At 40.9% G+C, this 142,114-nt stretch overlaps 1 protein-coding gene across 10 annotated transcripts; it reads left to right on the forward strand.

The window, feature by feature from the left end:
• The first annotated feature begins 18,067 nt into the window (after positions 1–18,067).
• On the forward strand, positions 18,068–120,362 carry Atf-2 (Activating transcription factor-2). Of its 10 annotated transcripts, none has more exons than XM_076182114.1 (15): positions 18,068–18,140; positions 24,942–25,117; positions 25,205–25,319; positions 34,546–34,685; positions 36,615–36,841; positions 41,629–41,754; positions 62,640–62,759; positions 63,916–64,093; positions 70,664–70,801; positions 71,693–71,805; positions 71,925–72,112; positions 72,451–72,725; positions 79,423–79,539; positions 114,691–114,759; positions 118,123–120,362. In XM_076182114.1, exons 2-15 carry the CDS (start codon positions 25,034–25,036, stop codon positions 118,324–118,326), a joined length of 2,094 nt encoding a protein of 697 aa, XP_076038229.1. In that variant the 5' UTR covers positions 18,068–18,140; positions 24,942–25,033; the 3' UTR covers positions 118,327–120,362. The 10 variants fall into 10 exon arrangements, with proteins under 10 accessions (XP_076038229.1, XP_076038226.1, XP_076038227.1 ...); XM_076182111.1 differs by lacking the exon at positions 18,068–18,140 and adding an exon at positions 18,142–18,276; XM_076182112.1 differs by lacking the exon at positions 18,068–18,140 and adding an exon at positions 18,229–18,350.
• The last annotated feature ends 21,752 nt before the right edge of the window (positions 120,363–142,114 follow it).

The raw sequence follows: 142,114 nt of genomic DNA on the forward strand, positions 1-142,114 counted from the left end.
CCTTCCACTACTGTAGGCTACTGCCGTAGAATATTCCCACACCAGCACAGCACAAACTTCCAGTTACTGCAGGGTTACAGGTTACCAAATAGTGAAACTAAAGGCAACAAGAATTATTATATCTAAATGTATGGGGTGGGTATAGATTTCAAATCAGCCACCCCTTATAATTGGGAAAATGCTGTTTGGTATCTATGTTGAGCCAAATCAAATGGTAGCCACTGATAGGCATTGATACATTGATAGGATTGATACAAGGCTTCATAATTTCAAGGCAAGAACAAAACTGTTATGTGACTCATATTTAAGTGTTTGACCTTTTTTATATGTAAATGTACATATTTTTATATTTCTTGAAAAAATAAGGAAGTATTTTTTTTTATTCCCAATAGATAATACGTGTACTCTAATTGAAGATGTCAATGATGAATAGTATGTAAATATAAAATATATGATAGCTTTATGATTTGACCTAAAATGACATTCTAGAGGAGTTAGATGAATGGGTGTCAGGAAGGGGTGTAGACCTAAAGGAGAGGAATAAATAGGAATGATGACTTTACTGGGTAAAGTGTTTACCAATTATGCTTTCAAGTGGGAACACCAAGATGACTGATGAGGATATGCACCCACAGAGAGGAACCTTCAACCTGACCAAAACTCAAGGGTAAGGAGTCTATACCAGGTGTGTAGCTGCAACTAAAGCCATCATGTTTACCCTTTTATGCACTTGGACCATTGAGACAGGTAACAGTCACCGCTGGGAATTGGAGAAGAGTGTGAGACTCAAACTCACAACTAAGTGAACATGAGACTGGCACACTTCAGATTACACCACCAGCACAGTAAGACTCAAAACAGTTTAGAAATCCTCACCTATTCCTCCCTTTGAATTTACTCCCATAAACAATTACTTTCAAAAGCCCTAAGTCTATATGAACATCAACTTACTCAAAATTTCATTGTAGTGGTTCTTTGCTATCTTTTACAAGTAGCAATACACTCTGTACAGACAAAGGTTAAGGAAACCATACTAAAAAAACCATGTACTCTAGTTGTTGGTACTGACACACATTATTATCGAGTGAAAGGGAGACCAATACCTTACAAGAAAAGCCAGAGGATGGTATCAACATAAACAGCTAATGATATACAGCAGGGGTCACTAAACTATGACCCATGAGGTCAGTTCATCTGGCCTGCCACTGCATTGTACATGTGAGGGAGTTGTGTGAATGATGTTTTGATGCAGTCCAAAGGGATTTCTCATGGTCTTCTCTTTATCTGCATGAGGGGATGGAGAGAGGTGATGGGCGGAGGGTCACCAATTAAATGATGCGACCTTGCTGTGGATGTGCTAAGTCTTGCAACATTGCTTCTGACTCAGAGTGGGTGAGATGCAGGAATGACTCGTCATCCAGTAGGACCCAAGAAAAGAAGGAGGGAGGGATGGTGAATGGGAGTGGAGTATGTGGGGATGAAATGGGTGGTAATGGTTTTATGCCTTTGACTTTGGTAACCTCCCTTGTAAAGGGAAAAGGCCCTTGGTATATATATATATACCAAAGGCTTTTTTCCCCCTTACAAGGGAGGTAGCCAAAAAACAAAGCCATAAAAACCACTCCCACCCAATTCATCCCTAACACACTCCACCCTCTTCCCTCCCTCTTATCTTGGCACCTCCATTAAATCAGCGACCCCACCTCTCTGTCCCCTCATGCAGAAAAGGAGAAGATAGGGAGAAATCCCTTCGGGCTGCATCAAATTTTTCTCACACATACTCCCTTTCCCCCCAACCCCCACCAATTCCACCTCATGGATCACATCATCCATATACAAGCATTCTCCATTCACCCCTGTCTTCTGTCCTCTCCCGTCCTTCCTCAACAGACATTCCTCTCTTCCCCAAAACCCCTTTTACCCCATCCATCCATCTCATCCTTGGTCACCCCCTCATGTTCATTCCTTCCACATCTGCCTTCCACACCTCTTTTACTAGTCTTTCTTCACTCATTCTCTCCATGTGCCCAAACCATCCCAATACTCTTTCATCCACCCTATCTCCCAGCTCCCTTACCAACCCTGTTCTCCTCCTCACCTCCTCATTTCTCACTCTATCCAGCCTAGTAATCCCTATCATACTTCTCAGACACCTCATCTCAAACACATTCATACTCCTTCTCTCTTCCTCTTTTATGTTCCATGTTTCTGCCTCATACAGTGCTGTCGGCACAATCACTCCTTCATATATGTAGATATCCATACATACATATACCAAAGGCTTTTTTCCCCCTTGTTGGTATTGCGGAGAGTATCAATATGTATTTGAGGGACCGCCGGGGTTTGTATCTGATCCAGTTCTTAAATGAGTGAATAGTTAATATAAAAATGGAAAATAACAAAGAAGAAGGAAGAATCAATGAGCCAACAAAAAGAGGAATAGACGAATCCAGGATTGAGTCCCCGTTGGAGGTAATGTGAAGAAAAAAACATGCCTGAACGACACCCCCAAAGCGACCAGCAGGTACGTAAGTGATGAATATTTCTCGGGATTTAGGAGGCAAGGGGAAACATTGGAGAAAACCTTGGACACTGAGAGAGATTTCAGAATTAGCATAGCAATATGAAACAGAAATTAACAGCTTAGCAGACGAAGTGATCGATTTAAGATTAGACTACAAAGCTCTGCAACTAGAAGTAACCAACCTATGAACAATGAACGAGGTAATACTAAGGGAATTAAACAAACTAAAAAGTGAACTAAGTGCAATAAAAAGAGAAAATGAGGTTAAGACTGCAAATGATCTAAAAAAAAGAGATTAAAGAACAATTGAAAGCAGTAACAGAAAAAATGGAAAAATCAATCAAAGAGACTGACCTAAATGAAATAAAAAAACAATGGAAAAAGGAATGTGACAGTCAAAAACTATCATTCACAGAAATAGTACAGCAGCAGGTAAAAGAGAATGCAAAGGAAGCAGTGATCAAGGTAATCAAAGAGAAGGAAAATTTGGTGAGACACACAGTAGACAAAAAGAAATGTATTGTGGTTTATGGTAGAAATGAAAAACACAACGTACACAAATACCAAAGGTAAAAGGAAGAGAAAGAAATTGCGAAGGAGATTCTAAAAGTTGTCCAAGAAGAAAGTCAAAGTATAGATACAGAAATCGACGACGTACACAGAATGGGTACATACTCAAAAGAAAAGAATCACAGACCTATGAAAATCAAACTAAGAACACAAATGATAGCAGAAGTACTATCAAAAGTGGCAAAACTAGCAAACAGTGAAAAATACAAAAATGTTTGGATGAAATAGGAAATGAATCCCGAGGAATTAGAGAGAGATAGGGAACTGAGAAGTGAGGCTAAAAAAAAAAAAAAACGAGAAAAGAACGGAGAAGGGGAAAAAAACTTTTTTTCTTTTTTCTTTTTTTGAGAGCGCTAGATCTGAGACTGAGAAAATGGTACATCAGAAAAATGGAAACTTAAACCAAAAAAGAGAAGACAAGAAAAAAATTAAAGTGGCATATACAAATATGGATGGTATGATATCAGGATTAAACGAATTGAATGACTACCTATCAATAGAGAAACCTGACATAATGGGAATTGCAGAGACAAAACTGAAAGGTCCAATACATTCAAGTATTTTGGGACAAGGAGTATACCACATTTGGTTGAAAAATAGGACAGGCAAACAGGGGGGAGGAGTCATGATATTGACTAGAAAGAACCTAAATGTAATAAAGGCAACAGAAGGAAAAGATAATGTGGAATTAATCACAGTTAAGGTTGAAAACAGCAATATGAAAAGTAGAAGGTTTAACATATTGCTTGACCAGACTGGGATTTGGGCTGTGCTCAGCCCCGAGGATCATGAGGATCCTGAAGACTACTGGAGAAGACTGAAACGATGAAGAAGGGCACGGATTCATGCCTCAATGACGTCCTGGTGGTTGATAATGTAGTGGAACACATAGCTAAATTTGGATCCGTATCGAAGGAGCCGGAACCGATGGAGGGAGGAGCGGTGGTGGGACTGCGACTAGAGAGAGACGGGACCGGAAACCTGCTGCTCAGGAGAGGCAACGAGATCCCGAACGTAACGGACGAGATGAGCATACAAGAGCTCTTTTCCCTGTGTGGCAAATTGGTTGGTCACTACCCGATCGCCGCGCCGGTTGGCTCCGTGTAGCGTGTAGTTATATTAAGAGACGGTCAGGGTCGAAGGATTGGGGAAAGAAGTTTGATGAGGGCAGTCACGATGGTACGTAACATCGCACAACGGATGAGACATAATGATCCAGTGGGCCTAGGCGTAGTGTGGTGCGATGCTAGCAGCATAGCAACCGGCGTCGTCTTGGAGATCGGAAGCGTGGTAGTCGAAGGTGAAGTGTAGCAGCGAAAAAAAAGGATGACTACCATCACATTAAAGTATCGGAGTTGGACGCGGTTATTAAATGAGTCAATTTGGTGCTGAAATGGGTGCTAAGTGAGATCGAAATCAGGTCTGACTCAGCCACAGTAGCGGGGTGGATGAACTCAGTGCTGACGGCACTATTAACTCCTGAGGGAGTTAATAGACGACTTCAGCGTGAAGATGAGCGTGACCCAGGTACCGTCAGGAATTAACAAAGCGGATGCGCTAACCAGAGTGAAGAAAAGCTGTCGGAAAGTGCCGGAAGAGTAGGACGAGGACAACTTTGAAGTTTGCACTGCGAGTCCCTCTGCCCGAAAGAGTTGCATGGAACTCGTCACCTAGGTGTCGATAGGTCATTGTTCTTGGCAAGGAACGTTGACCCAAATATAACGAGAGAAGAAGTCCGGCGGGTGGTGAGAGCGTGGGTCCGATGTCAGTCAGTAGACCCCGCCCCCAGACCGCACGCGGTCGTGAAACTTATTATATATAGAAGAAAACTGGAGGAGGTTGGCGGTTGTTGTAACCCACTATCGGCAGAACATGTACTTATGGATGGTTGAATGAGGCCCGGGACGCTTCGCCGTTTGGCGGGAGATGAAGACGGAGACGGGAGAGAAAATTGCACGGGTGATGAGATATTTCTGGAACGGGATCCAGTGGATGAAGTCCTGATGGATAATAGCATCGCTCTTCGGTCGGGGGCGCTGAAAGAAATGCTGGACAAGTGGAACACGAGACGTTTCTTTCGGGCTGCTTACCGGCCGAGCGGAAATGGAATAGTAGAACGCCACCATCACACGATTAAGTCCATCGCCGAGAGGGAGCTAATATCACCCGTAGAGACAGTCGTCTGGTGTAATATGTCCCCTAGGTCAGGCCAAGACGAAGGCTCGGTTCCACAGAGAGCCTTGTTTAAATATTTTTGGCGACATCCCGGGTAGGGCCGGGGCTACTAGCCAATACTGAAGAAGGTCCCGCCTCAGTACAGGTAGGGGAGGAGGTATGGTGAGGCCAAAGGGTGGTTAGTGCACGTGGCAGTAGACGAGGGGGTCGTAATGGAGGTAAATTCGCGGAACATCTCTGCCGAGGGAGTGCCGCGACATATCTGGATCTTCGTCGTGTGGTGAGTGACGGAGAAAATGAGGAAGAGAGTCACGGCGTGGTAGTGAACGAGAGAGTGGCGCCCCGAAGCCCCCAGCGCGACAGACATCTTCCAAGATGGCTGCAGGAGTACGAAGTAGGAAATGGAGACGAAGAATAGGTTGACCTCGAGATCAAGGAGGGTGTTTGTGTGTGAATGTGGTACAGACAGGGGTGCGCAGTTGGCACCCCCGGCGCGGGGTCAAAAAAGGTCACGGTGAGGGGGGGGAGTGCCGCGGATAGTCGACGCTGTCGGGCTCCAATGCATGTGTGTGTGTGAAACGAGGGAAAGCAAGTGGAACTTTACTAGAATTAGGTTTACAAATAGGCAATGTTTTAGGTAAGCTAGAATAGGGAGTGAGAGGAGGGGGCAAGAATGAAGGGGGATTAAAAAGTGAAGCAGAAATCAGGTAAGTGATCGACAAATCTTACATAAACCCCAGAGTTCTTTACCATTACCATTCACGCAGCTGAGTAATAATTGTTTTCTTGCGTAGCAATTTCAGACCTGAAATATTTGCTACATACGACTACAGTTTGGCCTTTTACTCATATGACCTGTCTGTCATCTTACTGATCATAAAAAATGTAAGTGAGGTACTTTTCTATAGTTACATTGGCTTCCATTTTTAACATGGAGATGATCCTCATTTTTTGCTCAATTAAACTGGGTAAAAGGATTACTGACAAGCCAGAAAGCAGGAAGTGTAACCCCCACCATGCCCCTTATGTAAGAGGCTCGTAGATAAAGGTAGATAAATGGGTAGACGGCGACAATTTCGTTTTCATGAGTTGGATGTTTGGTAAACAATTGTTCTTAGGCGAAATTATTGCACAAGCGCACTCCTCGCCTAGGTGTTTACAAGCAGCCGTCGGAGACCCGATTTCATTGCTGTATTAGGCTGATGTAACGGTATGTAAACTAAGTAGTGGATTGATTTCGAGATCGCTTGAGTAAACTGTATTATGGGGTTTGTAACAGCCTTTTTGATTGGAGGAGAAAATTCAATTGGTTCATGGGAGTAAAGTCACGCCCTTAGGTGAGGTACTTATACGTAAAAGTAAAGATCATTGGACTAAAGAAATCGTGACGTCAATGCGAACTGACCTAGTGAACAAATTGAGGATTCTGGGAGTCCCTTGGTGTAACTAAAAGAACCAAGTGTATTACTATTCGGGAAGAAATGACAGAAAATTTGAGTTCAGTTTAATTCCCCTCTCTTATACAGAGTAATAGAACTTGACTAAGTCGGATAATTGGAAGCAAAGGGACTTCCTACAGAAGAATATTGTGAATGACTTTCATGCATAATGACAGTGGTGAAAAGAAAATAGAAAGTGAGAAGAAATACAAAATTATGTACAACAGAAAGTGGGCCCATAACGACGATAACTGTGGTGTAAGTGTTGTGGTTTGGTTCGGTTCGGTTCGGACAAGCCAAGGAAATGAGACTCGCAAGAACACTAACAATAAGATTTAATAGTTACTTTGCTCGGAGGTCACGGACGAGGGTTGGTAGAGGGAAAGTCCGGATTGAGGCCCTCTTCAAGTGTCGTGGCTGAGAGTGAAGGGCCACAGGAGGGAACGAGGCGACTTGCTGAAGGGAACTGATCCCGAGGTGTCTTGCTGGGGAGAACTGGTCCCGAGGCGGCTTGCTGGAGAGAACTGCCGCTAGGAGTTCTGCCCAAGAGAGAACTGAATTCCTAGGAAAGACCACCCGCTTGCGCGGGATCGGTTTCTGTGGGAGGGGAAGAATGTCTGTAAGAAAATGAAAAGATAGTAGCGTATAAAAGAGGGCTATTGCCACCGGGCGAATTAGCGAGCGATTTGGGGCAGTTGGTGGTCGTGGCTCGGGAGAAATGGACTGGGAGCTTGGACGGGGGCGCCGACGCCGGGATTAGGATCACCAACGAAAGTTTAGAAAATGGTAGGAGGCGTAGTAGTAGAGAAAGGTGGAAAAACGGAAAAATCTTTAGTGGGAGGTAAACTGAAATGAGAAGATGTAGTAGAAGAGAAAGTTAGAAAGGAAGCGAATTTTAGTCGAAGAAAAAGTAAGTGTAGATGTTTGTGCGTGTGTCGTGGCTATGTTCGTGAGAGGTGTGTGTGTGTATCTTACGGGAAGTGAGTAGAGTTCACTTCCCGTGTGTAGAGCGCGTTCCTGATAAGCCACAGGTGGGGCCTGAGTAGCCTGCTTTTCCCCAGGTTGGGTTTGAGATCCTGTAGAGTTGATCCAGTGGCGGTGCGAGGGGGGCGGGGGACAGGCGGGCGGTATAAACCCGTCTGCCGACGTCAACGAAGAGGTCGGCCGGCAGCAGCAAAGGAGATATATCTCCTCGACACCACCGGCGAGCGTGTAGAGCGCGTTCCTGATAAGCCATAGGTGGGGCCTGAGTAGCCTGCTTTTCCCCAGGTTGGGTTTGAGTTCCTGTAGAGTTGATTCAGTGGCGGTGCGATGGGGGGGCAGACGGGCGGGTGTTGTATTACCTCTCTCCTTCCAATCATAACTCTGAAAGCAGAGAATTACGTGATTGGGAATTGTGTGTTAATTATCAGAGTGTAAACTCGCTCGCCAGCGTCAGCGAAGAGGCCAGCGTTAGGTTGCGGGCCGGTTGGACAGAGAGGCGTCCCAATTCCTCTCCGTCGACCAGCCTGCGAGCAGGTGAGGGTTCTGTGTGAGAGACGGTTTGGGCCTCTGCTAAGCCAACGAGCAAGTTGTGCGTGTGCCTCTTTTCTTCCAAGCACTACTCTGAAAACAGAGAATTACGTGACTTGGGAAATGTGTGTATTTGTCTTGGTGTAAACCCGCCTGCCGACGTCAACGAAGAGGTCTGCCTGCGCCAGACCGGCAGCAGCTAAGGAGATATATCTCCTCGCCACCACCGGCCGGCGAAGATTCCTTGGCGTTGTTGGGAGAGCTGGAGTGCAGAGACGTCCGACCTCTAAGAGCGCTGTGTTGATTCTCCAGAGAGAACTGGTTGTCTCGGCTAGGTGCCGTCCTTTTAAAGGAGGCTGGTGGGAACCCGGGGAGCTTTCCCGATTTTCTGATTGGCTACCGGGTAGCTGGCCGAGACGTCTTTGCGAACTATGCTTGCCAACTACAGCAAGTGAAAAGGCCTAGCTCGAGTTGTGTGACGGCCAGTCTGGTTTTGACCAGCGGCGCGTCACCACAATACTACCTCCCCACCTTCTTTGGGAGCGAGCGCCGCGGAGGGTAGGGCGAGGCGCGAGTGATGTGGCAGAATCGGCAGCGGTGATGGCTGCAGTGGCGGCAACAGCGATGGCTGTAGTGGCGGCAGCAGCGCTGGCTGCGGCTGTAGTGGCGGCAGCAGCGCTAGCTGCGGCTGTAGTGGCGGCAGCGGATATAGTGGCGGCTGCGGCTGTAGTGGCGGCAGCGGCGATGGCTGCGGCTGTAGTGGCAACAGCGGCGATGGCTGCGACTGTAGTGGCGGCAGCGGCGCTGGCTGCGGCTGTAGTGGCGGCAGCGACGCTGGCTGCGACTGTAGTGGCGACAGCGGCGTTGGCTGCGGCTGTAGTGGCGGCAACGACGTTGGCTGCGGCTGTAGTGGCGGCAGCGACGTTGGCTGCGGCTATAGTGGCGGCAGCGGCGGTGGCTATAGTGACGGCAGCAGCGGTGGCTGCCGCTGTAGTGGCGACAGCGGATCTGGCTGCGGCTGTAGTGGCGGCAGCGGCGGTGGCTGCGGCTGTAGTGGCGCAGTGACTTTTTTCAGTTATCACATATGTATGGCTATATCCCGAGTGATATGTTCTTTACACTCAATAGGTTCTTAATTGTAGGGAACGAAAATGTACAAACTTAAAAGAAGCATCACTCGTAGTACTTGTATTTGTTTCTGTCAACGGTTTTTGAAAAGTAAAAATAAACCAAGTTATATTAGATTTTTCAATGCGTTGGTAACAATGAGTGATAAGCTTTGTTTTATAATTTCAGAGGCCCTACCCCAAGTATCTCTCATGTAATTCTAACTACTGTTACTCCTACTGTTCCCTCCTCTGGTCCCTTTTTTGTGGTGACGCGCCGCTGGTCAAAACCAGACTAGCCGTCACACAACTCGAGCTAGGCCTACAGCCGCAACCACCGCCGCTGCCTGCGGCTGTAGTGGCGGCAGCGGAGGTGGCTGCGGCTGTAGTGGCGGCAGCAGCGCTGGCTGCGGCTGTAGTGGCGGCTGTAGGGAGGCAGCCACGGCGTCCACCTTCAGGTACCGGTTATGCTTACGTGTTTAGTGGGTAAGCGATGTTCGCGGTCAGTGGGGTTGGCCAGAGCAGTCCGGGGCGGCGGAACTGGGCTGGGCATCCCTGGGCGTAAAGTTTAACCTGTGAGCCTGCCATCTTCCTGGTTGTCCTCACTCTGTGTCACCACTTTGTTGTGGTTAGGTTCGGACAAACCAGGGAAATGAGACTCACAATAACACTAGCACTAAGATTTAATGGTTACTATCCTCGGAGGTCACGGACAAGGGGTCGAAGAGGGAAGGTCCGGAGTGAGGCCCTGTTCAAGTGTCGTGGCTGGTGCGAAGGGCCGCTCGAAGCTTGGCCACGTTACTTGCTGTAGAGAACTGGTCCCGAGGCGTCTTGCTGGAGAGAACTGCTGCTTGGAGAGAAGTATTGCTTGGGGATGTCGTGCTCGGGAGAGAACTGGTCCCGATGCAGCTTCCTGGAGAGAACCGCTGCCTGGAGTTGTGCCCGAGAGGGAACTTGCGACTTGCTAGGTAAGACCACCCGCTTGCGCGGGTTCGGTTTTTGTGGGAGGGGAAGAATGTCTGTAAGAAAATGAAAAGATAGTAGTGTATAAAAGAGGGCCATTGCCACCGGGCGATTAAGCGAGCGATTAGGGGCTGTTGGTGGTCGTGGCTCGGAAGAAATGGACTGGGAACTCGGACGGCGGCGCCAACGCTGGGATTAGAATCACCAAAAGTTCAGAAAATGGTAGGAGTAGTAGAGAAAGGTGGAAAAACGGAAAAATCTTTAGTGGGAGGTAAACTGAAATGAAAAGATGTAGTATAAGAGAAAGCTAGAAAGGAAGCGAATTTTAGTCGAAGAAAAAGTAAATGTAGATGTTTGTGCGTGGGTCATGGCTGTGTTCGTGAGAGGTGTGTGTATGTATCTTACGGGAAGTGAGTAGAGTTCACTTCCCGCGTGTAGCGAGCGCGTTCCTGTTTAGCCCCAGGTTAAAGGCATGAGCCTTTCCTGCTTTTCCCCAGGTTGGGTTTGAGAGTTAGTAGAGTCGATTCAGTGGCGGTGCGAGGGGGGGGGGGCAGGCGGGCGGGTCTTGTATTATCTTTCTTCCAAGCACAACTCTGAAAGCAGAGAATTGCGTGACTGGGAATTGTATGTAAATGTCAGAAGTGTAAACCCGCTCGCCAGCGTCAGCGAAGAGGCCAGAGCGTGGGTGCGGGCCGGTCGGATAGAGAGGCTCCCCAATTCCTCTCTGTCGACCAGCCGGCGATCAGTTAAGGGTTCTGAATAAGAGTTGGGTTGGGCAAGTGTGCGTGTGTGTCTTTTCTTCCAAGCACTATGAAAACAGAGAATTACGTGACTTGGGAAATGTGTGTATTTGTCTTTGGTGTAAACCCGCCTGATGACGTCAACAAAGAGGTCGGCCTGTGCCAGACCGGCAGCAACAAAGGTGATATATCTCCTCGCCACCACCGGCCGGCGAAGATTGCTGGGCGCTTGTTGAGAGAGCTGGAGTGGAGAGACGTCCGACCTTTAGGAGCGCTGTGTGGGAACCCGGGGAGCTTTCCCGAGTTTCTGATTGGCTGCCGGGTAGCTGGCCGAGACGTCTTTGCGAACTATGCTTGCCAACTACAGCAAGTATAAAGGCCTAGCTCGAGTTGTGTGACGGCAGAGAAAGGATAATTCTAATGGAGAGCGGACCTGCGCTGGAACGTTTCATCACTACGGATACGCCTTTTGTACAGTCACTCACCCTAGACACTAGCTCTGTTTGACTTGCCACATCATATTGAACGAACGAAAGTACTGCTACCAGAGCTAATTCTTCCTTCTCGTGGAATCTCGCTCTGGCAGGATTATGTCCCACATAACTCTCCTTGTACGATCGGCATAGACCATGCGGTCTTGAAACTTGCCTTTACGACAGAAGAGGTGAACCATTCGACAAGCATTGCCCGGTCTCGCGCGTCTAGGCGCACTCGGGCCTTGTATTCATTGATCGTTGCGAGATAGACAGGTTTCGTGCGCAAAGCGACTTAGTGCCGACGCGCTCGTGAGCGCCCTCGCCCCCCCCCGTATTACTTTTTTTCATAAGAACCGTACTGCGATTTAGTGTTCAGCGTTATCAGTACCGTCATGGCGGCTGCTGATAACATGACTGGCGCGCCCGTGAAAAAGCGCCACTGCGCTCCAGGATCAGAGCCTCCATCCGACGATGAAACTGTCGTGGTGGTGGCCCCTCCTCGAAGCAAGGGTGGCAAGCTCTCTACTTTCAAGGTCGTACCCTCCGCGGACTACGACACGGCGTTTGAGGTGGTGAGAGCTTTGGAGAAAGGCCCCCTCCGCGGCAAGCTTGTGTTCCCCGACCCCTTGGCGATGGTAACTTGCTTCTGTTACCGAGCAGCTACCAACTCGTTGAGGAGCTGGAGGCGATAACATCATTGGATGGCAAGCAGTTTGGTGGACTACCCTGCTCCAGCTCTCATAACTGTGGCGTCTGCCACGCTTGAAGACTGAATCCCGAAGACAAGCAGCACAGACTCGTGGTACACAACTACCCGACCAGCTACATGGGTGAAGCTATAGAAGACCACTGTCAGTTAGTTGTGGCCACGAGAATGCGCAGCTGGGATAAAACGCCCACGCGCCAAGTCCTGATCACCATCAAAGGTGAACCTTTTGACAAGATTGACCTGGGGATATACGGCAAGTATGACGTACGATCATACATCCCTGATCCTCTCCGTTGTTTTAAGTGTCAACGCTATGGTCATCACCAGGCACGGTGTACAGCCAAACAACCCAAATGCGGCATTTGCAGCATGTCTCATGCCACCGAAACTTGCCTTAACAAGTTCAAGGCTGGCACTGAGACTGTTGTCAAGTGCCCCAATTGTGGCAAGAAGCAACACGCCTGGAATGCCTCTTCTTCTGTTCGTAAAGCTCAGGCCATTTTCTGTCGGGAGAGGACAGAGAAGCAACAGGACTTCATACCTGCCCCCTCCCCAGTACATATGTATGGGGCAGCAGGAAGCACTCTCCTACTGTAACACAGTCACCTGCAACCAGGGCTCTTGATTTGAACAATCAGGAGCACTTTTCAACACTTCAGAACACAGCTCCTAAACAAACCTCTACTCCTACACAGCCAGCACCCAAAAAAGCCCCCAAGCCCACGCCCACGCCCCCACACCAACCCCAGGAGCACAGGAACGGCAGCCCCCTCCCCCTCAATATTCGTCTGATGTCATCCCCCTGCAGGAAGATGACATCAGACTGATTGTGCCTGGTGTCGTCGCTGGAATCACCAGTACTCTAGGGGATTCGGAGAAGACATTAGACATGGTGAATAAGGCTGTCACGAATGTGCTCAACCTCTTGAAAAAAAAGAGAAACACCACCACGAAATCCAGGCGAAAGGAGAGGATTCCCTCCCCCCTCTCCCTCCTCCTCTGCCACCTCCTCCTCCCCTGCCTCTGCCTCCTCTTCCTCCCCTTCCACTTCCCCCAACCCCGCCACACCCACTATCACCATTGGTAAAATGAAATGACACCCATACCATCGAAGACATGGAAAGTGCCTTCTGCCAAGCCCCAATACCGTCAATGTGCCCTTCAGCTTGAAGACTCCTCTTCTGATGAGGAGGAAAATGTCTCCACTCTTCAAAGGTCGCAACCCATCTTGTCTTCTGACCGGGGAGGACTAGATGAAGACGTAATGGAACTCGACAGGGAAGACAGTCGCCCTGTTCAATAATTATTTAAGGTTGCTACAGTGGAACATAAACGGGTTCCGCAGTAAAAGTTCGTATCTCCTTGCGCTTGCGCAAGAGTATGATTACGATATCATACTTCTCTAAGGGACATTAGTGGGGGATGAGGTGTGATTTCCGGGATATCGCATCTTCTCCTTCCCTCGCATACCCACTACTAGGGGGTGTATGATCCTCGTCAAATCATTCATCCCCTGTAACGAAATCATGGACCCTGTATCATGTGGGGATGGTGTAGAAGTTCTTGCGGTTCGATTCCATCGGGCCCACGAAACGTACACCATCTACAACATATACAGGGGCCCTAGCGCGGTGCTGGACCTTAGAGAAATGTGTGCTCTTGCTGCAACAGGCTCCTCATCATAGGAGGGGACTTCAATGCACACCACCCTTTACTGATGTCGCCCCAATGGCCCAATGTCGCTGGGCACCACTTAGATTACGTATTAGATGAATGCCCTGACATTGCGTTGTTGAATGATGGTAATCCGACGCACGTGCAAGGTGGACGACTTGATCTGACCTTGGCGACGGCCACTCTCCTCCCTAGGGTAACCTGGGAGGTGCATCCTAGTGTCACAAGTGATCACTTCGATATCTGTGCACATACGGGATGCACCACCCATACCGGCTGTGTTACCTGTTCCTAGATGGAAGACTGCTCTAGCAAACTGGCCGGCCTTTGAGAGATCTGTTGATGAATGGGCAGCTTCGTATGTTCCACCACAGGACGTGAAAACGTTAGAAGCTGACTTTTCTGCAGCCCTTCAAGTGGCTGCCAGCAGAGCCATCGCAAAATCTGACCGGTCCATTAGGGAACATAAGAATAGCTGGTACTATACCCCTGAGGTGAGAGAGGCCAACCATCGAGTCAACATGCTTAGGCGTGTTTTCCGACGGCGCCGAACTCAGGCCATTTTGGCCAACTTGCGCGCTGCAGTTCGTGACGCACATGTCACGGCTGCAGATGCCAGAAGAGCAAAGTTTATCGAATGGTGTGAGGGCTTTAACGCTCACACCTCCCTAGCAGAGCTGTAGTCCAAGCTCCGTAGAGCAACTGGCAGGACTCAACCGCGACGGACTCATGCCCCTGATACTGAGGCGCAGCGGCTGGTGTAGGAGTTTGCCTCTCGCTCCAGCACCACCTCACTCCCGCAGTGTGTTCAAGACACACTGCAGGACCTACAAGGAGTGAGGCGCCTTGGCGTTGGGGACATGATAGGTCGGTCGGATGATAGTGACAATAGCTTTACGCTTAGGGAGCTACACAGGACCAGCTCAGATACGGCACATGGAGAGGACCTCGTCACCTATTCCATGCTGACCCACCTTAGGCCAGCGGGTGATGAGGTACTTCTAAGGGTGATAAACGCGTCTTGGAGGACTGGCACGCTACCAACAGCCTGGAAGACGGCAATCATAACGCCAATTCCAAAGCCCAAAGAACCTGGTGCCTATCGCCCCATCAGCCTGACAAGCTGTATGGGGAAGACAGCGGGGAAGATGGTACTAAACAGGATGCTGTGGAAACTGGGTCCAATGCATGAGCATGTACATGTTTACTGCAAGGGTACTGGCACAGCAAACAGTATAGCAACACTCCTCAATGCTGTCAGTGGCACACCGTCCATCGTGGTCTTTTTGGATTTGGAAAAGGCGTTTGAGCTGGCCAGTCCACTGGTGATAATGGACATTCTTGCTCGCAAGGGTGTAAAAGGCAAGCTGCTTTCTTGGATTGCTGACTATCTCTATCTCAGTCACAGGTCTGCATCGGAGGCCAGAATGCTGGAGAATGGCACTCCACAAGGGGGGGGGGGGTCCTCAGCCCCACTCTGTTCAATGTGCTCATCTCTAACATTCTGGAACTGCCTCTACCCAATGGGTGCATGGTTATCTCTAATGCAGATGACATTGCGCTCATAATTACTGGGAAGCGGGTTTGCTTCAGCAGGGCCCAGCGCTGCTTAAGCACTGTAGCGACAGAATGTTGCAGGTTAGGGTTAAAGATCTCCCCTACAAAATCGAAGGCCATGGCGTTAGGACCCTGGAATGAGGGGGAGCACCTAACCTTCCAGGGCCTTAGGTTGGACTGGGTCCACCAGTTTCAGTACCTGGGGGTCTGGATTGATGAGAGGCCTACCTTTCAGAAATAACTAGCCTATCTCAAGGAGAGGCTGAAGGCGAGAACCACTGTCATGAGAGCAATGGCGGGGAGGGCACTTGGTGCCAGGCTCCATGTCCTTCGCATGCTGCAGTTTGGTGGACTACGCTGCCCTAGCTCTCATAACTGTGGTGACTGCTACTCTTGAAGACCTAGAGCCTTGCCAAAATGCCGCAGCAAGGATTATCTTAGGAGCCCAACCTTGCACCAAGACTGTTAACCTCCAGATGGAGGCTTCATTGCCTCCATTAACATCAGGGGTCAGAAGACTGGAGGTTGACTTTATTGGCAAGATATTCCAGAGCCCCAGGATAACTGAGCTGAGTCAAAACCTCGTGATAGCTCTGGGACGAGTGGATAATCTTATCCACTGCGGTACCTGGCTATCTCAAGCGGCTAGACTCCTGGACTCCTTCAAGCTCACCAGTGCTCTCCTTGAAAAGGATAGGGACTCTCCTCACCCAGAATTCAAGTCCCCGCCACCATGGCTGTCGGTACCTGCAACCTTCGTTGTCACAAAGCTTCCTAGTAAGAAGTTATGTGACCAGGAAAGAGTGCGAGCGCAGGCCCCACAGGGCATCCGTGCACTGTCGAGACCTGGAATGGCGGTCTACGGATGGTTCCGTGGGTCCCAACAGGCCTTGTAGTGCGGGGGCTGCCTTCGTGCCGGATGGTTTGACCTTTGGCAGAAGAGTATCTCATCATGCGTCCACTCACCAAGCTGAGGCCATAGCGGTCCAAGGAGCGTTAGAGCATGCTCTAATATCTCGAACTGGTCCTGTGGTGGTCCACATGGACTCACAGTCTTTGCTAGGCAGCTTAGAAACGACACAGCCCAGCGATAATGTACGCCTACTGACCTCCATCCTAGCACTCCTGCTGAAGCTACACCAGCAAGGCAGGAATGTTACGCTCAACTGGGTACCAAACCATGTGGACGTCCCAGGCAATGAGCTATCCGATGCGGCAGCAGAGGCGGCGCGCCTAAGACCCGAAGTCGATGTTGTCGTCCCTCTCTGCAGAAATCAGTTGCGCCTACGCACCAGGGCTCTTAACCAGGTACAACGGTTCCTTCAGCACAGACTGGAGGCAGAGGTATCAGAAAGGGCGAGGTGGTACAGGGCAGTCACCTTGTACTTCCTCGCTCCACACCTAGAAAAGTGGAAATTTTGCTCTTCCGTCTGCGGCTGGAGGACCGTTGTTTCTGGCAAACCAAGAGAAATCCTACACTTGAAAAAAGAAGATGCCATTACTGTAGCCACCCAGAAGCCACCCTCGAGCACTACTTCCAGCATTGCTCCGCAACTGCTTTACTGAGGAGAGGGCCCCCCGACAACATCTGAGGTTCCTGTGCGCCGCCTATGCAGCCACCTCAGCCAATTTGAATTGCGTCGGCTGGTGGAGTGCCATTCCCCCACCTTTAATTTGTTTCTCATATGTTGATTATTACAATTGATTTCATGCACTTTTAATGTTAGCATAGGGTGCATTCACCGGGATGTGCATACATATATCACATATGTATGCACATCACTTGGTTGTGGCAAACCACACACCCTCATACACTGAATCACCCTACAAACGGGCTCACCATAAAAGCCCGTGGGAATCATATTCCCAAATTTTCAAGTTCAAATTGTGTGACGGCCAGTCTGGTTTTGACCAGCGGCGCGTCACCACAAAAGGGGACCAGAAAAGGGAACAGTAGGAGTAACAGTGATTAGAATTACATGAGAGATACTTCGGGTAGGGCCTCTGAAAATATGAAACAAAATCAGCTTAACACTCATTGTTATTAACGTTCTAATGAAAAAATCTAATATTACTTGTTTTAATTGTACTGTTCAAAAATCGTTGACAGAAACAACAAATACAAGTACTACGAGTGATGTTTTTAAGTTTGTACATTTTCGTTCCCTATAATTAAGAACCTATTGAGTATAAAGAACATATTCGGGATATATCCATACATATGTGACAACTGAAAAAAAGTCACTGTTTTGGTGAGGAGTAACTCCAAAACAGCACAACCGATTCAATATTTCCTTGTAAAATTTCAAGCGTATTTTATTCTGCCATAAATATTTCACCAAATGATAGCTCGTGAAGAAAATATTACAACCGTGGTTTAGGCAAATTATCATTCATTTTGCAAGCGTATATTACAACAAGAACGTACTACGCTGCATCTGCTTGCGTGATTGTCACGCTGCAGTGTAGCACACCAAAAGTAAACAAGCAGGACAGGTTCTGCCTTCTTGGGAAAATTCAATATGTTACATAATGCTGTAGAAATATGTCGGCTATATGAAATGTCTCTTCCTAAATTTCTAAATAAAATTGAATAAATTACCATATGTTCCGTGCCACATTTAGGACATTATTACGGGTCATAGGGTATATGGAGTAACTTGCGCATCTCCCGCTACTTCTCTTAAATTGTTAGGTATAAGTGTTGCGTCAAGTATATAGAGTGTCTAATCGTATTTTTTGGTACTATGAGGAAACTTATACATGTAGATAGATCTGAAACAGTCTTCATGAATTCTGGTGATTCGTAGATAAAAGGAGTAGATTTCCGGGTGAGCATGTCGCTGGTGTAAACAAAGCTGTGTGGAACAACATTGCAGTTGTTAGCCGTGTATACTGGAATTATGTAAGCAAGTGAGAACTATAACGGACGTGAGTCAATCTCTGAAGATGTTTACGTTTGAATATATTGTGAATGTTTACTGTTTACGTTAGGTTTGCAATATAGGCGTTGACCTTTCCACTACAGTGCAATAACAAGTAAACTTTATTCAGGATGACGAAATTTCACCCTTGTCGATTGTGCCTCCTTTGCAAGAACTGAAACAAATGAGTACATTTATAAGAACTAGCCAACTCTAAGAGAATATTAACTGTCATATGGCTGAGAAAAGTGTTGATAGACTTTAGAGGCTTTGTGTAAAACAACCTGGTAATGTGATACAATATATATGTTCAAACTGTCAGGGTTATAAGAATTATGGTTGGATGTATACACGCTAATTTAGACGTACTGTGGTAGGTTCTGTTGCTTATGGTGGCACATATCGTGGTGATTTAACAGGATTAAAGTTTGATTTTTGTGATACTAGAAATGCTATTAATTATATGATGACTTTCATATGCCACTGAATTTTGTTTTAATGAGGATTGAGCACAGCATAATAATGAGCATTTCAAACTTCATTTACAATTTTTTACACTGAAGTCCACCACTTTCCCAGTATATGTGGTAAATATGGTGAAGTTATAGAAAATTATACTTTTGTTATGGTTATTTAAATGTTAGGTTAGCATGTGATAATTTTTTGTTTGAATTTAGTTTTTATGGTATAAGGTAACTCTATTGGGGTAATATATATTTGACGATAAATAAAATGAAATGATCTTGCCAATAGTCACCATTCATCATTTCTATTAACATCTGTGGTAGTCTGGGTTGCCTGATTTCAACACCCTCCCTTTTAAAAGAATGTATGCTATCACTCATATTTGTAATTAGATCTCTATATTTTTTCTCATATTTATATGCTTTTTCATTGAAAGGGAGTTAGGAAGATAGAGAAACGAGAAATCATCACTCTTTCACTCCTCTATATTTGAGGCAAAAAGGAGGATACAATAGCAGTACCTGCCTCTGAGGACAATAGTGTGAAATCTTAAGTATACTGTATCATATTCCTTCCCAAAACATGAAAAAATTACACTATTTTTCCCCTAGTAGTATTACCATATTGTCCACGGTACACCCTTTTAAAGAAACAGATTGTTACTTTAATTAACAATTTTTTTTTCTAAATTGCATATCACCTATGCATGGTTTTGCTTGTTCAACATTCTGACTGAATTTATGGGCACAATCCAGGGATCAAGTACTGCCCTGTCATAGGCACATCTTGCTTCAGAGGTAGGGAGTAGGGATGGGATGATGAATAATAACTAAAATGTGTCAGGTTCTTTGCTGTTGGAATCTTTTAGTAAGTAGTACTACCACTTATAGTTGCAGTATGTAGCACTCAAGCCATGGCATATTGAACCACACTATGTTATACAACAAAATTCTAACAATATGGAAAAGAGCACATGCAATACCCATATGAAAACTAAATAAGAAAAAAAAAATTGACAGACCTATTTCATTAGTATCCATCATAGCTAAATTTATGGAAAGAGTGATAGGTAAAAGAAAAATAACTAATATACTCACCTCGGACCAATATAGGTTCAAGGAAGGCTGATCCACCAGCATATTTTTCATGAACATAAAACAAGTGCTGGAGGGATTTAGCAAGAGCACCACTAGAAAAAAAGGTCATTGTAGTAAATATGAACAAGGCATTTAATAAAGTTCCTATACATACACTTAGCTAGTAAACAGTGCAGAGTAACTTAAAACAACTAAATATTTGGGACTAAAAGGCTGTACAGTGGAGTTCCCAGAGTGGCAATACTCTCTTCAGCACTACTCAACCTGTTTACAAATGATCTCCGAATACCAGGTGTAGAACATAACACTGAAGCACACACCTGTACAGAACCTGATAATAATAACCCAGCATAGCAACAACAAAATAGCAACTAAGAACACCCAAGCTTATGTAGACATGCAAGAACTAATGGGCAAATCCTTCAATTGGAAAAGATCCCAAAAATTCTAGGACTTTTGATACATGAGTTTCAGGCAACACTTCAAAGATCTGACAGTGAAAATCAAGAAAATAAACATTAAATTCGGTCACAAGCATGGGCTTTGGACAACAGATGGGAACTCTTAATCACATACCATAATTCTTGAAAAACAAACTTGACCCTTCTTACATAGTTGATTCCCTAATAACCAGGGAAATATAGACACCTTACAAATTATACAAAAAATATATATATATTACTCAAATATCTACAGCAATTTACCACCTTTTCCATACAGTACATCCACACAAAAATATACCCAGATCACAAAACAAGCACTCTGAGATGAACCACTCAACTCCCTCTTCCAACAAACCCCTCCAGACATTAGCCCCACAGAAAACTCCTCCAAAGAATGAAGAACTACACTTGTACAACTGTGTTAAGGTCATCATCCAACTATAAGACAATATCAACACAGAATAGGCCTGGCCATAGAAACAAACTGTCTCAGATGCAACCATCACAGAAAATGCTGAACACCTCATTTTACACTGCTGTATGCTACCCATACTCAGGCAACAACACTGTCCTCCTTGAGTGACTTGTGGGCTAATCTGGTGGCTGTTGCTTATTACTTTGATATGGTGGGGAGAAGTGAGATTGGTTTGTATGATGAAGATTTTTAGTTACTTGTTTGATTTCAAGATGAAGATCATTTAAGTTCTTATTCATATTGTTGTTATAGTAGTGTATTGTAAATTTTGGAACAGTTTGGTAGCTATTGCTACCCTTATTGATTTTGGTCCTAGATAACTTAGGTGGAAATTTGATATCATACTTTATTTCTTGCCTTATAAAATGGGCTGATGTATAATTTGCCAAGGAATAAATATTTAGAAAAGAATAAAAAAATCCACATTTTCATTGAGCTTTTTAGTAGGGTTTTATTCTAAGATTTTAGGCTACTGGATATTTTACTACTGTCAACTACTTACACCAGGCATTCAACTGTCCTAATGAATTTTGATATATCAGTGCTCATTACTAACCTGTGACTTCAGACTATTTAAAAGTTAGATGTGCAGCATTGGCATCTGTAGGCTTGTGGGTATTATTTCAGTTATGCACACCTACGCAATATAACATTGGAAAATTAAACATTTGAAAATTAAATATTAATTTCATTGATTATAATATATGAACATGATATGTGATTTTCTTGGCTGAAATAAAGAACAAAAAACCTTGCTACAAGCAAATTTACTAATGAATGAAGCTGCTACGATATGGTTCAGATGCCATGCCAGTCCAGTCACTATCAGACCATGGCTTTCACATTGTGGACTGGGTGTTCTCCAACTCCAGGTGACGTTAATAAATGCTGTTACAAAGACATAGGGCTTCCTTGGACTTTGAGAGAACATGGGGTTCTGCTATTGTCTGTTAATTGCCCGAGGTATAATAAAAATCAGGCCATCAGGATCTGTGACGATGATGACGACCCGGATGATCTTTAGAATTTGAGGTACCGATTTACTAATTGTTGTTTAGGTTACATAGGTTAGTTAGGTTAAAATAGATTAATTTATCATCCTTTCATTTCTTCGACCATTGCATCTATTAAAACAAACATGGTGTATCATTCAACTGCCGCGACTTTGTTTGTTAGTAAATAAGTTTTGGCAATATTTTTGTTACTGATTTCTGCCAAGAAAATCACATGTTACATTGATCTGTTATAATTTAAAAATTAATAATTAATTTTCTATTGCTATATTGCGTAGGTGTGCACAACTACAAATTTACTGGCTTGTGTATACAGGGAAGACTAATAAATGTACCAGAAAGAGCAATAAAGACATTTGGCTGCACAATAAAAGTAGAATGATTATTGTTATTTTGGTACTATCTGCTGCCAATTTACCATTATGATAACCCCTTGATATATTGAACTAATCTGGGGGGAAGGCTTGGTTGTTATGGCTGAAAGTTTGATATATCTAAAAGATTTATTATATAAGAAATGGAAGATTAACCTTATTTTCCATCTCAGATGCTTTCACCAATAGCATTTTGTAGTTTGGAAAGAATATGGCATTCAATATATCTGACAGCATCATTCTTTGTGAACTTCCATCACATATAACAAAGTAAGTTTGATGTATCAATAGGTAGTTCGGCTGGAAAATGGCACTCATTATATCCGAAAATCACTATACAGGTTTCCCTTGCCATTCGATGGATTGATATCTGATATTTCATTCAACCCTTTTGAATTGATACCACTTGTTTTTGGATGTAGGCTTTCAATTATATGATCACCAAACCTTAAACAAACACGCAATTGCAGTGCCACCCACACTCCATTGGCTACCCATCAAAACTTGTAAGACTAGTCATGAAAGGTGTGTGTGGTGTGGGATCGGGTAACTAGTGGCTAATGGCGTTTTACAGAGCATCTTTTTTGCTCTTTCCAGTGGATATAAGCCTACTGGGAAACCACTGTATAAAAAACAATGCATCTGTAACACTACCTCTGGATGGCATGGAAAAGTGTTACGTCTCTCTCAACATAGGCCAGGCCAATGCTATTTTCCCCATTAAATTAAATCCTATTAAAACTTAAGTTTGCTATCCAATCGTTTGTTATTCAATCTGGTTTTCAGGGATGTAGGGGAAACCTGTAATGAGGTACAATATATTGAGGGTTTACTGTATTTCCAATTGAAATACAAAATGAAATTATGGCACATATCACATCACCATTATTTCTAGTTAAAGTACTGTAGATACTGTATGTAAGATACCTATTAATAACAGTATGAAGATACCATAAATATCTTTAAGATTTTGTAAAGGTTTCTGGTTTTAATATAATATTCAGTTGATCATTTATCCACATTCAGCAGTGAAGAACAAAATTGCTACAATATATGCCATTGAATTGGTATGACACTGTCAGTAAAAAAAAGAGGCTATTGAATGATGTGCTTCTGGGTTTTGTATATCGGTTTTTTATATTTTAACTTTACATTTTAATGTTATGTAATCACAACTTTATAATGTATAACACAAATTTGAGTTTAAATATGAGATAAAATGCCTGAGAAATATGGTAGGGATACTAGGCTGGATAGAATGAGAAATGAAGAGGAGAATGGGGTGGAAAGGGAGTTGGGAGATAGGATTGATGAAAGAGTATTGGGATGGTTTGAACATATGGAATGAGTGAAGAAAGATTAGTAAAAGAGATGTGGAAGGTAGAGGTGGAGGAAGTGAACATGAGGGGGAAACCAAGGATGAGATGGAGGGGGGTAAAAGGGGCTTTGGGAAAGAGGGGAATGTCTATTGAGGAAGGAAGGGAGAAGGCAGAAGATAGGGGTGAGTGGAAAATGGTTGTGTATAGATGATGCTTTGATGCATGGAAGGGAGTGGGTGGGGGATGGTGGAGGTAACGGAGTATGTGTGAATGATTTTTTGATGTAACCCAAAGGGATTTCTCCCTGTCTTCTCTTTTTCTGCATGAGGGGACAGAGAGGGGGGTTGCTGGTTAAATGAAGTGGCTTTGCTGTGGATTTGCCGACCCAGGGCAGTGGGCGAGATGTAGGAATGATCCATCATCCAGGAGGAGCCAAGAAAAGAGGGAGGGAGGAGTGGAGTATGTGGGGATGAAATGGTTGGGAGTGGATTTATGCCTTTGACTTTGGCTACCTTTTATGTAAGGGGGAAAAAGCCATTGGTATATGTATGTACAACCCAAATATGGCACCATCTTCATATACGTTTGGAGTGCCATAAAGAAATTTGCCTTCCTGGGCAAAATTTTCTTTGGAAAATTTTGTTCAGATTCCAGATTACTTGAACTCAGGGGTGTTCAAGTTCCAAGGTACCATTGACCACTTCAGTACGATGACACCTACATAGGTGTCATGAGGCACGAGTGGGTACATGAGGATACCAGCATTAGTGTCTTGATTATGTATATATATATATATATATATACTGGTGTATATTTTTTTTTTTTTTTTTTTTTTTTATACATGAGTTACCCAGGGATGGTGTGAACTGAGTTGATAATGTTTTTTATGTTTATTATTATTCAGAGTAAAAGAGAATGAGTAGTACAGCAGTAACTTTGTACAGTATTTGATAATGAGTAGTGTGATGCATCATACATATGGAAGCCGATGCTGGGGGCGAGAATTTCTTTCATACTGAAGTGGTTAAAGCAAGGCTATCAATGTGCTTGTGGGTTTCTTTTTAAATTATTATTATTTTTTTCAACAATACATTTCAATTGTAATCCTGATTTGATAAATCACAGTTATATATATTTTGGAGCCATCAGGGGACTAGTATGTGAAACAGGTATTTAAGAGCTAGTGTTGTACTTGTAACATTCATCTCCAAGGCCTCAAAAAAAAAAAAAAAAAGTGGCTGAGTATTCCCTTGAGAGGAGTCTCTCTGATAGAGACAAATACCTTGTGGCTTTGGCTCATTGCTATGCCTCAAAAGTATGTAAGGTATTGGCAGCATATAATTATATAGTCAGTTTTCAGTATTATTAACTATTATCCTCTTCCAGATTGTGTTAACTGAGACTTGCTTCACACTGGCCCAGCTGTGGGTGACTTGTCTGGTCCTTTATGGGCCAAAGGACAAGTCAGATCATCATACATGAGTGACAAGGTGTCAAAGAAGGTCTCCATCATGGGGGAAGTGGACAAGCCCTTTGGCTGCTCACAGCCAGGTTGTGGAATGGTGAGTCCATTTGTAAAATGAAATGAACACAACACCAGATCAGAAATACAGGCATATTACATAATTTTTGTATTTTTTTTTTCCCAGAGTTTTACGAATGAAGATCATCTAATGGTTCATCAGAGGCGCCATGATATGCAGCTTTCAATTGGGGCAGATCATTCCACACCATCTTTAGCCAGACATGCTGGGTTTGGCATTGGTAAGTTGTGTTCCTTTTTTGTATGAGAGCTGTTCCTACCAATCAAGAAGTCATATTTAATGATGAATATTATTAATCATATAATTTACCTAGTTGTATCATACGGGAAGGGGAACTATGCTCATGGTGTCCTGTCTTCGTATCTTGCCATATCTAGTTTGCTCTTAAATTCTTGTATTGTTTTTGCACACACTGTTGTTTTGTCTAATATGTTCCATACATCCACCACTCTGTGGGAGAAAGCCATTCTTTTTCAAGTCTCTTCTATAACTGTCCTTTTTTAGCTTCTTTCCATGTCCTATTGTGTTTCTCTTATCCCAATTTAGTAAATCTTCTCTATCAAGGACTGCCATGCCTTTCATAATTCTCTAGAAGGTCAACAAGTCACTCTTTCTCTTCTTTGTTCCAGAGTCAGCAACTCCAATTTTAACAATCTTTCTTCATATAAGAGTTTTGATAGTGTTGAGGCTCCGTAGTTGCTCTCTGGATTCTCTCAATCTTCTTTATATTCTTTTTTGTACTGGGTGACCATAGTGATGCTGTGTACTCCAATTTAGACCTTATCAATGTGACTAGTATTTTCTTTACCATTTCTTCATCCAAGTAAGTAAAAGCCACTTTTATTGATTTTAGCAAATTATAGGTTTTGCCAACAATTCTGTTAATATGTTTGTCAGGGGACATATCTTTTGTGATGATCACTCGCAGGTCTTCTTCAGATCCCTCTTTCTTTACTTCTTTTTCACCAATTTTATATTGTCCTTATATCCTTTTTTTACATACATATAACAAAGGCTTTTCCCCCCCTTACAAGGACGAGGGAGTCATATGAGAGGTACAAAGAAAAGAAAAGAGAAGTAAAGCAAAAGGTAAAGGAGGCAAAGAGGAGAGCAGATGTGAAATGGGGTAAGAGTATCACAAAAATTTTTGAAAGTAATAAAAAGATGTTTTGGAAAGAAATTAAGAGAGGAAGAGGAGGCGAATCAAGTAGAGAAGAAAAGGTAAAAGGTGCAGATGGAGAGATGATAATGGAAGAGAAGGCAGTGAGGGGAAGATGGGCAGAATATTTTAGGGTGTTGCTAAATGTGAAGGAGGATAGGGAGAGAAAAATAGCTGCAGTGGGAAATGCTAAGAAAATGACTGTGATGAGTGAGGTAAATGGAGGAGAAATAAGGAAGGATGAAGTGAAGGCAGTTGTTAAGATGATGAAAGCAGGTAAGGCACCTGGTCTGGATGGATGCCATGCAGAATGTCTAAAAAAAGGAGGTACAGTGATGGTGGATTGGCTGATGAGGTTATTTAATGTTTGCTGGAGAGAGGGTAGAGTGCCGGAGGACTGGAGGAGTGCCTGTATAGTTCCTCTTTACAAGGGAAAAGGGGACAAGTGTGAATGTAGTAGTTTCAGAGGGATTAGCTTGTTAAGTGTAGTTGGGAATGCTTATGGGAGGATCTTGATTGAGAGGATTAGGAGAGGAAGAGAGGGAGTAATTGGTGAGGAACAGTGTGGATTTAGGACGGGTAGAGGTTGTGTAGATCAGATCTTTGTGGTAAGACAGATATGTGAGAAAGCTATAGGAAAGGGGAAGGATTTTTTTGGGGCTTTTATGGATCTGGAAAAGGCTTACGATAGGGTAGACAGAAAGGCACTGTGGGAGGTTATGCAGATATACGGGATAGGAGGAAAGCTACTGGGAGCTGTCAAGAGTTTTTATGAGAGTAGTAGAGCATGTGTCAGGATTAGAAATGGAGAGAGTGAGTGGTTCGAGGTAAAGGTGGGACTTTGTGAAGGATGCGTTATGTCGCCCTGGCTGTTCAACTTAAACATGGATGGGGTGGTGCGAGAGGTAAATGCAAGGGTAGTGGGTCAGGGATTGGAGATAGTTAAAGAAAATGGAGAAAAGTGGGAGGTGAGCCAACTGTTGTTTGCGGATGACACTGCGCTTGTGGCAGGATCGGAGGAGGGATTGAAGAAGTTGGTGACAGAGTTTGGGAGAGTATGTGATAGAAGAAAGCTAAAGATAAATTGGGTAAAAGTAAGGTGATGAGATGTACAAGGGGTGAAAGTGGCAGTAGACTGGAAGTGAGCATTAAGGGAGAGCGACTGGAGGAAATGGATAGTTTTAGATACTTGGGTGCAAATGTGGCAGGAAAAGGTGGAGTGAAGGTGGAGGTAGAATGTAGATTGAGAGAAGCGAGTAAATGCCTTGGTGGATTAAAGAGTGTAATGAGGAATAGACATTTGGGAATGGATGCTAAGAGGAGACTGTATGAAGGAGTGATTGTGCCAACAGCACTGTATGGGGCAGAAACATGGAACATAAGAGAGGAAGAGGGAAGTAGTTTGAATGTGTTTGAGATGAGGTGTCTGAGAAGTATGATAGGGCTTACTAGGCTAGATAGAGTGAGAAATGAGAGAGGTGAGGAGGAGAACAGGGGTGGAAAGGGAGTTGGGAGATAGGGTTGATGAAAGAGTATTGGGATGGTTTGGACACATGGAAAGAATGAGTGAAGAAAGACTAGTAAAAGAGGTATGGAAGGCAGATGTGGAGGGAGTGAACATGAGGGGATGTCCTAGGATGAGATGGATGGATGGGGTGTAGGGGCTTTGGGGAAGAGGGGAATGTCTGTTGATGAAGGATGGGAGAGGACAGAAGACAGGGGTGAATGGAGAATGGTTGTATATGGATGATGTTGTGATGCATGAGGTGGAATGGGTGGGGGGATGGGGGTGAGGTAGTATGTGTGAGCAAAATTTGACCCAGCCCAAAGGGATTTCTCCCCGTCTTCTCCTTTTATGCATGGGGGGACAGAGAGGGGGGTCGCCGATTAAATGAAGCAGCCTTGCTGTGTCTTGCAACACTGCTTTCTGACCCAGGGCAGTGGACAAGGTGCAGGGATGACCCGTCATCCAGGAGGTGTTAAGATAAGAGGGAGGGTGGAGGGGTGTGGAGTGTATTCAGGGATGGAATGGGTGGAAATGATTTTATGCCTTTTCCTTTTTGGCTACCTCCCTTGTAAGGGGTAAGCCTTGGTATATGTATGTATGTACAAGGGAGGTAGCCAAAAAACAAAGGCATAAAAAACCATTCCCACCCATTCCATCCCTAATACATTCCCCTCCCCTTCACCCTCTACCCTCCCTCTTATCATGGCACCGTCTGGATGACGTGTCATCCCTGTATCTTGTCCACTGCCCTGGGTCAGAAGCAGTGTCGCAAGACACAGCACATCCACAGCAAGGCTGCTTCATTAAATCGGTGACCCCCCCCCCCTCTCCGTCCCCTCATGCAGAAAAGGAGAAGACGGGGAGAAATCCCTTCAGGCTGTGTCAAATTTTTCTCACACATACTACCTCACCCCCCATCCCCCCACCCATTCCACCTCATGCATCACATCATCCATATACAACCATTTTCCATTCACCCATCTTCTGTCCTCTCCCGACCTTCCTTAACCTCTTCCATACGGTGCCTCCTACGTAGGCGGCATGAGGAGCAAGTAGCTACGCGAGGCTGCCATATCGGCGTCTTGATTATATTTATTGTAGTTGTCCCTGTGTAACTGACATACTCTGTAAACTGGCTTCATCACATTTTCTATGGTTATCAAAATTCACAGGGTGAAAGAGAGAACGATCAATATAAGCTGTGACTATTTTTATGATGCGAGTATTATGACGCAACATCGTACGTCTGGCAGCTAATGCTGCCCGCGAGATTTCGGCCCGGAGTGAAGTGGTTAACAGACATGTCCCTATTCCCCAAAGCCCCTTTCACCCCATCCATCCATCTCATCCTAGGATGCCCCCTCATGTTCACTCCTACCACATCTGCCTTCCATACCTCATTTACTAGTCTTTCTTCACTCATTCTTTCCATGTGTCCAGACCATCCCAATACACTTTCATCCACCTTATCCCCAACTCCCTTACCACCCCATTCTCCTCCTCACCTCCTCATTTCTCACTCTATTCCGCCTAGTAACCCCCATCATACTTCTCAGACACCTCATCTCAAACACATTCAAACTCCTTCTCTCTTCCTCTCTTATGTTCCAGTGCTGTTGGTTCAATCACTCCTTCATACAATCTCTTAGCATCCATTCCCAAATGTCTGTTTCTTATTACACTTTTTAATCCACCAAGAGATTTACTCGCTTCTCTCAATCTACATTCTCCCTCCACCTCCGCTCCTCCCTTTCCTGCCACATTTGCACCCAAGTATCTAAAACTATCCACTTCCTCCAGTCTCTCTCCCTTAATGCTCACTCCCAGTCTGCTGCCAGGGCAACATAACACATCCATGACGAAGTCCCACCTTTACCTCAAACCACTCGCTCTCTCCATTTCTAATCCTGACACATGCTCAACTACTCTCTTAAAAACTCTTTACAGCTCCTAAAAGCTTTCCTCCCATCCCATATATCTGCAAAACCTCCCACAGTGCCTTCCTGTCTACTCTGTCATAAGCCTTTTCCAGATCCATAAAAGCCCAAAAAACATCCTTACCCTTTCCTATAGCTTTCTCACATATCTGTCTTACCACAAAAATCTGATCTATGTAACCTCTACCTGTCCTAAATCCACACTGTTCCTCACCAATTACTCCCTCTGTTCCTCTCCTAATCCTCTCAATCAAGATCCTCCCATAAGCCTTCCCAAATACACTCAACAAGCTAATCCCTCTGAAACTACTACAGTTACATTTGTCCCCTTTTCCCTTGTAGAGTGGAACTATACAGGCACTCCTCCAGTCCTCTGGCACTCTTCCCTCTCTCTAACAAACATTAAATAACCTCACCAGCCAGTCCACCACCACTGTACCTCTTTTTTAGACATTCTGCATGGCATCCATCCAGACCAGGTGCCTTACCTGCTCTCATCATCTTAACAACCGCCTTCACTTTATCCTTCCTTATTTCTCCTCCATTTTCCTCACTCATCACGGTCATTTTCTTATCACTTCCCACTGCAAACTATCTTTTCCTCCCTATCCTCCTTCACATTTAGCAACTCCCTAAAATACTCTGCCCATCTTCCTCTTACTGCCTTCTCTTCCATTATCATCTCACCATCTGCACCCTTTACCTTTTCTTCTCTACTTGATTTGCCTCCTCTTCCTCTCTTAATTTCTTTCCAAAACATCTTTTTATTACTTTCACAATTTTCTAACATACTCCTACCCTATTTCACATCTGCTTTCCCCTTTGCCTCCTTTATCTTATGCTTTACTTCTCTTCTCTTTTCTTTGTACCTCTCATATGACTCCCTCACCCTATTTTGTAACCAATCTGTGATAGCTCGCTTCTTCTCTTCTACAACCTTCTTCGTTTCCTCATCCCACCACTCACTACCCTTCCCTCTATTTCCTCCTGTCTTTCTTGTTCCACACACCATCCTTGCACACCTTGTGACTCCCTCCTTGAACCATCCCCACTCCTCCTCCACTCCTAGTTGTACTCTATCCTTCACTCCCTCCCACTCCTCTCTCAGCTTCTTCTTGTACTCCTTCTCCTTTTCCTTCTCATTTAAAGAGTTCACTCTATGCACCTCTCTGCCTTTTGTCCTTTTCCTCTTTCTCCATCTATCCTCCACTCTCAACTTACCTTCCACCAAAAAATTATCTTATATCCCCCCCACTCTCTCCCCTTAGAACATCCTTAACTCTTCCTATTATACTTCTATCTACCAATACATAGTCCATTAATGCTGTATCTACCACCCTTCCATCCACCACCCTCTCCCATGAGTATTTATGCTTGACTTTCTTCCTAAACACTGTATTTGCTATCATCAACTCTCTAGACACATCTCCACCATCAACTCTCCACTATGATTCTTTCCTGGAACTCCACATTTCCCAACCACTCCATCAATTGGTTCATTTCCTACACTAGCATTAAGGTCTCCTAATACTACTACATTGACGTTCCTCCCAAATCCCTCTATGCACTAATCTTTTTTTTTACTTTTTCCAAATTCCATTATGCTACATTTCTTAATGTTGAATTCCACTTCCCACTTGTGACTCCATTCCCATACCTTGTTCAGATCTCTGTAGTGAGTCATAGTCCATTTCAATACTCACTTTCTTTAACAATTTTGCATCATCTGCAAAGAAGCTCATGTAACAGTTTTTTGTGAGGGACTATATCAAAAGCTTTTTGTAGATCCAGGAAAGCACAATCGGCCCCATCCATCCCTTTCTTGTATTATATCTAGTAGTCTTGAGTAAAAACAGATCAAATTAGTCCAAATTGTTTCAGATTCAGTATATTGTTATCCTCCAGATGCTTTATCCATCTTTTTATAACTTTTTTACAGATTTTAGCTACTGTGCTTGTAAGGGAAACCATTCTGTAATTTGTTGGGTCTTCCTTATTTCTTCCTTTATAAATTGGAACAATATCGGCATTTTTCCTTCTTTGAGCGAGTAACTTATTTTGTTATATATTTTGTCTGCTAGTTTTCTTTACATTCTTTTAATATCCAATTTGCTATTCCATCTGGGCCGTGCAATTTCCTGGCATCAAGGTTCATTATTTGATCCATTATTTCTTCCTGTTTTACCATTATTTCCTTCTGTTTTACCATTATTTCCTTCATGGGGAGGTGATTTCACTTCTCTCCCTTCATCCTGATGTTGTATTTTTTCTCTAGTGAAAACTGACTTGAAATGTTTGCACATTACTTCAGCCATTTCTATATCTGTGCATTCTGTATTCCCTTGGTGTAGCTTCACTATTTCCTGATTGTTTTTTTAGTTTCCCATTTACATATCTATAGAATAGCTTTGGCTGATCCTTACATTTTTCTATTATGTCTTTCTCATAGTTACATTTTTCTTCCCTGCATATTTTTACATATTTGTTCCTTTGATTAACATATAATTGACACTTTCTAGGTTTTCTGTCTTTTCTCTATTCCAAGGTTTGTCTCTTCTATCTTTTGCTTCACTGCACCTTCTATTAAACCAGCATTTAATGTACTCCTTTTCTTGTTTTTCCTTTGGGACATATTTATCCACTCCTTTATACATTTTCATCAGAATCATCCATTTTTCTTCCACTTGTGTTTCTTCTTTGTAGAATTTTTCCCAGCTCTCTTTAAGAATTTTTTTTCTAAGTTTCTCAAAGTCTGTTTTACCATACATCCGTCTTCCTTTTCTGTGTTTCTTATTTCTCTTTATTTATATATCTTCCTTTAATTCTAACATAAGAGAGAAGGAGTTTGAATGTTTGAGATGAGGTGTCTGAGAAGTATGATGGGGGTTACTAGGCTAGATAGAGTGAGAAATGAGGAGGTGAGGAGAAGAACGGGGGTGGAAAGGGAGTTGGGAGATAGGGTTGATGAAAGAGTATTGGGATGGTTTGGACACATGGAAAGAATGAGTGAAGAAAGACTAGTAAAAGAGGTATGGAAGGCAGATGTGGAGGGAGTGAACATGAGGGGACGTCCTAGGATGAGGTGGATGGATGGGGTGAAGGGGGCTTTGGGGAAGAGTGGAATGTCTGTTGATGAAGGACGGGAGAGGACAGAAGACAGCGGTGAATGGAGAATGGTTGTATATGGATGATGTTGTGATGTATGGGGTGGAATGGGCGTGGGGATGGTGGGTGACGTAGTATGTGTGAGCAAAATTTGACGCAGCCCGAAGGGATTTCTCCCCGTCTTCTCCTTTTATGCATGGGGGGACGGAGAGGGGGGAGGTGGATGGATGGGGTGAAGGGGGCTTTGGGGAAGAGGGGAATGTCTGTTGAGGAAGGACGGGAGAGGACAGAAGACAGGGGTGAATGGAGAATGATTGTATATGGATGATGTTGTGATGCATGAGTTGGAATGGGCAGGGGGGATGGGGGGTGAGGTAGTATGTGTGAGCAAAATTTGACGTAGCCGGAAGGGATTTCTCCCCGTCTTCTCCTTTTATGCATGGGGGAAGAGGGGAATGTCTGTTGAGGAAGGACGGGAGAGGACAGAAGACGGGTGAATGGAGAATGATTGTATATGGATGATGTTGTGATGCATGAGGTGGAATGGGCGGGGGGGATGGGGGGTGAGGTAGTATGTGTGAGCAAAATTTGACGTAGCCGGAAGGGATTTCTCCCCGTCTTCTCCTTTTATGCATGGGGGGACGGAGAGGGGGGGTCGCCGATTTAATGAAGCGGCCTTGCTGTGGATGTGCTGTGTCTTGCGACACTGCTTCTGACCCAGGGCAGTGGACAAGGTGCAGGGATGACCCGTCATCCAGGAGGTGCTAAGATAAGAGGGAGGGTGGAGGGGTGTGGAGTGTATTCAGGGATGGAATGGGTGGGAATGATTTAATGCCTTTTCCTTTTTGGCTACCTCCCTTGTAAAGGGGAAAAAGCCTTGGTATATGTATGTATTTATGTATGTAATTCTAACTAGAGTAGCATATGGTCACTCTGCAATTGGTGTACTGTATTCAATTTTGTCTACAATAATAGGTTCTGATGTAAATAATAAGTTTAGTCTTGATGGTTCTTCTTTATTTCTAAATCTGTTTTCCTTTACCCATTGTGTCATTGTATGTTTTATAGTAGTGTCGCAAGACACAGCACATCCACAGGAAGGCTGCTTCATTAGATCGGTGACCCCCCCATCTCCATCACCTCATGCAGAAAAGGAGAATACAGGCTGTGTCAAATTTTTCTCTCACATACTCCTTCTCCCCCCAACCACTTATCTGTCAATTTATTATTATTTACTATTTACCTGTTTGCTTATTATTTAACTTCACCTAAGTTAAATAATAAGCAAACAGATAAATAGTAAATAATAATAAATTGACAGGTAGATAATAGTGATAGTCAAGGAAATAATAAACAGACAAATAATAACAAATAAATAAATAAAATAAATGGCAGGCATTACAGCATCTTGCTTAGGTGTTTATCTAAACGAATCTTAAAACTTCGAACTGAACTACATTGCACTGCCACTGCAGGAAGTTTATTCCATTCATTAACTACATGGTGAAGTTGTTTGTACCCACTTCCAAATTAATTGTATTTCCTTACAGTGTGAGACCATTCAGTGTAAAAATTTTGTCTTGATGTCAATAAAGCTGAATGACCTATAAACTAACATGGTGGCCATAGCCAGATTTATTAAGGTCACAGGTCTCTTGCAAGGGAGGTGAGAGTCAGTGGATTGATTGATTGGTTAAAAACTGTTTTGCTATATTTTTTAACATATCTCAATTATTAGCAGATCAAACGCCAACACCAACAAGATTTTTACGGCAGTGTGACGAGGTTGGATTATTCCAAGACATAAATCTAAATCCATTTGATGAGCAATTCAGACGAGCATCTCAGCTTAGGATTGGACCTCAAGGAGTATCAGAGGTAAGCACAACAATGTTTTGACCTGAATGCAATTGCTGATTCTTTGTAATTCTGTATGATATTTTCACATGTCTAGTAATGAAAATACATACATATACCAAGGGCTCTTTCCCTTTACCAAGAAGGTAGCCAAAGTCAAAAGGCATAAAACCACTTCCACACATTTCATCTCCACCCATTCCACTCATATGCACCACCCCTCACTCCCTTTTAACTTAGTTCCTCATGGATGACAAGTCATCGCTGCATCACGCTCATCACCCAGGTTCAGAAGCAATGCAGTAAGATACAATGCATCCATAGCAAGCCCACTTCATTTAACCTCTTCACTCCGGGGCACATCGCACGTCTGGCAGCATTAGCTGCCCGACGTGCGATGTTGCGTCATAATAATCGCATTATAAAAAATAAAGTCAGTGCTCAATTGTTCGTTCTCTTTCACCCATGTATTTTGATAACCATAGAAAATTGGTTAAGCCAGTTTAGAGAGAATGGAAATTACGTAGGTACGACTACAATAAATATAATCAAGATGGCGATGTCGGCATCATCGAGTACCCACTTGCTCCTCATGCTGCCTACGTAGGCGTCACCGTATGGAAGTGGTTAATCAGCAAACCTCCCACCCCATCCCACCCCCACCCCGTCTCCATCCCCTCATACAGAACATTGAAGATGGGTAGAAATGCCATTGGGCTGTGTCAAAATATAATTCACACATAATCACTCCCTAATCTCCATCCCCATCCCTCACCTATCCTTCCATTCATCACAATATCAATACACAGCCATTCCCCATTCACCCCTATCCTCTGTCTACTTTCTTCCATCCTCAGTAGACATCCCTCTCTTGCTCAATGGCCCTTTCACCCCATCCATTCATCTCATCCTTGGTTGCCCCCTGGTGTTCATTCCATCCACCTCTGCCTTCAACACCTCTTTTACTAATCTTTCTTCACTCATTCTTTCCATGTGTCCAAACCATTCCAATGCTCTTTCATCAACCTTATCTCCCGACTCCTTTTCCACCCCCACTCTCCTCCTCAGATGAGAGGGAGGGTGGGAGGGGTGTGGAGTGTTTTTAGGGATGAAATGGGTGGGAGTGTTTTTATGCCTTTCCCTTTTTGGCTACCTCCCTTGAAAGGGGGAAAAAGCCTTGGTATATGTATGTATGTATGTACTCTCCTCTTCACCTCATTTCTCACTCTATCCAACCTTGTAACCCCTACCATACTTCTCAGACATTTCATCTCAAGCACATTTAAACGCTTTCTTCCTCTCTTATGTTCCATGTTTCTGCCCAATACAGTGCTGTTGGAACAACTACCCCTTCATCCATTCCCAAATGTCTATTTCTCATGACACATTTTAATCCCTCAAGGCATTTACTCACGTCTCTCAGTCTACCTTCTACCTCTTAACTCCACTCCTCCCTTTCTTGCCACATGCACCCCAAAGTACCTAAAGTTATCCACTTCCTCCAGTCTCTCTCCCTTAAAACTTCCAATTTGCTGTCATCCTCTCCCCTTGTACATCTCATCACCATACATCACATCTCATCACATTTGGTTTCAAGTTTCTCCTCTCGCATACTTTCCCAAACTCCGTCACTAACTCCCTTAATCCCCCCTCTAATCCTGCCATAAGTGCTGTGTCATCACTGAACAACAACTAGCTTATTTCTCACTTTTCTCCATTTTCTTTAACTGTCTTCAGTCCCTGGCTCATTACCCTTGCATTTACCTCCCACACCACCCCATCCATGTACATATTGAAAACCCATGGTGACATGACACATCCCTGGTGTAGCATGGTTACTAATTCTATTCCATTCATAAACACTCTGTTGGTAAACCAGTTCTTGCCTATATCCTTCTTAAACCTTTTAGTTTAATTGAAATGCGTGAACCTCCTCTCTCGTCTTCTTAGGCTGTGCCATTGGCTGCATCGGTAGGAGAAAGTCTGGACACTCCTCGTATCATGCCTCCTGTGGATTCAGATGAGACCATATCTTCTACCTCGAGGGATGATCTGAGCCACCCCACAGCGTCTACCTCACATCCATCATTTCATTGTGCTTCCATCAGCTGTTCAAACAGTTCCGCAGTTTTTAACGTACAACAAAGCAAAACGGTGACAGCAAGTTCAAGTGCCAGGTAGGTCAAATGTTCACCGGAGTTAGCTTTGTGGTAAGCTCAGCCCTTAATTTAATGGACCCCCATTCAATAAATTTCTGAGGCAATGGACAAAATTCAGTGACTCAAAATAATTTTTGTGAATCTGTCCCCCCCTCCCCCCTACACACACACACACACACACACACACACTTTCAACGAACGGACGGCTTGAAGAACGTTCTGAAGAAAAGTGCAGATTGTGGATCCCAACGCAAAGAGAAGTGCCTTTTTGTATTTACAGGGTGGGGGGAAATTGCTCGTGGGGTAGTGGGAAAGTAAGGAAAGAGGAGAAGGGGAGGGATTGCTGGGAAAATGGAAGGTAATGAGGAAGTAGAGGACTTGGTCCAAACAGACCGCCGTAAAGTAAACAAACGACCACAAGACGAGCTGGAGGACGACGGAATGTCTAATAAGAATGTAAAGATTAGAAGTATAGATAGGAACAATACAGTAGAAAGTGATGAGAATATTTTCAAGGGATTTAAAGAGAGTGGGGGGGACACAAACCCCCCCCCGACTGACAAGACTAGAGAAGAAGGTTGATAAGGTGATCGAGGACTTGGAGAGTAGGTTAGGTCATATGAACACCATTTTACAAAGGGTTGAAAGATTAGAAGAACTGGAAAAGGCGAATAAAAACTTAACTGATGAAATAGAAGACCTAAAAAGACAGTTAAGAGAGGTAAAGGTGGAGAATGAGGAATTGAAGAAGAATAGTAAAGAAAACAGAGAAACGATAGCTAAAGAAAGTAAAAATTGGAAGAAAACCCAAGAAGGAAATAAGGTTTCATTCACTGACATAGTCAAACAGCAATTGAAAGAACATACTGAAGACTCAGTTATTAAAGTGATGAGACAAAAGGAGAATATAGTAAGGGATTTAGCAGACAAGAAGAAATGTATAATTATATTAGGAATGGAAGAGAAACACAACACAGATAGAACCACAAGAATCAAAGAGGAAAATGAAAAAGTAAGCCAATTACTAGAATCAGTTCAGGAAGATGAACCAGAAATTATGAAACAAATCGAAGAGAAATTTAGACTCGGAAAGTATAGCACAGACAAGACCAGACCAATTAAGATTAAATTCAAGTCACAAACAACGGCAGAGAATATCTTATCCAAAACAGGGAAACTAGCAACAAGTGAACAATACAAAAAGATATGGATAAAAAGAGAAATGAATAAAGAGGAAAGAGAGGAAGAAAAGCAGAAAAGACTGGAAGCTAAGGCAAAAAACGAGAACAGAACGGAGTCAGAGAAAGAGAGATTCTATTGGAGAGTAGTGAACATGAAACTAAGGAAGTTCGACATACAAAAGAAAAACATAAGGGAAACAGAGAACACAATGGAAGTGGCAGAAAACTAAGAGTGTCTTACACAAATATAGATGGATTAATAACAGGATTGAATGAGCTGAATGATTATTTGAAAGAAAAAGAACCGGACATAATGGGAATTGTAGAAACAAAATTAAAAGGCCCACTACCACCCAACAGTGTAGGACATGATGCATACAATTATTGGATTAGAAACAGAGAGAAAAAGCAAGGGGGTGGAGTTATGTTCCTGACTAAGAAGGATATAAACGTGAAAGGTGTCATATATGGAAAGAATACAGTAGAGATGATTATGATAGAAGTGGAAGACAGAGATAAGAAGAGCAGAAAATTTGTGATCAATTATGTGCCTCCGAAAACAGCCTCATGGGAGGAGAGTGAATATAAAAGTATGTTAGAGGACACAAAGATAGCATTAACTAAAATAATGGAAGACGGAGGAAGAATAGTTATGATGGGCGACTTTAATTGCAAAGAAATCTGCTGGGAAGAAATGACAGTAAAGAGTGGTGATGACTCATGGGGAAATGCTCTACTTGAGATGATTACTGACCATTCAATGACACAATGGATACAAGAGAACACTAGGTATAGAAATGAAGAAGAACCATCGAGGCTAGACTTAATAATTACCTCTGAACCTAGAATAGTGGACAAGATTGAATATATAACACCAATAGGTAAAAGTGACCACATATTGATTGAACTGGAACTTAATGAAGAAAAATATATGAAAAGAAATGAACAATATAGAAAAGGAAGAATGATGTATGAAAAAACAAACTTTGATAAAATAAGAGAATTCTTCCAACAAGAAAACTGGGAAGAAATATACAAAGAAGAAACATCAGTGGAAGAGAAATGGAATATTTTGACAAAAATTTACAAAAAAGGAGTGGAAAAGTATGTCCCAAGACAAAAACAAGAAAAAGAATATGTAAAATGCTGGTACAACAAAAGTTGTAGTGAGTTAAAAGACAAAAGAGACAAAGCCTGGAACAGATGGAAAAAAGACAGAAGACCTGAAAAATGGAAAATATATACTGGTTATAGAAATGAATATGTACAAAAGTGCAGAGAGGAAAAAAGAAAATATGAAAAAGATGTTATAGAAAAGTGTAAAGATCAACCAAAACTATTCTACAGATTTGTAAACAATAAACTGAAAAACAAACAAGACTTGGAGAAATTAAGACAAGGAGGAGTTGAATACACTGAGGAAATGGAAATGGCAGAAATTATGAACAAACATTTTAAATCAGTGTTTACAAGGGAAAATATACAACCTGAAGAGATTGAGTGGAAAGAAAAAGTCCCCCCTATGGAAGAAATAGAAGTAACAAAGAATGAAATATTGACACACTTGGGTAATTTTGATGTCAGAAAATCGCATGGGCCAGATGAAATAGCAAACTGGATTCTGAAAGAATGCAGGAATGAACTGGCAGACAAAATACATAGCATAATAAGCAGTTCCTTAAAAGAAGGAAAAGTTCCAGAAGATTGGAAAAAAGCAAATATAGTACCTATATATAAAGGAGGAAATAAAGAAGAACCTACCAACTATAGACCAGTCTCTCTAACAAGTACAATAGCAAAAATTTGTGAAAGAATTATCAAAAGTAGATGGGTAAAATACTTGGAAAAAAACAATGTACTAAATCCAAGGCAATTTGGATTCAGACAAGGACGATCATGCGTCACCAATTTAATATGTTTCTATTCAAGGCTAATAGATATAATACAAGAAAGAGATGGATGGGCTGATTGTGCATTTCTAGACCTAAAAAAAGCTTTTGACAAAGTACCACATAAGAAGTTGCTTAAGAAATTAGAAACTGAAGGAGGAATACAAGGTAAATTGCTAAATTGGATGGAAGACTTTTTGCAAGAAAGAAAAATGAGAGTAGTGATAAGAGATCAGCACTCAAAATGGAATGAAGTAATAAGCGGTGTCCCGCAGGGAACAGTTCTGGCCCCAATAATGTTTGCTATATATATTAATGATATGGATGAAGGAATTGAAAGCTATATGAGCTTCTTTGCAGATGATGCAAAACTACTGAAAAGAGTGAAAACTGAAGAAGATTGTGAATCACTACAGAGAGATCTAAATAAAGTACAAGAATGGAGTAGGAAGTGGGAGATGGAGTTCAATACAAAAAAGTGTAGTATAATGGAATTTGGAAAAAGCAAAAACAGAATAACAGGATCATATAATTTGGGAGAAGAAGGAATAAAAAAGTAGAAAATGAGAAGGACCTGGGAGTCATTGTTATGAATAATATGTCACCTGAGAAACATATAAATAAGATTTTTGGAGAAACTTATAATTTAATAAGAACAATCAAAGTGGCATTTACATACCTGGATGAAGAAATGGTGAGGAAAATCCTAATCACCCTGATAAGACCAAGATTGGAATATGCAGCAACGATATGGTCACCAAGTACAAAAAAATGTATAAAAAAACTTGAAAGAATACAAAGAGCAATCACAAAACTGGCACCAACACTCTCAAAACTATCATATGAAGAGAGACTACAAAAACTTAAACTACAGACACTAGAGCAAAGAAGAGAGAGAGGAGATTTGATAGCTATTTACAGAATCATGAAAGGCATAGAAATTACTGATAGAGAGAATCTGATAAAATGGGATGACAGAAATACAAGAGGACACGGAAAGAAAATAAAAAAAGACAGCTATAGAAGAGATTTGAAAAAGAACAGCTTTCCTCACAGAGTAATAGACAGTTGGAACAAGTTAGATGAGAAAGTGGTGTGTGCAAAAACAATACATGAATTTAAAAATAGTTTAGATAAAATGAGATATGAAGACGGGACCCCACGAGCATAGCTCCCCTTCCCGTAAAATACAACTAGGTAAATACAACTAGGTAAATACAATGTACAATCATTGCATGTCAATAACCCATCTTCAATATCCTTCATAAGTGTGATATTAGATTACAGTAAATATGTTAAATTTATTATTTTTATTGGACTGATGTTCCCCCTTTTTTTGATGGTGAAATTAAGGGACAGGTGTATTTACTGTGGCCACTACCACTCTTGTAAAGGGGAAGAGGGCCTTTTGTATGTATTGGCATATATTGATTAAAAAAATCTGGTAAATAGTTTTTATTATTGTATTGATAGCTTAAATGAGTAATTTTATGGTGAGGGGGTGTGAGTAGTAATCATGAAGTTTGAATACCAGGAACATACCATTTTAAGTTTTAATTGACTAGAAAATGTAGATGATATTGATTTGATGGCTTGTACAACTTCATAATTTGTTTCACCTTTTCTTAGGTTACATTCTTATTTTTCACAGTTTAATAGTTGGTGTTGTAATTATTTGGAACTTTTATTTCAAGGGATAGTTGTTATTTCAGCACTTTTTTTTTTTTTTTCTCAGAGTGGAAGAAATAGAAGATGGTTCAGCAAAGAGTAAATTGAGCATAAATGTAACTTGTGCAGCTGAGGCTGCTGATATAAATGCAACGTCAGTCATCTCCACCCCAACTCCTGTCATCACAGCAGGGTGAGTCAATTTGTTTATTCTATTTTAACCACTTTGTATGAGTCAAATTCTCACATGCAGCATTATCTGCCATATGAATGATGCATCACATTATACATACATACATACATACAGTGGGGGACAAAAACTTAGGCGCCAGAGTAAAAATAATGAATTTCCTCAAATAACCTACATTATCTGGTACTAACCAGCTCTCTAGTACTTTGTTGGACACCCATTTCTCTTGAAACATTCTTGGAGACATTTAGGGACAGATGCTGCAAGATTTTGAAGCCACACAGGGTCCTATTCTTCCAAATATCCTTGATGGCTACCTCCAGCTTAGGGATTGATGAAGTGTCGCACTCACATAACTTATCTTTCATGAGCACTCAGAGGTTCTCAGTTGGGTTTAAATCATGTGAATTACCTGACCAATCCTTTATATACTCCACAGAATGCAAACCATTCTTTAATGAGTTTAGCAGTGTGGTATGGTGCACCATCCTGCATAAAGACATCTGTTTTGCACTGAATAAAACAGTCCTCCAGATGATCATTAAGTAACTCAATATATTGGTCTGCATTCAGAGTTACATTTTTTAGTAGTATCACTAATGATCCCACACCATGGTAGCTATGGCGTGTTCCATGGTATTGGTTTATCTCAAATTGTTTTTGTGGCCATAGATAAGGTATGGGCTAAGAGAAACAGTTGACACATGACTAGGTAGCAGGCATTGCAGCATTGTGTAAGGCAGGAAAAACTAACAAAGAAATAGCCACCATAATGGGGTTGGCACTGTGAAGTGTGGAGTGGTGGGCTAAGAAAACTTGTGATGCTGGTGGAGCCGATCTGCCATTACAGAACAAGTCCACAGGGAGGGCCAGGAAGACTGCTCCTCATACTCTGAAGGTACTGAGGAGACAGGTGGATGCTAGTCCATATATAACAGCACCACAGTTGAAGGAAAACCCTAAATTACTTGGTCATGTGTCTGTGAGAACAGTACACTGCCACCTGCATGATGATCTACAATTCTCACACCACAATGCTTGCAAGAAACCACTTGTATCCATAAAACAGGAAAAGAACAGGGTCGCTTTTTGCCGCAAATATTTACAGTGGGATGTGGAGAAGTGAAAAAATGTGTTGTGGAGTGATGAAGCCACTTTTACTGTTACTGGAAACCATCTTGGAAAAGTGTACTTTTGTCCTGGCAGTGATCCTTTGGACCCAAAATTCACAAACGGTACTGTAAAACATCCTGATTCACTGATGGTTTGGGGTGCTTTTGGCTACCATGGTGTGAAATTATTAGTGATACTACCAAAAAATGTAACTCTGAATGCAGACCAATATTTTGAGCTATTTAAGAACATAAGAATAAAGGAGACTGCAAGAGACCATAAGGCCTACACTAGGCAGCTCCGTATCCATCACCACCTGTCATCCCCATCCATAAAGTTGTCTAATCGTTTTTTAAAACAACTGATAGTTTCAGCGCTTACTACACGGTTACTAAGTTTATTCCATTCATCGACCACCCTATTAGTAAACCAATTCTTGCCTATTTCCTTAAATCTAAATTTGTCCAGTTTATACCCATTACTGCGAGTCCTGCCCTGTTGTTTTATTATGATGACCTTGTTTGCATCACCCTTGTTATAACCTTTGATCCACTTGAACACTTCTACTAGATCACCCCGCACTCTGCGTCTTTCCAGAGAGTGTAAGTTTAGGTGCCTAAGCCTTTCTTCGTAAGGCAAATTTCTGAGTCCGTGTATCATTTTAGTCATTCTTCTCTGTACTGATTCTAGCGAATTTATGTCCATTCTGTAGGACAGAGACCAAAACTGTACCGCATAGTCAAGGATAGGTCTAACTATCGCTAGATAGAGTTTAATAATTACCTCTGCACTTCTATTCATTACCATCCTATCAATGAAACCTAATGCTTTGTTAGCTTTATTTCTGGCACTAATGCACTGCTTCCTGGTTTTAAGGTCTGGACTCACCAGAACTCCCAAGTCCCTCTCACACTCAGATTTTTCTAAAAAACGTGTTGTCGAAGCTGTATCTATTTTTGGTGTTGTGTAGCCCTACGTTTAACACGCTACACTTAGAGATATTGAAGTTCATTTGCCATTTCACCGACCATGTTAACAATTTATTAAGATCATCCTACAGAATCTCTGCGTCGTCTCCTGACCTAATTAGCCGTCCTATTTTAGTGTCGTCCGCAAACTTACATCACTATTTATCCCATTGTTTAAGTTTTTTATGTACATAACGAACAACAAGGGACCCAAAACCGAGCCCTGGGGGGCCCCACTAGTAACATTGCCCAACCTAGATTTTATTCCATTTATGGTGACCCACTGTTTTCTGTTACTAATCCAAGCTCTAATCCATTCTAACACTTTTCCTCCTATGCCATGGGCTTTGATTTTATTTAGTAGTCTCTGGTGTAGCACCTTGTCAAACACTTTGCTAAAGTCAAGGTAAATAACATTGTAATTATCATTGTTATCTGACGCTTTATATACCGTATTTTTCGGACTATAGCCCGCACCGTTACATGACCCGCACCCCCTTACACCTTAGTGAAAATCCACACAAGACCCGCACCGCTGTATGACCCGCAGTCATATGGCGTGCGCGGCAGTGTAGATCCGACGATGTATACTACCCATGCATGGGTGGCCACAGGCACAGCTCACGGCGGTTGTTGTTACGGCCGGCCGTTGACGTGGTGATCAAAGTAATTTCAAAACTGAGGCTTTTTCTAAATTTCGTTTCATCAATGCTTATGTGATTTATAAAAAGATATATATATGTTTTCCGATATTAGCAGGTTTCTTGGTGATATCTTGCTTTTCAGGATTCATCACAATTTGGTTTCTGAAGCTGCCACTAGATGTAGTGGTAGCTTTGATGAAAGAGGGGTGATCTCGAAAGTGTGCAACTGATCTTACGATGCCTTTGGGATGGGTCGAAGACACGGCATTGTGATTCATGATCATGATACTAGTATTCCTCCAGTTCTATTTATTTCTGATTGTGATGAAGATGAAGAATAACCAACAAATTACATTTCAATATATTTTATTGCACTTATATATATATATATATATATATTTATATATATATATATATATATATATATATATTTATATATATATATATATTACAAAGAACCTTAATAAATTTGTGTAAATAATGTCATAAAACCCTGTTTGATTGTTTACCGGTAATTAATCAATTGGTTTATAAATGCCATACAAACACTGGTAATTTTTAAACCAAACAATTTCCAATGGTTAGTTTTCAATAGAATAGAACAATAATAGAGCACATTACTGAACTGTTATGAACAGTCAATGGAGCACATCGTTATTAGAAAAAAACACAGTGATCACAGACGACAGTCAATGTTTATGAAGGCGTATCATCACTCACGAAGCCATCGAATTCCTCATCCTCTGTATCGTCATGGAAGAGGTTGTGGTATAAATCGGCCAATTCTGATGCAGTGACTTATCCGTTTCCATTTCGGATTCGTCCGATTCCTTTTCCGAGTCGTAGCATGCATCGAACATTGCAGGATGGCACATTTCTGATTTACGGAAACCGTTCTGAATAGTCGATTCTTTAATTTTCTTCCATGCTTGAACGACCCACATGTAATGCACAAATTTAGCATTAAGAAATCAGGTACAGTTTGTAATTTGTAATTGCGAAAATGGCCGCCCGATTGTTTTTGTTTGATCGCGACACACGATGTTGGTGTTGGTACCGGTCACTTGTATTGTGTTCATGCTGTTTAGTTAAGCCTGTTTTATTTATGATAATGCCTTTATTAATAACAAGAGCATGTAAAGCGGGTAAGACAAATCCTACCTTCTCTTTGTCGTTTGTCTCGATCATACGCGCTGTATTATGACTTAAATCAACTTTCATACGACGAATCCGGTTGGTCCCCCCGCAAATCCCCGATCCGAGAGGGCACCCAGCTAAACTAATCGTTCATTTTCTTTTTTTTTTGACTCCGTAAGAGGGCAATTTCTAACCAGAATCCACAGATGACCCGCACCTTTATATCACCCGCACCCCCGAAATTTGGCTCCTTTCTGAGGCAAAAAGCCGCGGGTCATACACCGAAAAATACGGTACTTTAGTGTAAAAGGATAGAAGATTAGTCACACATGACTTACCCTTGGAGAAAACGTGCTGTGAATTATGAATTAGATTATGTCCTTCGATGTGTTCTATGAGTCTATTTACTATTATTGATTCAAGCATTTTTCCTATAACCGATGTCAAACTGATTGGCCTGTAGTTGCATATAGACGATCTATCCCCCTTCTTAAAAACAGGAACAACGTTTGCCTGCCTCCAAGCAGTTGGCACAAAACCAGTGTCTACCAATTTATTGAATATTTCAGTTAACTGGTTGCAGATTTCAAATTTACACTCCTTATGCATTCTTGGAAAAATTTTGTCTGGACCTGGAGATTTTGTAGCTCTAAGTCTTTCAATATGCTTGACTATTTCTTCTTTACTAATGCTGATATTAGACTACTTTCTTCATCCCCTCTGAAAATAGGATTGCAGTCTGGGGTCTTTATCTAGCCTCTCATTAGTAAACACCAATAGAAAATAATTGTTAAACTCCTCACTCATTTTTCCTCTGATTCTATCATGACGTTTTCATCGTTTTTAATTGGTCCTATTCTTTCTTTATTTTTTGTTCTATAGAGGTGAAAGAAACCCTTTGGGTTGGATTTTGCTTGAATGGCAGCCTTGATTTCATAATTATGTTTCGCTGTACGTGTATTCCTTTTAACCAGCTTTGCCATTTCGTTATATCTTGATCTAAGGTGTGATTCCCCGTTTTTTATTTTTACATAAAGTCCTCTTTTCATTCCGATCTCATGTTTCAATCTGTCCGTCATCCATTTGGGAGTATTACTATTTTTCTGTATTGACTTTAGAGGGATAAATGTGTTTTGTGCATTGATAATTTGATAAGTTAGATTGCTATACATTTCTTCCAAATCGCTGACCTGACTTTTGAGCCCTCGCCCCCAAATGACTTGACCCAAGGTATGCATATTACCCTCCGTGACCCGACCCTTAGTCCTGACCCCCCAGTCACGCTCCGAGACCCGACAATGTTCAAAACATCCACATGATATTTCGTATTCAATTTCAAACAGGTTTTTATATTGTCAAAGTTTGCTTACCTGTAGTCTGGTACTTGAAAGTTATTCATACTTTTTAATTTTTCCCAAATAACATTAAATCTTATTTCTTGATGATCACTAGAGCCTAGACTATCTCCCACTATTAGATGCTAATTTGGTGCTCATTATTAGTTAAAATTAAGTCCAGGGTATTTTGTCCCCTCATAGGATCGGTAATCACTTGTTTTAGGAAATTATCCTACACCACATCTAGGAATTTCTTCACTTCATGATCTATTAAAGTTTCCTAGTCAATGTTTCTATAATTAAAATCTCCCATGATCACAACGTTTTTGTACTGGGACGCTCTGTGAATTTCATGAATCAGGGGATCAGTTTGCTCAATGCTGAGGTTCAGAGGTCTATACAAGATGCCAATAATAACTTTCTTATCCTTTCTTATCCTTGCCCGAATAGATTCCGTACAGTCCTCTTCCTTAATTGAATTGTTGATCATACAGTTTAATGTATTTTTAACGAAAAGTGCTACACCTCCCCCATTCCTGCCAACCCTATCCTTGTGAAAAAAATTGTATCCTTCTATTTTGATTTCCGGAAGGAAATGTTTATCAGCCATGTTGGTCCAAAACTTGTATCCTTCTATTTTGATTTCCGGAAGGAAATGTTTATCAGCCATGTTGGTCCAGGATTCAATAATAGCTATAATATCGAAATTCTCTATGTATGCTTTACCTCGCAGCAAATAAATTTTGTTAATTATGCTTCTGCTATTTGTATGTGAACTTTAAGTTTATCTTCCCTCCACCTGGTTTGGTGATTCATTTTCACAGTCAATCTATTAGTTGCTTCTATTGCCTAAACTATATTCTGACACTTTCCCCCCTACTCCCACGTAATCTACCTGAAAAAACCCTGTAGTATGCCTACTTCTCGCTCAAGGAATTCAGCAAGGAGCTGAAATCCTCTGGGTGACAAGTGCACCCCGTCCCTTGTGTATAGGTGATTCTTACCATAAAAGTGGTCCCAGTTGTCGACAAATGCCCATCCATTGGTCTTACAATGTTTTGCCAGCCTGCAATTCATTGCAATAGCCCTGGAATGCCACATGCCTCCAACTCTACACCTCGGAAGGATTCCACATACAACAGGAACACCTCCCCTATTTCTAATCTTGTCTAGCACATCCCAGAACTGCGCAAACAATTCCTCACTCCCTAACTTACCTATATCATTTCCCCCGATACTTACGCTAACTACTGGGTCCTTACCTTCCTCTACTAAACACATGGCTGGGTGAATGTTGTATGTACTCCCCCTCCCAGCATCTGAGCCCAAAAAATATATACATACATATATATATATATGTATATATATATATATATATATATATATATATATATATATTATATATATTATATATATATATATATATATACATATATATATATATATATGTATATAATATATATATATATATATAATATATATAATATATATATAATTAATATATATATACATACATACATACATACATACATACATACATACATACATATACCAAGGCTTTTTCCCCCTTACAAGAACATAAGAACATAAGAATAAAGGAGAACATAAGAATAAAGGAGACTGCAAAAGACCATGAGGCCTACACTAGGTAGCTCCGTAAAGGGAGGTAGCCAAAAAGGGAAAGGCATAAAATCATTTCCACCCATTCCATCCCTGAATACACTCCACACCCCTCCACCCTCCCTCTTATCTGAGCACCTCCTGGATGACAGGTCATCCCTGCACCTTGTCCACTGCCCTGGGTCAGAAGCAGTGTCGCAAGACACAGCACATCCACAGCAAGGGCGCTTCATTAAATCGGCGACCCCCCCTCTCTGTCCCCCCATTGCATAAAAGGAGAGGACGGGGAGAAATCCCTTCGGGCTGCGTCAAATTTTGCTCACACATACTACCTAACCCCCCACCCCCTGCCCATTCCACCTCATGCAATCACAACATCATCCATATACAACCATTCTCCATTCACCCCTGTCTTCTGTCCTCTCCCGTCCTTCCTCAACAGACATTCCCCTCTTCCCCAAAGCCCCCTTCACCCCATCCATCCACCTCATCCTAGGACGTCCCCTCATGTTCACTCCCTCCACATCTGCCTTCCATACCTCTTTTACTAGTCTTTCTTCACTCATTCTTTCCATGTGTCCAATCCATCCTAATATTCTTTCATCAACCCTATCTCCCAGCTCCTTTTCCACCCCTGTTCTCCTCCTCACCTCATTTCTCACGTGTATGCCGCAATTTCAAAAATTTGCCAAAAATAGGCATTATGTTGAGGGTCAAATCATTGGATAGGGCTACTTGGTCATTACCACAGATTTGACCCTCAACATAATGCCTATTTTTGGCAAATTTTTGAAATTGCAGCATACAACATATGCCGCTGACGCTTAATCCATAAAACAATTGCGGCAAACAACATATGCTGCTGACACTGTAGGGGTTAAGATCATTTGGAGGACTGTTTTATTCAGTGCAAAACAGATATCTTCATGCAGGATGGTGCACCATGCCACACTGCTAAACTCGTTAAAGAATGGTTTGCATTCTGTGATGTGGAGTATATAAAAGATTGGCCAGGTAATTCACATGATTTAAACCCAATTGAGAACCTCTGGGTGCTCATGAAAGATAAGTTATGCGAGTGCATCAATCCCTAAGCTGGAGGTAGCCATCAAGGATATTTGGAAGAATATGGACAATGTGTGGCTTCAAAATCTTGCAGCATCTGTCCCTAAATGTCTCCAAGAATGTATCAAGAGAAAGGGGTGTCCAACAAAGTCCTGGAGAGTAAGTACCAGATAATGTAGGTTATTTGAGGAAATTCATTATTTTTACTCTGGCACCGAAGTTTTTGTCACCCATTGTATACCAAAGGCTTTTTCCCACTTACAAGGGAGATAGGCAAAAACCAAAGGCATAAAAATCACTCCCACCTATTCCATCCCCAACATACTCCACTCCTATCCACCCCCTTCCCTCCCTCCCTCTTATCTTGGCACATCCTGGATGACAGGTCATCCCTGCATCTTGCCCACTGCCCTGGATTAGGAGCAATGTCGCAAGACACAGCACATCCACAGCAAGGCCCTTTCATTAAATTGGTGACCCCATCTCTCCGTCCCCTCATGCAGAAAAGAAGAAGACAGGTAGAAATCCCTTCAGGCTGCATCAATTTATTTGTCACACATAGTCCATCATCACCCTTCCCCCACCCACTCCCCTTCATGGATCACAGCATCATCCATACACAACCACTCCCGCTCATGTTCACTCCTTCCACCTCTGCCTTCCACACCTCTTTTACTAATCTTTCTTCATTCATTCTTTCCATGTGTCCAAACCATCCATCTTTCATCAACTCTATCTCCAAACACCCTTTCCACCCCTGTTCTACTCCTCACCTCATTTCTCACTCTATCCAACCTAGTAACCCCTATTGTACTTAGGCACCTCACCTCAAACATATTCAATCTCCTCTCTTCCTCTCTTATGCTCCATTTTTTTGTCCCATACAGTGCTGTTGGCACAATCACTCATTCATACAATCTCCTTTTAGCATCCATTCCCAAATATGTATTTCTTATTACAGTACACTTTTTAATCTCCCAAAGCATTTACATACATACATACATATACCAAGGCTTTTCCCCCTTACAAGGGAGGTAGCCAAAAAGAAAAATGCATAAAACCATCCCCACCCATTCCATCCCTAAATACACTCCACCCCCCACCACCCTCCACCCTCCCTCTTACCTTAGCACCTCCTGGATGACGGGTCATCCCTGCACCTTGTCCACTGCCCTGGGTCAGAGGCAGTGTCACAAGACACAGCACATCCACAGCAAGGCCGCTTCATTAAATCGGTGACCCCCCCCTCTCCGTCCCTCTATGCAGAAAAGGAGAAGACAGGGAGAAATCCCTTCAGCTGTGTGAAATTTTTCTCACACATACTACCTCACCCCTCCATCCCCCTCATTCCACCTCATGTATCACAGCATCATCCATATACAACCATTCTCCATTCACCTCTATCTTCTGTCCTCTCCCGTCCTTCCTCAACAGTCATTCCCCTCTTCCCCAAAGCCCCCTTCACCCCATCCATCCACCTCATCCTAGGACGTCCCCTCATGTTCACTCCCTCCACATCTGCCTTCCATACCTCTTTTACTAGTCTTTCTTCACTCATTCTTTCCATGTGTCCAAACCATCCTAATACTCTTTCATCAACCCTATCTCCCAACTCCCTTTCCACCCCCGTTCTTCTCCTCACCTCCTCATTTCTCACTCTATCTAGCCTAGTAACCCCTATCATACTTCTCAGACACCTCATCTCAAACACATTCAAACTCCTTCTCTCTTCCTCTCTTATGTTCCATGTTTCTGCCCCATACAGTGCTGTTGGCACAATCACTCCTTCATACAGTCTCCTCTTAGCATCCTTTTCCAAATGTCTATTCCTCATTACACTTTTTAATCCACCAAGGCATTTACTTGCTTCTCTCAATCACCTCCACTCCAACCTTGCCTGCCACATTTGCATCCAAGTATCTAAAACTATCCACTTCCTACAGTCGCTCACCCTTAATGCTCACTTCCAGTATGCTGCCACTTTCACTCCTTGTACATCTCATCACCTTACTTTTACCCACATTTATCTTCAACATTCTTCTATCACACACTCTCCCAAACTCTGTCACCAACTTTCTCAATCCCTCCTCTGATCCTGCTACAAGTGCAGTGTCATCTGCAAACAACAGCTGGCTCACCTCCCACTTTGCTCCATTTTCTTTAAATATCTCCAATCCTTGACCCACCACCCTTGCATTTACCTCTCACTCCACCCCATCCATGTATAAATTGAACAGCCAGGGTGAAATAACACATCCCTGACAAAGTCACACCTTTACCTCAAACCACTCACTCTCGTCATTTCTAATCCTGACACAAGCTCTACTACTCTTGTATAAACTCTTGACAGCTCCTAGAAGCTTTCCTCCTATCCTGTATATCTGTCATGCTCTTACCCCATTTCAGATCTGCTCTTCTCTTTGCCTCCTTTACCTTGTGCTTTACTTCTCTTTTCTTTTCTTTGTACCTCTCATATGACTCCTTTGTCCTATTTTGTAACCAATCTTTGAAATCTCTCTTCTTTTCTTCTACAACCTTCTTTGTATCCTCATCCTACCATTCACTACCCTTCCTTCTATTTCCTCCCATCCTTCTTGTTCCACACACCATCTTTGCACAGTTTGTGACTCCCTCCTTGAACCATCCCCATTCCTCCTCCACTCCTAGTTGTACTCTATCCTTCACTTCCTCCTACTCCTCTCTCAGCTTCTTCTTGTACTCCTCCTTTTCCTTTTCATTTAAAGAGTTGACTCTAAGCACCTCCCTACCTTTTGTCCTTTTCCTTCTTCTCCATCTATCCTCCACTCTCAACTTACCTTCCACCAAAAAAATGGTCTGACATTCCCCCACTCTCTCCCCTTAGCACATGTAGATCCTTAACTCTTCCTATTAGACTCCTATCTTCCTATTATACTCCTATCTACCACTACATAGTCCATTAACCTCTTCACTCCGGGCCAAAATCTCGCGGGCAGCATTAGCTGTCAGACGTACGATGTGTCGTAATAATACTCGCATCATAAAATATAGTCACCGCTTATATCGATCGTTCTCTCTTTCACCCGTGAATTTTGATAACCATAGAAAATATGATGAAGACAGTTTAGAGAGTATATCATTACGCAGGGGCAACTACCATAAATATAATCAAGACGCCGATATGGCAGCCTCGCGTATCCACTTGCTCCTCATGCCGCCTACGTATGCGGCACCGTATGGAAGGGGTTAATGCTCTATTTACCACCCTTCCATCCACCACCCTCTCCCATGTGTACTTATGCTTGACTTTCTTCCGAAACACTGTATTTGCTATCATCAACTCTCTTTTTAGACACATCTCCACCATCAACTCTCCACTACGATTCTTTCCTGGAACTCCACATTTACTTCTCAATCTACAATCTACCTCCACTCCTCCCTTTCCTACCACATTCACACCCAAGTATCTAAAACTATCCACTTCCTCCAGTCTCTCCCTTAATACTCACATCCAGTCTGCTGCCACTTTCTCCCCTGATACATCTTATCATCTTACTTTAACCCACATTTATCTTCGACATCCTTCTTTCACATGCCTTCCCAAACTCTGTCACTAGCTTCCTCGATCTCTCCTCTGATCCTGCTACAAGCACAGTCATCAGCTAATGTTACTCCCATATTCAAAAAAGGTGACAAAAAGAAACCAAATATAAAGAATAAATCATAAGAAAATTGACTAAAACATATGAATCTGTTTTCCCTAAAAAAGCATAGACTCAGAGGTGACTTGATACAGGTCTTTAAAATTCCAAATGGAATTGACAACATCAAAAGTGACCAAATTTTCACAGTGAATGAGAATCAGACAAGAAACAATGGTCTCAAACTGTCCGGAAATAGATTCAATTTGGAAGTGGGTAGAAACAACTTCGCCAACCGTGTAGTTAATGAATGGAATAAACTTCCTGCACAGGTAGTGCAATGTAGTTCAGTTCAAAGCTTTAAGAATCATTTAGATAAACACCTAAGCAAGATGCTGTCATGATTTCAATTTATTTCATTATTTGTTTTTGTTTTGTTATCATTTGTCTGTTTGATTCTCATTTATTATTAGTTATATGTCAATTTAATATTATTTACTATATACCTGTTTATTATTTAACTATACCTATGCATTTATTTATGTATTTTATTTGCTATTTACATTATTATAGTTTTTATTGATTAATTTATTATTGTTATGATTTTTTTTTCGCATCCGACCTAGGTATGGACGAAAAGGTCTCCTGTTGGCATGCTCTGCCTTTGTAATCCTTAGGGTCTATAAGTTTGACTTCAGTCGTAGGAAAAATGATGGAAACTATTATCAGAGATGCTATCGAACATCAGTTAGAAAGTAACTGTTTGATAATAGCCAGCATCGTTTCAGACAGATACGTTCTTGCATGACTAACTTACTCGAATTCTACAACACAGTTATCTCGAATTATGACAAAAGAAACAATATAGATTTGATATATGTAGGCTTAGCAAAAGCTTTTGATACCATCCCCCACAATAGACTACTTACTAAATAAGCTTCACACGGAATAAATGGCAGCCTATTAAGTTGGACTAGCAATTGGTTGAATGATCGAAAACAGAGTTGTTTTGAATGGAAAAACTTCTGGATGGAAAAATGTTACAAGTGGAGCTCCTCAGTGTTCCGTTCTTGGGCCACTTCTATTCATAGTATATATAAATGATATAGACCATGGACTTAAATCTACTCTTTTCAAATTTGCTGATGATACAAAACTGTAGAATGGCAAATGATCACTCAAACCAATTAGATATTCAAGAAGATTTAGATAAATTTCAGCAATGGTCTGAAAAGTGGCTAATGAAATTTAACACAAGCAAGGTAATGCACATAGATAAAAATAATAATAAGATTACAAGTCATTTGGAAATTCATCAACAAAAGTGGATAGTGAATAGAATCTCGTCGTAAATATCAGTAACAATCTCAAATCATCCAAGCAGTGTATTTCAGCCTCTGAGAAAGCAAATAAGATTCTAGGAGTGATTGTGCAATCTTTTGACTTCAAAAGTCCATCACTCATTAATACATACATACATATACCAAAGGATTTTTCCCCCTTACACGGGGGGGTAGCCAAAAAGAAAAAGGCATAGAAATCACTCCCACCCATTCCATTCCCTACATATTCCACTCCCCTCCACCCTCCTCCCTCCCTCTTATCTTGGCACCTCCTGGATGACAGGTCATACCTGCATCCTGTCCACTGCCCTGGGTCAGAAGCAGTGTCGCAAGACACAGCACATCCACAGCAAGGCCGCTTCATAAATTCAGCGATCCCCCCTCTCCATCCCCTCATGCAGAAAAGGAGAAGACAGGGAGAAATCCATTCGGGCTGCATCAAATTTTTTCTCATACATACTTCCTCACCCCCCATCCTGCACCCACTACCCCTCATGCATCACAGCATCATCCATACACAACCCTTCTCCATTTGTCCCTATCTTCTGTCCTCTCCTGTCCTTCCTCAACAGATATTTCCCTCTCCCCCAAAGCCCCCCCCCCCATCCATCCATCTCATCCTAGAACGCCCCCTCATATTCACTCCTTCTACCTCTGCCTTCCACACCTCTTTTACTAATTTTTCTTCACTGATTCTTTCCATGTGTCCAAACCATCCTAATACTCTTTCATCAACCCTATCTCCCAACTCCCTTTCCACCCCTGTTCTCCTCCTCACCCCTATCATACTTCTCAGACATTTCATCTCAAACACATTCAAACTCCTCTCTTCCTCTCTTATGTTCCATGTTTGTACCCCGTACAGTGCTGTTGGCACAATCACTCCTTCATATAACCTCTTAGCATCCATTCCCAGATGTCTATTTCTCATTACACTTTTTAATCCACCAAGGCATTTACTCGCTTCTTTCAATCTACATTCTGCCTCCACCCCAATTCCTCCCTTTCCTGCCACATTTGCACCCAAGTATCTAAAACTATCCACTTCCTCGTCTCTCACCCTTAATGCTCACTTCCAGCCTGCTGTCTCTCTCTCCCCTCATACATCTCATCACCTTACCTTTGCCCACATTTATCTTCAGCTTCCTTCTTTCACACACCTCAAACTGTCACTAACTTCCTCAATCCCTCCTCTGATCCTGCTAAAAGTGCAGTGTTATCAGCAAACAACAACTGGCTTATTTTCCACTTTTCTCCATTTTCTTTACTTACTAGTATAGCCACCCTTTCTCTCCCTCGTCCCCTCTTCACTCCTGAGTACCTCCCAGCTACACTCCCAAACTCACTCTTGCCCCTCCCTTTCATTATAGTTTCACTCAAACCCAGCACACCCATCTTTCTTCTCGTAAACATACTGCCTATCTTTCATTAATAAGCTATATAAATCGTTAGTTTGTCCACATTTGGAATATGCTGTTTCTGTATGGTCACTGAATCTCATTAAAGACATTGAGAGATTGGAAAAAGTGCAATGGTGAGCCACAAAACTGATTCCAAATATAAAAAATAAATCGTACGAAAATTGACTAAAGCATATGAATCTGTTTTCCCTAAAAAAAGTGTAGACTCAGAGGTGACGTGATAGGTCTTTTAAGATTTTAAACGGAATTGACATCAAAAGTGACAAAATTTTCACACTGAATGACAACCAGACAAAAAACAATGGTCTCTAACTGCCCGGAAATAGATTTAATTTGAAAGTGGGTAGAAACAACTTTGCCAACTGTGTAGTTAATGAATGGAATATACTTCATGCAGAGGCAGTGCAATGTAGTTCAGTTTGAAGCTTTGAGAATTATTTAGATAAACACCTAAGCAAGATGCTGTAATGACTACCATTTATTTTATATTATTTGTTAATTGTTTCGTTATTTGTCCATTTGTTTATTATCATTTGCTTGATTCTCATTATTATACCCCGTCTGGGGTATTGGCTGCATGTTGTTATGGCAAAGTAGCATGCAGTTGATACTTTTGGGTCTATATGGGGCGCCCCTATGGACTAGAGCCACACATCATTTTGTCTGCGATAGAGGAGGACTGCTCACAGAGAAATGATGACACTTTTATTACTGCTACTGTCCCTCCATTATGCTGACCCCCAACCCTTTGTTGCTGTCCTGTACAATTTTTTTTAATTTAATTTCCTTGTTTCACCTACCCTGTGGTGGGGGGAAAGAATACTGCCACTAAGTATTTCCACTTGGATTGTAAGAGGCGAGAAAAACGGGACGGGGATTGGGACCAGGCATCCTTCTCCCTGTAACCCCACAGGGGACATTCCTAAAAAAGTAAAAGCATAAGAGGGTCTAGGAGTTTTCCAACCAGCACCCTAAGGTTTGGGTCATTTAATGTGCGTGGATGTGGTACAGATGAGAGTAAAAGGGAAGAGATAGGCAGTATGTTTGTGAGTAGATGGATGTGTTGGCTTTAAGTGAAACTAAGTTGAAAGGGAGAGACAAGTGTGAGTTTGGGAGTGTAGTTGGGAGGTTCTCAGGAGTGAAGAGAGGATGAGGGAGAGAAGGGGTGGCTATACTAGTAAGTGAAGAGACGGGTAAATGTGTAGTGGAGTGGAAGGAGGTTTCTTCAAGGTTAACTAGGAAAGTGTGAGTTTGGGAGTGTAATTGGGAGGTTATCAGGAGTGAAGAGAGGGCAAGGGAGAGAAGGGGTGGCTATACTTGTAAGTGAAGAGATATGTAAACATGTAGTGGAGTGGAAGGAGGTTTCCTCAAGGATAATGTGGATGAAGGTGAAACTTGGAAAGGAAATGTGGGTTTTTGTAAATGCATATGGGCCTGGTAGTGAGAAGAGATTAGAAGAAAGGGAGGCTTTTTGGATAGATTTAAATGAGTGCATAGAGGGATTAGTGAGGAATGTCAATGTAGTAGTATTGGGAGACCTTAATGCTAGGGTAGGAAATGAACCAATAGATGGAGTGGTTGGGAAATGTGGAGTTCCAGGAAAGAATCGTAGTGGAGAGTTGATGGTGGAGATGTGTCTTTAAAGAGAGTTGATGATAGCAAATACAGTGTTTTGGAAGAAAGTCAAGCATAAGGACACATGGGAGAAGGTGGTGGATGGAATGGTGGTAGATAGGGTGTTAATGGAAAATGTAGTGGTAGATAGGAGTATAATAGGAAGAGTTAAGGATGTACATGTTCTAAGGGGAGAGAGTGGGGGAATATCAGATCATTTTTTGGTGGAAGGTAAGTTGAGAGTGGAGGATAGATGGAGGAAGAGGAGAAGGACAAAAGGTAGGGAGGTGCTTAGAGTGGACTCTTTAAATGAAAAGGAAAAGGAGGAGTACAAGAAGAAGCTGAGAGAGGAGTGGGAGGGAGTGAAGGATAGAGTAGAGCTAGGAGTGGAGGAGGAATGGGGATGGTTCAAGGAGGGAGTTACAAAGTGTGCAAAGATGGTGTGTGGAACAAGAAGGATGGGAAGAAATAGAAGGAAGGGTAGTGAATGGTGGGATGAGGAAACAAAGAAGGGTGTAGAAGAGAAGAAGCAAGCTTTCACAGACACAAAATAGAACAAGCGAGTCATATGAGAGGTACAAAGAAAAGAGAAGTAAAGCACAAGGTAAAGGAGGCAAATGGGAGAGCAGATGTGAAATGGTGGAAGAGTATGTTAGAAAATATTGAAAATGATAAAAAGATGTTTTGGAAAGGAATTAAGAGAGGAAGAGGAGGCGAATCAAGTAGAGAAGAAAAGGTAAAAGGTGCAGATGGAGAGATGATAATGGAAGAGAAGGCAGTAAGGGGAAGATGGGCAGAGAATTTTAGGGAGTTGCTAAATGTGAAGGAGGATAGGGAGGGAAAGATAGTTGCAGTGGGAAGTGCCAAGAAAATGACTGTGATGAGTGAGGAAAATGGAGGAGAAATAAGGAAGGATGAAGTGAAGGCAGTTGTTAAGATGATGAAAGCAGGTAAGGCACCTGGTCTGGATGGATGCCATGCAGAATGTCTAAAAAAAGAAGGTACATTGATGGTGGACTGGCTGGTGAGGTTATTTAATGTTTGCTGGAGAGAGGGTAGAATGCTGGAGGAATGCCTGTATAGTTCCACTCTACAAGGGAAAAGGGGACAAGTGTGAGTGTAGTAGTTTCTGAGGGATTAGTTTGTTAAGTGTAGTTGGGAAGGCTTATGGGAGGATCTTGATTGAGAGGATTAGGAGAGGAACAGAGGGAGTAATTGGTGAGGAACAGTGTGGGTTTATTACAGGTAAGGGTTGTGTAGATCAGATCTTTGTGGTAAGACAGATATGTGAGAAAGCTATAGGAAGTTAAGGATGTTTTTTGGGCTTTTACGGATTTGATAAGGCTTAGGGCAGGGTAGACAAGAAGGCACTGTGGGAGGTACTGCAGATATATGGGATAGGAGGAAAGCTATTAACCCCTTCCATACGGTGCCGCACACGTAGGCGTCATGGACTTAGATCTCGGTGGCAGCAGCCAATGCCAGCCGTACGACGTGTCGCAATAATATTCGCATCATAAAATATAGTCACCGCTTATATCGATCGTTCTCTCTTCACCCGTGAATTTTGATAACCATAGAAAATGCGATTACAAAAGAATTAGAAAGAATGTCATTATGGAGGGGCGACTACAATAAATATAATCAAGACGCCGATATGGCAGCCTCGCGAATACACTCGCTCCCCATGACGCCTACGTGTGCGGCACCGTATGGAAGGGGTTAAGAGCAGTCAAGAGTTTTTATGAGAGTAGTAGAGCTTGTGTTAGGATTAGAAATGGAGAGAGTGAATGGTTTGAGGTAAAGGTGGGACTTTGTGAGGGATGTGTTATGTCGCCCTGGCTGTTCACTCTATACATGGATGGGGTGGTGCGAGAGGTGAATGCTAGGGTGGTGGGTCAGGGGTTGGAGATGGTTAAAGAAAATGGAGAAAAGAGGGAAATAAGCCAGTTGCTGTTTGCTGACGACACTGCGCTTGTAGCAGGATCAGAGGAGGGAGTGAAGAATTTAGTGACAGAGTTTGAGGTGTTTGAATGAAGGAAACTGAAGATAAATGTGGGCAAAATTAAGGTGATGAGATGTAAAAGGGGAGAGAGTGACCGCAGGCTTGAAGTGAGCATTAAGGGTGAGAGACTGGAGGAAGTGGATAGTTTTGGATACTTGGGTGCGAATGTGGCAGGAAAGGGAGGAGTGGGGGTGGAGGTAGAATGTAGATTGATAAAAGCGAGTAAATGCCTTGGTGGATTAAAAAGTGTATTGAGAAATAGACATCTGGGAATGGATGCTAAGGGGAGGTTATATGAAGTAGTGATTGTACCTACAGCACTATACGGGGTAGAAACATGGAACATAAGAGAGGAAGAGAGAAGGAGTTTGAATGTGTTTGAGATGAAATGTCTGAGAAGTATGATAGGGGTTACTAGGCTGGATAGAGTGAGAAATGAGGAGGTGAGGAGGAGAACAAGGGTGGAAAGGGAGTTGGGAGATAGGGTTGATGAAAGAGTATTAGGATGGTTTGGACACATGGAAAGAATGAGTGAAGAAAGAATAGTAAAAGAGGTGCGGAAGGCAGAGGTTGAAGGAGTGAATATGAGGGGATGTCCTAGGATAAGATGGATGGATGGGGGTAAAAGGGGCATTACAAAAGAGAGGAATGTCTGTAGAGGAAGGACAGGAGAGGACAGAAGATAGGGGTGAATGGAGAAGGGTTGTGTATGGATGATGCTGTGATACATAAGGGGGAGTGGGTGGGGGATGGGGGGTGAGGAAGTATGTATGAGAAATAATTTGACACAGCCTGAAGGGATTTCTCCCCGTCTTCTCCTTTTCTGCATGAGGGGATGGAGAGGGGGGTCGCCAAATTAATGAAGTGGCCTTGCTGTGGATGTGCTGTGTCTTGTGACACTGCCTCTGACCCAGGGCAGTGGACAGGATGCAGGGATGACCTGTCATCCTGGAGGTACCAAGATGAGAAGGAGGTAGAAGGGTGGAGAGGAGTGGAATATGTAGGGGATGGAATGGGTGGGAGTGGTTTCTATGCCTTTTTCGTTTTGGCTACTTCCTGTGTAAGGGGGAAAAGAGCCTTTGGTATATGTATGTATGTACAAGGAAAGTTATTGAAATGGAAGATTTCTTGAATGGGAAAAAAATGATGTGGTATTTCAGAGACAAAACCTCAAACTGGGAAGAAATGATAAGTGGAGTCCCACAAGGTTCTGTATTAGCTCTGATAATGTTTGCCATATATATAAATGACATGGATGGTGTAGAATGTTATATGAACTTCTTTGCAGATGACGCAAAACTACTAAAGAAAGTACAGAGGAAGACTATGAATCTCTACAGAGAGACCTGGATAAAATCTGGGAATGGAGCCAAAAATGGGAAGTGAACTTCAACATAAAAAAATGTAGTATAGTGGAGTTTGGAACAAGTAAAAATAGAGTATCTGGTACAAAGGGAGTAAAAAAGTTAGCTCGGAAAAGGACACTAGGAGTAATTATTAACAAAGACATGTCACCAGACAAGCGTATTAACAAAATAGTCGGAGAAACCTTCAATTTACTAAGATCAATGGAGGTGGCCTTTGACTACTTGGTTGAGGAAATGCTAAAGAAAATATTAGTCACACTGATAAGACCAAGATGGTATGCAGTGACACTATGGACACCCAGTACTAAAAAGAATATAAAGAAATTAGAAAGAATCCAAAGAGCAACGATAAATATGGCACCAACACTTTCTAGATTAATATATGAACAAAGATTTTCCAGACTGGAACTACCAACCCCGGAACAAAGAAGAGAAAGAGGAGATCTACTGACCATCTACAATTATGAAAGGGATGTCCTTGACAGAGAAGATTTATTAAAGTATGATAAAAGAAAAACAAGAGGACATGAAAAGAAATTTAAACAGGATAGTTATAGAAGAGATCTGAGAAAGAATAGTTTCCCACACAGAGTGGTGGATGTCTGGAACAAATTGGATGAGGCAACAGTGTGTGCAAAAACTATACAAGAATTTAAGATCAAACTAGAGGTTGAAAAATACAAAGACGGGTCACTACAAACATAGCTCCCTTCCCATATAATACAACTAGGTAAATATAACCCTGAAACAAAGAAGAGAAAGAGGAGATCTACTGGCTATTTACAGAATTATGAAAGGGATGGAAGTCCTTGACAGAGAAGATTTATTATAGTGGGATAAAAGAAAAACAGGACATAAAAAGAAACTTAAAAAGGATAGTTATAGAAGAGATCTGAAAAAGAAAAATTTTCCACATACAGTGGTAGGTGTCTGGAACAAATTGGATGAGGCAACAGTGTGTGCAAAAACTGTACAAGAATAAAAAAAAAAATAGATGCTGAAAGATACAAAGACGGGTTACAATGAGCATAGCTCCCTTTCCGTATAATACAACTAGGTAAATATAACTGGGTAAATACATACATATACCAATAGCTTTTCCCCCCTTATAAGGGAGCCATAAGCCCACTCCCACCCATTTCATCCCCACATATTCCCATTCACCACCCTCCCTCTTTTCTTGGCTCCTCCTGGATGACAGATCATCTCTGCATCTGGCCCACTGCCCTTGGTCAGAAGCAATGTAGCAAAACACAGCACATCCATAGCAAAGTTGCTTCATTTAATCGATGACCCCACCCCTTCATCCCCTCATGCAAAAAAAAAGAGAATATATATATATATATATATATATATATATATATATATATATATATATATATATATATATATATATATATATATATATGTGTGTGTGTGTGTATATTTGTATATGTATCTATGAAATGGAGGTATGCTTTGACTTGCCCCCTCCTCTAATGATATAAAAGGGAAAGTGCCTTTGATATATGTGTTTGACTTTGGCCACTTCTTTTGTAAGGGGAAAAAAGCCCTTGGTATATGTATGTATGTGTGTCTTTGATATGTATGTATTTGTTTATATAATTTTTTTTATTTATTTATTTTTATTTTAGGCCATCTGTAACACAGTCTTTGCCTGTGTCAGTATCTCAAAATACGAGCATCAGATTTGCTCCACAACCATCCTCTGTACCTCCATCACCAAGTGCCACTGTCCTTCAGCTTTTGTTAAGGTATGTAGTAGACTTTAATCCAAAATGATATTTCTCATAAGATATATACAGGTACTGATTAATACATACATGCTTATACCAAAGGCCTTTTCCACCTTACAAGGGAAGTGGCCAGTCAAAAGGCATAATTTTATTCACATCCATTTCTTCTGTAACAATTTTTGTTATTGTTTAATACTTAAACTTAATAAATTAGAATTGGTAGTGAGTGAATAGCATACAGTAAGCTCATTACCATATGTGACTCCAAATACTTAACCCATTAAACTTCGATGACAAGAATCTTGTCATCGGAGTTTAATGGGTTAAAACTCTTCCAGCCTCTCTTTAGAATTACTTCCAACCTGTCACCATCATCACTCCTTGTACATTTCATCACCTTACTTCAGCCTACATTTACTCTCAGCTTTCTCCACTTACACTCTCAAACTCTGCCATCATATACATTTAGTTTGTCCTTAGACTGAGCTACAAGTGCACTATTATTTGCAAACATCTGACTCATTTCCCACTTTCTTCCTCTCTCACTCGTCATCTTCAAGCCCCTTTGTAGCATTCCCAAGTTTACCTCCCACACCACCCCTTCCATACACACAACCCTAGCACAGCTCTATCATCACCTCAAACCATTTCTCCCTCCATGCTTGACCCTCACCCAAGCTCTACTACTTATGTAAAAACTTTTGACTACCCTCAACAAACTTTCCCATATCCCATATATCTACAACACAATAATTCACATGTCTCCTTTAAATCCATGAAAACTTATAAGACACTCATCTATTTATCTATCTATATATATCTATCTATCTATATCTATCTATCTATCTATATATATATATATATATATATATATATACATACATACATTGGGCTTTTTCCCCCTTATAAAAAAGGTAGTGAAGTCAAAATGCACATACCCACTCCCACTCATTCCACTCTCATCCACCACCCTTTCCTCCCTCTTATCATATCTCCTCATGTATGACAGGTCAACCGTGTCTCTCGCCCATTGCCTTGGGTCAGGAGCAATGCAGCAACACACAGTACATTCACAGCAAGACCTCCTCACATCAACCCTATCTGCCATCTCCTTTTCCACCCCTACTCTCCTCCTTACCTCCTTGTCTCTTAAAAGCACTAACCAAAATTGCAGATTACCTGATGGGCAAGCAATACCAGTTGAAATTCCTGCCACTCCTGTTGTCTCTTCGGGAACATCGACTTGTACCACTTCTACTTCCTCTACCTCCTCACTGTCCTCGTCATCCATTACTGGATCAGGAGGGACCACTTCATCAAGCGAAAAATCTGCACAGTCGTTTGCCAAATTGGTAAGTAGAATTTTGGCTGTTTTGATTTTCATGATATTATTGGTCCACACTGCTTAAATGAGAAGGAGTAGGAGGAGTACCAGAAGCTGAGAGAAGAGTGGGAAAGAGTGAAGGATAGAGTAAAACTAGGAGTGGAGAAGGAATGGGGATGTTTCAAGGAGGGAGTCACAAGGTGTGCAAAGATGATGTGTGGAATAAGAAGGACTGGAGGAAATAGAAGGAACAGTAGTGAATAGTAGGATGATGAAGCAAAGAAAGTTGTAGAAGAGAAGAAATGAGCATTCACAGATTGGTTACAACATAGGACAAGAGAATCAGAGGTACAAATAAAAGAGAAGTAAAGCATAAGATAAAGGAGGCAAATAGGAGAGCAGATGTGAAATGGGATACGAGTATGACAGAAAGTTTTGAAAATAATCAGGAATGTGTAATGTCACCCTGGCAGTTCAATTTATACATGGATTAGGTGGTGCAGGAGGTAAATGCAAGGGTAGTGGGTCAGGGATTGGAGATGGTTAAAGAAAATGGAGAAAAGTGGGAGATAAGCCAGTTGTTGTTTGCTGATGACACTGCACTTGTAGCAGGATCAGAGGAAGGTTTTAGGAAGTTAGTGAAAGTGTTTGGGTGGTGTGCAAAAGAAGGAAGCTGAAGATAAATGTGGGTAAAAGTAAGGTGATGAGTGTAAAAGGGGAGAAAGTGGTAGCAGACTGGAAGTGAGTATTAAGGGAGAGAGACTGGAGGAAGTGGATAGTTTTAGATTCTTGGATGTAAATGTGGCAGGAAAGGGAGGAGTGGAGGTAGAGGTAGAATGTAGATTGAGAGAAGCGAGTAAATGCTTTGGGGGATTAAAAAGTGTAATGAGAAATAGACATTTGGGAATGGATGCTAAGAGTATATTATATGAAGGAGTGATTGTACCAACAGCACTGTATGGGGCAGAAACATGGAACATAAGAGAAGAGGAGTTTGAATGTTTGAGATGAGGTGCCTGAGAAGTATGGTAGGGGTTACTAGGCTGGATAGAGTGAGAAATCATGTGAGGAAGAGAATGGAGGTGGAAAGACAGTTGGGAGATAGGGTTGATGAAAGAGTATTGGTATGGTTTGGATACATGGATAGAATGAGTGAAGAAAGACTTGTAAAAGAGGTGTGGAAGGCAAAGGTGGGCGGAGCGAACATGAGGGGGTGACCTAGGATGAGCTGAATGGATGGGGTAAGAGAGGCATTGGGAAAGAGGGAAATGTCTGTTGAGGAAGAACAGGAGAGGACAGAAGATAGGGGTGAATGGAGAATGGTTGTGTATGGATGATAGTGGAGTGGGTGGGGGATGGGGGTGAGGGAGTATGTGTGAGAAATAAATTGATGCAGCCTGAAGGGATTTCTCCCCATCTCCTTTTCTACATGAGGGGACAGAGAGGGGGTATCGCTAATTTAATGAAGTAGCCTTGATGTGGATGTGCTGTGTCTTGTGACACTGATTCTGACCCAGGGCAGTGGGTGAGATGCAGGGATGACCCATCATCCAGGAGGAGCCAAGATAAGAGGGTGGATGGGAGTGGAGTATGTTAGGGATGGAATGGGTAGGAGTGGTCTTGATGCCTTTGTTTTTTGGCTACCTCCCTTATAAGGGGAAAAGCTTTTGATATATATAATAAAAATGAGTTGGAAGGAGATTAAGAGATGAAGAGGAGGTGAACCAAGTAGAAAAGAAAAGGTAAAAGGTGCACATAAAGAGATGATAATGGAAGAGATGGCAGCAAGAGGAAGATGGGCAGAGTATTTTAGGGAGTTGCCAAATGTACATACATACATATACCAAGGCTTTTTCCCCCTTCCAAGGGAGGTAGCCAAAAAGGGAAAGGCATAAAAACACTCCCACCCATTTCATCCCTAAATACACTCCACACCCCTCCCACCCTTCCTCTCATCTGAGCACCTCCTGGATGACGGGTCATCGCTGCACCCTGCCCACCGCCCTGGGTCAGAAGCAGTGTCGCAAGACACAGTACATCCACAGCAAGGCCGCTTCATTTAATCGGCGACCCCCCCTCTCCGTCCCCCTTTGCATATAAGGCGAGGACGGGGAGAAATCCCTTCGGGCTGCGTCAAAATTTACTCACACATACTACCCCACCCCCCACCCCCCGCCCATTCCTCCTCATGCAATCACAACATCATCCATATACAACCATTCTCCACTCACCTCTGTCTTCCATCCTCTCCCTTCCTTCCTCAACAGACATTCCCCTCTTCCCCAAAGCCCCCTTCACCCCATCCATCCACCTCATCCTAGGACGTCCCCTCATGTTCACTCCCTCCACATCTGCCTTCCATACCTCTTTTACTAGTCTTTCTTCACTCATTCTTTCCATGTGTCCAAACCATCCTAATATTCTTTCATCAACCCTATCTCCCAAATCCTTTTTCACCCCTGTTCTCCTCCTCACCTCCTCATTTCTCACTCTATCTAGCCTAGTAACCCCCACCATACTTCTCAGACACCTCATCTCAAACACATTCAAACTCCTTCTCTCTTCTTCTCTTATGTTCCACGTTTCTGCCCCATACAGTGCTGTTGGCACAATCACTCCTTCATACAGTCTCCTCTTCGCATCCATTCCCAAATGTCTATTCCTCATTACACTCTTTAAACCACCAAGGCATTTACTCGCTTCTCTCAATCTACATTCTACCTCCACCTTCACTCCACCTTTTCCTGCTACACTTGCACCCAAGTATCTAAAACTATCCACTTCCTCCAGTCGCTCTCCCTTAATGTTCACTTCCAGTCTACTGCCACTTTCACCCCTTGTACATCTCATCACCTTACTTTTACCCACATTTATCTTTAGCTTTCTTCTATCACATACTCTCCCAAACTCTGCCACCAGCTTCCTCAATCCCTCCTCTGACCCTGCCACAAGCGCAGTGTCGTCCGCAAACAACAGCTGGCTCACCTCCCACTTTTCTCCATTTTCTTTAACCATCTCCAATCCCTGACTCACTACCCTAGCATTCACCTCTCGCACCACCCCATCCATGTATAAGTTGAAAAGCCAGGGCGACATAACGCATCCTTGACGAAGTCCCACCTTTACTTCAAACCACTCACTCTCTCCATTTCCAATCCTAACACATGCTCTACTACTCTCATAAAAACTCTTGACAGCTCCCAAAAGCTTTCCTCCTATCCCATATATCTGCATAACCTCCCACAGTGCCTTTCTGTCTACCCTATCATAAGCCTTTTCCAGATCCATGAAAGCCCAAAAAACATCCTTCCCTGGTCTGGATGGATGTCATGCAGAATGTCTGAAAAAGGGAGGTGCAGTGATGGTGGACTGGTTGGTGAGGTTATTTAATGTTTGCTGGAGAGAGGGTAGAGTACCGGAGGACTGGAGTAGTGCCTGTATAGTTCCTCTTTACAAGGGAAAAGGGGAAAGTGTGAATGTAGTAATTTCAGAGGGATTAGCCTGTTGAGTGTAGTAGGGAAGGCTTATGGGAGGATCTTAATTGAGAGGATTAGGAGAGGAACAGAGGGAGTAATTGGTGAGGAACAGTGTGGATTTAGGACGGGTAGAGGTTGTGTAGATCAGATCTTTGTGGTAAGACAGATATGTGAGAAAGCTATAGGAAAGTTGAAGATAAATGTGGGTAAAAGTAAGGTGATGAGATGTACCGTATTTTTTGGACCATAAGGCGCTTCGTACCATAAGGCACACCCGTAATTTGCTATTCCCTGTCCTTACATAAGGCGCCTGACCGTAAGGTGCACCTGGTCTTGTCATCGGATAATCATGCATATGTGAGTGCATTCAGAACTGAACATTTTCGTTGTTGAATGAGAAAAATCGGTTGGGATTGAGCAAAATTACAAAAATAAATTATATATATCTTTTTTTTTATCAGTGAAATCAGACCACCTCCATGGACGGTCTGCCCTGCCAATACCCCTAAAAAACAACATAAACACGTTACGGTAATTGTGGGGAATAAAACCAACATTAGCAGTTTTATTTGCGGAATTCTCTATTCACTTAAAAACACAAGATTTATTACAAATGATGGTAAATTTTTAGTTTCGACCATGGGCGCAATGTAGCAATAGAAAATTAATCATTAACCTCTTCACTCCGGGCCAAAATCTCGCGGGCAGCATTAGCTGTCAGACGTACGATGTGTCGTAATAATACTCGCATCATAAAATATAGTCACCGCTTATATCGATCGTTCTCTTTCACCCGTGAATTTTGATAACCATAGAAAATGTGATGAAGACAGTTTAGAGAGTATGTCATTACGCAGGGGCAACTACAATAAATATAATCAAGACGCCGATATGGCAGCCTCGCATATCCACTTGCTCCTCATGCCGCCTATGTATGCGGCACTGTATGGAAGGGGTTAATTTTGTAAATTATAATGTATCAACGTAATATGCAATTTTGTGAACGAAAATAAAAAACAAAAAAGGTGCTAAAACAGATTTCGTAAGTAACAAAGTCGTGTTGGACGAATGGTACGTCATGTTTGTTATGATAGATGCCGATGTTGAAGAAATGAAAGGATAATAAATTCGTATAACCTAACCTAACCTAACCTAACCTGTGTTTAATAAATCATTACCTGCAAATTAAATGTCATTCGGCTCGTCCTCGTTGTCGTCGTCGTGAGAGACATTGGCAGGCTTTTCAACCACTCTCTCAGCTTGCAGGGTATACAAAGTTCTTGCAGCTTGAATGAATGCATGTATCTTCGCTCCATAACATTCCTTCAAGAAAATGTACCTGGCGAGGTACTGTCGGAAGTACCGAGGCCGTTAGTTGACAGACGACAAGATGGCGTCTCGATCCTATGCCACCAACTTCGTTCATTAGCTTATTTGCTTGTAGCAAGGTATTTTTTATTTTCATTTCCGCCCACAAAATTGCATATTACGTTGATACATTTTAATGTACAAAATTGATAATTAATTTTCTATTGCTATATTGCGCCCATGGTCGAAACTAAAAAAAAATACCCAAATGACTACAGTCGGAGTGGAGCGAGATTAGACCAATGCAAAATGGCTGTCTGTGTTGTGGACACTATCATGTCATAGCCATGATAGCGTGAATGAATGCGGTGGCATGGACTCGAAAACTGTCGAAGTTTTCGCAATTTTCTTGTCAAGATACATGCATCTTGGTTATAACTTGGTTGTAACTTTTGCTAGGCCTATGCACTGTCGCCGTTGGCAGGCTAGCTACAAAACGTGTCAAAATAGTACGTCACTGTCCGAGGCATTTTTTTGCACTGAAGCCACACATAAGGCGCACCTCACGATAAGGCGCACCACCCGATTTTGGCCGATTTTAAGGATTTTGCCCGTGCCTTATGGTCTGAAAAATACAGTACAAGGGTAGAAGATGGCAGCAAATTGGAAGTGAGTATTAAGGGAGAGAGACTGGAGGAAGTGGATAGTTTTAGATACTTGGTTGTGAATGTGGTGGGAAAGAGGGTGTTTGTGTGTAGATTGAGAAAAGTAAGTAAATGCCTTGAGGGATTAAAAATTGTAATGAGAAATAAACATTTGGGAGTGGATGCTAAGAAGAGATTGTATGAAGGAGTGATTATGCCAACAACACTGTATTGGGCAGGAAGGGTTTAAATGTGGTTGAGATGAAATTCCTGAGAAGTATGATAGGGGTTACTAGGCTGGATAGAGTTAGAAATGAGTAGGTGATGAGAGCAGAGGTGAAAAGGGAAATGTGAGATAAGGTTGATGGAAGTGTATTGGGATGGTTTTGACACATGGAAAGAATGAGTGAAGAAAGACTAGTAAAAGAGGTGTGGAAGGCAGAGGTGGATGGAGTGAACATGAGTGGGTGACCAAGGATGAGATGAATAGATGGGATAAAGGGGGGATTGGGAAAGATGGGAATATCTGTTGAGGAAGGATGGGAGAAGGCAGAATATAGAGGGGAATGGAGAATAGTTGTATATGGATGATGCTGTGGTGCATGGAAAGGAGTGGTTGAGGAATGGGAGTGTGATGGATTATGTATGAAAGATATTTTGATGCACCCTGAAGGGATTATTCCCTGTCTTGTCTTTTTCTATATGAGGGGATGGAGAGGTGGGGTTGCTGATTAAATGAGGTGGACTTCCTGTGGATGTGCTGTGTCTTGCTACTTGACTTCTGACCCAGGGCAGTGGGTGAGATGCAGGGATGACCCATCATCCTGGAGGAGTCAAGAAAAGAGGGAAGAAGGGGTGGTGAATGGGAGTGGAATATGTGGGGTGAAATGGATGGTAGTGGATATATTCTCTTGTCTTTGACTACTTCCCTTGTAAGGGAAAAAAAATGTTGGTATATGTATGTAAAAGGGAAATATGGGCTGACCCCCACCCCACCCTAGAAGGGAAAGAGGTATTTTGGTATAAGCATGTATGTATTTATATATATGTATATATATATATATATATATATATATATATATATATATATATGTTTTTATTTTTTATTTTCTTTATTATTATTATTATTATTATTATTATTATTATTATTATTATTTTTTTTTTTTTCAGAAATTAAAGCAAGTATTAGCATCAAGCAGTAACACAGCAGCACGGCCAGGCACAAGCAAAGCATCGAAAGCCAACACAGCAGATCGTATAGCTGAGATGACTCGCAACAGAAACCCTAGTGGTACCAGCAGTGTAGATGTAAGAAGAATATTACTTCTGTTGATGGAATTGACTATTTTTAATCGGTGCAGTAGAAGAGAAAGAAAGTTGTATTGCTTTTTTGGTTCATGTTAGAAATATGTATATTGCATTTACATCATTCTCCCAATTTATCTATCATTGTATCTCATTTTAAAGTTTACTGATACATGAGTGCATTTAGTGAAATATGTTTGGACAAAAATGAATTACCATGGAACATAAGAGAGGAAAAGTTAAAATGTGTTTGAGATGAAATGCCTGAGAAGTATGGTAAAGGTTACTAGGCTGGATAGAGTGAGAAATGAGGAGGTGAGGAGGAGAGCAGTGTTGGAAAGAGAGTTGGAAGATAAGGTTGATGAAAGTATTAGGATGGTTTGGACACATGGAAAGAATGAGTGAAGAAAGATTAGTAAAAGAGGTGTGGAAGGAGTGAACATGAGGGGGGTGACCAAGGATGAGATGAATGGATGGGGCTAAAGGGGTATTGGAAAAGTGTGGAATGTCTTTTGAGCAAGGAAGGGAGAAGACAGGGGGTGAGTGGAGAATGGTTGTGTATGGATGATGCTGTGGTGCATGGAAGGGAGTGGGTGGGGGCTGAGAGAGTGTGTTATGCAGCCCAAAGGGATTTCTCCCAATCTTCTCTTTTTCTGCATGAGGGGATGGAGAGGGGTAGTCACCAGTTAAATGAAGCTGCCTTGCTGTGGATGTGCTGTGTCTTGCTACATGACTTTTGACCCAGGGCATTGGGCGATGCAGGGATGACCCATCATCTAGAAGGAGCCAAGAAGAGAGGGAGGGGGGATGAATGTTGTGCCTTTGCTTTTGGCTACCTCCCTTGTAAGGGGAAAAAAATCTGTTGGTACATTTATGTATTTTTGTCCTTGTCAGAGTGAGTATGGGGATGATTATGGTGGAATGAGTGGAACTCCAAGACGGCGCCGACATTCTTCAGCTGATGAGGACCCAGCTCTTAAAAGGAAAAAGTTTTTAGAGAGAAATCGGTAAGTAGACTCATTTAGTTAAACTGTAAATAGTCATATAGCTTGGATAGTCGTACGAATAACAAAATTGTTTTGTTGAAGTGGAACAAAATTAGCAATAGCTCCGAATTTTTTTCCAGTGCTGCTGCCATTAGGTGCCGAGAAAAGAAGAAGAAGTGGATTAAAACATTAGCAGCTAAATCAGATGAGTTGAATAACATCAACCTAAAACTTCAGGGAGAAGTGTCATCCTTGCGGGCAGAAGTTGCTGCTTTGAAATCAATGTTGCTTCAGCACAAAGATTGCCCTGTCACACTTGCCATGCAAGGTAACACAGGAATCCAATTCTGCCTTGAAATAGTTAAGATATTTGTCAGAACAGATATTACCTTTTTAATTGATATGGTTATTTAATAATAAAAAAAAAGTATATGGAGTATGAAAACTTAGTAATAGATTGTTAAATATCATTGGATGGTAGACTAAATTACTATCCCTTATAAGGAGGAAGAAGCCATTTGTATATATATATATATGTATATATATATATATATATATATATATATATATATGTATGTATGTATATGGATAAAAAAAGAGAGATAGAATTTGTAAAATGGTGTCATTATTACCAGTTCTGTTGATCAAATGTTTTTTTCCCAACAGAAGGCAGCGAACCATGTGAGAACCAAGCAAGCCTTTTGACCCCAAGGGTGCTCCCTCCCACTAGTCACAACCATAAGCGCACTAGATCTCTTTCCCTACCATCCATATCACCATCAACTGATACCTCCGCACCAATCAATCTATCCAACACATCAATAGCTGTCGTCCCTACTGGTGTTCCATCACCATCATCATCTTCATCATCTTCATCATCCATTTCAAATTGCACACAGGGAGGAATGGCCATTGGACTTTCCACCTCTTCAGCTGGAAAGGTTAGTAATGAAACTCCAAAAGTGTGTGTGTCTCTCTCTCTCTCTCTCTCTCTCTCTCTCTCTCTCTCTCTCTCTCTCTCTCTCTCTCTCTCTCTCTCTCTCTCTCTCTCTCTCTCTCTCTCTCTCTCTCTCTCTCTCTCTCTCACACACACACACACATACACACACACACCTTGTTGTCATTTTTGGGATGTAACAATATGTTTTCGTGTGACCGGTAATATATCCAAACCAGTTCTGGAAATCATAGTTTTTAGCACAGAATGGAGGGTAGCAATGATGAAAAAAGAATCAACAAACCAACTAAGAGGGGATTGGATATGACTGGAGTGGAGTTGCCACTGGGAGTGATCCCTAAGAAGACATGTACTAACGTAACTCCGGAGACGACTGTGGTATGATTCTGATTTATTTTCGAGTTTTAGTAGGGAAGGGGGAGCAATGGATAAAACTATGGACATGGAAAGAGATATAAGGATTAGCAGAGCAATAAGGAATCGAGACATCAACAACTTGGCAGAAGAATTGATTGATTTAAAATTAGACCATAAAGCTTTACAATTAGAGGTATCAAACTTATACACAACAAGATGATAATAAGGCAATGAAATTATAGAAAAAGTGGACTGAGTATGATTTAAAGAGAAAATGAAAGAAAGAAAAATGAGGTCAGAAATAAAAATGAACTGAAGAAAGAGGTAAAAGAACAATTTTAAGCAGTAACCGAAAAGATGGAAGAATCAATCAAAGAGACTGATCTGAATGAAATAAAAAATTAGTGGAAACAGGAACATGAAAATAAAAAACTCATTCAAACAAATAGTACAGCAGCAGGTAGAAGAGAATGCAAAAGTAACCGTGATTAAGGTGATCAAAGAAAAGGAAAACTGGGTGACACAATGGACAAGGACAAAAAGAAATGCATTGTGGTTTATGGTATCAAAGAAAAACACATGTACACAAATACCAAAGAGAACAAGAAGAGAAAGAAATTGCGAAGGAGATACTGAAAGCGGTTCAGGACAAGGGACAGAATTTAGAGAAGGAAATCAATGACGTGCATAGAATGGGTACACTCCCCCCAAAAAAAAACTGCAGGCCAATGAAAATTAAACTAAAAACTCAAATGACAGTGGAAGAAATACTATTAACCACTTCACTCCAGACTTAAATCTCGCGGGCAGCAGCCAATGCCAGCCGTACGACGTGTCGTAATAATACTCGCATCATAAAATATAGTCACCGCTTATATCGATCGTTCTCTCTTTCACCCGCGAATTTTGAAAACCACAGAGAATGGGATTCAGGGCACATTTGGGAGAATGTAAAAACACAGGGGCGACTACAATAAATATAATCAAGACGCCGATATGGCAGCGTCACGAATCCACTTGCTCCTCATGACGCCTACGTAGGCGGCACCATATGGAAGGGGTTAAAAGTGGCAAAACTAGTAAACAGTGAAAACTTAAAAAATGTGTGGATAAAAAAGGAAGCGAATGAAGAGGAAATAAAGATAGGACACTGAGAAATTAAGCTAAAGAAAAAATGAGAAAAGATCAGAGACTGATTTTTTTTTTTTTTTTTTTTTTTTTTTTTTTTTTTTTTTTTTTTTTTTTTTTTTTTTTTTTTTTTTTTTGTGCTGGATCTGAGATTGAGAAAATATTACATCAGAAAAATGGAAACATATAAAAAAAAAAAAAAAAAAAAGAGAGAAGAAAGGAAAAAATTGAAAGGGGATACAAACATGGATGGTATTTCTGGAATAAATTAAATGACTATTTGTCAATAGAGAAACCAGACATAATGGGAATGGTGGAGAGAAAATTGAAAGGTCCTATACAGTCAAGGATGGTGGGACAAGGTTTATACAACCTTTGGTAAAAAAAAATAGAATGGATAAACAGGGGCGAGGAGTTATGTTTTCGACTTAAAAGGGCTTAAATGTGATAAAGATAGCAGAAGGTAAAGAAAATGCAGAATTGATCACAAAGTAAAAAATAGTATGAAAGGCAGAAAGTTCATAGTTATATATGTGCCCCCTAAAACTAAGACTTGGTCTGACAGTGAACACTCAAAATTACTGGAAGAGACAAAGAATGAATTAACCGATACATTGAAATATGGAGAAAACATAGTAATTATGGGTGACTTTAACGTAAAGGAAATAAATTTGGAAGAATTGACATTAAACGGGAACTCTGGGGCAACATCCTACTGGGTCTGACCATTGATTATACATTGACTGAATGGGTCAAAGAAAACATTAGATATAGACACAATGAAGAACTATCGAGACATGACTTGATATTCACTTCTGAGCCTGAAACTGTTGACAAAATAAATTATAAAACACCAATTGGGAAGAGTGGCCACATACTAATAGAGTTCAAGCTAAAGAACAAAATGTGAGAAGAAATGAGAAACACAGAGAAGGAAGATTAATGTACAACAAAACTGACTTTGTAAAACTTAGAAAAAGAATTCAAAACGCTAGTTGGGAAAAATTTGCAAATAATGAAACAAAGATGGAAGAGAAATGGAACATTTTTAAAGAAATATATAAGGAGGGAACAATTAAACATGTACTTAAGCAGAAACAACAAACATAAAGTGTTGGTATAATAAAAAGTGTAGTGATGCTAAACAGAGAAGAGACCAAGCCTGGAGAAAATGGAAAAAAGACAAAAAAGTGACTAATGGCAAACATACATCAAACTGAGAAATGAATGTGTAGATATACGTAGAGAGGAAAAAACTAACTAAAAAAATATATAATGCGAAGACCAACCTAAACTATTTTACAGATATGTAAAAGATAAACTAAAAGACAAACATGAAATAGTGAAACTGCATGAGGGTAACAAAGAATCAGTAGAAGATGTAGAAATGGCTGAAGTAATGACCAGTGAGAGAGACTGGAGGAATAGGGTGCCAATAAAAATCAAAAGTTAGAATTTTTTATCATACTTTATGGGGATTCTGCATTATACTGAGGAACTACTGCATGCAAATTTTCAGCATGGTTGGGTGATATTTAGGGGTGGCAGATGACAATTTTGTAATTCTACCTTCAGCTATGTAAGGGAAGTTCTCTTTTCAAGTGCTTCATGGAAATATTCTGCCTTTTTTTGGCAAAATTTTCCTTCACCCAGCAGCCCGCTTGTCCCCCTGCACTGCGCACACACAGTATTAGCCCCTCGGTAGGGGGTTATCATGGGAGACCACTCCACTCATTGTCATCATGCTGGCCGGGGGAGGGTCTCCTTGTAGGAGGTACTGGGCTGGTGGCGGCGGTGGTCTTCAGTGACCTGGAGGAGGAATTGGCGCTGTTCCTTGTCTTTCGTCGGGCAAAGATTGAATGTTTGCATCAGCACCACCCCTCGCTCTGCCGGGTCATTGGCCACATGCATTCCTTCTATGAGGTGGCAGGCATCACCGAACATCTGCTCTTCCCACTTTCGTGGATTTGTGGAAAGGAAGTCCGGCAAGATACTGAGAATATCCAGGAGGCTTTGAGACCTCTTAGAGGCAAATGAAGACAGCATTGCTGTTGTTACACTCTCTTCTGGAATATTGATATGTTTGGGGGCTTTCTCTGCTCCTTCTCGGTGCAGGATGGCTTGGGTAATGGCTTGTTTGGTAGAGGGAGAGAGCCATGGGTCGAAGAGGGACAGGCCGATCAGGTGTTCACTCAGATACCAGAAATGACGGTTCAGTACCTTGAAGCATGCCTTTCCAAGAGGAGAATCATGGTATTCCAGGAGGTCCTTTCCGAGTTGGAGATCATTGGCTGGGGCGTAGGTGGGGAGTGTGGACTCGAACCAGCGGATGATGTAGACCTCAGAGATGAAGAAGGAGAAGCGCTTGAGGCCTGTGATCTCCCCTGGCGTGACCAAGCTGGTGATCTCTCTGAACAGCAACATCTTCAGGGAGTAGATTATGCGTGCCATCCACCGCGCTCGGTGGAGAGCACCAGGGCACGGGATCGTCATCTTGGGAAGAGCACCTCCAAGGAAGGTGATAGTGAGCTCTGCCAGTTCCCTGTAGTTTTCTTGGGGCTGCTTCTGGATCATGATATCATTCAGGGATTCGATGATGGCTTCCCTCTTGGCAGCCAAGGTCTAGGGGGAGTTTGGAAAGAGGCTGGATTGCCGAACGATCGATGAACTGCCAGTACTCCTTGATTCGTGAAAAGATGTTGATCTCAGGGCCAGAAGAGGGTCCCAAGCATGAGGCAAAAGCCTTTTCAACTAGAAGTTCATGCACGTGGTGACGGCAGGCAAATGAGAATAGGGGCTGCTCCATCTTTTCCTGCAGTAAGGTGCAGGCTCCGTTGACATCGCCAGTGTTTGCACTGGTGGTGTCGAAGCACATCCCTATGACGCGATCACTGATTCCCCAGTCTTCCAGACACTCAAAGACAGCTGTGGCAGCAGCCTCGCCCGTCCCCGCACACAGCTTTGGAACACCCAAGAGTTTCTCCACACCTTTACCGGTGACAATGATGGTGAGCTGGTCGGCCCAAGATCCGTCATCTTGAGAGACGATTTTACCATCTTAGTGGACAGTGAGGGGAGTCTGCAGACTGAATGCCTCCTTGATTTCTCCTGCCAGTGACGCCCGGTACTTGGCTCTTGCCTTTGGATGGACTCTGGGTTGAGGACGAGTTCCTGGGGATCATGGCCCAATCTACTTGCCGTTGCAGCTGTGATTCAAAGAGCCTGACAGCTGCTGGCCCCCATCCGATCCAGTGCACCCACTAGATCAGGGGACGTGATCGTCTTGGTCCCCCGCATTCTCACTTGCTTGAGCAGTGAGGCTACTTCCTCACCAGATGAGGAGGGCGATGAGGGACGGACTGGACTGGAGAATGCGGACGACGAGGATTCCAATTCCATGGTCTACTCTGCCATCGCCGACTGTTCACATCCACCACATGCAGCAGTTCTCTCTCGTTGACGGACCACAGCTTCCAACTTCTTTTCATGCCCCGCCATGGAACCCTGTCTCCCCTTCTCCCGCTGTGCCATGAGGAAGTCCTTGTACTCCTTGATGGTCATCAGGGCAAGCACATCAGCGTGGGCCATGTCCAGAAGGTCTGGGAGACTTTCTTCAAATGTTTTCTGCTTCTCCCGGGACTTGATTCCTGTATTCCACTTGCTCTTCTGCAGAACCTTCCCCTCTTCAAGAAAGGAAACAATCTTTCTCCAAATGCTTGTTTCTGCCATCACCAGAATCCGGGCTCGGAGCCAGAAGTCCAAAAATTCCTTGGCCACCTCCACAGCACTGTCAGGAACGGTTTTCTTTTGATCCTTGTGATAGAAGAAAAAGAGGCAGAGGGTATCTTCTCGGCTTGGGAGCTTGGCACCAGTTGTGCACTTGATGCTATGTCCGACTAACCAAATCTCACTCTTTTTTTGGGTAGCCATGACCTGTAGGAAGAGATAGAAAACTTTAAAGTCATTCCGCCACCACTAAATATTAACCAATCCTCCTTAACCCCTTCCATACGGTGCCGCACACGTAGGCGTCATGGACTTAGATCTCGGTGGCAGCAGCCAATGCCAGCCGTACGACGTGTCGTAATAATACTCGCATCATAAAATATAGTCACCGCTTATATCGATCGTTCTCTCTTCACCCGTGAATTTTGATAACCATAGAAAATGCGATTACAAAAGAATTAGAAAGAATGTCATTATGGAGGGGCGACTACAATAAATATAATCAAGACTCCGATATGGCAGCCTCGCGAATACACTCGCTCCCCATGACGCCTACGTGTGCGGCACCGTATGGAAGGGGTTAAACTTTGCACATAATAGTGTCTCAACACAATGCAGAATTCCACCAAAGTAGGTGAAATGGTAAAGAAAATACCAGTCACACTGATAAGGTCAAAATTGGAGTATGCAGCGACACTGTGGTCACTCAGTACTAAAAAGAATATAAGAAAAATTGAGAGAATCTAGAGAGCAACTATGAAGATGGCCCCAACACTATCAAAACTGTCATATGAAGACAAATTGTCAAAACTAGAACTACCAACTCTAGAACAAAGAAGAGAATAAGGTGACTTGTTGATCATCTACAGAATTATGAGAGGTATAGAAGTCCTTGATAGAGAAGACTTACTAAATTGGGATAAGAGAAACACAAGAGGATATGGGAAGGAGCTCAAAAAGGACAGTTATAGAAGAGACCTGAAAAAGAACAGCTTTCCCCATAGAGTGGTGAATGTATGGAACATACTAGAGGAAACAATAGTGTGTGCAAAAACAATACATGAATTTAAGAGCAAATTAGATATGGTGAGATACAGAGATGGGACACCATGAGTGTAGCTCCCCTCCTGTAAGATACAACTAGGTAATTACCTCATTTAACTCCTCCCATACAATGACACCTACATAGGCATCATGAGGCATGAGTCGATATATGAGGATGCATTGGCATTTTGATTATATTTTGTAGCTGAGTGACCCCCATATTCTGTAAAGTAGCTTGATCATGTTTTCTGTGGTTTTTAATGTTCAGAATGAAAGAGAACAAGTAATGCAGCTGTAAATTCATATTTTGTAATAAGAGTATTGTGGTGCATTATCAAATCATTGTACACCAGGCAGTTAATGCTGCCCATGAGAATTTGATTCATATTGAAGAAGTTAATAACCAAATGGTTCACCACTTGCAGATGGTTGCATCCCCTTCGTCTGGAGCACAAGCCTTGAACCTGTCCAGCAACCTGATAACCACCAGTCAGCCTCGCCATATTCTAGCTCGTGCAGACACCCTTGCTCATCAGTCACAAGTGAGTAGAGTTTAGTTGTATTTACCTAGTTGTATTATACGGGAAGGGAGCTATGCTTGTGGTGACCAGTCTTTGTATCTTTCAGAATTATTTTTTTTCTTAAAATCTTGAATAGTATTTGAACACACTGTTTCTTGATCTAAGTTATTCCAGGTATCCAGTACTCTGTGTGGGAAGCTATTCTTTTTCTGATCTCTTCTATAGTTATCCTGTTTGAGTTTCTTTTCATGACCTCTTGTTTTTCCATTGTCATTTTTTAGTAAATCATTCCTATCAAGGATTTCCATTCCTTTCTTGATTCTAAATATAGTCAGTAGATCACCTCTTTCTCTTCTCTGCTCCAGTGTTGGTAGTTCCAATTTGAATAATCTTTGTATGTTAATTTGGAAAGAGCTGGTGCCAACTTTGTCATTGCTCTCTGTATTCTTTCTACATACATATACCAAGGCTTTTCCCCCTTACAAGGGAGGTAGCCAAAAAGGAAAAGGCATAAAATCATTCCCACCCATTCCATCCCTGAATACACTCCACACCCCTCCACCCTCCCTCTTATCTTAGCACCTCCTGTATTCCTTCTAGTTTCCTTATATTCTTTTTTAGTACTGGGTGACCAGTGAATTGATTATTTTGTTTGGTAAAGTTTAGAAGATGCAGTTAGGAATAGGAGTGATGGGAGCCTGCTGCTTGTCTTCAGATCATGTCTGTACCCTTAGTTCAATTTGGAGGCTTCATTCTGGACCAGGTCAAAGGTATGTATTAGCTTCATATTAGCTTCACCTATCTTTCCTCCACTTTTTTATGGAGAACTAACAGTCAGCAAGTACTGTTCTATTCTCCTTACCACCAGTCATGTAAAAACAGATCCTCACCAATAGACAAATGCAAGGACCAACCTAAACTATTCTACAGCTATGTGAATGGGAAACTAAAAGATAAACAAGGGTATAATGAATATATAGAAGATGTAGAAATGGCTGAAATTATGAACATTTTAAATCTGTATTCATAGTTGAAAGTACACAAAATTGGGATGAAGGACAGAGAAAAATCCCCCTAGTGAAAGATGATGGATGATGCTGTGATGCATGAGTTGGAATGGGTGGTGATGGGGGGTGAAGTTTTATGTGTGAGCAAAATTTGACGCAGCGCGAAGGGATTTCTTCCCGTCTTCTCCTTTTATGCATGGGTGGACGGAGAGGGGGGGTCGCCAATCTAACGAAGCAGCCTTGTTGTGGATGTGCTGTGACTTGAGACACTGCCTCTGACCCAGGGCAGTGGACAAGGTGGAGGGATGACCCGTCATCCAGGAGGTGCCAAGATAAGAGGGAGGGAAGAGGGTGGAGGGGAGTGGAGTGTATTTAGGGATGGAATGGGTGGGAATGGTTTATATGCCTTTTTCTTTTTGGCTACCTCCCTTGTAAAGGGAAAAAAGCCTTTGGTTTTTGTATGTATGTACATACATATACCAACGGCTTTTTTCCCCTTACTAGGGAGGTAGCCAAAAAGCAAAGGCATAAAAACCACTCCCACCCATTCCATCCCTACCACATTCCACTCCCTTCCACCCTCTTCCCTCCCTCTTATCTTGGCACCTCCTGGATGACGGGTCATCCCTGCATCTTGTCCACTACCCTATGTCAGAAGCAGTGTCACAAGACACAGCACATCCACAGCAAGGCTACTTCATTAAATCGGCAACCCCCCTCTCCATCCCATCATGCAGAAAAGGAGAAGACAGGGAGAAATTCCTTTGGGCTGCATCAAAAATTTTCTCACATATACTCCTTCTCCCCCCCATTCCACCTAATGGATCACATCATCCATATACAACCATTGTCCATTAAAACCCTGTTTTGTGTCATTTCCCATCCTTCCTCAACAGACATCCCCCTTTTCCCCAAAGCCCCTATTACCCCGTCCATCCATCTCATCCTAGGTCGCTACCTCATGTTCACTCCTTCCACATCAGTCTTCCACACCTCTTTTACTAGTCTTTCTTCACTCATTCTCTCCATGTATCCAAACCATCCTAATACTCTTTCATCAACCCTATCTCCCAACTCCCTTTCCACCCCCATTCTCATCCTCACCTCCTCATTTCTCACCCCTATCATACTTCTCAGACACTTCATCTCAAACACATTCAAACTCCTCTCTTTCTCTCTTATGTTCCATGTTTCTGCCCCGTACAGTGCTGTTGGTACAATCACTCCTTCATATAATCTTCTCTTAGCATCCATACCGAAATGTCTATTCCTCATTACACTTTTTAATCCACCAAGGCATTTACTCGCTTCTCTCATTCTACATTCTACCTCCACCCCCACTCCTCCCTTTCCTGCCACGTTTGCACCCAAGTATCTAAAACTATCCACTTCCTCCACTTGCTCTCCCTTAATAAGTCTGCTGCCACTTTCACCCCGTGTACATCTCATCACCTTACTTTTACCCACATTTATCTTCAACTTCCTTCTTTCACACACTTTTCCAAACTCTGTCACTAACTTCTTCAATCCCTCTTCTGATCCTGCCACAAGCACAGTGTTATTCGCAAACAACAGCTGGCTTATCTCCCACTTTTCTCCATTTTCTTTAACCATCTCCAATCCCTGACCCACCACCCTTGCATTTACCTCTCGCACCACCCCATCCATGTATAAATTGAACAGCCAGGGTGATATAACATCCCTGACGAAGTCCCACCTTTACCTCAAACCACTCATTCTCTCCATTTCTAATCCTGACACATGCTCTACTACTCTCATAAAAACTCTTGACAGCTTCAAAAAGCTTTCTTCCTATTCTGTATATCTGGAATACCTCCCACAGTGCCTTCCTGTCTACCCTAGCATAAGCCTTTTCCAAATCCATAAAAGCCCAAAAAACATCCTTCCCCTTTCCTATAGCTTTCTCACATATCTGTCTTACCACAAAATCTGATCTACACAACCTCTACCCGTCCTAAATCCACACTGTTCCTCCCCAATTACTCCCTCTGTTTCTCTCCTAATCCTCTCAATCAAGATCCTCCCATAAGCCTTCCCAACTACACTTAACAAGCTAATCCCTCTGAAACTACTACACTCACACTTGTCCCCTTTTCCCTTGTAAAGTGGAACTATTCAGGCACTCCTCCAGTCCTCCAGCACTCTACCCTCTCTTAAACAAATATTAAATAACCTCACCAGCCAGTCCACCATCACTGTACCTCCAATTTTCAGACATTCTGCATGACATCCATCCAGACCAGGTGCCTTACCTGCTCTCATCATCTTAACAACTGCCTTCACTTCATCCTTCCTTATATCTCCTCCATTTTCCCCAGTCATCACTGTCATTTTCTTAGCATTTACCACTGCAATTACCTTTCCCTCTCTATCCTCCACATTAGCAACTCCCAAAATTACTCTGCCCACCTTCCTCTTACTACCTTCTCTTCCATTATCATCTCTCCATCTGCACCTTTTACCTTGTCTTCTCTACTTGATTCACCTCCTCTTCCTCTCCTAATTTCTTTCCAAAACATCTTTTTTTTTACTTTCAAAATTTTGTCATACTCTTACCCCATTTCACATCTGCTCTCCTCTTTACCTCCTTTATCTTGTGCTTTACTGCTCTTCTCTTTTCTTTGTACCTCTCATATGACTCCCTCATCCTATTTTGTAATCAATCTGTGAACACACTTCTCTTCTACAACCTTCTCATTTTGTTCCAGACACCATCTTTGCACACCTTGTGATGCCCTCCTTGAACCATCCCCATTCCTCCTCCACTCCTAGTTGTACTCTATCCTTCACTCCCACTCCTCAGCTTCTTCTTCTACTACTTCTTTTCTTTCTCATTTAAAGAGTTCACTCTAAGCACTTCCCTACCTTTTGTCCTTTTCTTCATTCTCCGTCTATCCTCCGCTCTCAATGTACCTTCCACCAGAAAATTATCTGATATCCCCCCACTCTCTCCCCTTAGAACATGTACATCCTTAACTCTTCCTATTATACTCCTATCTACCACTACATAGTCCATTAATGCTCTATCTGCCACCCTTCCATCCACCACCCTCTCCCATGTGCACTTATGCTTGACTTTCTTCCTAAACACTGTATTTGCTATCATGAACTCTCTAGACACATCACCATCAACTCTCCACTGTGATTCTTTCCTGGAACTCCACACTTCCCAACCACTCCATCTATTGGTTCATTTCCTACCCTAGCATTAAGGTCTCCCAATAGTACTACTTTGACATTTCTCCCTAATCTCTCTAGGCACTCGTTTAAATCTTTCCTAAAAGCCTCCTTTTCTTCTACAGTCTTTGCACTACCAGGCCCATATGCACTTACAAAAACCCACATCTCCTTCCCCAGTTTCACATTCATCCACATTAACCTTGAAGAAACCTCCTCCCACTCCACTACAAGTTTACCTAACTCTTCACTTACTAGTATAGCCACCCCTTACCTCCCTTGCCCTCACTTCACTCCTGAGAACCTCCCAACTACACTCCCAAACTCACACTTGCCCCTCCCTCTCAACTTCTTTTTACTCAAAGCCAACACATCCATCTTCATTCTCACAAACATACTGCCTATCATTTCCCTTTTACTCTCATCTGTACTACATCCACACACATTAAAAGACCCAATCCTTTGGATACTGGTTGGAAAACTCCTAGACCCTCTTATGCCCGTACCTTTTTTAGGAATGTCCCCTGTGGGGCTACAAGGAGAAGGATGCCTAGTCCAATCCCAATCCCATTTTTCTCGCCTCTTACAATTCAAGTTTTGACAAAGTACCACACAAAAAGCTACTAAGAAAAATTGAAACAATAGGTGGAATACAAGGAAAATTATTGGAAGGGATGAAAGACTTCTTGAACGGAAGGAAAATGAGGGTGGTACTTAGAGAAAAGAACTCAAATTGGGTAGATATGATAAGCAAAGTACCCCAAGGCTCTGTATTGGCTCTGATAATGTTTGCTGTTTATATAAATGACATGGATGAAGGCGTGGAATGTTTTATGAAATTCTTTGCAGGTGATGTGAAACTATTGAAGAGAGTAAGTACAGAAGAAGATTGCAAATCTTTTCAAGAAGACCTGAACAAAGTCTGGGAATGGAGAATAAAGAACAAAGTGAATTTCAACATTAAGAAATGTAGTATAATTGAGTTTGGAAAAAGCAAAAATAGAATATCGGGTCAATATAAAATTGGTACAAAGGAAGTTACAAAAGTAAATTCAGAAAGAGATCTAGGAGTAATGATCTCAAACGACATGACACCAGACAAACATGTAAACAAAATAGTTGGAGAAACTTACAACTTAATACGATCAATGAAAGTGGCCATGACTACATGGATGAGGAAATGGTAAAGAAAATACTAGTTATATTGGTAAGACCAAAATTGGAATATGCAACATCCCTGTGGACACCTAGTACAAAAAAAAAACATGAACTAGAAAGAATTCAAAGAGCAATGACAAAGATGGCACCAACACTTTGCAAGTTGACATACAAAGATTGGACAAACTAAACTTATCGACTCTAGAACAAAGAAAAGAAAGAGGAGATTTGATAACCATCTACAGAATTATGAAAGGGATGGAAATCCTTGATAGGGATGACCTACTAAAATGGGACAGAAGAAATACAAGAGGACATGAGAAGAAACTTAAGACAGTTACAGAAGAGATCTGAAAAAAAAAAAAAATCTACACGGAGTAATATATACATGGTACAAATTGAAAGAGGAAACGGTGAGTGCTAAAACTATACATGATTTTAAGAAAGAACTGGATGCGGAAAGATACAACTATAGGTCACTACGAGCATAGCTCTTCTGAAAAATATAACTACCGTATTTTATGGCTTACAAGACACACTTTTTTTCCCTAAAAAATACCCTGAAAAATGCTAGTGCATCTTCCAAGACGAATGTTGTATTGTAAGGCAACACCCAGGCTCAAGTGAGCTTGGACACTTGACCGATAGCGACCTGGATTTGTATGTTGAGTCATTACACTATGATGTTAGCTTAAGTACTATTTAATTCAACCTTATATATGATGTAAACTCAGTACTTAGCTGTTACAAGTATTTCCAATACCATAATTTTTCCTGGAGCCTACTCGGCGTGTGGAGAAAACGGGCCGTTCCCTCGTCTTATAGCAACACACATACACACGAACGCACGCACAAGGCAGGTGCCTTTATCAGTTACCACCAGGCTATTACACGTGTCACAAGATTTTTTGTCCTGGAAATTATCACCCATGGCTAGTTCATCAAAACGGTTTAGTTATACTATCGCATACAAGCTACAAGTTGCACGATATGCCAAAGAACACTGTAAAAGAGCAGCAGAAAGACACTTTGGACCACCGCCTACCGAAAAAATTATTCGGCAGTTGAGTTTTATATGTCTACATGCATATTTTTGACATTTTTTGTTTATTTTTATGAAAATAAAACCACCCTTGGACAATGAAAAATGTATAGTATATTTACTAATCACCGACTAGTATCATCGCCATACAAACAAAATCGGACAAGTGATTTCGCAATGTTTTTGTGTTCAGTGGTCGGGTATATGGTGAATGTGTTCTTGTATGAGAATGACTTCTTTTTTTTTTTCTTAGAAATTTCTCTCAAATATTAGGGTGCATCTTTCAAGATGCAGCGTCTTGCAAGCCGTAAAATATGGTAGATTAATACATCCACCACTCTGTGGGGAAAGCTTTTTTTTTTTTTTTTCTCTCCAAGGTCTCTTCTATAACTGTCCTTTTTTAGTTTCTATGTCATTTTTTGTTTCTCTTATCCCAGTTTAGTAAGTCATCACTATAAAGGATTTCCACACCTCTCATAATTCTGTAGATGGTCAACAAGTCACCTCTTTCTCTTCTTTGTGCCAGAATTGGTAGTTCTAGTTTTGACAGTCTTTCTTAATATGACAGTTTTGATAGTGCTGGGGCCATCTTAATAGTTACTCTCTGGATTCTCTCAATTTTCCTTATATTTTTAGTACTGGGTGACCATAGTGTCGCTGCATACTCCAATTTAGGCTTTATCAGTGTGACTAGTATTTTCCTTACCATTTCTTCATCTTAGATAAATGTGGGTAAAAGTAAGGTGATGAGATGTATGAGGGGAGAGAGTGACAGCAGGCTGGAAGTGAGCATTAAGGGTGAGAGACTGGAGGAAGTGGATAGTTTTAGATACTTGGGTGCGAATGTGGCAGGAAAGGGAGGAGTTGGGGTGGAGGTAGAATGTAGAATGAGAGAAGCGAGTAAATGACTTGGTGGATTAAAAAGTGTAATGAGAAATAGACATCTGGGAATCGATGCTAAGAGGAGATTGTATGAAGGAGTGATTGTGCTGACAGCACTGTATGGGGCAGAAACATGGAACATAAGAGAGGAAGAAAGGAGTTTGAATGTGTTTGAGATGAGGTGTCTGAGAAGTATGATAGGGGTTACTAGGCTGGACAGAGTGAGAAATGAGGTGAGGAGGGGAATGGGGGTGGAAAGGGAGTTGGGAGATAGGGTGGATGAAAGAGTATTGGGATGGTTTGGACATATGGAAAGAATGAGGGAAGAAAGACTAGTAAAAGAGGTGTGGAAGACCGATGTGGAAGGAGTGAACCTGAGGGGGCAACCTAGGATGAGATGGATGGATGGGGTAAAAGGGGCTTTGGGGAAGAGGTTAATGTCTGTTGAGGAAGGATGGGAGAGGACAGAAGATGGGTGAATGGACAATGGTTATATATGGATAATGATGTGATCCATGAGGTGGAATGGATGGGGAATGGGGGTGAAGAGTATGTGTGAGAATTTTTTTTTATGCAGCCCAAAGGGATTTCTCCCTGTCTTCTCCTTTTCTGCATGAAGGGACAGAGAGGGGGGTGGGTGAAGCGGCCTTGCTGTGGATGTGCTCTGTCTTGTGACACTGCTTCTGACACAGGTCAGTGGACAAGATGCAGGAATGACCCGTCATCCAGGAGGTGCCAAGATAAGAGGGTGGATGGGAGGGGAGTGTGGTAGGGATGGAATGAGTGGGAGTGTTTTTTATGCCATTGTTTTTTGGCTACCTCCCTTGTAAAGGGAAAAAAGCCTTTGGTATATGTATGTACTAAACTTGATCACTTTGCATCACGGTTCTGCCACTCGTTATCGCTCCCCTTCCATATTTTTACAACCAGGTATTGCACCACTTTTTTGTCTGAATCGCTATATTTAGTGTTAGCTCAAGGAGCATTCTCAGGCACATTTGATTTGTTTGACTGCCAGTGTGGTGTGTGTATATGAAAAAGAATATCTTCCTCTATCATGATTAAAAGAGAGATACAGTATAAGTAAATGGCTTTAACTATGTACTACCAAAGAATTATAGTAAAGGTGAGTCATTTTATATACAGGGTGTCCTTGAGTTACAAAGAAATTCTGTTCCTATGCAATATTGTAAACTAATTTTTGGTGTAGGTTGTAACCAGTTTAAGTAAGCACTTTCCATGGTGATTGCTTTCCTTTTCTTCATTGCACTGCTATGAGAAGTGTGCCATACATTTAGGAACAATAATGAAAGGCAAAATATTCCCCCAAAAAAGCAACATAAACAAGAGAGGGAATGAGAAATAGTAATCCAAAATGGCACTTCCAAGCACTGCCAGTGTCATAACCACAAATCAGCAGAAGTCAAGACTGTCTTATATCAAGGATTCCTTGTACCTTCATGAGTTTTACAGGATTAATCAGATTATATAACTGTATAGAACTTGAGGATCTTTTCCACTGCTTCCACATTATATTTTTCTCTTGTTTTCTGAAGGGAGTGTCGCATCGCTTTATAGAGTAGGTGAATTTTTTTTTTCAAATATGTGTTTAATGAATATAGGTATAAATACCCCTTACATTATTGTGTAATTCCTCGAGGTACTGTGTTCCTCCCATGTATCTATAAGGCATAGTAAATATTTAATGAAGATATAGTGAGCTCTAGTGAAGCTCTTAATTACTCAACGGAAAATCCTTCCACATCATTCAGCTTGGTATGAAATAAAAGCTTAGAGTCTGGGGAACAAATCTTATTGAATACTTTTTGTTCAAACTAATACCTTTGATATATATATATATATATATATATTTTTTTTTCTGAATAATTAAAAAATGCTGCAAAATTCAGGTTTCATAATTTTTTTTTTCTTTAATTCAAATTTATCTTATTTTTTACTATAGAAAATAAAGAGCATGATGTTTTCTTTCAAATGGGAAAAAAAAGATCCATAAAGAACAACTGAAGATATTACAACAGAAAGAACAAAAACATAAACTTTACAGGACGGGGGATTTTAAATTTTTGTGACCATTTTTCGCAACCATTTGTTTGATGGTTGTGATGTATAGCAAATCTCCAATTTCCTCTTCTTTGCTGATGAGGTGTGAGGGTGAGTGGTGTGATGTTGGTGGAGGAGGTGTATGGTGGCTAGTAAATGGCTAGTAAATGTTTGTGGAGTGCTGGGCACAGCTGTGCTGCTTTTCTCCTCTTTTTTTTTTTTTTCTTCTTGATTCTATTTCTGGCACTCATGGGCCCTCTCTATATTCTGCTGCTTCACTCTCTTGTTTCTTGTTAATTTTTCCATGATCACAGCAACAATACATGGCAAGGAATCAAAATTGTTGGGTATGGTTAGAGCGGCAGGAGTGATGTCACCTTTCTTTGACCTTTTCAAGAGTACTGGTGCCCTGTCCACTGTCTTTGTGGGGTATGCTGGTGGGAGGAGTTGCCAAATATCTCCATAAACACAATTCTGTAGCAAAAAACAAAATAGCTAAAGAAATGTTGACACTATTTCAATATACAGAATGTTTTTTATGCAATGGGGTTGCCAGAGGTTGCCAATATTTTATCTATTTTATTCTGTATAAAAAAATAGAAATGAAATACAGTTGTATAACTTTGTATGAGTGTTGCCACCATCATAGAGATTCTTTTGAAATGTTTACCTAAAATTTGCTCATTTACCAGAATTTTTTTAATGATCACTGGTGACGCTCTCTTAAAGAGATGGGTCGTTGAATGAGGGAGGGGAAGAAAGTAGAAGTTGCTTTGAGAGCAATATGGAGGAATAAATGGTTATCAGGGGAAACAGTGAAAGGAAGGAATGGAGCAATAATTATGCCATTATGTTTGGGAGTGATGTCTGGGTGAGGATTGCAAAATTATCTGTATATAGGACAAAAGACTTGTATTTGTTTTTCATGTATTAAATTAATAAAAAAGAATACGGTACAGAACACAAAACAAGAATTTAAGAACAAACTTGATCTTGTGAGATACAAAAACAGGTCACCATGAGTTTAGCTCCCCATCCCATAAAATACAACTAGGTAAATACAGGAATTGTATGTAAGGGAAGTGCAATTTAAGATTGTTAATGATCATTACTCCAAGAACTAATAACAACTTACTTGAAAACTTGGAAAAAAGTTGTGTGGAATCTCATAGATATAGACATTTTATAACATGTTTTGGACTTTTCTTGTACATATGTACCAATGGCCTTTTCCACTTATGAGTAGGTTGGTCTAGTCAAGACATGCCATGACTTTTTTATGGAAGAAAAATATAGAAAATGGAAGCCCCAGTCTCCTTGCTGTTCTTCAATTAGTCACTTCTCATGACACATGGGAGCATTATGGTGGTATTCTTTTCACCTTGCCACAAGAGCATGAGAAAAGAAACGACAGAGTTCAGGGAGTGGTAAAGGAGATCTAAGAAAAATAGAAACTAGGAATAGTAAAAGTTAAAAAATGGCTCAGCATTTCTCTGTATGAAGAGCTTTGCCTCAGAACATTAAAGAATACTATGTGGTGGTGCCATTAATGTCCCTTGTATTGACTGTGAATCTATGGATTCATTACCTTCATCAGTCAGTCCTTTGCCCCAGGTCTCTTGCAGGAGACCCATGGCTCTCAGGTAATACCTGTTGTAGTAAGCATGGATCAGTTAATCTATTTTGCACTTATTTTCTGTTGTGTGTAATTAACCACATCTGTATGATGACACCTACATAGGTGTCATGAGGTGTGAGTGGGTACACAAGGATGCTGCATCAGCGTCTTGATTATATATTTTTGTTGTATTTGTACATGTGTTATCCCCAGAGTACTGTATGTGAACTGGTTTGATCACATTTTCTGTGTTTATTATATAATACTCATAGTAAAAGAGAATGAGTAATACAGCAGTGACTTTATATTTTATGTGAGTAGTATGATGCAAGTTACATATGGTAGCTGATGACGTGCACAAGAATTTGAATTGCAATGAAGTGGTTAAATGTGCTGTGGTGGGAATGGAATGGAAGGAGTGGAAGTGGAGGTAGAATGTAGATTGAGAAAAGTAAATGCCTTGGGAGATTAAAGTGTAATGAGAAATAGACATGTGGGAATGGATGCTAAGAGGAGATTGTATGATGGGGTGATTGTGCCACTGTATGGGGCAGAAACATGGAACAAAAGAGAGGAAGAGTTTAAATGTGTTTGAGATGATATGCCTGAGAAGTATGATAGGGATTACTAGAGTGAAAAACAAGGAGGTGAGGAGGAGAATTTCTCTACCATCCCTGTTTCTTCATTTAGAATTTTTTCCCAGTTTGCGTTGCATTTTTTTTTTTTTTTTTTTTTTTTATCAAAATTTGTTTTGTGGTACATTAGTCTTCCTATTCTATGAAGGAGTGATTGTGCTGACAGCACATTGTAGGGCAGAAACATGGAACATATGAAAGGAAGAGTTTAAATGTGTTTGAGATTAAATTCCTGAGAAGTATGTTAGGGGTTACTAGGATTTATAGAGTGAGAAATGAGGAGGGGAGGAGGAGAGATGGGGTAGAAAGGGAGTTGTGAGGTAGGGTTGATGAAAGAGTATTGGGATGGTTTGGACACATGGAAAGAATGAGTGAAGAAAGATTAGTAAAAGAGGTGTGGAAGGCAGAGGTGGAAGGAGTGAAATGAGGGGGCAACCAAGGATGATATGGATGGATGGGGTAAAAGGGGCATTGGGAAAGAGGGTCTGTTGAGGAAAGAAGGGAGAAAACAGAAAATAGGGGTGAGTTGTTGTTGTTGTCGTTCCCTAGACTGTCTGTCCGAGCAGTCCCGTCTCCCCAAGGAATGCTACAGCCGAAACTGGGTTTTCCCACAAATCCTTTATAGAGTGTATGTTGTGTTGTTTGCGTGCATGATTGTGTATAATGCAGTCTTCCATTATGTGTTGTATGGTATGGGGTGAAGTGTTACATCCTGGGCAGCTGTTCACAATGCGGTCATCCAGCCTCTTCTGGTAGCTTAGAAGTGCTGGGTGGTGGCCGCATCGCAGTCTGGCCAAGTGGACTCTGTCCTTTCGTGGGAGAGAGGATTCAGAAGGGTGGATATCAGGGGGTCTGGCATGCAGCAGTGTGTTGTCTTTCAGTGTGTTAATGGAGCAGTGAGTGATATGATTATGAATATGTTTCCGGAGGCTGGTATTTGGTGGTTGTGGAGGAAGAGAAGAGAGTATTTGTGCGTAATAAAGGTCTTTGGGTGTTGTTTTAATGTTTCTTGGTGTGTGTGGGTGTTCTGCTATGTAGTGTAGCGGGTGTGATGTGTTTGTGGTGGCTGCGGCAAGTGTTTGTGTGCCTCTCATGTCGAGGTGGTCCTTGACTTTGAGGACTTTTGTTTCATGGTGTAAATGGTCTGTTGGTGTTGTATTTGTGCAGCCTGTAATTGTTTTTAGGGCTTTGTTTTGTATGATTTGAAGGGTGTTGTGGTGTGTCTCACTGAGATTAGGAGCCCATGCAGGACTCGCATAATTCAACACTGAGCGTATGCATTGTTTGTATATTCCAAAACTGAACAAAGACCCAACAATCCCAACATTGCACTGCCCAATCACACTTCTCTGCACCCCCTCTAAAGTCATTGAACGCCTAATACTTAAACATGTCACACCACATATAACCCTTGCTGACTCACAACACGGTTTTAGGCCACTACACTCCACAAACACTCTTCTGATAAACCTCACACAAAGAATTTTAGATGGCATCAATTCAGATAGGCCCCACCACAGAACACTTCTCATAACATTAGACATAAGTAAAGCTTTTGATGCTATCCCCCGCCACAACCTAACAAATAAAATATATAACACAGACATGCACAATAACACCAAAAGATGGCTGGCCAATTATCTGGCAGGTAGGAATGCTTACATGTCATATAATGGCCAATCATCGCACATCAGAAACATTAAGAATGGAGTACCACAGGGCTCAGTTCTATCCCCCACACTATTTAATCTATACATGCATGACTTACCCACACCAGACAACTCAGAAATACAAATCTCTTCCTACGCAGACGACATAACAATCACATGCACACATCGTAACACAGACAAAGCTGCGGAAATAATCCAGCCATACCTTGATACACTCAACACATGGTTCATCACAAACAGACTCAAAATAGCTCCAACCAAATCTACAGCAACACTTCTCACCAACTGGACAATAGAACACAAATACATACCTCATCTCTACATCAACAACACTCTAATACCACACACAAACACACCGAAAATTCTTGGTGTAACATACGATACATCCATGTCTTTCAAACACCACATCACAAACATAGAAAACAAATGCACACCTAGACTTAACACACTTAAGTCAATCACTGGAACGACATGTGGACAAAACAAAGAAACTAATAGGGGTGAGTGGAGAATAGTTGTGTATGAATGATGCTGTGATGCATGGAAGGGAGTGGGTGGGAGATAGGGGTGTGAGAGAGTATGTATGAATGATATTTTGACACAGTTCAAAGGTATTTCTTCAATCTTTGCTTTTTCTGCATGAGGGGATGGTGAGGGGTGGTCGCCGATTAAATGAGGCAGCCCCGCTGTGGATGTGCTGTGTCTTGCTACATTGTTTCTGACCCAAGGTAGTGGGGGAGATGCAGGGATGACCCATCATCCAGGAGGAGCCAAGAAAAGAGGGATGGAGGTGGAGTGAATGGGAATGGAGTGTGTGTGGATGAAATGGGGCCTTAGACTTTGGCTACCTCCCTTGTAAGGGGGAAAAAACCCTTGGTATATGTATGTATGTACTACAGATAGAAGATAGATGTCATTTTCAAGGAATGACTGACAAATATTATTTGAGAGTAATAATTGTTCCCAGGACAGTGGGCGGGACACAGGGATGACCCATCCACAAGGAGCTAAGATGAGAGGGAGGAAAGGGTGGTGGATGTGAGTGGGATGGGTGGGAGTGGGTGCCTTTTGACTTGGCTACCTCCCTGATAAAGGGGAAAATCTCTTTGGTATATAGATGATAATAATGGAATCCTTATTGGTTAAGTGCCATAGAACATCACTACTTTGGGCAAGAGGTCAGAAGTAGAGATGGTTTGAGGCTTCATAGTGGCAGGCAAGTTTGTAATAATGGCAAACTGCACTAAACCCCATGCTTCCAAAAGTTCACCATTAGGAGGCAGTTATATCTCTCTTAAGGGGGAGTTCCATAACTTTAAAACTGAATTAATGATGATGACAAATAATAATTGTTGAAAATGATTTGTGGAGACTGATGTTGATCAAAGCAGATGAATTGAAATTGTACAACATGAGTAAACTGAAGACAATTAATTGTTGGCTAGAATGTAAGCATGTTTCAAAGGATTACAAAGGTAAAGCATGCCAACAGGAGACCTTTTGGTCCATAAGTAGGTTGTCTCCCTCACTGTACAACTGGGCTACATTCCTGAAACTCTAGTCACATAGAAATGACTAAAAAAAAAAAAGTGAAAATGACTGCTTAGCCCTTTTTATCATGAAATTGAAACTGGCCAAATGCATAGTAATTTGGAGTGATTGCATACATGAAATATTGTACACCATTGCATAGTGTGGAAAACAAGTAATGGTTATTAATCAGCTTGTGTCTAACCAAAGTGTGTCAGCCCAACATTCTAGAGCTCCAGGGGTTGAGAGGGAGGGAGGAGGGGTGTGGTGTTGAAACTTGCTTCTAGGAAAGAGCTGACAATTAGTGACTGTTCTCTCCATACCACTTTGAGACTTTGATTTGGTGACATTGAAACATTCTCACCCTGATAGAACATAACAGTCAAAAGTTTATTCCTAGAGAGATCTTTGGGAGGTTCCAAGGACTGTTGCTAGCCACTGTGGAGCTGTGGGTATTCCATTCTAGGCAATGATTGATTGATTGAATCCCATGGGATGGATGTTGAAGAAGATCTTTTCTCAAGATCTTTTTCTCCATTTTCTATCTCCAAAACTTGTCATCACTCTAACCTTTCTTTTGAGCTATATCTCTCAGCAATCTAGCATGATCTCAGAACAAGGTCCAACATTTCTCTCAACTTCCACTTTTCTTTCACCACATCTTTGTATATTGTATAAGTGAGACTGGCAATCAGTTATCCTTCCAGTTAGTTGATGTAGAAACAGCCACATTCACACAATACAGACAATGGTCCAATGTATCTTCAAGGTGAGGTCTATAGGTGGGCTTAAGGACTTTTGTCAGTTGCTGTGGGTGCACATGTTTCTGGTGTGAAAATTTTTGAGGCATCAGTCAGTTGACTACTGTGTCATGTATCTTTGCAGTCCACAGGCTCCCATGGATCCAACACAATATGATGTCATGGCATTCATGAGAGGTGTTGTTGTCCCAATTTTTTTTTATTGTGAGTTCAAGATTGAAATTCAAGTAGCTGCCAGCACTGGCAGTTTAGCCTTGATATAGGCAAGTAACTTTATACTCACCAGTATTTTGGCTATGAGCTGGCAAAGTATAAGTCAACTGGTATCATTAAAGTAATATTGATTTTAGTAACTAGTTTTGCTTTGGTTTCCCTTGATCAGCTCTCGTCCTGCATTTTGAGGCAAATTGATGGCTGATGATATTGGTTACCAGTATACTGCTACAGTAGACATTATGAGGTTGCAGTAAATTCAGTCCTTAATTCTTGGATTCTTGTCTAATGTCAAGTCCTCTTCTTGTTACAGTCTGAGTTGACCCAAGGGCAGTCAAACATTGCCACAGGGACTGCAGCGCCTACGTGGTTGGTACGATGCCCAAGGCCCATGCTGCTTGTGAAGACAGCAGCCAAGTCATTAATGCTGTAGCAACATTTACATTTGATTGCATATTCCAAACCTTTAGTGAGGTAGCAAGGGATCAGACATACAGCTAAATGAGACACTTTAGTCATGCTGTGGAGCCTTGTCTAGGCATGTAAACAATCTCATGGTTATAAAGAAGAGAGAACAAGACTTTTGACAATTTTTTGCTGCTCATAAAAAGTAAGATGCACACACAAGTAGGCTGCATGTAAGATGCTTTGCCAGAATTTCCAACCCTAAGTATTCCTCTTCAGTATCACAGGAAATACTCTACCAACATTCAACCTGAGAGAGGCATGAGCCATCAAGAGTTGTCCATCAAAATGCACCTATAGATTGATCCCTTTGTAGATTTATTCTCAACAGTAGTTAGTTATCAAACTTTGGACCCATTATGCAAAGTGGTTGGAAGACTTGATAACCATCCACCTATGCATTTTCTTGCTCCCAAGCCTGGGCTTTTCAAGGTCATAGAAATAAAGAACCTTGGCTGTGTTTTCATTGCATGCAGTTCAACTCTGGCCCAGAAAGACTTTGATCTTACTGCTACTCTCAGACATTTTAGGACTGATATGTTATATATGAATAGGAAATAGAATTTTTAGAATTTCTATCAGAAACTGCCAGATACCATTTACACCCCACCCCAAATCAGCACAAACTTGACCTCAACAAATTTTGGTGGAGGATCTCTGGCAGTAGTCCAAGAGAACGATTTAATTTCCTTTTCAATTTCACGGTCATAACCTATGGACATTGTTGGCATCCAAACAACAATAATAACAACAAATAATGCATGCTGACAACACAATATACACTCTATAAGGGATTTGTGGGAAAACACCATTCCACCCATGGCATTCCTCAGGGAGATGATACTGCTTTGCCAGACAGTCTAGGGAATGACAACAACAACAACTCCCCCCGTCACTGCCGCTGATAGCTTTATTTCAGTATCAAAGAATATCTTTTAATTTCATGGCATGTTCCCCTTGCATCCAGCCACTCCAAGCCAGACCTGACAAAAATGTACATGTATATAGAAACTTGAGTGTCTGGACATGGTATGTTTGAAGTAGCTAATGACTTGTTATTGTAATCCGGATTGGAGTGGGTATTTGATAACAAATTGATCATAAACAGGAAGTGGAAGTGGGACAAAGTGAAGTCACCATAGAGTTGGTGCTGGAAAAGAGACTGTCTTTGCAAAAGTGGAGGACACTTCTTAATGATCCAGATGGGAATTGACAATTCCTCCAGTAATGGATGAAAGTGGGTCACCACCATGTAGTTAGAGAATCCAAACAAAGTAGGTATAAGGGTCTTTCTAATCTCAAGTGTTTTGTACGAGTCATCATAAGGGAAATTTAGTGAGGTTCAGGATATTTGTATATTGTATAACTTTGGGAAGGTACTAATGGTCATTCTTTAATCAACAAAGATATTGAGGTCTTACCAGACCATAAATGGTGTCTGAAAAGCTAGCATTAGTTTTTCTAGTTCTTAACCTGGTAGTATGTGCTAGTACATATATACCAGTTGCCTTTTCCCATGTAAGGTGGGGAGGTGGCCAAGTCAAAGCATTTTCTTGATTCTACATGAGAAAGATACAGATAGAGAACTCCTCATTAACATTTCTCTGACCTATTTAATAGCTTTTTACAAATATGGTGGTGTCATTCTTATCCTCTTGCCACAGGAACACGTGGAAAGAAGATGTGGCATCCTTCGAGTGGTGCAGGAGGAATTTAAGAAGATCAGAAATGAGGGAGAGTAAAAGTTGAAAAGTGGTTCAGCATTTCTCTGTGAGTGGAGATTTGTCTCCATATATAGAAGAATGCTGTGTGAGTGGTCTAAGGGTGTCACACTGTCTCTAAAATACATACCTAAAGTATCCTATCTATATACCAGTATGCTTTTTCCCCTTTGTTAGGTAGAATAAGTAAAGTATTCACTACATAGAATTATACAGCCAAAACAGCACAGGGATTACTTGGTAGTCCTGGGAAAAAAAAAAAAAAAATCAACTTGTAATTTGTGTGTTCTGCAATAGTAGACTGACTAGTGTAAGCAGTGATAAGATGAGTTGGACAAGGTACTGGTGAATACCCGGTTTTATTAAGAATGTTGTAGATAGTAAGACAATAGTGGGACAAGGTCTCATCTTCACTGGGAAGACCCAGTTCTGGCCTAAGTCCCACCCATTAATGAATGAAATCATCTGAAATCAGTCATTTGCTTCTCTCTTGTAGGAAACCTACCACTTTCAGTTAATTTACAATAACCACCAGATTGGCCCACAAATCACTCGAGGAAGAGATGTGTTGTTTACTGGTAAACTAGTACAAGTTGGTGATATGGGAATATTATCATGCTAATAGAACATAGACATCAGTCCAAAGTTTCTTCTCAGAGAGATTTGTGGGAGGATCTAAGGACTATTGCCAGCTGTTTTGGGGCTGCAGGTTTCTAGCTGATGAAACTTGAGGTAACTAATTACTATTTTGCTCAATTTCTTCCCTCATCCATTGCTCAGTTTCCTCTACTCTCCTCTCAGGTTTATCTCATAATCATTATTTCTCTGTTGAATCGTCCATTGAATGAGTAAGATAGTATTTGTCAGTGTGGGTAATCCATATCTGGCTTGGGTGTGAGCCATCTCTTTTTGCATAGGATTGGAAGGTGTTGTGAGTGATACATTGTATTTGTTGGTAATCCTCAAACCCCTCAACATGTGCTCAAACATTATGTTTTATATGTATACAAACCAATGTACCAACTGTTCAGATTGTCAGTATTGAAAATAACACGGAACAGTGTGAAAGGTACAAGTGAGTGTGTACATGCACATTGACACTGACAGCCCACACTTACTATTGTTTTGCAATGTGTAGTCGGCTGAATCAGCTGAAGCTACTAGTGTCTTGATTACTTGGAAGGAAGGTAGATATTTGGTATTTCTCTCTCTCACACATGCATACACACATAATTGAATTTGGAAAAAGCAAAAATAAAATATCGGGTCAGTATAAAATTGGTACAAAGGAAATTATAAAGATAAGCTCAGAAAGGGACCTAGAAGTAAGTATCTCAAACGACATGACACCAGACAAACATGTTAACAAAATAGTTGGAGAAACTTATAACTTAATAAGATCAATGAAAATGGCCTTTGACTACATGGATGAGGAAATGGTAAAGAAGATACTAGTTACACTGGTAAGACCAAAATTGGAATATGCAGTGTCTCTATGGACACCTAGTACAAAAAAAAAAAAAAAAAAAAAAAATATATATATATATATATATATATATATATATATATATATATATATATATATATATATATGTATATATATATATAAACAAGAAAGAATTCAAAGAGCAATGACAAAGATGCACCAACACTGCAATTTGACATACGAACAGAGATTGGAAAAACTAAACTTATCAACCCTAGAACAAAGAAGAGAAAGAGGTGATTTGATAAACATCTACAGAATCATGAAAGAGATGGAAATTCTTGATAGGGATGACCTACTAAAATGGGATAGAAGAAATACAAGAGGACATAAGAAGAAACTTAAGACAGTTACAGAAGAGATCTGAAAAAACAACAACTTTCAACACAGAGTAATAGATACATGGAACAAACTGAAAGAGGAAACAGTAAGTGCTAAAACTATACATGATTTTAAGAAAGAACTGGATGTGGAAAGATACAACTGCGGGTCACTACAAGCATAGCTCTCCTTCCACAAAATACAACTAGGTAAATACACACACTTGGGAAGAGGTGATTAGTGGAGTTCCACAGAGATCGGTACTGGCTCCAGTAATGTTTGCTATTTATGTGAATGACATGGACAAGGGTGTGGACAGTTACATGAGCTTCTTTGCTCATGTAACATAAAGTTATTGAGAAAAGTGAGCACTGAGATAGACTATGAATTGCTGCAGAGAGATCTGAACAAACTTTGGGAATGTAGTCAGAAGTGGGAACTGGACCTCAACATTAAGAAATTTAGTATAATAGAATTTGGAAAAAGTAAAAACAGGATATTAGGACTATAAAATTGGTGAAAAGGAAATAAAGAAAATGAGATTTGAAAAATATCTGGAAGTAATCATCACAAAGGACATGTCCCCTGATAAAAAGATAAACAAAAATTGTCAGAGAAACCTATAACTTGCTGAGATGAATAAAAGTGGTATATACAGTAGACCCTCGTTTTACGCGGGGGTTAGGGACCGGGAACCCCCGCGTAAAACGAAAATCCGCGTAAAATTCCGCCACTGAAGGAGATATACCAAAACAATCATTAGAACCCTAATAATTTTATTTCCACAATGAATTGCCATATTGAACAAAATAATACAATAGAAAAATAGGAAAACAATACAATACAAACAAAAGAACAAGAAAAAACAGTGCATGAAATGAATATATGTAGAAGGGGTAGTAGTCTAGGTAGCAGTCTAGTCGGACTCGGCATCAGAATTAGCTGGACCACCACGTTTCTGTAAAAACATGGTGATGGGCAATTGTACTCGGCGCTTTTTCATGTCCTGCAAAACGGCTTTGTAGGGCGCCATAACACTGTCGATGCCATTCTGCGCCGCAATTGCCCTCACCATGGATGTGTCAGTCTCATATATATATATATATATATATACAAAAACCCAAAAATCCGCGTAAATTCAAAACCGCGCATAAAAAATCCGCGTAAAACGAGGGTCTACTGTACTTACTTGGACGAAGAAATGGTGAAGAAAATACTAGTCACAATGATAAGGACAAGATTGGAGTGCACAGTGACACTATGGTCACCCAATACAAAAAATATATATATAAGGAAAATTGAAAGAATCTAAAGAGCAACTACAAAGATGGTCCCCACACTTTCAGAACTGTCATACAAAGAGAGATTGTCAAAACTACCAACCCTGGAACAAAGAAGAGAAAGAGGAGACTTGTTGACCATCTATAAAATCATGAGAGGTATGGAAGTCCTTGATAGAGAAGGCTTACTAAATTGGGATACGAGAAATAGAAAGGGACATGGAAGGAAGCTCAAAAAGGATGGTTATAGAAGAGACATGAAAAAGAAAAGCTTTCCCCAGAGTGGTGGATGTATGGAACAAACTGGGCAAAATGATAGTGTGTGCAAAAACCATACACGAATTTAAGAACAATTTAGACACTGTGAGATACAGAGACGGGACACCACGAGCATAGCTCCCCTTCCTGTAAGATACAACTAGGTTAAATACACACACACACATACGGATCACCAGGAAAAACGCCTTGTTGGTATTGCGGATAGTATCAATATGTATTCATGGGACCGCCGGGGTTTGTATCCGATCCAGTTCTTAAATGAGTGAATAGTTAATACAAAAATGGAAAATAACAAAAAAGAAGGAAGAATCAATGAGCCAACGAAAAGAGGACTAGATGAATCCAGGATTGAGTTCCCATGGGGGGTAACAGGAACAAAAAAATCATGCCTGAACGACACCCCCAAAGCGACCAGCAGGTACGTAAGTGATGAATATTTCTTGGGATTTAGGAGGCAAGGGGAAACATTGGAGAAAACCTTGGACACTGAGAGAGATTTCAGAATTAGCAGAGCAATACAAAACAGAGAAATTAACAACTGAGCAAAGTGATGGATTTAAGATTAGACTACAAAGCTCTGTAACTAGAAGTAACCAACCTATGAACGACGAATGAGGTAATACTAAGGGAATTAAATGAACTAAAAAGTGAACTAAGTGCGATAAAAAGAGAAAATGAAAGAAAGGAAAATGAGAGAGATTTCAGAATTAGCAGAGCAATATGAATCAGAAATTAACAACTTGGCAGACAAAGTGATCGATTTAAGATTAGACTACAAAGCTCTGCAACTAGAAGTAACCAACCTATGAACAGTGAACGAGGTAATACTAAGGGAATTAAACGAACCAAAAAGTGAACTAAGTGCGATAAAAAGGGAAAATGAAAGAAAGGAAAATGAGGTTAAGACTGCAAATGATGAACTGAAAAAAGAGGTAAAAGAACAATTGAAAGCAGTAACGGAAAAAATGGAAGAATCAAAGAGACTGACCTAAATGAAATAAAAAACCAGTGGAAAAAGGAACGCGAAAGTCAAAAACTATCATTCACAGAAATAGTACAGCAGCAGGTAAAAGAGAATGCAAAGGAAACAGTGACCAAGGCAATCAAAGAGAAGGAAAATTTGGTGAGAGACACAGTAGACAAAAAGAAATGTATTGTGGTTTATGGTATAAATGAAAAACACAATGTACACAAATACTAAAGGGAAAAGGAAGAGAAAGAAATTGCGAAGGAGATTCTAATAGTGGTCAAGTTAATAAAACACCAGGGCCTGGCAGTTGGCATCCAAGAATCTTAAAGGAAATGAAAAATGAGATTGTTGTTCTATTAGAAATTATTTTCAAGAAATCCATCATATCCGGAGATGTCCCAAGAGAATGGAAGCTAGCTAATGTTACTCCCATATTCAAAAAAGTTGACAAAATGAATCCAAATAACTACAGGCCTATAAGTTTGACTTCAAATATAGGAAAAAAGATGGAAACTATCATCACAGATGCTATCGAACATCATTTAGAAAGTAACTGATATATGATAGCCAGCATGGTTTTGGACGGAAACATTCTTGTGTGACTAACTTACTCAAATTCTACAACACAGTTATCTCAAATCATGACAAAAGAAAACAAATACAGATTTAATATATCTAGACTTTGCACAAATTTTGATACCATCCCCCACAAAAGACTCATTAAATTGGCTTCATACGGAATGAGTGGTAGCCTATTAAGTTGGACTAGTAATTGGTTGAATGATCAAAAACAGAGAGTTGTTTTAAATGGAAAAACTTCTGGATGGAAAAATGTTATGAGTGGAGTTCTTCAGGGTTCCATTCTTGGGCCACTTCTATTCATAGTATATATAAATGATGTAGACCATGGACTATAATCTGTTGTTTCCAAATTTGCTGATGATACAAAACTGTGTAGAATGGCAAATGATCACTTTAACCAATTAGATATTCAATTACAGCAATGGTCTGAAAAGTGGCTAATCAAATTTAACACAAGTAATTGCAAGGTTCTGCACATAGGTAAAAATAACTAAGTACGGTTACAAGTTATTTGGAAAATCATTAACAAAAGTGGATAGTGAGAAGGATATCAGGGTAATTATCAGTAACGATCTCAAATCATCTAAGCAGTGTATTTCAGCCTCTGAGAAAGCAAATAAGATTCTAGGACTGATTCCACGATCTTTTGACTTCAAAAGTCCATCACTCATTAACAAGCTATATAAATAATTAGTTTGTCCGCATTTGGAATATGCTGTTTCCATATGGTCACCGAATCTCATTAAAGACATTGACAGATTGAAAAAAGTACAACAGCGAGCTGTAAAACTGATTCCAAATATCAAAAATAAATCATAAGAAAATTGACTAAAACAAGAATCTGTTTACTTAAAAAAAATGTAGACTTAGAGGTGACTTGATACAGGTCTTTAAGATTCTAAAGGGAATTGACATCAAAAGTGACAAAATTTTCACACTGAATGAGAATCAGACAAGAAACAATGGTCTCAAACTGTCTGGAAATAGATTTAATTTGGAAGTGGGTAGAAACAACTTCGCCAACCATGTTATTAATGAATGGAATAAACTTCCTGCAGAGGCAGTGCAATGTAGTTCAGTTTGAAGCTTTAAGAATCATTTAGATAAGCACCTAAGCAAGATGCTGTAATGACTAGTTTATTTCATATTTATTTATTTGTTTTGTTATCATTTGTCTGTTTATTATTATTTGATTCTCAGTTATTATTAGATATATGTCAATTTATTATTTACTATTTACCTGATTATTTAACTATACCTATGCATTTATTTATGTATTTTATTCATTATTTACATTATTATAGTTTTTATTCATTTGTTTATTTATCTATCATTATTATTATTATTATTATTATTATTATTATTATATATTTTTTTTCATCTGGCCTAGATATGGACCAAAAGGTCTCCTGTCGGCATGCTCCGCCTTTGTAATGAAAGGAATGATTGTGACAGATGGAAATTAGGGACCAAATAATAAACCTTGATGTCAGAAAATTACATGGTCCAGATGGAATTGCAAATTGGATACTAAAAGAATGTATAGATGAACTAATGGACAAAATATATAAGATAATTGATTACTGACTCAAAGAAGGAAAGGTACCACAAGATTGGAAAAATGCAAATATTGTACATACATATACCAAAGGCTTTTTTCCCCTTATAAGGGAGGTATCCAAAAAACAAAAGCATAAAAACCATTCCCACATATTCCATCCCTAATACACTCCACTCCCCTCCACCCTCTACCCTACCCAACAAACTATAGACCTCCCTCACAAGCACAATAGCAAAAATATGTGAAAAAGCTATCAAAAGTAGATGGATTAAACATCTGGAAGAAAATAGTATACTTAATACGCCACTAACTTGATTTGTTTTTACTCAAGGCTAATAGAAATAATCCAAGAAAGGGATGGATGGGCTGATTGTGCTTTCCTAGATTTACAAAAGACATTGGATAAAGTACCACACAAAAAGTTACTAAGAAAACTCAAAATGATAGGTGTACATGGAAAGTTATTGAAATGCATGGAAGATTTCTTGAATGGGAGAAAAATGAGGGTGGTAGTTAAAGACAAAAACTCAACCTGGGAAGAAATTATAAACAGAGTCCCACAAGGTTCTGTATTAGCTTTGATGTTTGCCATTTATATAAATGACATGGATGAAGGTGTAGAATGTTATATGAACTTTACAGATGATACAAAACTACTAAAGAAAGTAAGTACAGAAAAAGACTGAATCACTACAGAGACCTGGACAAAGTCTGGGAATGGAACCAAAAATGAGAAGTGAACTTCAACATCAAGAAATGTAGTATAATGGAGTTTGGAAAAAGTAGAAATAGAATATTAGGGCAGTATAGAATTGGTACAAAGGAAGTAAAAAAAGTTAGCATGGAAAAGGACTTAGGAGTAATTATTAACAAAGACATGTCACACCTTCGAAATTAACATATGAACAAAGATTATCCAAACTGGAACTAACAACCCTGGAACAAAGAAGAGAAAGAGGAGATCTATTGCCCATTTACAGAATCATGAAAGGAATGGAAATCCTAGGCAGAGAAGATTTATTTAAGTGGGATAATAGAAAAACAAGAGGACATGTAAAGAAACTCAAAAAGGATAGTTATAGAAGAGATCTGTAAAAGAATAGTTTCCCACACAGAGTGGTAGCTGTCTGGAACAAATTGGATGAGGCAACAGTGTGTGCAAAAACTAAACAAGAATTTAAGAACAAACTAGATGCTGAAAGATACAAAGATGGGTCACTATGAGCATAGCTTCCTTCCCGTATAGTACAACTAGGGAAATACACACACAAACACAGCTAGATGAATAATTGAAAATAAGTGCAACACAGCACTGCATTGCCACTGAACAATCACTGCACATAAAACACAGCACCACATAACAATCACTGTAACAACCAGTCCATCCATTGCCCCAGATCTCCCTTGCAGGTGACCTATGGCTCCAAGGTAACTGGCAACAGCCACCAGATTGACCTGTAAAGGAAAAAACATTGTGTTGTTGTCTGGGTGTGGAATAAAATGGGTTAGTGTATGATGAGGCATTCAGTGTCTTCCGTGTGATGGTTGCATCTGGAGTAGTTGTTTCTGTGGCCAGACTTATTCTGTATTGGTATTTCTTAGTGCTGGATGGTGACCTGAATGTAGTTTTGCTAGTGTAGTTCTTGCTCCTCTGTACTGCATATAAGATGCAGTGCATCATCAATCAACACATTGTTACATTACAGAATCACAACATAGGGTTATATGTTAACTGTAACAAAGCATGACAAAACTGGCAGTGCATATAGAACAGAGGGGTGGTCATAATGGTGGGTGAGGTCACAAGGGAGTCATTTCTATAAATTTTCTATCATTTTCTGACACATCCCAAAGCTGTTTGCTGCATCATATTTAATCATTAAATGCATAAAAGATACAGATAAGCAAACAAAGCAACAAAGGGCAAACGAAGGCCCTTATTCTGAGTTAATGATTGCAGATGCTCATGAAAAGTTACAAAAATATGAACAGTTGAAGTGATGTATGTTTACTTAATGTTCAATGCAACAGGCATGTGATTGCCAAGCAGAAAAATACACAACTATATCCAATGCACAATACAATTAATCATGACTCAGTTTAAACATCACAAACTCTCCTCAGAGGGTCTGGACAGTGTACTTACAGAGAACTTTTTGAAGCAGCAACCTCACCTGACCTCTGCCCTGAGTAGTGATGCTCTAAACCACTGAATAATACTATTAATATCCTATGGTTGTGTTAAACAAAAAAAGAAAGTCAATAGAATCGTTAAAAGGAAAATATGAAGCAAAAGATATGTAGATTGTTGCGTATGGTGAGAGAGACTTGGGTGAGTCATGTGGAAGTGGTGGGAATTAGGTGTTTGTAGGGCTTGGAGTTGAAAAATATGACCAAGTAAAGAACAAAAGGGTTTGTGAGTGGACGGGACTAAAGATAATCAGTCCAATCAATCCGTTGACCCCGATTTCACTTGCAGAAGACCCACATTCTCCAGGAAACCAGCAAGAGCCTGTAGATGGAACTAGAGATAAGATTGGGGTAGATAGACCAAGCCAACCTAAGGTGGTTGGGTCATGTTATTAGAATGGATTAGTAATGTTCTTGAAGGATTCATGAATTAGTGGTGCTTGCAGCTAGGGCAAGGGATAGATGGATGGGTTGAATGAAGTGAGAAAAGCCTGTGGTCAGGATGTCAAATAAATGAAAGTGTGTAGACTAAGGTGAGGACATGTTCCATGAGAGGGGTGCACTGGGGATGAACTGGCAGTATTGCTGGGGAAGAAACATGGTGCAATTTTCAAATAGTTTAAGTAGGAAGGTATAAATATATTATGAATGAAAGGGGAGAGAATGTTCTTCTCCTATGCCTAGTCACCTTGCTTTGCGGGTAATGGCATATAAGTTGGGGAAAAATGAGTGAGTAGATAAATAGATAAACAATTGACCATCAAGGCCACTCTACCTACACTTTGATATTTTGGGATATTCTAGCCTGACTGATTATCTTGTGAATCAGTAGAGATTATATTTAAATCTATCAGATCAACAGTACAATATGAGTGCATATGCATATGGACTGCATTTGCAGTCTTTGTGGTGTCAAAATATCTCAGAGATTACTTTTTTTTTCCATCAAAAATATTACTCCTGTGGCTATATGAATATTTTAGCCAAACTTTGACTGAGCATTCATTGTAGATGTGTCCAGATTTTTATATTAAGAGTGTAGCTTCTCCATGATGGTTTAATACATTAGGGAATGAAAAATGTATTGTTGTATCACAAGCTGTCAACTTTAGGATGAGCATAATTCATGCTCAGTATATAAGTAACAAATTAAATAGCTTTAATGATCACTCTCTTAATTTGGATTCTGATTTTAATTTCATAATAAGAATGAGGATCCTACCCATAGGTGCCTTCCTACTAACCTTAAACATGTGATCTGTTATGATGGATCCAACCATTGCTTATATCCAGTTAATTGTTATGGTTGTATGTAGATGAAATCTGTATTTGTGAGTGCTTTGTTAATAAGGTTAATATAGCTGGTACATAATGTGAAAGGTTCTTATGGTAGTTTTACCATGGGTGTGTTCTATATCTTGTGATAGGTGTTAGATGGTAACCAGTGTTCTTTATATATATATATGTATATATATATATATATATATATATATATATATATATATATTATATATATATATATATATATATATTAAGCCAACTGCAATAGAGTAGGATAGTCTTCAATCTGTCTTCAGCTAATACTGTCTGAAGAACACTGAGAACAAGTCCACTAGTGTGATGTTGGGTAGGGTTGCAGATCATGATTATGCTTAATGTATATCTATTTTATACCTTTTACTAATGACAATCATTAGTCTTACAAGTGTGTTTTATTTAAGTACCCTGAGAACTTTTGAAACTTTCTTCAACCATGTCATAATGCAAAACCAGAGGAGAATATTGCATTGTGATCACTGGATTGGTAGTCATTATCTCAAAAGGGTCCTCAACATTATGAGGTTGATTCTGATATATACAGTCCTGTTAGGCCCCTTCTTATCCTTAATCACATCTCCCATGCCCCCACCCCCAGGAACACTGAATTATGTTGAACATGTAGATATGACTACCAGGAGCTGAATAACTGCTAGCTAACTCAATATTGACAGGAAACAGTAAATTCAATTAGAAATTTGTTAATTAGTTTTTCATTGAGGCATTATTCTAAATAGAAAAGTTCAAGCTTGAGTGATGCTATGAAGGGATATCTTCAGGGTCATTTTATTGTGCAACTTTTTTTTATTGGTGACATCTTATCACACTATACTTCTTTTTTGTATGTCTATCTATATACCAAGGGCTTTTTCTCCCTTAAGGGAAGTAGCCAAATCAAAAGACATGTACCCATTCTACTCATCACCACCACCCTTTCCTTCTTCTCATCTTAGCTCCTCATCTTATCTGTGATACTCTTTTTCTTTGTATATACATTCTTTCCATGTGTCCAAACCATCCTAATAATCTTTCATCAACCATAGCTCCCAACTCCCTTTCCACCCCTGTTCTCCTCCTCACCTCCTCATTTCTCACTCTATCTAGCCTAGTAACCCCCATCATACTTCTCAGACACCTCATCTCAAACACATTCAAACTCCTTCTCTCTTTCTCTCTTATGTTCCATGTTTCTGCCCCATACAGTGCTGTTGGCACAATCACTCCTTCATACAGTCTCCTCTTAGCATCCATTCCCAAATGTCTATTCCTCATTACACTTTTTAATCCACCAAGGCTTCTCTCAATCTACATTCTACCTCCACCTTCACTCCACCTTTTCCTGCCACATTTGCACCCAAGTATCTAAAACTATCCACTTCCTCCAGTCGCTCTCCCTTAAAGCTCACTTCCAGTCTGCTGCCACTTTCACCCCTTAAACATCTCATCACCTTACTTTTACCCACATTTATCTTCAACTTTCTTCTTTCACACACTCTCCCAAACTCTGTCACCAACTTCCTCAATCCCTCCTCCGATCCTGCCACAAGCGCAGTGTCGTCCGCAAACAACAGCTGGCTCACCTCCCACTTTTCTCCATTTTCTTTAACCATCTCCAATCCCTGACTCACCACCCTTGCATTTACCTCTCGCACTACCCCATCCATGTATAAGTTGAACACCCAGGGCAACATAACGCATCCCTGACGAAGTCCCACCTTTACCTCGAACCACTCACTCTCTCCATTTCTAATCCTGACACAAGCTCTACTACTCTCATAAAAACTCTTGACAGCTACTAGAAGCTTTCCTCCTATCCCGTATATCTGCAAAACCTCCCACAGTGCCTTTCTGTCTACCCTGTCATAAGCCTTTTCCATATCCATAAAAGCCCAAAAAACATCCCCTTTCCTTTAGCTTTCTCACATATCTGTCTTACCACAAAAATCTGATCTACACAACCTCTACCCATCCTAAATCCACACTGTTCCTCTCCTAATCCTCTCAAGGTCCTCCCATAAGCCTTCCCAACTACACTTAACAAGCTAATCCCTCTGAAACTACTACATTCACACTTGTCCCCTTTTCCCTTGTAAAGTGGAACTATACAGGCACTCCTCCAGTCCTCCAGTACTCTACCCTCTCTCCAGCAAACATTGAATAACCTCACCAGCCAGTCCACCATCACTGTACCTCCTTTTTTTTTTAGACATTCTGCAAGGCATCCATCCAGACCAGGTGCCTTACTTGCTTTCATCATCTTAACAACTGCCTTCACTTCATCCTTCCTTATTTCTCCTCCATTTTCCTCCCTCACCGTGGTAATTTTCTTAGCATTTACCACTGCAGCTATCTTTCCCTCCCTATCCTCCTTCACATTTAGCAACTCCCTAAAATATTCTGCCCATTTTCCCCTTACTGCCTTCTCTTCCATTATCATCTCTCCATCTGCACCTTTTACCTTTTCTTCTCTACTTGATTTGCCTCCTCTTCCTCTCTTAATTTCTTTCCAAAACATTTTTTTATTACTTTCAAAATTTTCTGTCATACTCTTACCCCATTTCATGTCTGCTCTCCTCTTTGCCTCTACCTTTTGCTTTACTTCTCTTTTCTTTTCTTTGTACCTCTCATATGACTCCCTCATCCTATTTTGTAACCAATCTGTGAAAGCTCGCTTCTTCTCTTCTACAACCTTCTTTGTTTCCTCATCCCACCATTCACTACCCTTTCTTCTATTTCCTCCTGTCCTTCTTGTTCCACACACCATCTTTGCACACTTTGTGACTCCCTCCTTGAACCATCCCCATTCCTCCTCCACTCCTAGCTCTACTCTATCCTTCACTCCCTCCCACTCCTCCCTCAGCTTCTTGTATTCCTACTCCTTTTCCTTTCCATTTAAAGAGTTCACTCTAAGCACCTCCCTACCTTTTCCTCCTTCTCCATATATCCTCCACTCTCAACTTACCTTCCACCAAAAAATGATCTGATATTCCCCCACCCTCTCCCCTTAGCCCATGTACATCCTTAATTCTTCCTATCATACTCCAATCTACCACTACATAATCCATTAACACTCTATCTACCACCATTCCATCCACCACCCTCTCCCATGTGTACTTATGCTTGACTTTCTATCAAAACACTGTATTTGCTATCATCAACTCTCTAGACACATCACCATCAACTCTCCAGTATGATTCTTTCCTGGAACTCCACATTTTCCAACCACTCCATCAATTGGATCATTTCCTACCCTAGCATTAAGGTCTCCCAGTACTATTACATTAACATTTCTCCCTAATCCCTCTATGCACTCATTTAAATCTATCCAAAAAGCCTCCCTTTCTTCTACACTCTTCTCACTGCCAGGCCCATATGCACTTACAAAAATCCACATCTCCTTTCCCAGTTTCACCTTCATCCACATTATCCTTGAGGAAACCTCCTTCCACTCCACTACACGTATACCTATCTCTTCACTTACTAGTATAGCCACCCCTTCCCTCCCTCGCCCTCTCTTCACTCCTGATAACCTCCCACTTACACTCCCAAACTTACACTCGCCCTTCCCTTTCAACTTAGTTTCACTCAAAGCCAACACATGCATCTTTCTTTTCTTTGTACAGTATGGAAATAGTTTGCAGGAAAGCCTGTTTTGTTGACAGTCTCCATTCAGTTCAGCCTTTTCCACTTTCATTCCCTTCTTGACATATTTCTTGTGCATCCAAAGCTCCCTTGGCTCTATCCATCCATCTCATTCTCAGATTTTCTCTCATGTTCACTACATTCATGGTTTCTGCATTTTCTTTGTTATTATTTTTATTCATTTATTTCTTATGCCCAAATTACCTCAGCACTGATTTTTTCCCCCCAATAATTGTTTCTTGTAATGGGGTAGAAGCCTTTTGGTATATAGAAGAATTGTTTCCCCTTCTTGTTCTCTGCCTTACCCTCACATTTCTCACTGTCCATTCCAAAGATGGCTCTTCAATAAGAGTCAAATATTCACACGTGCATCAGGTTGTCTGTTGTATGATGATGCATTGCAATATGTGCATTACAAAATATAAAGTTGCTGCAGTTATACTCATTCTCTTTCACCCTTAATAGATATAATGTCACAGAAAACGTGATCAAGTCTGTTCACAGAATACGAGGGCCACTCAGCTACTACAAAATAAAGATAATCAAGAAGCTGATGCCAGCATCTTTGTATACCTCACTCAAGGCTCATAACATTTAGAAAACTCACCTAATTATGAGGAAATAGATATCCCCCTCAATGAAAAAAAATAATTGTAACACAGAAGGAAATCAGCGACCCTTGATGTCAGAAAATCACATGGTCCAGACGTAATTGCAAATTGGATACTGAAAGAATGCATGGAGGAATTAACAGATAAAAGATACAATATAATTAAATTCTCACTTCAAGAAGGAAAGGCACCACAGGACTGGAAGAATGCAAACATTGTGCCAATTTATAAGGGAGGAAACAAGGAAGATCCATCAAATTACAGACCGGTCTCCCTGACAAGCACAGTAGCAAAAATTTGTGAAAAGGTCATCAAAAATAGATAGGTTAAACATTTGGAAGAAAAAACTATAATTGGATTCAGACAAGGAAGATCATATACAACAAACTTGATCTTCTACTCGATATTAATAGATATACAAGAGAGAGATGGTTGGGCAGACAGTGCCTTTCTGGACTTACAAAAGGCATTTGATAAGGTACCACACAAGAAACTAATAAGGAAAATAGAGTCAATGTGGCATCAAAGGAAAATGATTGGAATGGATGAAAGACTTCCTGACTGGGAGGAAAATGAGAGTAGTAATTAGAAATAAATTCTCAAACTGGGAAGAAATGATAGTGGTGTCCCAAAGGGATCAGTACTGGCCCCGATCATGTTTGCCATATACATAAATGACATGGATGAAGGAGTAGAGTGCTATATGAATTTCTTTGCAGACAATGCAAAAATACTATAGAAAGTAAGAACAGAGGAGGATTGCAACTCATTACAAGACTTGGACAAGATATGGAAATGGACTCAAAATTGGGAAGTGAAATTCAATATCAAGAAATGTAGTATAATGGAATTTGGAAAAAGTAAAAACAGAATATCGAGATAATATAAAATTGGTGAAGAGGAGGTAAAAAAAGTAAACTCAGAAAAAGACCTTTGGAGTGATGATCAGCAAAGACATGACACTGGATAAGCATATTAATAAAATAGTTGGAAATTCTATAATTCATTGAGGTCAATAAAAGTGACATTTGCCTATTTGGACAAGGAAATTACATTAAAAAAAAAAAAAAAAAAAAAAAAAAACTACACTAAGACCAAAACTCGAGTATGCAGCAACACTGTGGACACCCAGTACCAAAAAGAATATAAGAAAAATTAGAATATAAAGAGCAACAACAAAACTGGCACCAACTCTTTCCAAAATGACATATGAACAACGACTGTCCAAATTAGAATTAACAACTCTGGAACAAAGAAGGGAAAGAGGAGACCTACTGTCTACAGCAGGGGTTCTCAGCCTTGGCCCATTCACCCCTTTCACCATTTGTCAGAATGTCATTCCCCCCCTCCTTTCCAAGATTGTCTGTTTCAAAAGGTGCATTCTAAATAATATGCAAATATTACTAAAAACCCTTTTATTTTTTCCAAATTAGTATATATTTTTCCCAAATTAGTATGAATCCAGCCCAGGTGACAGGCCAGATAGGCCAAAACCTATAATTGCTTTCCTCACCCCGTAAGCTGACTGTGGTCACAAATCACCCCCAGAAATCCCAAAATTCCCCCCTGGGGGTGAATTTCACCCCTAATGAGAACCCCTGGTCTACAGAATTATGAAAGGAATGGAAATATTAGATAAGAATGATTTATTGAAATGGGACAATGGAAAAACAAGAGGACACAAAAAGAAACTCAAAAAAGATAATTACAGAAGAGATTTGAAAAAAATGGCTTCCCACACAGAGTGATAGATACCTGGAACAAATTGGACAAAGAAACAGTGTGTGCAAACACTATTCAAGATTTTGAGAAAAAACTTGATGCTGAAAGATACAAAGACGGGTCACCACCATATAATACAACTAGGTACAACTAGGTGTCATTATATTCAAGAGGTTAAGAGCAGAACTAGTTGCCTTGTGCCAATTTAAAGGAACTGAGTTGGTGGAATAGAGGAGAGATGGGAATGCAAATTATGGAGGAACAAAGTGGCAATGAAAAAAATAAAATACGAGTATAAGATCATTTTAAATGAAAACTAATTTCTTCTTGTACAAGAATGATGTTTGATTCTTGGCTGTAGGCATATCATTGTCTGTTTGTCCATATACAAAAGGTTTTATCTACCTTGTAAGGAGGTAGCCAGCTGAGACATGAACCTACCTCCCACTCATTCCATGCCCATCCAACACCCACTTATTTCCCTTTTATCTTAGCTCCTTATGGATTTCAGTGACATGATTGCATATGTCATTGAAGTCCTTAAATGGTAAAAATGTGTTGCTGCGAATTTCACTGACTAGATCCCCACAGCAGCAGGTAGCACCAGTCCTTGTTTCTGTATTACAAGCTAGTGAAAAGGAGTAGTTGCTGGTTATAAGCTCTCATGTACAAAGATTAAGGAATAACAGTTGAAATTGATAGATATCTTGGGGCATGGTCCATGGTATATGCTCCTCAGGGCTGCACTCTCAGTTTGAAGTGAGGGTATTGCTGCTGCTGTTAAAGCTTTGTCACACAAATCCCCATCCTGTTGTACCACTGTCCTTGTAGGTAAAAGCCTGAACAGATCACTTGTTTCCTGTTCCATTAATTGTGACCATTTCATATTTTGTTAGTTGTGTATTGTATTTATCAAAAGTAGGTCATTATTGATGTAAAAAGAACTTCGTAATTTATTTTTTGATAGGTATGGTGAGAGCATGATGCATATACCAGAAGAATTTAAGTAACAAAGTAATGTGGGTGATGTACAGTAGTGATAGACTGCTACTGTGCCAGGACTATGTTAGGTGTACCATTGGAACAGAGAAGGACTTTTGAGTAGATTAAAGACATAAATCAGTAAAACAAGGAAAATGTTTGAGTGACTGAAAATTTGAGGAAAAGGTAAGTAGAGAGCATTTAAGCTATTTGAAAAAGTATTTGTTATTTAGATAGTCACTGATTTTTTTTTCTTTCTTTTTTTCCAGACATATGCAACAAGCACCACACCTTATAAATCTGGACATGTGCTGGTTGGATCAACAAACTTGGCACAGGTAATATTAAAGTTTGAATCTTTGTATAATTTATTTCAAAGATACTTGCTGGCTGAGCAGGTGAGAGCATCACTACTTGAGGTAGGTGGAGGTGATGGCAGTTCAAACTGTGCAACCAGCGAGTTGAACCAAGGGCATGGCTTATGAAATTTTATGCTACAAAGTCCTCTGTAAGGGGCATCTTAGCCTCCTGTTTGGGAGAATTTTGAGACATTAAACCAAATCATTTCATATTAGAGATATTTTTGGTAACTGAAGTCGAGTTCCATGTTATCCCCACACCCCTTTCAATATCTAATCAACTGTTAATTGTAGTTGTATTTGTGAATTTTATTCTTGGTGCAGTTATGCAGCACAATCAAACCCCTCCTCTTATCTCTTATTTATTGATTTATTTACTTTTTTATTTATTCAGATGTGAAATAGGGTAAGAGTATGACAGAAATTTTTGAAAGTAATTAAAAGGTGTTTTAGAAGGAAATTAAGAGAGGAAGAGGGGAAAATCAAGTAGAAAAGAAAAGGTAAAAGGTGCACATGGAGAGATGATAATAGATGAGACAGCAGTAAGAGGAAGATGGGCAGAGTATTTTAGGGAGTTGCTAAATGTGAAAGAGGATAGGGAGGGAAAGGTGGTTGCAGTGGGAAGCACTAAGAAAATGACAGTGATGAATGAGGAAAATGGAGGAGAATAAAAGATGAGGTGAAATTTATTAAAATGATGAGAGCAGGTAAGGCACCTGGGTAGATGGGTGTCTAGAAAAGGGAAGGTACATTGATGGCGGACTGGCTGGTGAGGTTGTTTAATGTTTAAAAGAGGATAAAGTACTGGAGTGCCTGTATAGTTTTGCTTTTGTAAGGGAAAAGGGGATAAGTGTGAGTGTACTAGTTTCAGAGGGATCAGTTTGTTGAGTGTAGTTTGGAAGGCTTATGGGAGGATTTTGATTGAGAGTAAGGAGAGTAACAGAGGGAGTAATTGGTGAGGAACAATGTGGGTTTAGGACAGGTAGGGGTTGTGTGGATCAGATTTTTGTGGTAAGACAGATATGTGAGAAAGCTTTAGGAAAAGGCTTATGACATGGTAGACAAGAAGGCACTGTGGGAGATATTTCAGATATATGGAATAGTAGGAAAGCTGTTTTTAGCAGTGAAGAGTTTTTATAAGAGTAGTAGAGCCTGTGTTAGAAATAGAAATGGAAAGGGCGAGTGGTTTGAGCTAAAGGTGGGACTTCACCAGGGATGTGTTATGTTGCCTTGCCTGTTCAGTGTATACATGGAGGGGTGGTGCGAGAGGTGCAAGGTTAATGGACCAGAGATTGGAGATAGTTAAAGAAAATGGAGAAAAATGAGAGTTAAGCCAGTTGTTGTTTGCTGATGACACTGCATTTATAGCAGGATCAGAGGAGGAATTAAGGAAGTTAGTGACAGAGTTTGGGAAGGTGTGCGAAAGCAGGAAGTTGAAAATAAATCTGGGTAAAAGTAAGGTGATGGGATATACAAAGGGAGAGAATGGCAGCAAACTGGAAGTGAGTATTAAGGGAGAGAGACTGGAGGAAATGGATAGCTTTAGATACTTGGGTGCAAATGTGGTGGGAAAGGGAGGAGTGGAGGTGAAATTAGAATGTAGGATGAGAGAAGCAAGTAAATGCCTTGGGGTATTAAAAAGTGTAGTGAATAACAGACATTTGGGAATGGATGCTAAGAGGAGATTGTATGAAGGATTGTGCCAACAGCACTATGGGAAAGAAACATGGAACATAAGAGAGAAAGAGTATAAATGTGTTTGAGATGAAATGCCTGAGAAGTATGGTAGGAATTATTAAGCTGGATAGAGTGAGAAATGAGGAGCTGAGGAGGAGAAAGGGGATGGAAAGAGAGTTGGGAGATAGGGTTGATGAATGAATATTGGGGTGGTTTGGACACATGGGAAGGATGAGTGAAGAAAGATTAATAAAAGAGGTGTGGTAGGCAGAGGTGGAGGGAGTGAACATGAGGGCAACCAAGGATGAGATGGATGGATGGGGTAAAAAGGGTATTGGGAAAGAGGGGAATGTCTGTTGAGGAAGGGAGAAGACAGAAGATAGGGGTGAGTGGAGAATGGTTGTGTATGGATGATGCTGTTATGCATGGAAGGGAGTGGGTGGGGGATGGGGGGTGAGGGAGTACATGTGAATGATATTTTGATGCAGCCTGAAGGGATTTCTCCCCATCTTCTCTTTTTCTGCATGAAAGGATGGAGGGGGGAGGGGGGTCACCAGTAAAAATGAAGCAGCCTTGCTGTGGATGTGCTGTGTCTTGTTACATTGCATCTGACCCAGGGGAGTGGGCGAGATGCAGGAATGAACTGTCATCCAGGAGGAGCCAAGAAAAGAGGGAGGGAGAACTAGTGAATGGGAATGGAGTATGTGTGGATGAAATGGGTGGGAGTGGATTTAGCCTTTTGACTTGGCTACCTCCCCTGTAAGGGGGAAAAGCCCTTGGTTTATGTATGTATGCGTTTCATATATATATATATATATATATATATATATATATATATATATATCACAACAAAGTTATGTCGTAGCACATTTGTAAAATGATACTGGTGACTCACTTTCGGAGAAGAATAAGCGAAGATATAGAGATCTGTATATTTCGATCACTTACTGTGATCCTCTTCAGCAGATATGAATTACAGAGTAGAGAACAATGTGTATTTATACTAAAAAGTGACGTAAACAAGAAGGAACGGGGGCTCAGGTCACGTGTCTGGCGCGCATTGCATGGACCTTGGTGGCTCAGGTCACATGTCCGGCGTTGTGGGGAGCTTGGTGGCTTTTGTCCACCGCTAATGTAGATGGTAACATTTTATTTATAGCAAAAGATTGTATTTCTTCTTTTGCTATAAATAAAATGTTACCATCTACATTAGCGGTGGACAAAAGCCACCAAGCTCCATGCAACGCCGGACATGTGACCTGAGCCACCAAGGTCCACGCAATGCGTGCCGGACATGTGACCTGAGCCCCTGCCCCTTCTTGTTTACCTCACTGTTTTAGTATAAATACACATTGTTCTCTACTCTGTAATTCATATCTGCTGAAAAGGATCACAGTAAGTGATCGAAATATACAGATCTCTATATCTTCGCTTATTCTTCTCCGAAAGTGGGTCACCAGTATTATATATATATGTATATATATATATATATATATATATACATATATATAAATATATATATATATATATATATATATATATATTCCATTTTTATAGGTGATACAAGTGCTAGGGTCACTATCCTTTCTTTATGTGCATTTGTATCACAATTAATAGCATAGTTATGATTAAAGGTTTATATACATAAACAATTTTTCCTCTCAGATAGGTGATGTCTCCCTGGTTGCAAGCTCAGATGTGATAGCAGATGGAGAGTCTAATGGGAAAACTCTTCTTATCGAAGGAAGTCCAAATGTCATCGTCACTGGTGGGGGCAACAGGACTGCTACCTTGGTGAGCCTAGTTGGGATGCCAGCAAACACTGCACTCCTCACTAACACAAAGTTACCAGTTCAAAAACAAAACTAAGTTACGAAGAATGGAAGAGTTGTAAGTGACACTGAGGTATTTATTAGCTCAAGTCACCATTTTTAAACTAGTGATGAGCACAAGTGATGAGATGGTAATCTGCCAAGGGTGATTGAGAATATTTGTTGACAATGAACATAGTATGTGAAATTTTTTATACTGTATGCACTTGTATAAGGAAAGCTTTATCATTCAGGTTTCGACCTGAGAAATAAGTTGTACAAAATATAAAACTTGTATATATATATCTTGCAGCCACATTTTGTTAAATTTGAGTTTTGGCAATCGAAGTGTGAAGTGAAGTTTGTCAAGTATGCACGCAGACACTTGACCCTCTGTGTAGAATATAGAAGTGTTCGTTTTTATACAGAGTTTACATATGGCTATGAGGAGTTTTGCATCTTAAATTTTTAGTACGCATTTTTTATGTATTTTAACCCAACACAACCTGTTGTGCTAAAGATTTTTCTAAGAAATGGGAAGCCAAGTTTAAGGATTATACAGTCAAAATCATTGTTATTTAAGGTTCCTCCAGGGTACACCATTTATTGGAAGACTTCACATGCCCAAACTTTGTTTGATTAAAAAAATGCTAAACTATTTCACTCATCTTTGCAAACTATATCTCAAATGAAGTATTTCTCTGGGCCCCATCATTGTGGTGTAATACTTTTTGAATGTTGTTTTGGTCTGTACCTGACTGCAGGTAGATAACGCCATTGGGAATCTGAAGTTTGAAAATCTCCAATATTCAGAATGGAAATATCTTGAAGATATGTCAGAATTTTTAAAATATTTATAGTGTCTGGGATTTCCCAGATTTTTGGTTTATTTTTATTTTGTTTTGAATATTTGAGATTTCCAAACATGAATGATTTCCAGGATAGAGAATTGTGTATTTTACACAACTGAAGGGTGGACGGTCTAACTATTGTGGCTCATGGTTCACCTTTCTAGGGAATAATTGACTGTTGTAAGTCAGAACAAAGAGTATTAATTATATCACTATGTTGAATGGTTTTAAGCTGCAATAGCTTCCAAAGTTTTTAATGGCTTCAAAGTATCTAAGTACTTGTATAAATTCACATGCATCATCAATATTTATATTGAAAAACTTTGGAACTATGGATCTTGTGCAAGAGAGATCCATGGCAGTGAATTGATTGGTTGAACAGAAGTTATATGATTATCAGAATGTGGCCATTAAATGGTTAAAGTGTGTGAATAATAATAAGGAATTAGGCCTAACATCCTATAGAGTAGAGCTGTCATTAAACTTTCAATTCCAGCTTTGACTTGGAGGATCTTGTAATGTTAGAGTTTCTGGGTACAACCATCACATAATGTTCAATGGTAATGAGAGAAATAATGAAGTTGTAATCACTACTTTGCTGTAGTGATCTTGATGTTCAACAGAATACATCCAAAAGGTGTCTTGAATACCTCTCCAGCATTTATGACCAGAGGGGAGAGGTAGGTCCATCATTAGCAATGCTGCTTGCAGTTACACTAATTTTTGCTCACGTTTCAGGTGCATTGCAAGAAGTCCTGGTGTTTCTATTCAAAGTTCAAAGTCAATTTATTATTATGAAAAGAGTGATAGTTCATGACACTGTTTCTCTCACCTGTGGTTGAGTTACTTATTTGTATTTTTTGTAAGAGTTTATGTGTACTTTTAAGGTAAGATACGCTAATATGCTAATCATCTCGCTAGAACATGCCTACCATTCATGCTAAGCCTTATCCAATACTTAGTATTTACATAACATGGATTTTTGTTTTTTTGTAAAAAAAAATATATATTATTATTATTTTTTATTTTTATTTATTTACTTATTATTTTATCAGCTGTGCAACATTTAAAAGATGGATGAATTAGGACAATATTGTAATGGGAACTCTGTAATATGGGTGTGTGGTTCATCTGATAAACATCATGTATCAGCCAAAGCTCCAGTTACATGTTTTTGTTACACCTTAACCGCCCATGGTGAATATCTTCGATGCAGGGCATGAAATAAAATTGATTAATTATTCCTATGCAAATTGTCTTTTGATGGTTCTCTTTCATATCCTACATTTGTGTTGCTTTTGTGACTGACAACAGAGTTGGATGGGCCCATTATATATGTATATGAGGATAGTGAACCTATCCAATACAAAGAATTTTGGTTTAGATTTTTCTCTCTCCCTGTTTTTTCTCTTTTTGATGTCTTTCAAATACGGAAGGGAGAAGATGTAGGATGGAGGTGGGGAGTGGGTTGCATGTTGATGATATTTTGATGCAGTCCAAAGAGATTTCTCTCTGTCTTCTCTAATTTCCACATGAAGGGATGGAGAGGGGGAGTCACCATGTAAGTGAATCAGCTTTGCTGTGGATGCCCAGTGTCTTGCTGCATTGTCTCTGACCTGGCCAGTGGGATGACAGGGATACCTTTCACCCACAAGGAGTTAAGATGAGAGGGAAACAAGGGTGATGGATGGGGAATAGGTATTTACCTAGTTGTATTTTGTGGGAGGAGAGCCATGCTCATAGTGACCCGCAGTTGTATCTTTCTGCATTCAGTTCTTTCTTAAAATCATGTGTAGTTTTAGCACTCACTGTTTCCTCTTTCATTTTGTTCGATGTATCTATTACTCTGTGTGGAAAGTTGTTTTGTTTTTTTTGCTCTCTCTCTCTCTCTCTCTCTCTCTCTCTCTCTCTCTCTCTCTCTCTCTCTCTCTCTCTCTCTCTCTCTCTCTCTCTCTCTCTCTCTCTCCAGATCTCTTCTGTGACAGTCTTAAGTTTCTTCTCATGTCCTCTTGTATTTCTTCTGTCCCATTTTAGTAGGTCATCCCTATCAAGGATTTCCATCCCTTTCATAATTCTGTAGATGGTTATGAAATCACCTCTTTCTCTTCTTTGTTCTAGAGTAGATAAGTTTAGTTTGTCAACTTGCAAAGTGCCATCTTTGTAAATGCTCTTTGAATTCTTTCTATTTTTTTTATTTATTTATTTATTTTTTTTTATATTAGGTGTCCATAGAGATGCTGCGTATTCAAATTTTGGTCTTACCAGTGTAACTAGTATCTTCTTTACCATTTCCTCAACCATGTAGTCAAAGTCCATTTTCATTGATCTTATTAAGTTGTAAGTTTCTCCAACTATTTTGTTAACATGTTTATCTGGTGTCATGTCATTTGAGATAATTACTCCTAGGTCCCTTTCTGAGTTTACTTTTATTACTTCCTTTGTACCAATTTTATATTGACCCGATATTCTATTTTTGCTTTTTCCAAATTCCATTATACTACATTTCTTAATGTTGAAATTCACTTCATTCTTTATACTCCATTTCCAGACTTTGTCCAGGTTTTCTTGAAAAGATTTGCAATCTTCTTCTGTACTTACTCTCTTCAATAGTTTTGCATCATCTGCAAAGAAGTTCATATAACATTCCACACCTTCACCCATGTCATTTATACATACATACATATACCAAGGTTTTTTCCCCCTTACAAGGGAGGTAGAAAAAAAGAAGAGGGCATGAAATCATTCCCACCCATTCCATCCCCAAATACACTCTACTCCCCTCCACCCTCCCTCCCATCTTAGCACCTCCTGGATGATGGGTCATCCCTGCACCCTGTCCACTGCCCTGGGTCAGAGGCAGTGTCGCAAGGCACAGCACATCCACAGCAAGGCCGCTTCATTAAATTGGCGACCCCCCTCTCTGTCCCCCCATGCGTAGGAGAAGACGGGGAGAAATCCCTTCGCGCTGCGTCAAATTTTGCTCACACATACCACATCCCCCATCCCCCCACCCACTCCACCTCACGCATCACAACATCATCCATATACAACCATTCTCCATTCACCCCTGTCTTCTGTCCTCTCCCGTCCTTCCTCAACAGACATTCCCCTCTTCCCCAAAGCCCCTTTCACCCCATCCATCCATCTCATCCTAGGATGTCCCCTCATGTTCACTCCCTCCACATCTGCCTTCCATACCTCTTTTACTAGTCTTTCTTCACTCATTCTTTCCATGTGTCCAAACCATCCTAATACTCTTTTATCAACCCTGTGGAGTGTATTTAGGGATGGAATGGGTGGGAATGATTTTATGGCTTTTCCTTTTTGGCTACCTCCCTTGTAAGGGGGAAAAAGCCTTGGTATATGTATGTATGTATGTATCTCCCAACTCCCTTTCCACCCCTGTTCTCCTCCTCACCTCCTCATTTCTCACTCTATCTAGCCTAGTAACCCCCATCATACTTCTCAGACACCTCATCTCAAACACATTCAAACTCCTCTCTTTCTCTCTTATGTTCCATGTTTCTGCCCCATACAGTGCTGTTGGCACAATCACTCCTTCATACAGTCTCCTCTTAGCATCCATTCCCAAATGTCTATTCCTCATTACACTTTTTAATCCACCAAGGCATTTACTCGCTTCTCTCAATCTACATTCTACCTCCACCTCCACTCCACTTTTTCCTGCCACATTTGCACCCAAGTATCTAAAACTATCCACTTCCTCCAGTCACTCTCCCTTAATGCTCACTTCCAGTCTGCTGCCAATTTCACCCCTTGTACATCTCATCACCTTACTTTTACCCACATTTTTCTTCAACTTTCTTCTTTCACACACTCTCCCAAACTCTGTTGCCAACTTCCTCAATCCCTCCTCCGATCCTGCCACAAGTGCAGTGTTGTCCGCAAACAACAGCTGGCTCACCTCCCACTTTTCTCCATTTTCTTTAACCATCTCCAACCCCTGACACACCACCCTTGCATTTACCTCTCGCACCACCCCATCCATGTACAAGTTGAACAGCCAAGGCGACATAATGCATCCCTGACGAAGTCCCACCTTTACCTTGAACCACTCACTCTCTCCATTTCTAATCCTGACACATGCTCTACTACTTTCGAAAAAACTCTTGAAAGTTCCTAGAAGCTTTTCTCCTATCCCATATATCCTCAAAACCTCCCACAGTGCCTTTCTGTCTACCCTGTCATAAGCCTTTTCCAGATCCATAAAAGCCCAAAAAACATCCTTCCCCTTTCCTATAGCAATCTCACATATCTGTCTTACCACAAAAATCTGATCTACACAACCTCTACCCGTCCTAAATCCACACTGTTCCTCACCAATTACTCCCTCTGTTCCTCTCCTAATCCTCTCAATCAAGATCCTCCCATAAGCCTTCCCAACTACACTTAACAAGCTAATCCCTCTACTACTACACTCATACTTGTCCCCTTTTCCCTTGTAAAGTGGAACTATACAGGCACTCCTCCAGTCCTCCAAAACTCTCCCCTCTCTCCAGCAAACTTTGTCCAGGTCATTTTATGGTGATTCACAATCTTCCTCTTTACTTACTCTCTTTAGTAGTTTTATATCATCTGCAAAGAAGTTTATATAACATACCACAATTTCATCCATGTCATTTATATATATGGCAAACATTATTGGAGCTAATACAGAACCCTGCGGGACTCCACTTATCATCTCTTCCCAGGTCGAGTTCTTGTCTCTAAGTACCACCCTCATTTTTCTCCTGTTCAAGAAATCTTCCATCCATTCCAATAACTTTCCTTGCACTCCACCTATTATTTTGATTTTTCTTAGTAGCTTTTTTTGTGGTATTTTATCAAATGCTTTTTGTAAATCTAAGAAGGCACAATCTGCCCATCCATCCCTTTCTTGCATTATTTCTATTAGTCTCAAGTTAAAGCAAATCAAGTTAGTGGGACATGATCTTCCACATCTAAATCCAAATTGTTTTGGATTTAGTATATTATTCTCTTCCAAATGTTTAATCCATTTACTTTTGATAACTATTTCACATATTTTTGCTATTGTACTAGTAAGGGAGACTAGTCTATACTTGGCTGGATTTTCTTGTCCCCTCCTTTGTATATTGGTACAATATTTGCATTTTTCCAATCTTGTGGTACTTTTCCTTCCTGTGAGAAATCAATTATCTTGTGTATTTTGTCCATTAGTTCATCTATACATTCTTTTAATGTCCAATTTGCAATTCCAACCAGCTGTGTCATTTTGTGACATCAAGGTATTTTATTTGGTTCTTTATTTTTTTCTGTGTCACAGTTATTTCTTTCATTGGGGGATTTTTCTCTCTGTCCTTCCTTCCAATTTTGTGTACTTTCAATTGTGAATACAGATTTAAAATGTTTGTTCATAATTTCAGCCATTTCTACATCATCTGTATTATATCCTTCATGTAGTTTTACTATTTCATGTTTATCTTTTAGTTTGTCATTCACATACCTGTAGAATAATTTAGGTTGGTCATTGCATTTTTCTATTATATCCTTTTCATAGTTTCTTTTTTCTTCACTGCATATTTTTGCATATTTGTTTCTTTGTTGTATATTTGCCATTTGCTTGTTTGTTTGTTTTTTCCATCTTTTCCAGGCTTTGTCTTTTCTATTTTTATCCTCACTACACTTTTTGTTGTACCAGCACTTTATGTACAACCATTCTTATTTCTTCTTTGGTACATATTTGTCTATTCCCCATTGTAATTTTGTTTTAATATGTTCCATTTCTCTTCCATCTTTGTTTCCCATTTTGAAAGAATTTCCTGAGTTTCTCAAAATCCATTTTGTTATATATTAGTCTTCCTTTTCTATGTTTCTCATTTCTTCTCACATCAGTTTAATCTTTTAGTTTGAACTCTATTAGTATATGGTCACTCTTCCCAATTGGTATCTTGGATTCCATTTTATCCACAATGTCAGGCTCTGATGTAAATTTCAAATCTAGTCTCGATGGTTCTTCATTGTTTCTATAGTTGGTATTTTCCTTTACCCATTGAGTCATTGTGTATTCAATGGTCACATCCAGTAGAGTGTGGTCAGCGATGTGTTTGGGGATGCATTAATTTAAAGAATTAGGATGGGAACAAAGGGAGTGATTGGAGAAGAGCAATGTGGGTTTAAGAGAAGAGTATAGATAAGGTTTGGGTCTTTTAATGTGCGTGGATGTGGTACAGATGAGAGTAAAAGGGAAGAGATAGGTAGTATGTTTGTGAGAAGAAAGTTGGATGTGTTGGCTTTGAGTGAAACTAAGTTGAAAGGGAAGGGTGAGTGTATGTTTGGGAGTGTAAGTGGGAGGTTATCAGGAGTGAAGAGAGGGCGAGGGAGGGAAGGGGTGGCTATTCTTGTAAGTGAGGAGATAGGTAAAGGGGTAGTGGAGTGGAAGGAGGTTTCCTCAAGGATAATGTGGATGAAGGTGAAACTGGGAAAGGAGATGTGGGTCTTTGTAAGTGCATATGGGCCGGGCAGTGAGAAGAGTGTAGAAGAAAGGGAGGCCTTTTGGATAGATTTAAATGAGTGCATAGAGGGTTTAGGAAGAAATGTCAATGTAATAGTACTGGGAGACCTTAATGCTAGAGTGGGAAATGGTCCAATCGATGGAGTGGTTGGGAAGTGTGGAGTTCCAGGAAAGAATCGTAGTGGAGAGTTGATGGTGGAAATGTGTCTAGAAAGAGAGTTGATGATAGCAAATACAGTGTTTCGGAAGAAAGTCAAGCATAAGTACACATGGGAGAGGGTGGTGGAGGGAAGGGTGGTAGATAGAGCGCTAATGGATTATGTAGTGGTAAATAGGATTATGATAGGAAGAGTTAAGGATGTACATGTGCTAAGGGGAGAGGGTGGGGGAATATCAGATCATTTTTTGGTGGAAGGTAAGTTGAGAGTGGAGGATAGATGGAGAAGGAGGAAAGGGACAAAAGGTAGGGAGGTTCTTAGAGTGAACTCCTTGAATGAAAAGGAAAAGGAGAAGGAGTACGAAAAGAAGCTGAAGGAGGAGTGGGAGGGAGTAAAGGATAGAGCAGAGATGGGTGTGGAGGAGGAATGGGGATGTTTCAAGGAGGGAGTCTTAAAGTGTGCAAGGATGGTGTGTGGAACAAGAAGGACAGGGGGAAATAGAAGAAAGGGTAGTGAATGGTGGGATGAGGAAACAAAGAAGGTTGTAGAAGAGAAGAAGCGAGCATTCACAGATTGGTTACAAAAGAGGACAGGGGAGTCATATGAGAGGTACAAAGAAAAGAAAAGAGAAGTAAAGCAAAAGGTAAAGGAGGCAAAGAGGAGAGCAGATGTGAAATGGGGTAGGAGTATGACAGAAAATTTTGAAAGTAATAAAAAGATGTTTTGGAAAGAAATTAAGAGAGGAAGAGGAGGCGAATCAAGTAGGGAAGAAAAGGTAAAAGGTACAGATGGAGAGTTGATAATGGAAGAGATGGCAGTGAGGGGGAAGATGGGCAGAATATTTTAGGGAGTTGCTAAATGTGAAGGAGGATAGGGAAGGAAAGATAGCTGCAGTGGGAAATACGAAGAAAATGAGAGTGATGAGTGAGGAGAACGGAGGAGAAGAAATAAGGAAGGATGAGGTGAAGGCAGTTGTAAAGATGATGAAAGCAGGTAAGGCACCTGGTCTGGATGGATGTCATGCAGAATGTCTGAAAAAGGGAGGTTCAGTGATGGTGGACTGGTTGGTGAGATTATTTAATGTTTGCTGGAGAGAGGGTAAAGTACCGGAGGACTGGAGTAGTGCCTGTATAGTTCCTCTTTACAAGGGAAAAGGGGACAAGTGTGAATGTAGTAATTTCAGAGGGATTAGCCTGTTGAGTGTAGTAGGGAAGGCTTATGGGAGAATCTTAATTGAGAGGATTAGGAGAGGAACAGAAGGAGTAATTGGTGAGGAACAGTGTGGATTTAGGACGGGTAGAGGTTGTGTAGATCAGATCTTTGTGGTAAGACAGATATGTGAGAAAGCTATAGGAAAGGGGAAGGATATTTTTTGGGCTTTTATGGATCTGGAAAAGGCTTATGATAGGGTAGACAGAAAGGCACTGTGGGAGGTTATGCAGATTTATGGGATAGGAGGAAAGCTTTTGGGAGCTGTCAAGAGTTTTTATGTGAGTAGTAGAGCATGTGTTAGGATTGGAAATGGAGAGAGTGAGTGGTTTGAAGTAAAGGTGGGACTTCGTCAAGGATGCGTTATGTCGCCCTGGCTGTTCAACTTATACATGGATGGGGTGGTGCGAGAGGTGAATGCTAGGGTAGTGAGTCAGGGATTGGAGATGGTTAAAGAAAATGGAGAAAAGTGGGAGGTGAGCCAGCTGTTGTTTGCGGACGACACTGCGCTTGTGGCAGGGTCAGAGGAGGGATTGAGGAAGCTGGTGGCAGAGTTTGGGAGAGTATGTGATAGAAGAAAGCTAAAGATAAATGTGGGTAAAAGTAAGGTGATGAGATGTACAAGGGGTGAAAGTGGCAGTAGACTGGAAGTGAACATTAAGGGAGAGCGACTGGAGGAAGTGGATAGTTTTAGATACTTGGGTGCAAGTGTAGCAGGAAAAGGTGGAGTGAAGGTGGAGGTAGAATGTAGATTGAGAGAAGCAAGTAAATGCCTTGGTGGTTTAAAGAGTGTAATGAGAAATAGACATTTGGGAATGGATGCGAAGAGGAGACTGTATGAAGGAGTGATTGTGCCAACAGCACTGTATGGGGCAGAAACGTGGAACATAAGAGAAGAAGAGAGAAGGAGTTTGAATGTGTTTGAGATGAGGTGTCTGAGAAGTATGGTGGGGGTTACTAGGCTAGATAGAGTGAGAAATGAGGAGGTGAGGAGGAGAACAGGGGTGAAAAAGGATTTGGGAGATAGGGTTGATGAAAGAATATTAGGATGGTTTGGACACATGGAAAGAATGAGTGACGAAAGACTAGTAAAAGAGGTATGGAAGGCAGATGTGGAGGGAGTGAACATGAGGGGACGTCCTAGGATGAGGTGGATGGATGGGGTGAAGGGGGCTTTGGGGAAGAGGGGAATGTCTGTTGAGGAAGGAAGGGAGAGGACGGAAGACAGAGGTGAGTGGAGAATGGTTGTATATGGATGATGTTGTGACGACATGAGGAGGAATAGGCGGGGGGGTGGGGGGTGGGGTAGTATGTGTGAGTAAATTTTGACGCAGCCCGAAGGGATTTCTCCCCGTCCTCTCCTTATATGCAAAGGGGGACGGAGAGGGGGGGTCGCCGATTAAATGAAGCGGCCTTGCTGTGGATGTACTGTGTCTTGCGACACTGCTTCTGACCCAGGGCGGTGGGCAGGGTGCAGGGATGACCCGTCATCCAGGAGGTGCTCAGATGAGAGGAAGGGTGGGAGGGGTGTGGAGTGTATTTAGGGATGAAATGGGTGGGAGTGTTTTTATGCCTTTCCTTTTGTGGCTACCTCCCTTGGAAGGGGGAAAAAGCCTTGGTATATAAAAAATAATAAAAAAATTGTATGTGAGAAGTTTTTAACAAAAGGTAAGATGTTTTAAGTATTTAGCAGAAGATAAGGATGTTTTTGAGTTTTCATGGACTTGGAAAAGACAATAGTGTTGATAAAAAGGCTTTGCAGAGCATGTTGTGAATATGTTGAAGGTAGTCAAAACTTTTTACATGAGTAGTGGTCCAAATGTGAGGATTGGGATTGGAGAAAGTGAATATGTATCTGTATTAGGGTTGTGTGATACAGCTGTAATCTTTCAATGTGAATTGGGATGAGATGTTATAGTGCTAAGCAGAGATGTGGAGCTGATGGGTGAGAATGGAAGGACATGGAAGTAAACTAATTGATATAGATGCTGCTGCACTTGGGATCTCTTTCCAAGAGGCTGAAGCAGATGGTGGTGTGAGTTTGGAACCATATGTGAGAAAAAGGAATTACAGGTGAGTGTGGAATAAAGTAGTGATGTGAAGTACAAAGAATGAGGATGGTAGGGTGAATGTGAGTGTGAAGAGTGAGAGGCTTGAGGAAGTGGCAAGCTTTGAGTATGATTGGCTGCATGTGACACTAAATGGAAAGATATCTATAGAGTAAAGGTATAAGAGGCTCGTAATACAAAAATATAGTAGGAAACAGTGGTAACAATGGTGGTTAAAAAAATAAACAAACATCAAGGTGGAATGAAGATTGTATGAAGAATGACCAAAATGATACATGGACTCAGAAATTTGCTTTACAAAGAGAGGCTTAGGCACCTTAACTTACACTCTCTGGAAAGACGCAGAGTGCGGGGTGATCTAATAGAGGTATTTAAGTGGATCAAAGGCTTTAACAAGGGTAATGCAAACAAGGTCATCATATTAAAACAATAGGGCAGGACTCACAGTAATGGATTTAAGTTGGACAAATTTAGATTTAAGAAGGAAATAGGCAAGAATTGGTTTACTAATAGGGTGGTCAACGAATGGAATAGATTTAGTAACCATGTAGTGAGTGCTGAAACTATCAGTTGTTTTAAGAAATGGTTAGACAACTTTATGGATGCGGGTGACAGGTGGTGATGGATATGGAGCTGCCTACTGTAGGCCTTATGGTCTCTTGTAGCCTCCTTCATTCTTATGTTCTTATGAAAACAAGTAAAAAATATATAATAATGATAATAATTATAATATATCTATATCCCAGAGAAAAATGAGAGGTAAGTCAGTTGTTGTTTGCTGATGACACTGCTTATAGCAGGATCAGGAGGGATTAAGAAAGTTAGTGACAGAGTTTGGGAAGGTGTGCAAAAGAAGGAAGTTAAAGATAAGTGTGGGTAAAAGTAAGGGGAGAGAATGGCAGCAAATTGTAAGAGAGTATTAAGGGAGACTAGAGAAAGTGGACAGCTTTAGATACTTGGGTGCAAATGTGGCAGGAAAGAGAGGAGTGGAGGTGGAGGTAGAATGTAGACTGAGAGAAGCAAGTAAATGCCTTGAAAGACTAAAAAGTGTAATGAGAAATAGACATTTGGGAATGGATGCTAAGAGGAGATTGTGCCAACAGCACTTTATGGGACAGAAACATGGAACATAATAGAGAAAGAGTTTAAATGTGTTTGAAATGAAATGCATGTTACTAGGCTGGATAGAGTGAGGAACAAGGAGGTGAGAAGGAGAGTGGGTGTGGAAAGGGAGTTGTGAGATAAAGTTGATGAAAGAGTATGGGGATGTTTTGGACACATGGAAAGAATGAGTGAAGAAAGACTAGTAAAAGAGGTGTGAAAGGCAGAGGTGAAAGGAGTGAACATGAGGGGGCAACCAAGGATGAGATGAATGGATGGGGTAAAAGGGGCATTGGGGAAGAGGTCTGTTGAGGAAGGAAGGGAAAAGACAGAAGATAGTGGTGAATGGAGAATGGTTATTTATGGGTGATGCTGTGATGCATGGAAAGGAGTGGGTGGATGAGGGGTGAGGAAGTATGTATGAATGATATTTTGATGCAGAATGAAAGGATTTCTCCCTGTCTTTGCTTTTTCTACATGAGGGGATGGAGAGGGATCGGGGGGTCACCAATTAAATGAAGCAGTCTTGCTGTGGATATGCTTTGTCTTGCTACATTGTGACCCAGGGGAGTGGGCGAGATGCAGGGATGACACATCATCCAGGAGGAGCCAAGATAAGAGGGAGGGAGGGGTGGTGAATGGGAATGGAGTATGTGCGGATAAAATAGGTGGGAATGGATTTATGCTTTTGACTTTGGCTACCTCCCTTGTAAGGGGGAAAAAGCCCTTGGTATATGTATCTATATACCAAGGGATTTTTCCCCCTTATAAGGGAGGTACCCCAATCAAAAGATACATACCCACTCTCGCCCATTCCACTCCCATCCCCCACCCTTTCTTCCCTCTCATCTTAGCTCCTCATGGATGAAGGATCATCCCTGTCTCCTGCCCCCTGCCCTGGGTCAGAAGCAATGTAGCAAGACACAGCACATCCACAGCAAGGCCACTTCATTTCCCCTGATATGGAAAAGGGAGAAGATGGGGGAGAAATCCCCTCTGGCTGCATCATAGACTTGGACTATAATAACAGTAATAATGATAATAATAACAAAAAAGTATAGACAGTAATGGATAGAATGAGCCTAAAGCTGGGTCCACACTTGTATTTCCACGTATCGTATCATCTTTGCGTACCACCTAGTGATACAATACAGTGCAACAGTGTATTGTACCTACTTGTTGCGTATCTGCCTGCTGTATACGGATACGCAACAAGTGGGGACAGTACCCTGTTGCATCGTATCGTATCACTAGGTGGTACGCAAAGATGATATGATACGTGGAAATGCAACAAGTGTGGACCCGGCTTAAGAAGAGCAAGATGGGAGTGAAAAGGGGATTTGGATGGACATGGGATGTCCATTGAGCAGGGAAGAGAAAGTGCCAAAGATAGGAATAAATGAAAGGAGACTGTGAATGGATGAAGGGATGATGCAACCTGAAGAGATGCTCTTAAGAATCTTTATCACAAGTTATTCTGAGTGGGTGTAAAGAAGTGGTTGCCATGCAATGAAGCGGAAGGGGTAAGCCAGCTCCAGCTGTCAAGCCTTGCTATGGAAAGGCTGTGCCTTACTCAATGTCTTTGGTCCAAGCAGCATGATGGGGAAAAGGGTGACCCTTTGTCCTCAATGTGCTGAGACGGGAGATGTGGATGAAAGGGTGTATGATGTGGGTGTGTGCTTTGATTCAGTCACATGCACCAAACCTCAAAGTAAATTGACTCCCCATGTATATTACAAGAATTCCAAGGTCGCAAGGTCTTCAGCCTCTTTATGGAAAATAACCAAAATATTACAATCTCCCGAGGGAAATGAATAGGTGAGGAGCCTATGCCAGGTGCGTAACTGCGGCCGAAGTCATCACGTTTGCCCTGTTATATGCCATGGGGGACTGTTGAGGGCAAGGTAACAGTCACCGCTGGGAATCGGCGAGAAGTGCGGGATTTGAACCCACAAGTAAGCGAATGCGAGACTAGCGTCCGATTACGCAACTTGTACAATTTGATTATATACAGTACATGTCCTTAGGGGTGTTGTTGCGAACGACTATCGAACATGACATATATGAGTGTTATCATAACTTCAGTCAATAAGAGAATAAGTTTGCAGTGTCACAAAGAATAATATCTTATCCAATGTAGAACGTCCTTTCCGTTGCGTAGCGAAGGCCGCTCATTCTCGCTCCGTTTCTGATCCTATCAACTAAGCTTAATCTACCTACCAAAACGCCTAATCTACCTACTCCTGTCATGTATTATTCCACTGCCACTCCGCATACACCTTACACCACTGCGCTTGACGAAAGCACTGCCTGCGGCCCTGATCCACGCCAATGCCCTGTGTTGCCTGGCATTCCCCGGGGTCAGCGGTGCCAACGGTCTCTACATTCATCCCACACATTCACACTACACACAATCTTCATAGTAGTACACTCAAACCTCGTTTATCCGGCCTTCACATACTCGGATTTCGGTTTATCCGGACGTTTTGAAGCAGCTCGGCAGCTAAATATTATTTTCGAAAATAATGTTTAGCTTACCGAAAAACTGCCACGTACGCGAGGCGAACAATACCGAGTTACAGTAGTTTGAAATGTAAACACCAGATGGCGCGCGGCGGGGTATATAAACGACGCTAGTCGCGGGGTGAAGGCCATACAACACCTATTTACAGTACACTACTATACAGTACTACGAATACACCTGTGTCATCATGCCTAATAAAGTCGTGAAACGAAAGCGAGTTGCTCTAACAGTGCGGCAAAAATTGGACTTAATCAAGAAACTTGAGGAAGGAGCAAGTGTAAGAAATGTGTGTAACGAATTTGGTTGATGATGTGCGTGAGTGGCTGGAGGAGCAAGATGAAGTTCAGGGACACCATGAAATGAACGACGACGAAATCATTGCCTCTGTAACCGGTGAAGGGGAGGACAGCAGCAGTGAAGAGGAGCCGGATGTGAACGTGAAGAAAGTTAGGCTTTCTCAACTCCGCTCATACGTCGATGCCTTACTTGATTATACGACTTACAGCACCATCCCTGAAACTGCCTCACATTATGGATCTCTGAGAATGTTGAGGGAATTGATCATCAAGGAGCAGCACCAGGCAGGTCGTCAAGGAAAAATAACGAGTTTTTTCACTCCTGCACCACCAGCTCAAGTCTGTGAACCTGGCCCATCACAAGATGCAAGTACCCCACCACCGGATTTCGAGGGATTTTCATCAGATGAAAACGAGTAAAGAACACTTATTTCAACCTCAAACCAATGTGTTATGTTCCACTATGTGTTAAGGTTAGTTGAAGGGTGAATTTGGGTTTATAACTTTGTATTTTGGACTAAAATAAAAACATTTTCAATATCCGGATTTTTCATTATCCGGACAGGTAGCTGCACCAATTAATCCGGAAAAACGAGGTTTGAGTGTATATGGAGGCACGTGACACGAACGCGCATCAACCCTTCCCGCCCCCCCCCCCTCAAACACACACACTAGACATGATTTAGATCAAGGTTCTTCAACCAGCCTTTCGTCACGTACCTGACACTTATGTATTGCTGTTCTTTTTTAGCCTCCTGGAGGCACAGCATCCACTAACTCCCACTGATTTTTTGTCTGTACCCTCACTTGTGAAAGTTTGCCAATCCCCGCCCCTCAACCCCAGGGGGTACAGACCACAGGGTTTGACTCGCTGATCATCACAAAACACACATTAAAGCCTCGTTGACACGGGGCTAGTTTAGTAGCCGCTAGTACTAGAGACTTGTGAACACCTCTGTACTTGTCCAATATCAATGGAAAGTTAGTAAACTTGCCTCCAGACTATCCTAATGTCAACATTTACTTGCTGGATAAGTTAACTTGCAACTAGCACTAGCGGCTGCTAAACTAGCTCCGTGTCAAAGAGGCTGAACACTCACAAGAAACTGTGTATCTTTTCAGAACACATACCGTATATTAACATACAAACCGACACATAAGATGACTGAAAACTGTACGAAGATTAACACACGACAGTGGTGCGGGATTGTCCACAAGGATAGAGGCACTGGTAAGATAGTCCACAACAACAATAACTGTAAGAAATCCATAACACAGACGACCTCACAATCACACTGAGCTCCCACCCCATGGAGTTCCACCCAGTACAACCTCTCGCAACTCATTAACCGGAGAATGATGTGTACAAAACCCTTTTCCACATCATTCATCTCTCCATCATTGAACTTTATGTTGTCGTATCCATTATGCTCTTGCCTGAAGACGGCTGTATTGTGCTAAAAGAAAGTGCATCATTTTGCAATGTGTTTGTAAAATTTTTCATCGCATTACACAGTGAATCTCGATCGGTTTGTGTTTTACCTACTTTTAGGGTACAAAAAGGCAACCAGAAGAAGAAGGAAAAATGACTGAGATGATAACATCACGTAACACAAAATTTGTCCATGAGTTAAAGCTAATATTTTCAAATTCCCTATAGCATAAATGAGTAAAAATGAGCAGTCACCAAGTTCAGACTTCGGTTGTGAGTTCATGAGATTGATTTATTTATTTTTTGCCACTTTTGCTTATTAATTTAAGGGTTTTTCGCAGTGCTTTGAAATCAAATGATTCCTGTTAAGTATAATTTTAATTGATGTTAACACAATATGATAAATCAATGATAAAAAAAGGAAGTTCTCCAGGTCCCGTCTTAAAAAGGAAAATAAAAAGGAAACGAGTAGGGTATAATTATGTATTATAATATGTTAATACGCAGATAGCGATACAGTGCAATGATGCAGAGTATTGCTCCGGAGAATTGATACAGAATTGATACAAAAATTTTAGCGTTATAGTTTAATCAAAAAGAAGTTTGTCCACGAGATTGGCAATTGTATTTCAGTTCACTTTCGTGCAAAAGATTCCAGATATAGTCCCCCATCATACTTTCACTGTACTGTCCCTTGTAGCGCTCCTCGAAAGAGCTGACATCCTGGTGAAATCTTTCACCTTGTTCTTCTGAGTAGTCTCCCATGTTTTCTTTGAACTCATCAAGGTGGGCATGTAGTACATGCACTTTCAACGACATCTGGCAACCCATGCTCCGATATGTGTCCACAAGTTCGTCAGTGATTTCCCTGTAGTTCTCTGCCTTGTGGTTTCCGAAGAAACCTTTGACTGCAGAAACAAAGCTTGTCCAAGCGGCCCGCTCAACATCAGACAGCTTCTCAGGAAAGCTGTCGGAGTCAATAAGTCGTTTCGCCTGAGGGCCCACAAATACGCCTACCTTAACCTTCGCCTCCGACGACCTCGGGAACAACTGGATGTGCTTCAAGGCCTCGCCCTCTGGATCCAGCTGTTTTAACAAACTGCTTAATGAGGCCCAATTTGATGTGTAGGGGTGGCATCAGTATTTTCGTTGGCTCCACCAGCGGTTCTTGCTTCACGTTATGGTCCCCAATCTCATAGCCAGGCTTGAGGGGCCACTTCCTCTTCTCGTAGTGAAGGGCTGTATTTCGGCTATCCCAGAGGAACAGATAGCAAGGGAACTTGGTGAAGCCTCCCTGAAGCCCCATCAAGAAGGCCACCACCTTGAAATCATCAATAATCTCCCAGCTGAATTATTTGTACTTCAGTGCACTCAGCAGGATTTTGACATTCTGGTACTCTTCTTTCATGTCCATTGAATGAGCCAGAGGGATCGAGGGCCACTGATTTGTGTTGTGCAGTAAAGCAGCCTTTAGGCTTTTAGATGAACTGTCGATGAAGAGCCGCCAGTCAGAAGTGTTGCAGGGAATGCCCACAGCATCGAAGAGTCCTCTGATGTCATGGCAGTAGCACAACCCATCTCTAAGAGTGAAGAACACTGAAAAGCTACGATGCCGCTTCCTCTGGGAAGTAATTTGAACGCTGTCATCCAGTAAGTCCCACTGCTTCAGTCTGGAAATGAGCAGCTCGGCGCTGGACTTTGTCAAGGCCATTTCTCTTATGGGGTCATTGATGTCCTCATGTTTGGGGTAGTAGGGGCACCTTTCACCAGCCACCCGGCATCCACGGCGCACAGCAGATGATGCACCTTGCTCCTCCTCAGAATCATCATAGCTTGCTTCTTCTGCTGGACAAGATTGATCTTTCAGTGGAGGCTGTGGCACAGGTAGGTCCATTGTGTTATGGGGAACAGATGCAATAGATGACAGAATGTCAGGGTATTTAATAGGAGGCGCATTCTTCCCCTCTCTTCGTTTTGTTGAGTTACCACCATACAGAAATAACAATCTGTGAGATGATCTGAAGGCTCACGCCAGACACGGGGGATAGCGAAACGCATTGCCCTCTTCTCTAAACCAACCTTCAAGAGTGCGCCGGCAGTCACAGATGACATGTGGTGCCCAGCGTTTGTCCTGGTCACCGACTGGTATTCCGAAGTAGGCATGATAGGCTTTCCTTTACACTGTCCAGGTAGTGTTTTTTAGTCCTCTTTGCGAAGAATTCTCCGCACACATAGCAGAAGGAATCCGTTGGGTATTTGCAACTACGAGCCGCCATAACGTTAAATTCGTCACACGTCTGAAAATGTAAATGAATTAATTTAACCTTAAAGGGACATAATTCTTTTTATAACCTACAGTAAACCACTCTAACAACATATATTCAGAAATAAAAAGAATATTCAACTTACAATCAAATAAAGTGATAAACAAAATGAACTGAGTGACCATACACTTCCACATCTACTGATGCACTGACTTATATTTTTCATTGAAGCTCTGTTTTTCTGCAGTAGGAGTTGCCGATTCGTGATATAAACTCCTTCAAATGTTACATATTTGACAATAGAGTCATTCAAGTACTTATTTCGGTAAATATATAGTAAATTTTGAAGAGTTTATAGATCTGTCTCAGGTGTCTATATAGGGTTAAACATAATATAATTTCAATAAAATAGATCTGACCCAAAGTTTAAAATCACAGTTATTTTCCAATCAGAAAATAATGGTTAGTTGCCAGAAACAAGGATTTTTTTCCCACTGTGTAATTGAAGCTGAACAAGCTCTGGACTTTCGTAAAATATGTTTGAAAAAGAAATTGTTGCTCAAGTATACCAGTATATATGTAGTGTACATGTATATATATATATATATATATATATATATATATATATATATATATATATATATATATATGTGTGTGTGTGTGTGTGTGTGTGTGTGTGTGTGTGTGTGTATATAGTATATTTTCGCAGTAAATTTTCGTGTAGGCATGTCTTGTTAAAGACCAGTGCTAAGTCTTTTAGCTCGGTATTTGTAAACGAAACACCTCAAAGTGAATTCCAAACTGAAACCTGTGAAAAGTCTAGGGTAAACTTACTACGGTAAATATAACAAAAGAAAAAATTAAAAGGTGTATAGACAAACTCAAAGTTAATAAAACACCAGGGCCTGACGGTTGGCATCCAATAATCTTAAAGGAAATGAAAAATGAGATTGTTGTTCCATTAGAAATTATTTTCAAGAAATCCATCATATCCGGAGATGTCCCAAGAGAATGGAAGCTAGCTAACGTTACTCCCATATTCAAAAAAGGTGACAAAAAGAAACCAAATAACTATAGGCCTATAAGTTTGACTTCAATCGTAGGAAAAATAATGGAAACTATCATCAGAGATGCTATCGAACATTATTTAGAGAGTAACCGTTTGATAAATGATAGCCAGCATGGTTTCAGACGGAAACGTTCTTGCGTAACTAACTTACTCGAATTCTACAATACAGTTATCTCGAATTATGACAAAAGAAACAATATAGATTTAATATATCTAGACTTTGCAAAAGCCGTCCCACACGAAAGACTACTTACTAAATTAGCTTTACACGGAATAAGTGGTAGCCTATTAGGTTGGACTAGTAATTGGTTGAATGATCGAAAACAGAGTTGTTTTAAATGGAAAAACTTCTAGATGGAAAAATGTTACAAGTGGAGTTCCTCAGGGTTCCGTTCTTGGGCCACTTCTATTCATAGTATATATAAATGATATAGATCATGGACTAAAATCTACTGTTTCCAAATTTGCTGATGATACAAAACTGTGCGGAGTGGCAAATGATCACTCAAACCAATTAGATATTCAAGAAGATTTAGATCAATTACAGCAATGGTCTGAAAAGTGGCTAATGAAATTTAACACAAGTAAATGCAAGGTAATGCACATAGGTAAAATAACAGTAAGTACGATTACAAGTTATTTGGAAATTCGTTAACAAAAGTGGATAGTGAAAAAGATCTCGGCGTAGTTACCAGTAACGACCTCAAATCATCCAAGCAGTGTATTTCAGCCTCTGAGAAAGCAAATAAGATTCTGGGACTGATTGCGCGATCTTTTGATTTCAAAAGTCCATCACTCATTAACAAGCTATATAAATCGTTAGTTCGTCCACATTTGGAATATGCTGTTTCCGTATGGTCACCGAATCTCATTAAAGACATTGACAGACTGGAAAAAGTACAACGGCGAGCCACAAAACTGATTCCAAATATCAAAAATAAATCATACGAAAGTCGAGTAAAACACATTAATCTGTTTTTCCTAACAAGCATAGACCCAGAGGTGACTTGATACAGGTCTTTAAGATTTTAAAGGGAATTGACAACATCAAAAGTGACCAAATTTTCACATTGAATGAAAATCAGACAAGAAACAATGGTCTCAAACTGTCCGGAAATAGATTCAATTTGGAAGTAGGTAGAAACAACTTTGCCAACCGTGTAGTTAATGAATGGAATAAACTTCCTGCACAGGTAGTGCAATGTAGTTCAGTTCGAAGCTTTAAGAATCATTTAGATAAATACCTAAGTAAGATGCTGTAATGATTATAATTTATCTTATATTATTTGTTTTTGTTTTGTTATAATTTTTCTGTGATTTTCATTTATTATTAGTTATATGTCAATTTATCATTATTTGCTATTTACCTGTTTGTTTATTATTTAACTATATCTATGCATTTATTTGTGTATTTCATTTGTTATTTACATTATTATAGTTTTTATTTATTATTTTTTTATTAATATGATTTTTTTTCGCATCCGACCTAGATATGGATCAAAAGGTCTCCTGTCGGCATGCTCCGCCTTTGTAAAAATCCTTTGTAAATCCTTTGTAAGTCAGTTTCAACAATTAAGAAAACAAGAAGATTGTTGAAATTGACTGCACTGGTCTTTAACAAGACATATATATGTATATATATATATATATATATATATATATATATATATATATATATATATATATATGTGTGTGTGTGTGTGTGTGTGTGTTTGTGTATGTGTGCGTGCATGCGTGCGTGTGTGTGTTTACGTGCGTATTTGTATATTGTAGGAGTAGATCATGGGTTCAGTGAAGACTAGCAAGCGAGAGGTGCCTTGAGAGCAAAGGCAATTGGTGACATCCTTGTTAACACTCTCAGAAGAGGCTGCTACAGAGCTGCAGGGTTTCCTGAAATACTGAATTCTTCTGAACAATTCATAGACTTATGGTCTCTACACTCAGGCAGCGTGTCAGGTCAAGAGGAATCCCGAGATGTAATCCACCTGGATTTCATCTGGAGAGCCTCAGGGATGATGTGTGTGCTTAGGAGTAAACTATAACATTCTCAAAACAATCTGAAGTACCAAACATCCTTGAAGACCCTGGAGAAGTGTGGGATATCTTCAAACATGAAACTCCGAAAGCTGCCAAGGAGTGCATTGGAGAGCGTCCAAGGTCGAGGAGAGGTGTGGCGTGGGCGGACACTTCGCTCAGGAGGGGGAGAGTCAGGTAGGATGGTTCGTCTCGCAGGGACGCCCCGCTGGTCAAGAGGGGGTTGGTGAGGTGGAGGAGGGGGAGAGGAAGGAACAACATCCACCTCATTCCTCTCCCCCTCCTCCACCTCACCAACCTCCCCCTCCTCCACCTCACCAACCCCCTCTTGACCAGCGGTGCGTCCCTGCGAGACGAACCGTCCCCCTTTCCCTCCCCCTTCCCCTCCCCTTCCCCCTCCGTAGCGAAGTGTCCACCCACGCATGGTGACACGATCCTTTCAGCGTCCCCAAGCGGCCTATACTTAAATCCATGTTGTCTGTATAAAATTGTCACTTGTGTATTATGTAGCTGTGTAAGACCGTGAATTAATTCTTGTATACTATCCTGAAGATTCCCTGAAGTCGAAACGTCAATTAAATATGGAAGACCATGGAAGACTTGTATTTGCCCACCCCCCTGAGATGATATCTACTGTGAGAAAAAATTAAAATCTCAGTAAGAAAATTAATCTGTGTCAAAATGCTGTCGTGTTTACCACAGTGTGTATTAGTGAGAATCTGCGCCCGAAATATACTATATATATATATATATATATATATATATATATATATATATATATATATATATATATATATGTATGCATATATATATGCATATGCTAATAAGAACACGGGTACGTGTGTTCACTTATGCAAAGTAGATATTTAAGATATTCAGTGCAACTGAAGATGTAATATACGAAAGCGCTCTGCTTCGTTAGTTTCTTTTTCCAAGTAGTCTACTTTGCATATATGCATATATATATATATATATATATATATATATATATATATATATATATGCTGACGTATGGAAGATAGATGAGTGGCAGGTTGGTGGTGAGGTTAAAGCAGAAAACATTTTATTCACTGACGTTTCGACCTTACCAGGACTTCTTCAGGGTCCATTGATAAATAAAGTTCCAACAGACTTCGATGTTTACCTCATCACCCTGCCACATGCCTCCATGCATGTGCGCTCTCTCTCTCTCTCTCTCTCTCTCTCTCTCTCTCTCTCTCTCTCTCTCTCTCTCTCTCTCTCTCTCTCTCTCTCTCTCTCTCTCTCTTCGGTAATTTATTTTAAATGCCGCCAAACAATCTTATTAATAAAAATCAGCAGCGGAAAGGTAGAAATTATCTAAAATCCTTGAATCTATCTAGATGACCTTTTTCCTCTATTACACAACTTTAACTGTTTATTAGCTGCTGTCAGGCGATTTCATTCATGTAAGAACACCTTCCCATCTCCGCTCTCGGTAGAGGAAGTTTAGAAAAAAATATAAATGTTATTTATAATTCCTTCTCTATATTTTCGGTCTTTTCATTTAATAGAATTCCCCTTGAATGGTTTCTTGGTCCTCTTTTGGCTGTCTTCCGCCCCCGTCACACTACATTTACTAGCATTCAATTCCATTTATCAATTTTGGCTCCAGTCTGTCTTTTATCTACGCTCATGGGGTCCGTGTGTGTCCATGTGTGTGTGCGAGAGAGAGAGAGAACATCCTTTTTGTAATTTATTTATTTTATTTGTGTCTTTTCCTTTTTTTTTTTCCTAATTTGTTGTTTTCACCTTCCTTTGATTTGTCGTTCCATAATCTGATTATGTTTTAAGTATTCATGTTAAACATCAAAGTTCCTTCTGCATTTTTTATATCATATTTTCCTTCAATTTTTTTTTACTCACCGAGATTTTGTTATTACTATTAACATTATTGTTATTGTTGTTATTATTTGTTTGCTGATGACACTGCGATTGTAGCAGGATCAGAGGAGGAATTAAGGAAGTTAGTGACGGAGTTTGGGAAAGTGTGCGTAAGAAGAAAGTTGAAGATAAACGTGTTTAAAAGCAAGGTGATGAGATGTACAAGGGGAGAGGGTGACAGCAAATTGGAAGTGAGTATTAAGGGAGAGAGACTAAAGGAAGTGGATAGCTTTAGATACTTGGGTGCGAATATGGAGGTGGAGGTAAAATGTAGATTGAGAGAAGCAAGTAAATACCTTGGGGCATTAAAAAATATAATGATGAATAGACATTTGGAAATGGATGCTAAGAGGAGACTGTATGAAGGGGTAATTTTGCCGACAGCACTCTATGGGGAAGAAAAACGGAACATAAGAAAGGAAGAGTATAAATGTGTTTGAGATG

This window comes from Oratosquilla oratoria, unplaced genomic scaffold (assembly GCF_046742065.1).
Source record: "Oratosquilla oratoria isolate Oo_2021 unplaced genomic scaffold, ASM4674206v1 SCAFFOLD50, whole genome shotgun sequence".
NCBI classification, from domain to species: Eukaryota; Metazoa; Arthropoda; class Malacostraca; order Stomatopoda; family Squillidae; genus Oratosquilla; species Oratosquilla oratoria.

Coding starts and splice junctions, on each gene's coding strand:
- Atf-2 (XM_076182114.1), top strand. CDS start 25,034: ATGAGTGACAAGGTGTCAAAGAAGGTCTCCATCATGGGGGAAGTGGAC. Junction 70,802..71,692: donor GTGGTACCAGCAGTGTAGAT/GTAAGAAGAATA, acceptor TGTCCTTGTCAG/AGTGAGTATGGGGATGATTA. Junction 79,540..114,690: donor CCCTTGCTCATCAGTCACAA/GTGAGTAGAGTT, acceptor CTTTTTTTCCAG/ACATATGCAACAAGCACCAC.